The sequence below is a fragment of the Panthera leo genome, chromosome F3 (genome assembly GCF_018350215.1).
Source record: "Panthera leo isolate Ple1 chromosome F3, P.leo_Ple1_pat1.1, whole genome shotgun sequence".
Lineage (NCBI taxonomy): Eukaryota > Metazoa > Chordata > Mammalia > Carnivora > Felidae > Panthera > Panthera leo.
The window spans coordinates 42,585,372-42,707,267 of NC_056696.1; the positions used below are offsets into that span (position 1 = coordinate 42,585,372).

The 121,896-nt window shown below is 53.9% G+C and overlaps 3 protein-coding genes and 2 long non-coding RNA genes across 20 annotated transcripts in view; 3 read left to right on the top strand and 2 right to left on the bottom strand.

Moving 5' to 3' along the window:
- LOC122212055 overlaps positions 1 to 4,657 on the top strand; it is a 14,441-nt gene extending 9,784 nt beyond the window's left edge. Inside the window, exons 3-4 of the long non-coding RNA XR_006198961.1 lie at positions 2,149 to 2,280; positions 4,444 to 4,657. This is a non-coding gene — a long non-coding RNA (uncharacterized LOC122212055). The remainder of the gene's footprint in view (positions 1 to 2,148; positions 2,281 to 4,443) is intronic.
- A 22,825-nt stretch (positions 4,658 to 27,482) lies between these two features.
- On the top strand, positions 27,483 to 73,630 carry SOX13 (SRY-box transcription factor 13). 9 transcript variants are annotated; one of them, XM_042924721.1, is made up of 14 exons: positions 27,483 to 28,075; positions 62,236 to 62,434; positions 63,579 to 63,690; positions 63,773 to 63,859; positions 65,329 to 65,501; positions 65,886 to 65,954; positions 66,331 to 66,445; positions 68,656 to 68,741; positions 68,966 to 69,125; positions 69,558 to 69,667; positions 69,810 to 69,906; positions 70,217 to 70,360; positions 71,562 to 71,778; positions 72,486 to 73,630. In XM_042924721.1, the coding sequence occupies exons 2-14, from the start codon at positions 62,237 to 62,239 to the stop codon at positions 72,760 to 72,762; spliced, it is 1,845 nt and encodes a 614-aa protein (XP_042780655.1). In that variant the 5' UTR covers positions 27,483 to 28,075; position 62,236; the 3' UTR covers positions 72,763 to 73,630. The 9 variants fall into 9 exon arrangements, with proteins under 9 accessions (XP_042780655.1, XP_042780658.1, XP_042780652.1 ...); XM_042924724.1 differs by lacking the exon at positions 27,483 to 28,075 and adding an exon at positions 47,414 to 47,431; XM_042924718.1 differs by lacking the exon at positions 27,483 to 28,075 and adding an exon at positions 55,598 to 55,658 and having other exon boundaries at positions 66,334 to 66,445.
- Positions 73,631 to 74,172: 542 nt separating this feature from the next.
- ETNK2 (ethanolamine kinase 2) lies at positions 74,173 to 95,149 on the bottom strand. 4 transcript variants are annotated; one of them, XR_006198706.1, is made up of 10 exons: positions 94,721 to 95,147; positions 92,791 to 93,050; positions 89,694 to 89,816; positions 84,805 to 84,947; positions 83,894 to 83,977; positions 81,310 to 81,455; positions 79,802 to 79,875; positions 78,086 to 78,263; positions 76,643 to 76,823; positions 74,173 to 76,216 (listed from the first exon to the last, which is right to left on the bottom strand). XR_006198706.1 is itself a non-coding variant. In XM_042924726.1 (8 exons), exons 1-8 carry the CDS (start codon positions 94,976 to 94,978, stop codon positions 78,191 to 78,193), a joined length of 1,161 nt encoding a protein of 386 aa, XP_042780660.1. In that variant the 5' UTR covers positions 94,979 to 95,147; the 3' UTR covers positions 77,066 to 78,190. The 4 variants fall into 4 exon arrangements, 2 of the variants coding, with proteins under 2 accessions (XP_042780660.1, XP_042780661.1); XR_006198705.1 differs by lacking the exon at positions 76,643 to 76,823; XM_042924726.1 differs by lacking the exons at positions 74,173 to 76,216; positions 76,643 to 76,823 and having other exon boundaries at positions 77,066 to 78,263.
- On the top strand, positions 84,855 to 86,626 carry LOC122211496. The gene is made up of 3 exons (XR_006198707.1): positions 84,855 to 84,957; positions 85,826 to 85,970; positions 86,106 to 86,626. It is a non-coding gene; the product is annotated as an uncharacterized LOC122211496 (long non-coding RNA).
- A 2,246-nt stretch (positions 95,150 to 97,395) lies between the features above and the next one.
- On the bottom strand, positions 97,396 to 121,645 carry REN (renin). 5 transcript variants are annotated; one of them, XM_042926046.1, is made up of 12 exons: positions 121,467 to 121,645; positions 119,414 to 119,490; positions 115,776 to 115,844; positions 115,086 to 115,189; positions 104,246 to 104,396; positions 103,589 to 103,712; positions 102,873 to 102,991; positions 101,775 to 101,971; positions 99,338 to 99,457; positions 98,853 to 98,997; positions 98,480 to 98,578; positions 97,396 to 97,731 (listed from the first exon to the last, which is right to left on the bottom strand). In XM_042926046.1, exons 3-12 carry the CDS (start codon positions 115,830 to 115,832, stop codon positions 97,570 to 97,572), a joined length of 1,278 nt encoding a protein of 425 aa, XP_042781980.1. In that variant the 5' UTR covers positions 115,833 to 115,844; positions 119,414 to 119,490; positions 121,467 to 121,645; the 3' UTR covers positions 97,396 to 97,569. The 5 variants fall into 5 exon arrangements, with proteins under 5 accessions (XP_042781980.1, XP_042781979.1, XP_042781981.1 ...); XM_042926045.1 differs by lacking the exon at positions 119,414 to 119,490; XM_042926047.1 differs by lacking the exons at positions 119,414 to 119,490; positions 121,467 to 121,645 and adding an exon at positions 117,363 to 117,529.
- Positions 121,646 to 121,896: the final 251 nt, after the last annotated feature.

Genomic DNA, 121,896 nt, shown 5'->3' on the forward strand with positions numbered 1-121,896 from the left:
GTTATCTCTTTACCACCTTGGAAGGGATGCTAATCTCCTAGTTAATCCTTGCTAAGTGCTCCTTCTCTCCCTCCTTCAAGGGCTCCTCTGCTTTTCCTCCTTGGCCTGCCCTCCAGGCATCCTCCACTCTTCACCTCTTCATGCTCACATCCTTCATTCATTTCTGTGGCTTCCATATCTCCTGAAACCCTGGTCTCTTTGCTCAGCCCACAACTGCTCCTGGGCCCCAGCCTCAAATACGCAGCTCGTCCTTACACATCTGCACCTGGGCTCTATAAACTTAACATGTCCCTAACATAAATCTTTTCCCCCAGTCTGTTCCTACCCCTTCCTATCTTCCATGGCACCATTGCCCCCTCTGTTACCTTCCCATTGCTGCTATAACAAATTACCACAAACCAAGTGGCTTATAACATCACACATTTATTATCTTATACTTCTGGAGACCAGAAATCCAAAATGGCTCTTGCTAGGCTACAACCAAGGTGTTGGCAAGGCTGCATGCCTTCTAGAAGCTCTAGGGAAAAGTCCATGCCCTTGTCTTTTCCAGCCCCCCAAGGCCACCTGCGTTCCTTGGCTTATGGCCTCTTGTGGCCAACAATTATGTCCCTCCAAGCTCTGCAGTGTCCTTCCATTTTCTTCTGGAAAGGTCGTGCCTCCTTCTTTCTTTACCTTTTTAAAATTTTTATTTATGTATTATGTATGTATGTATGTATGTATGTATGCATTTATGTAATCTTTACATCCAACGTGGGGCTCAAACCCTCAACCCCAAGATCAAGAGTCACACATTCTACCAACTGAGCCACCCTGGTGACCCCTCCTTCTTTCATTTCTAGGAATCATTATGATTATATTATCCACCTGGATAATCCAAGATCATCTCCCCACCTCAAGGTCCTTACTTTAGTCACATCTGCAAAGTCCCTTTCGCCACATAGGTAACTTAGTCATAGTTTCCAGGGATTAGGACTCAACATCCTTAGGGGCCATTGTTCTACCTTTCATACCTCCTTTTAATAACAATTGCTCCCATGGGGTACCTGGACAGTGCAGCCAGCTGGGCAGTTGGGCATCTGGCTCTTGATTTCGACTCAGGTCGTAATCTCACCGTGAGATTGAGCCCCTTGGTGAGATCGAGCCCCGTGTCAGGCTCTGCACTGATGCTTGGAAGTCTGTCTTTCTCTCACTTTCTGCCCCTCCACTCCTTGTGCTCTGTGTCTCTCAAAATAAATAAATGAACTGTAAAATAATAATAATAATAATTGCTACCGTTCCTAGCAATTTTGTAGTCTGGGCTCTGGGCTGATTTTTTTTTTTTTTTCCTAATTCTTTTCATGCACAATCGAGATGATGCAAAACGAAAAGAGGCCTTTGGTACTCCCGAAAATCTACTGGCAAGAGAAAACCACTCATCTGCAGACGCAGGCTAACTTTCATGAAAAGGGAGGGATGACACAGAGGTCAGAACAAGAGTTCAGAGGGGAGAGCCAAAAGCCGTGAAGGATTAGTCCATATGGATTTAGTCCATATGAAATCCAACCAAAGCCTGGCTTTGGTTGGATTTCAGAATTGTTATGGACCAGGCTTTGGTCCAGGATTTCAACCAGGCTTTGGTTGGATTTCAGAATTGTTATGGACCACTTTTTCCCTTTTGAACAGGCATGTACCTAGCAGCTATCTTATGCCCCTCCTACCTTGTATAGAGGGTATGGTGGGAGCAGATAACTCATCTCTTTGTTTAACTGGTCAACAGGAAACTTTCATGGGAACCTGTTTAAGAAACTACACCTGAGGAGTCTTATCTGCACGAGGACTTGATGTAGATGATGAGATAGATACAGCTCGTGCTGGAGTGAGGGGAGACTTTGGGTTTTTGTGGGGAGAGGGGCAGGGGAAGAGTATATTTTGCATGCCAGAGGGGTGCGAACATTAAGGGCCAGAGGGCAGAGGCGGCCATCTTCCAAGATGGCCCCCATTGTTCACAAGTCCCAACAATCACAATTTTGCAAAGCCCCTTGCACACTGCACCAGTAGCACATGGCAAAAGTGATGCTACACAACTTCTCAGGTAGCTCATCAAAGACTGTGGCCATTATTTGGGGTATGTTGTCTCTCTGTTTCTGTCTGACTCCATCTTTCTCTCAGATTACTCACTGTGGGGACAAGCTGTTGTGTTGTGAGTAACCCCATAGGGAAGCCCACCTGGTGAGGAAGAGAGACCCTGAGACAGAAACACCCAACCGAGCTGCCTCCAGAATCCTGAGCCTCAGAAACCTTGTGAGATATATTCATTGTTTTGTGTTACTAACTTTTGGGGTAATTTGTTATGTAGTGATATCTGTTTCAAGGGGCTGGAGAGGTATGCTTTAAGAGGTATGATCTCTTGAAGCAATCCCACTGTTCAAATGTCCTTAAGCAGCTCTGTTGAGTGGGGCCTCTCTGGTAGCTGTTTCCTCTGCCTGGGATGCCTGATTTTCATAGAGCCAACTTTCTTATCCAGCTCTCTCCAGAAAGTTTCTCCTGGCTGCCCAACCCAAAGGAGTGCCCCTATGACTCCTGCAGTAATTCTCTACTTAGCATTTCTCACTCTGTTATGTTTGTTTGGTTTTTGTTATCCGTCTCTCCCACTAGAATAGAAGTTCCATGAGAGAGGGAGCTTGTCTCTTGCTCGGCACCTAAAACCGTGCTTGGCATAAATAAATGAGCCCAAAGAGCTCTCATTTCCTGCCGTCACTTCCCTACAGCTGTCCCTCCTGTCTTACCAAACTACTTGAAGTTTCTTTTCAGTCATCCTATTTCACACATTGTTCTTTTTCCTGGATGCCTTTCCCCTCTTCTGCTTTTGGTGAAAACCCATACATCTTTTAAGGATCCAGAATTTCTCCCGCCATAACATTTGCCATCCACTGGTGTGACTGATCATCTCAGTGTCTATGCCCCGCCAGATGCTGGACTCTGGGGGGCCCGGACTGTGCTTCTTCACCATTGCATCTCCAAAGATCTAGCTGGCCCTGTGGCCCTCAGCGAGATGAGTCACAAGAGAGGGAGGCCCTGTGACAGGTGGCTGGGACTGGCCTGTAGCCACACTGTGTCCTTGTCCCTAGGGCCTTGCTCCCTACTAGCTGAGGAAGGGGTGGGATTCATCCTGTACCCCGTATACATTAGTGTTTGCTCCTAACTAAAACCCAATGTGTGAATTGATCTTTGAGAGAGCCTGGTGAATTGCGGGCACCTGGAAATAGGCTTGGGATGGAAAGAGGGACCTTAGCTGTCACGCACTTGAACCCCAGAACAAATTTCTGTTCATCTCAAGGTGGGACACTGGAACAAATGGGTTCTGTGGGGCTTCCAATGTACCGGGACCTCTGCTCCCCCTCGTTAGTCTGTAATGCCCACTAGCAAGCTGCATTACTGTCTGCCTTGTTCTCCTACCATACAGCGGCTGGAAGGCCAAGTTGTGGCGGGTTGGGGGGTGGGATCACATTGGCAACAGGAGGGAATATGTGAATTAGGAGGCAGAAACAAAGGGGAGGAGAAGAGAAAGAAGAGGGGGCCACTGCTCGAGACTCTCCTTTGAAACTCCCAACACATCCCCACCCCCCCCCCACCCGGAGGCACAACACCCTCCTACCCCCACCGTAAAAAGCTCTTTCTCAGAACAAAAGCCCTGTCACTGAAAGCACTTATTTAACAACAACAACAGCAAGATACACTAGGTACAAAAACATCTTTCTCAAAAATTTTTCTACTTCAATTCAACAAATATTTATTTTCCCGAAAAAGCAGAGATCTATAAAAAAAATAGAAGCGTGTGGATTTGTTGTTTGGTTTTGATTGAAAAGCCTATCGGCGCAACCAGGAGAACAGCATTGCCCCAGTGAGCCAAAGCACAATGGGGAAGCGCTTTTAAAATAGAAAAGAACACTAATATATAAATCCACCAAGGTGATTTTAAAACACAGCAGCATCTCCGTGCTAGAGTGGGGGATGGGTCTCATGCTCACAGGCAGCTTGTCTTCTGTCTTCTCTTCCCAGTGGGCTGCTTGGGCACACAACTTAACCCAGGGTGAGCCTCCGTCATGGCGGTGATAGGATACGGGGACACATGTAAAACCGTCATTAATAAAGGCATACCCGGGGTACCTGGGTGGCTCAGTCGCTCAAGCTTCCGACTCTTGGCTCTCGGCTCAGGTCTTGATCTCAGGGTTGTGAGTTCAAGCCTCACCCTGGGCTCCACGCTGGCATGAAGCCTAGTTAAAAACCAAAACGAAAGGTATACGCCCCCCCTCCCCCAAAAAGGTACACCCAACTAGCAAAAAAAAAAAAACAATGTGAAAATTCATTTAGAAAGCACACGGGAGTCCAAAGAGCCACCTCTGGATAGAAAACGAACACTCACATGCCCCATCTCTAAAATGGTGGCTTCCATTGTCCTCTCAGGAGCTGTGATGCCGAAGGGGCTGGTCAAGAATCCAGGGGCCAACACGGTGGAAGAGAGATGCAGATCCCATCGGTGATGTGTGTCATGCGGCATGTGGAGCTGGGCACGTTGTGTCAGCTGGTCCCAAGCAGGGTACAGCCGTAATGCCAGGTAGAGCTTTGCCAGGCTGGCGTCAGAGAGAGACAGCTGTACCCCAAGGCTGACAAGTCAGGGCGAGTGGGCGACAAGGGCAGGTGCTTTCTTGGACCCCGCGTCTTTGTGTACTGCAGCGGTTGAGTGCGACAACCACGCTGGCTTGGTTAGTGTTGTTCTGAGTCGTTTCAGTCCCTTCAAGGATACTGCCAACCGTTCTAGCATTTGCAAATGTGCCATGAACACTGGAGGGGACTCCCGGGTGAGAGGGGTCCTCAGAGGGCGGCTTCCCCGTGTTCCTGCCTCACGGGGCGGAGAATGCCTCTCAGGCTCACTCGGGTTTCCTTCCTGACCTCGGAGCTCTCTGCCTCACTGCCTCCCTTCCTCTGCTTCTGTTCTCCGTCCCCACCCCATGCCCGCCCCACACACCTGCACCCAGGAGGGACCTACCATGCCCTCTGCTCGCTGCCCCATGCCCACAGACACTTCTTTGGTGAAGGCCATTCCCTGGCTTAATTATTGCAGATCTTCTTTGGCTTTTGGGTCTCCCAAAGTCCAAAGACTCTTCAGGTAATTAAACCTGGAGGGACAGGCCCAAAGAGACCCACCCCCTGGGCCTTTGGAACTGGGCTGGGCGATTAGGTCATAATTGATCTTTATTGTTGCAGCTGAAGATTATTTATCCTGTTGTCGAGGAGTCTTGTCACTGCTGCCCCACCCCAGGCTGGCCGGAGCCGAAGCTGACCCGCCCCAGAGCCCCGGAGCCCTGCCTTCAGCCTCAGCAAGGTGGACCTGGGGACAGTGGCTGGGCTGTTTACTCCCCGTCTCTCTGTGGGGGCCCCCAACCCCACCCCACCACTGACCTTACTGCATTTCTCACCCTCCTTGTCACTGCCACACCTTTTGTCTGTCTGGGCCATCTCAGCCCCTGGGCCTCCGGACTGTGATCAGCCCTCCTGGGGACCAAAGCCCAGGGTCAGAGAGGAGAAGCGCTCAGGCACGTCCCTACAGCAGCCTTGACTCCCAAGTTCTGAGAGCTTTCCCAGGCCTGCCCTGGAAAGGAAACCAGGGCGGGAGGAATGAGGTTCCCTAGAAATATATTTAGATTTCCCAGTGGAGGGACGAGTGGGAGGGTGGAAGGCAGGACTGTGAACTACACTGGACATTCCGCTCCACTCTGTCCCCAAGGCACGGAGGCTCCTGCTGGAAAACAAAAAATCCTCCCTGGAAAAGAATGGGAAAAAGAAAATTCTTTTACCCACCAGTAAATCTCCCAGGGCTGTCCTGGGCCATGGAGATTAATTATATTACTATTTGTGATAATAATACATCTTATAGCATACTCTAAAACATTTTTCCTGATTTCATTTTGCTCATCCGCATGACCTCATTTGTCCGGAGCGATGAGGAAGGGCAGAGATGAGCTCTGTGTCATAAACAAGAGGGCTGGGGACAAGTCAAAGAGTGCCCTGCCTCTCCACCTCAGATCAATTATGCATTTCCTTATGACAATGTGGGGGTCTCCTCTGGGAGATTGTGACTTTCACTTGCTGGGTTGAAATCCCCTGGTAAGACTTCAGGGTGATGCATCGATACCCCGACAGGGGATTCAAGGTTTCCTACCTCTTTTAAGCGGCAGGCCCCTCCTGGGCTTGCCAGTGTCTTGCTCTAGAGAGCAGTACCCGCTCAGCGTGACCACGGTTACCATTATTCCACGCCCACTGTGTGCCAGGGTGTGTGGCCAGAGTTTACGTGAATTACCCTATTGGATTCCCTCAATAAGTCCCAGTGGAAGCCTCTCTGATGACTCTTATCTCTCAGATGAGGTGATAGGATCAGAGAAGAATCTGCCCTAAGGTCACATAGCTAGCGAGAGGCCAGAGCCAAGATTTAGACCCAGGACCTCCCAGACTCTGGAGCAAATGCCTGAACTGAAAGACATCCTATGGCACATCCTGTGGCAGAAGACTATTCCCCCGAGCTAATGTGCCACCTGGTTAGAGTGGAGACATTGAGAAGAGAAACCAAAGGTCAGCAAAGATGAACTCAGCGTCAGAGAACGTGCAGCTGGGGTCCCTCCCAGAGGGCCTACTGATGACGACAGACTACAGGCGAGGAAATGGGGGCCCACAGAGACCCGAGTGATTTGCCCTAGACCAAATGGCAGAGCTAGAACGAGAGCCCGGGTATCCTGGCTTGCAGGTTCCGAGCTGTCCCCTCAGCCCCCACGGCCTGCCGTGTCAGAGGCCGTCAGCAGGATCTATGGTCATCACCCCTCTTCAGCCTGGAAAGAAACTTCTTGGATTAAAAATAAGCCCCCCAAAACACAAGCAAAGAAACAAGCAACTCCTCAAGTAATTGATGAGATCTCTGAGTTATGCTCCTATGAGTATCCTCATAAATGCCTGATACGTTCAACTCATGTGGTCCCCTAACCACAGCCCTCCATCCCCACCCCTGCTGTGTTGGAACTAGAGCAAAGAAACACCCAGACTGGCAGCGGGCCTCAGCACCCAAACGGAGCTTTGGTTTGCGAGCTCAATCTGGTACGGAAGAGACGACTGTCCTAGCCGTAGCCCTGGAGTCCAGTGACCTCCATCTCACTGGTCACCCCTGCCCCGCTGCTGCCTGCACGTGCACCGGGGCCATTTGCTTAACTACGCAGGTCTCCAGTCCCCGGGGGTCTGTGTCCGGAGAGCAAAGAAGCCACACCCGCTTGGCGAGACCTGGGTGGGGGTTTTAGCGGGGGCGCCGCAATTCTGAGTGAGCCGTCTGCAGACTCTGGCTGGAAAACTAGCTCTCAAGAAAAAAAGGTCCTGATGTGTAGAGACTACTAATTTTTATGGTGTAAAAACTGCTACAGTGGCTGATTGCAAGTTACCAATGGATTTAACATTCCTGAACATTCAGCACCTGGCCTTCGTGAACGGGCATGAGCTGGCCCCAGCATACCATTGCCCCTTGCTATGCTGCCCACCTTTGGCTCCCAGATGTCCTTGATGCAGGGGCAGATTTTAGTTCCGCCTCAGTCCCTGGCAGGTGTCTGACAAACAGTCTAGGAAAACCAAATCCCAGACAGTACATCTCCCCAAGCTCCCAGGTTCCAGCCACAGGGGAAAGAAGCAAACAGTGTAAAGCCTTGATGTCTGAAAGGGTTTTTCTTCCAAGAAGTTCAAAGCAGTTGCTGTGTCTGATCTTACCTTATCCTCTCAACACCCTGGGAAAGTGGGGAGATGGCAGGAATGATTTTGGTATCCCTTCCTGAAAGATGGGGACACTGAGGCCCAGAAAGCTTTGACAGCTTGGTCAAGGTCACCAGCAGTTTGGAGCAGAGGCTGGAATGGGAAGCTCCATCCTGCCTTTCCTTCTCAACCTCGTGGCCCCTTCCCCCACTCTGTTGTCTCCTGACCCCACAGAGCAGGCAGATGCGGATGGAGAGGCATAAGATCTCTCTGTGGTTTTCCCAGACGGATCCCAGGCCGTACTTTCCAGCTTTCCCAGTCTCAGACCACACACCCTTAGCACCTCCAGGGGAGCTGGCCCGACAGGCTTCCCTTGGGGTTGTGCCAGCTCTGTCTCCGCTCATTAGCAGGTCTGTTTCCAGGTGGATCCACCATGGGGTCATTAAGGCAATAAACAAGTTCCCGATTGTCGGTGGGCTGGACCTGGCACACACCCCCTCACCCCCCGCCCCCGTTCCCTGCATTGTGTGGAGTTCCAGCGGGCCCACACAACCCCCGAAACAATGCCTCACTTCCTCCCAGGAAGCTGCAGACCCGAGCCAGTCTCCTGGGCTCGCCCACGTGCTCTGGCCAAGCCATTGTGTCCAAGACGGCCGGGTCCAGCCATTCCCATGACCAGGGTAATTACATCCTCTCTGCCGTCCAAAAGTAGGAGGGCAAGGGGTCGGGGGCCAAGGAGCCATAGCTCCCCATGGCTCCCAAACCTCCCAGTCCCTGGCCGGCAGGCCTGTGGTCCCCGATGACAATTTGGATTCCATACCTCAGCCTCTCCCCAGATCAGGGGTACAAAGACCCTGGAAACACATGCAGGCTGGAGCCCTAACCAAGCTTCTCAGCCCTCCCGGCACCCCTTTCTCTCTCTGTTTGGCTAGGATTGTTCCCTGTGTCCCCAAAGTGTTCTTGTATATATCCCCAGGGAGGGGCTGAGTGGTGGCACAGAATAGGGCCCATCAATAATGTGACCAACAAGGCCATCCGGCTTTGCAGACATTTGTCTGGTGGAGAGGAACACTGACCAGCCCAGGGTGTTCTTTCTCAAGGGAGTCCAATGGGTCCTCAGTGGGGCCTATGCCACAGTCACGGCCAATTTGGATTTCTTTCTTTTAAACAGCTCTGTTTAGGAATGATGCTTAGGGAGAGGAAGGGACCTGGGACAGGTGGAGGTAGGATCTGAAAGGGAGATGAAACTCGCGGTGGGGACAAGACCAAGAAGCCTAGGTCAGGTCTGTGAAACTTCATGGGCAGCCCGGAGAGCCTGCCCCTGGGGGTCCACGGGAGAAGAAGTGTTGAGGTCGGAAGGCAAAGGTGCCAGAAGCTCTGTGTGTAGTCTCTTGCCTTTGCCAAGACCCAGCAAGAGCCGGTGAGGCTGATGTGTTTAGTTGAGAGCCAACTCTGCATCCGCTGAACACAGTCTGCGCAGGCTGCTGGGCTTTGGCCCAAAGCCCTTACCTGAGGGAGCATCGACAGCTCATCCTCGCAGCCAGCTGGTAGCAGGTACGGAAGGCTCTGGATTGTGGAGGCTGATGAAGAAAGGTCTTGGCTGGGGGTGGCAGGTGGGAAGGACATGCTGGGAAAGCAGCTTTTCAGAGCGCAGAGCCTCTGCTATAGGATGGCTTTGGGGTATGTTGGAAATATGTTGGAGGGGTGGGAAGATGGAGACGGAGACTGGCTTCTAACGTGGAACACAGCAATGTTGCCTTTTGGTTTTCTTTTCTTTCTTTCTTTCTTTCTTTCTTTCTTTCTTTCTTTCTTTCTTTCAAGTTTATTTATTTATTTTGAGAGAGAGAGAGAGAATGAGTGTGAGCGAGGGAGGGGTAGGGACAGAGAGAGGGGGACTGAGCACCCCAAGCAGCCCCCACACTGTCATTGCAGAGCCCGACACGGGGGCTCGAACCCACGAACTGCGAGATCATGACCTGAGCCGAAATCAAGAGTCAGACGCCTAACCGACTGAGCCACCCCAGTGCCCCATCTTTTTAAATTAACTTCATTGGGATATAACTTACTTAAAATGAAATACAACATTCCTAAGGGTACAGTTCAATAAGGTTTGACAAATATTTAAACCTATGTAATCACCACGACAATCAAGGTAAAGAACAGTTTCACCACCCCCAGCAAGCTCCCCTGTGCCTCTTTGCAGCCAACCTCCCTCCAGCTACTGCTGTGGTTTCTGTCACTATAGAATAGTTTTGCAAGTTCAAGATTTTCATATCAACAGAACCATAGAGTTTGGACCCTTTTGTATCAGGCTTCACCCAGTTGTTCCATGTAGAAGTAGTTTGTTTCCTGTCATTGCTGAGTAGTAGTCTACTCAGCTTTAGCACACTTTGTTGATCCATTCACATATTAATAGACATTTGGGTTATATCCAGTTTGGGACTGTTATGAATACAACTTCTGACGACATTAGTGTAAAAGTCTTTGTGGATATAAATTTTCTTTTCTTTAGCTTTATTTATCTATTTTGAGAGAGAGAGAGAGCACATGCAGGGGAGGGGCAGAGAGAGAGAGAATCCCAAGCAGTTTCCTCACTGTCAGTGCAGAGCTGGAGGCGGGGCTCGAACCCACGAACTGGGAGATCAAGAGTTGGACGCTTAACTGACTGAGCCATCCAGGCACCCCATGTGGATATATATTTTCATTTCTCTTGGCTGTTCTATTTAGTAGGGGAATTATTAGGTTATATGTAGGTGTATGTTAACTTTATAAGAAATTGCCAAACTATTTTCCAAAGTGGGTGTAGCCTTTTACACACCCACCAACATTACAGGGGAGTTCTGGTTCCTCTGCACCCTTGCTCACACTTGTATTGTCCATCTTTTTTCCTTTTAGCCATTCCAGTAGGAGCGTAGTAACATCTCACTGTGTATTTAATTTGCATTTCGTTGATAACTAACGCTGTTGAATGTGGCTGTTGGCCATTTATATATTTTCTTGGTGAAGGGATTGTTCACAACCTTTGTCCATTTAAAAAACTGTATTCAGTTGTTTGTCTTCTTATTATTGAATTGTAAGAATATATACATTAGGGGCGCCTGGGTGGCTCAGTCGGTTAAGCGTCCGACTTCAGCTCAGGTCACGATCTTGTGGTCCGCGAGTTCGAGCCCCGCGTCGGGCTCTGGGCTGATGGCTCAGAGCCTGGAGCCTGCTTCCGATTCTGTGTTTCCCTCTCTCTCTGTCCCTCCCCCGTTCATGCTGTGTCTCTCTCTGTCTCAAAAATAAATAAAAACGTTAAAAAAAAATTAAAAAAAAAAAAGAATATATACATTATACTTTAATTATATATTCTGGGAGCACCTGGGTGGTTTAGTCTAGAGCGTGCGACTCTTGATCTCAGGGTTGTGGGTTCAAGCCCCACACTGGGTGTGGAGATTACTTAAAAATAAAATATTTTTTAAAAATTATATATTCTTACTATATCTTTATATATTCTGAATACAAGTCTTTTGTAAGATGCATGTTTGTAAATACACAGGTTATGACTGGTGACTTCCTTTTTTTTTGTTTTCCAAAGGCGTCCTTTGAAGAGCAGAAATTTCTAATTTCAGTGGAGTCAATTTTATCGTTTCTTTCCTGGTGTCCTTAGACATCTTTCTTATCCCAAGGTCACAAAGATTTTCTCCTGTGTTTTCTTTTAGAATTTTATCATCTTAGCTGTTCTGTTTAGGTCTATGATCCATTTCTAGTTTATTTGGCATGTGTTGTGAGGTTGGGGTCAAGGTATATTTTTTTCCGTAAGACTCTACAGTTCTTCCAGCATCATTTGTTCAAAAGATATCCTTTCTTCTTTAAGTTACTGTGGCACGCTTGTCGACAATCAATTGACGAAACACGTGTAGGCCTATTTCTGGACTATTTTGTGTCACGCGTGTATATGTCCGTCCTTATACCGATGCCACACCGACTTGACTGCTACAGCTTTATAGTAGGCCTTGAAGAAATAAATGTAAATATAAATAAACATAAATATAAATATATACATATATTTATATATTTATAGGCCTTGAAGAAATAAAGATAAATAAAATAAAGCCTACCTTGCTCCTCTTTTTCAAGATTGCTTTGGCTATTCTAGGGCCTTTGAATTTCTACAGAAATTTTATTTTTTAATTAAAAAATATTTATTTTGAGAGAGAGAGACAGAGAGAGGAGGGGTGGGGCAGAGAGAGAGGGAGAGAGAGAGAATCGCACGTGGGCTCTGTGCTGTTAGCACAGAGCCCCGTGCAGGGCTCGATCTCATGAACCATGAGATCATGACCGGAGCTGAAATCAAGAGTTGGATGCTTAACTGACTCAGCCACCCAGGTGCCCCTCCACATACATTTTAGAGAAAGCTTGTCAATTTCTGCAAATATTGCAAAAAGTTGTCTTATTCTGTTGGGGCTGCTGTCACAGAATTCTAGGCTTACCATTGACTTAAACAACGGAAATGTACTTCTCACACTTCTGGATGCCGGGAAGTCCAAGATCAAGGGACTGGCAGATTTGGTGTCCGGTAAGAGCCTGCTTCCTGGTTCATAGCTGACTGTCTTCTCATTGTGTCCTCACAGGGAAGAAGGTGTAAGGAATCTCTCTGGGGACTTTTTTTTTTTTTTTTATAAGGGTACTAATCCTATTTGTGAGGGCTCTGTCTCCATGACCTAATCACCCTCCAAAGGCCCCATTTCCTAATATAATCACACTGGGAATAGGGTTTCAGCGTATGAACTTGGGGGTGGGAGGGGGGACACAAACTTTCAGTCTATAGCAGTTATTATGATTGGGATTACAGTGAATCTGTAAATCAATTTTAGGAAACTTAACGTTTTAACAATATTGAGTCTTCATATCCATGAACATGGCATATCTCTTCATTCATTTAAGATCTTTAAGTGCTCTGATCAATATGTTATAGTTTTCCATGTAAGTGTCTTACATATCTTTATTAAATTTATCTCTAAGTATTTCATATTTGTTGATGCTACTGTAAATGACACCTTTTAATTTTCCAATAGTTTGTTCTAAGTATATACAAATACAAGTAATTTTTTTTTTTTTTTTGGTATATTGATCTTGTATTCTGCAGCTTTGCCCAACTGATTTATTAGCTATCGTAGGTTTTGTTGTTGTTGTTGTTGTTGTAAATTACCTAGAGCTTTCTGCATTCATATCATTTTAGCCATGAATAAAGACCATTTTATTTCTTCCTATACTGACTGTACGCCCTGGATTCGCGGATTATCCCACTTTGTATATTAGTGGGTTCTACTTGCAAAAATTTTGTTAAGGCATTGTGTCTATTGTTCAGGAGGGTTAATAATCTGTAGGTTTTTTTCCTTGTAATATCTTTGGCTGTGGCATCTGGGTAACGCTGGACTCATAAAATGAGTTGGGAAATATTCCTCCCTCCTCTGTGTTCTGAAACAATTAATATATAGTTGGTATTATTTCATCTTTATTTTTTCCTGAGTTTATGACTTTATTTACTTTTTATGAATATCATTTATTGTCAAGTTGGCTTACATACAACACCTAGTGCTCATCTCAACAAGTGCCTTCCTCAATGCCCATCACCCATCTTCCCCTCTCCTCCACCCCTATTATTTCATCTTTATTTTATTTTTTTTAATATATGAAATTTATTGTCAAATTGGTTTCCATACAACACCCAGTGCTCATCCCAAAAAGTGCCCTCCTCAATACCCATCACCCACCCTCCCCTCCCTCCCACCCCCTATTATTTCATCTTTAAATGATTGATAGAATTTTGCCAATTTTTTTTTAACTTATGAATTCACATCTTTAATAGATAAAGAGCTATTGAAATTTTCTATTTTTTCTTGGGCCAGTTTTTCTAACAGGTGTTTTTCAAGTAATTTGTCCATTTCAGGTAGTTGCCAAATTTATTGTATACAATTGTTTATAATACCCCCTTCTTATCTTTTTAATGTCTGTAGGATCTGAAGTGATGCTCCCTCCCTTTCATTCTTGATATTGGTAATTTGTATCTTTACTCTTTGGTTGTTAATCAATGTAGCTAGAGGTTTATCAATTTTATTGATCTTTTTGGAGAACCAGTCTTTGCTTTCATTGATTTTCTTCATTGTTGGTCTGTTTCCTATTTCACTGATTTCTAGTCTTATCTTCATTATTTTCTTCCTAACATTGCCTTTTGAAGGTTATAGAAGGGCAGAGGTTCCTACACCCACCTTCAATCATAGATCATGGAGGGTCCGAAGGGAAAAGGGTCTTCGAGGTAATTTTGTCCAAGCCTTTCATTTTATAGGCAAACAGAAATCCAAGGGGGACAAGTTTTTCCTCAGGCCACTTAGTTTTCTTTCAAGGCCGGCTCATTTATTAATTTACTTATTCTTTCTTCATTAATATGGTCTTACTCATTCATGTAAGGCATAATCGTTGAACTTACACTATGGGCCAGACACTGTGTTCTGTTCTAAGAAGATGAATAAGTCATAGTCTCTGTCTTCAAAAATCTCCCAGCCTAGTGAGGGAGATAGCAAGTAATCAGACAAGGACAGTGCAGGACCGATGCATAACAGAGGTGTTCGTAGGGTGCCATGAATGCACCGAGGAAAGAATGACAAAGTCTAATTACTGGTGTGAAGATGAGGGTGGAGGTTGGTCAGGGCAGAATTGAGAAAAGACTTTGAAAATGGATTGAGCAAGCAAAGCAACTCCTCTTCACTCCAGAAAGAGCTCTGTGAATCTACTAAATATTTGTTTCAATGAAGCAAATAGAGGGACACCTGGGTGGCTCAGTCAGTTAAGCGTCCGACTTCGGCTCAGGTCGTGATCTCACGGTTCGTGGGTTCGAGCCCCGCGTCGGGCTCTGTGCTGACAGCTCCGAGCCTGGAGCCTGCTACGGAGTCTGTGTCTCCCTCTCTCTCTCTCTCTCTCTCTGCCCCTTCCCTGCTCACATTCTGTCTCTGTCTCGCTCTCTCTCTCTCAAAGAAATAAACATTTAAAGACTAAAATAAATAAAGCAAATAGAAAGCAAGGCAAGTTTCGATGAGAAGCCATCAGTTAATCAATTAGCTAATTTTGTGTCCAGCATCATGCTAAGAGGTTTGGGAGAACACAGATTATGCAGATGATTCAATCCTGTTTTCTAGAGAATAAGTGTTCTCTCAGATTCCCACTTACTAATTTTCTTTTTTGCAGATGGCTGATCCCATCCATAGAAGGTAAATATATTTAGAAGGCGTAGAGTGATCTTACTGATACTGACGTCCTTCTCTATTATCTGCTTACCTATTGCTGCATAACAAATTACCCTGAAACTTAGCAACTTAAAATAATAAGCATTTATCATCTCACACAGTTTCTGAGGGTCAGGAATCCGGCCGTGGCTTAGCTGAGTGTTTCTGGCTCCAGGTCTGATAGCAGATCTTTCATGAAAGTGGCTGGGGCTACAGTCTCTAAAGATTTGACCAGGGCTCGAGGCTCCCTTTCCAAGCTTGCTGGCTGCGGGCAGGAGGCCTCACCATGTGGGCCTTTCCATAGACGCCACTTGACGTGTGGGTGTCTTCCCCCAGGAATGAATAATCTAGATGCCACTCTGCCTTTTATGAGCTGGTCTCCAAATCACACACCTTTGCCTTATTCTGTCCATTAGAAGTGTCATTGAGTCCAGGGGTACCTGGATGGCTCAGCCAGAAGAGCATAAGACTCTTGATCTTAGGGTTGTAAGTTTGAGCCCCACAGCGGGTGTAGAGATTACTAAAAAATAAACAAACAACAAAAAAAAAATTGTCACTAAGTCTAGCCCACACTCAGTGAGAGGAAATTACATTAGGGCAAAGACATGCACACCAAAAAGTGGGGATAATTTGGGGCCATTTTAGAGACTTACTACCACAGATACCCTCATACGCTGACTAAAATATTAATCTGGGGGCGCCTGGGTGGCTCAGTCAGTTAAGTGGCCGACTTCGGCTCAGGTCATGATCTCGCGGTCCGTGAGTTCGAGCCCCGCGTCGGGCCCTGTGCTGACAGCTCAGAGCCTGGAGCCTGTTTCAGATTCTGTGTCTCCCTTTCTCTGACCCTCCCCCGTTCATGCTCTGTCTCTCTGTCTCAAAAATAAATAAACGTTAAAAAAAAAAAATTTTAAATATTAACAATCTGGAAGCTTAGTGACACTAAGATTGAAATGGCCAAGTCACCTTTGCCTCTCTCTCTTTCTTTCTTTCTTTCTTTCTTTCTTTCTTTCTAAGATTTTATTTTTAAGTAATCTCTACTCCCAACGTGGGGCTCAAACTCACAATCCCAAGATCAAGGGTCACATGCACCACCGACTGAGCCAGCCAGCTGCCCTTACACATGGAACTTTAAAGGGCTTACTTCTTTTGTTTTAAACATAATTTATTGACACGTTGGTTTCCATACAACACCCAGGGCTCATCCCAACAAGTTAAAGGGCCTACTGCTCAGAAGTTAAAGTATTTTGTAGAATCTAATCCTCTTTATAGATATTATACTATTACATCCTCAAATAAGATGTAATAGTTTTACTGAGAACTGTATCCAGCCCCATACTGGGAGAAATACCTTAGATACAGGAGGCAATTTCAAGGAATCTTCTAGAAGGATATAATCATTATCCTTTGGCAGTTTAGAATTATGCAGAATTATGACTTTATTTATTCTAGGGACTGATGCAGCAGTTAATAAGACAGAAGGGGGTGGGGATGATATTATGGACTGAATGTTTGTATTTCCCCCAAATTCATACATTGAAGCCCAAACCCCCAATGTGGTGGTGTTTGGAGATGGGGCCATTGGTAGTGAATTAGATTTAGATGAGATCATGAGGGAGGGGCCCCCATGATGGGATTAGTTCTTATAAGAAGAGGAAGAGAGATGAGAGCTGTCTCCTCACCAAGTGAGGAGACAGGCAGAAGGCGGCCATCTGTAAGATAGGAAGAGACTTGTCATCAGGAACCCAAATAGCTGGCACTTTGATCTTGGAATTCCAGCCTCTAGAGCTGTGAAAAATGAGTTTCTGTTATTTAAGACACCTACCCTGTGACATCTTGTCATAGTGGCCTGAACAGACTAACTTAATTTTTTTCTTTTAATTTTTATTTATTTTTGACAGAGAAAAAGACAGAGCATGAGTGGGGGAGGGGCAGAGAGAGAGGGAGACAGACTCTGAAGTCGGCTCCAGGCTCTGCACTGTCAGCACAGAGCCCGATGTGGGGCTCAAACCCACAGACCTCGAGATCATGACCTGAGCTGAAGTCAGACGCTAAACCGACTGAGCCACCCAGGCGCCCCTTGAACACACTCATTTAAAGGGCGACTGCCACCTGACTGAGTAGAAGCAAGACTGAATTCACAGTGTTAGCATTCTACAGGGTGTTCAGTGGTAGAGAAACCTACAGGCTTTCAAGACGGTGTCGGTCTGCAGAGGGGCAGGGCTGAAGGAAGGGAACTCCGACAGCTGAAGAAGTTACTGAAAATGTGACTGGGGAATATGGAAGTAAACATCTAGAGGGCCAACTTGGAGTGCTAAGCCAATAGTAGAATATTTGGAAAGAATCACACTGTTGGAGGAGGGGTAGGGTCACTCTGGTCATTGGTGTAGATTGCACTGATGAAGGAGTGTTTTTAAGAGAATATTCTCCCGTTTGCATATAGGTTGTCATGAAAAAGATATTTAAAGTGGGAACAAGTGCTAAGACCTAGTTTGCTTTTCTGAGACTCAACAGAACAGAACACAGCAAGGAGGCTTGTGTAGAATCAGAGTCCAGCCACAAAATGCAGAGTCCAGCCACAAAGTGACGGTGCCCACCCTTGTGCACTCTGGTGACAAGGAAGGGTTCTCTCTCTCCCTTGCCTAAAGGAGTAACCCAGCTAGTGTATATCTAATTCTTCTCTAAAAGTTCTCGGAAAGATAGGATTCCACGCTTGTGTCAAAATCAGAGAAAGTTTTGGGGGAGACCTACATGCTAAAGAGAGCTGATTCAGCTGCCATAACAAAGGTCAATGTCACCGTGGCTTATACCAGATAGCAATTTATTAGTCTCTCCTGTAATTGTCCAAGAATGGGCAGTACAGAACGGTATAGGGGCTCCGTGGTATTAGAGACCCATACTCCTTTTTCTTCTTTTTTTAAAGTTTATTTACTTATTTTGAAAGAGAGAGAGCACGTGTGAGTGGGGAAAGGGCAGAGAGAATCCCAAGGAGCCTCTGCACTGTCAGCATTATGCGAGATGGGGGACTCAAACCCACCAACAGTGAGATCATGACCTGAGCTGAAATCGAGAGTTGGCCGCTTAATCGACTGAGCCACCCAGGCACCCCCAAACTCCTTTTTCAATGCCCTTCATTCATCTCATGGCCTTCTAGGCTATCCCACAACTGCCAAGAACTCCTGTCCCCATACCCACATTCCAGCCGGCAGAAGGGAGAAAGAGAGAATGGAAAGAATACACTTTATTGTTAAGGATATGACCAGGAAGTTGCATGTACCATTCTGCTTAGGTCCTACGAGGCAGAACCAGCATGTTGTAGGTTTCACTTCTGTCTAGGTTCTATTGGGCAGAACCCAGGTGCCTGGCTGTATTTCACGACAAGGGAGCCTGGGAAATGCAGTCTTTTGATTGGTAGTCATTTTCTCAGCCTAAACTTGTATTATTCTAGAAGGGAAAAACACACTGGGGGAACAACTGGCAGTCTTGGCCATAACAACCTCCTATAATCTTGTCTGCAAGGAAGGCAGGTCAGGTCGATCAGAGCCAGGTAAATATCATATCTTTTTACCAGACTATAAACTGTAAGAGAGCAAGGGCCCTAGCTCTCTTTGCTCTTCACTCGATCCTCATTTCTTAGCCTAATTCCTGGCACAGAGTAGCTTCTCAATACAGACATTAAATAAATGGGGGCGCCTGGGTGGCTCAGTCGGTTAGGCGGCCGACTTCAGCTCAGGTCACGATCTCACCGTCCGTGAGTTCGAGCCCCACGTCGGGCTCTGGGCCGATGGCTCAGAGCCTGGAGCCTGCTTCCGATTCTGTGTGTCCCTCGCTCTCTGCCCCTCCCCCGTTCATGCTCTGTCTCTCTCTGTCTCAAAAATAAATAAAGCGTTAAAAAAAAAAAAATTAAAAAAAAAAATAAATGAATGAATGAAAGACAGCTAGACGGAAGAATTCAGAGACCCTTCATTGTGCCTTTCCCCCAGGACTTTTGTGGCATGAATCAAGACCACTTGGTTTCTTGTTAAAATGCAACCTGAGGAGGTCTGTTGAGAGATTTTCACAAAGTGAAATTTCCTACCCACCAGATCCACCCTGACAAGTGGTGTGGTTTCTTTAGACGCTTGCTCTGATGTCTACTGATGGTGAACTTTAGGTGACTGAGTCCACAGAGAGCAGTTTGATGGCGTGTGATAGGAGAAAGCTGGGCTTCTCCATAACTCAAATGTGTTATTATTGTAAGCAAACCTGGTATCTTCCCGGGAGAATTTTATCCCAAGGTCTCCCATGTTACACAGATTGATTCTTAGAGATAGGAGGGGCCCACTTTGGAGCAAATGGGGCATCTGTTGGGAGTTGCTGGGCGGGCTCGAGGAGCCAGAACATCTAGCCTCCTCAGCTTGGGGTCCGGGTTAGCGTGGCAGCTCTCCCCTGAGGGCTGTGTTTCCAGCCTCCGCATTTAATAAGCTGAGAGAATTGAAAACAGTAAAATATGGAAGATAATACACGAGTCAATAAAAAGATAAAGTAAACTAAGAAGAAATAAAAAGATGGTAAAAACGGTAAAAAAAAAAAAAAAAAAAAGGCAGCGGGCAAAGTGATAATATGAACTAAAAATAAACCAAACAAACTAAAAAGAAATGAAAAGATAGAACAAAGACACGATAAGGCAAAGGTTAGAAATAAAAGATGGAGAATAAAAAGATAATACAATAACAATAAATCTAGAAGATAAGATGAGATAAAAGCAAATAGTATGAAATGGCTAGAACAAAGACGAAAAAGAGATTAAAAATGACAGAGATAAGTAAAATCATTAAAACCAGAAAAATAAAAGACTAAAGGGATTAAAACAATAAAATGTGTTAAAGCAATACCAAAAGAAATAAAAAATTTAAAAGACTAGGCTATGGGGGAAGAGAGTAAGAGATCAATTTTGTTTCAAATTAAAATAATGCAACCATGCTAGTACAAAAGCCTACCCCCCTTTCACAGACACACTCTGTGAGTCCAGGCAGCCTCAAGGTTGTGCAGACCTCCCAACCTTTAAGCATCCATGTCAATTTGCTACCCTTACAAAGCACCATGGACTGGGGGGCTCGCACAGCAGAAATGTATCTGCTCAGAGTTCTGAAGGCTAGCAGTCTGTGAGGGGTGGTTTCTTCGGAGGGCCACGAGGGAAGGATCTGTCCCAGGCCTCTCTCCGTGGCTTGTAGACGGCCATCTTCTCCCTGTGTGTCTGTGTAGAGATGTCTTCTTATAAGGACACCAGTCCTGTGGATTTACAACCCACCCTAATGACCTCATTTTAACTCAGTTACCTCTGCAAAGACCCTGTCTCCAAGTAGAGTCACCTTCTGAGGTACTGGGGGCTTGGACAGATGAATTTGGAGACACAGTTCAGCCCATAATAGCATCCATGCAAGGAGTGCCTGACAGGATACCCTCCAGGCAGAGAGCAGGACCTTTGACCTCTTGCTTGGTTTAGGGCCTCTGACAGAACGGATTTTTTTTTTCTCCTTGATTTTAGTTTCTGATTAATATTCTTCATTTCACTTGGACCCACAGGGCGATAAGGCTGAGTCCTAGAAAGATAAGGTTCTGGAGTCCATAGCCTATTTTCTCTCATGATGTTAGGGTTGCTGGGAGCAAGAAATAGCCTGGCAGGCAGTCTCCTATGGCTAATGGAGAGGCCCATCCATGAGGCGGGGCTGGTGCGCCTGGCTTCTCCTGCCAAAAAGCTTCTGCTCTGGCTAGAAGCACTCGCGAGATGGAGGGTGATTTCCAATTCCCCCTAAGCCAACAGCATGATCTCTAGTGGGGTTTTGGAGCTTATATTTCATTGTCTTCTGCCTTTTCCAAACAGGGAAGCCTGGGAGAGCTGGACCCCAGAGCACTTGGGGATGAGTTTTCTATACTTGGTTTCTCTCTTGCTCCGAGGTAGAGTTCAGAACTGTGTGCAGTAGAGAGAAGCCTGAAAAATCCTCCTCTTATCCTGGAGAAGAGAAAACACAGACCCGTGGAACAGGCAAGCCAAAGATCACCTAGTTCAATATCCTCGTTAATAGTTGAGGAAACAGAAATCCAGGAAGGAAAGATTTGCCCCAAAGCATTCTCTCTCTCCCTTGCGCACACACACACATGCACATTCATGCACACTGGGCAGGCGCACAGAGCCCAGGCCCAGCTTCATGGGTATTCACCCCGTGCAGTTGCATAGGGCCCCGTGCTCAGGAGGGCCCTGCGCTTGATTTAATGCTCTGCTACCACCATCCTGAATTCTTAATAACTTTGCAACAGGGGCGCATTTTGCAGTGGGCCCTGCAAGTCTCGGAGGCAGCCCTACCCCCTGACTCTGATCAGGAAGGAAGCACCAGCCACTCAAGCTCTTTTTGACCACAAGCTGTCCAAAGCAGAGACTTGCTTACAGTTCTTGGCACAAGATAAGCCCTTCAGAAAAGAAGGAAGGGGAGGATGCCTTTGCTTCAGGCCCAGAGGCGCTCTCTCTAGCCAGAGTGAGTTCTTAGCTAGGGCGTGAACCTTACAGTCACCCACCTTGAATCTCCAGCCTGCAGACTGGGCCTGTCCCAGTCCTGTGTTCTTCAAGATCCCCTGTCTCCCTGGCAGAAACCCAAGGGGGCGGGACAGGGGAGGGATGAAAGGAAAGTGAAAGTATCAGCCTCTCTGGATGGCCTCTCCTCCTCCTCCTCCTCCTTCCTCCCTCCCCCCCCTCCGTTGCCATGGTGACCAGAACAAAGCCTCTCTTTCCCCTCTTTTCTGGATTGTTAATTGTCTTTACTCCATGGTGCCTTTGTTAATTGTTGCCAGTCCCTCCCAGGATGGGGATCTAGGTCTCCTCGAGACAGGAAAGAGGGTTAAAAAAAGTTAGGTGATGGGGGTGGGGCATTATAAACCGGTGGGGGGGCGGGTGGAGGAGAATGAGGAGGCAATCCCAGGATTTCCTAAATTCCCCCGGGCTCCTGGGAAGGGAATACCCTCTTCATTTCTTTCCCTGTCTCCCTCAATCAGCTGCCGGTTCAGGTGGGGCCCAAGCCCCCGCCCTGTGGGAAGGAACAGGAGTGAACCAGAGGAGGAGAGAAGACAACAGCCATTGTGCGGTGACCAACGGTGTGTGGACACCCCCCGCGGGCGGTAGCCCTGCCTTTGCCCCCATTCCAAATCGATCAGTAAGACACGGGGCCTGATTTTTGCCCCCAGTATTTAGGACTACTAATAGTTAAATTTACTGGGAGAGAATGTTTGCTAGCTCTGGAGGTGAGAAGTGTTACTTCATCCCTCTTCCCCAAGCTCAATTCCTCATGGTAGCTAAACATGGGAAGAATGGAGTGGAGAAGTTTGGAAGAGAGAGAGAGAGAGAGTGTGTGTGTGTGTGTGTGTGTGTGTATGTGTGTGTAAAAAGGACTCAAGTCACTGGCATTAGGGGAGCATGCACACTGAGTGAGGTCCCTGTGTGTGTGCACACAAGTGTGTTGGTCAGTCCCCGTCCTTGGAGACAGTCCTCCATTTGGGGGACAGGGAGCCAACTGTCACATAAGAGGAGAGAGCTGTTTCTAGTCCTAGGGCCTGGGCCAAAATCTAGGCTGTTGAATAATATTCCAGGGCTAATTTATATGGTTCAGATTCTAAGGACCCCAAAACCCCATAAGAAGCAAAACAGGATGGTATAGCAGACAAAGCCTGGCTTTGAGAGCCAGAAAACCTGGGTTCAAATGTTGGCCCTTCCCAGTCTTCACTGTGTAGTTCTTGGAAACTTTCCTTCCCATCTTGGGGTGTCGTTTTCCTCCTCTGTAGAATGGAACAGTCCCCATCTTCACAGAGCTGTTGATAGCTTAAAGGAGATCATGTGTGTTAAGTGCCAGCCTTGGGCAAGATACCTCTTCTTTCTGTGCACAAAGAGGGGAGACGGAGAAGGTGGTTCTGGAAGGCTGATTCCTTCCAGATTTTATATTTTCAGGTTCTGTGGCAAATGATTCACATTCTGTGAATCCACCTGTTATCACCTTGATTTGCTTCCATATCCAAGTGGGACTCTTTGGGCAAATTCAAGTAGAACTGAGTAGAGCCCCACTAAGCTCAGCCTGAAGGGAGTGCCTGACTCTGAAAGATGGCTCCTGGAGCACCCACAAAGGCCATCAGATCTCAGAGCTTCTGCCTGGCAAGTCTGGCTATAAAGAAAAAAAAAAAAAAGCACTTCCTCCGTAGGATGAAGAGTTGGTGCTCAGACAAGCTCCACTAGGCTGGGCCTACCCTGAGCTGACCCAGCTGACAAGCATCCTCCTCTTCACAGAGAAAATGGAAAATGTTAAGGTGCCGCGGCCTGGGGAAAAGCAGGAGAGACCTTGAGGCAAAGCGAGACAGGGATTTCGCGGCTCTTTCCTTCTTCCAGCTCCTCAGCTCACTTTCTCTCTGGAGCTTTCTCCCCCTCACCTGTTCCTGTAACACTGAGGAAAGCAATTCACACCATTCCGTGAATTTAATCCTCTTAATCTTTCTCCCATGGGCATTTGCATTGGCCCCTTTGTCTCTAACCTTGGAGGTTAAAGGGAGCAGTGGGGAACCCCGGCACCCCTGGGCTCCACAGCCCCCACCGCAGGCGTCTCAGGAGGGCTTGGCAGCCACATGAAGTGGATTGGAGATCACACTGGCTGCAGCCAAAGTCATTCCTTCAGCAAATATTTTTTGAGCATCTACAAGGGGCTCTGGAAATTAAATGGAAAATAGAGCAGACGAGGTTCTTCCCTCACAGAGCCCACAGTCTAGAAGGGAAACAGGAAAAAAGAAAACCACACGGAAACAGAAAACAGATAAAATAAGTACCAAGCGTGGTGAGTGCTATGAAGGAGGCAAATGGGCCGTGAGCAGGAGAATAAAGTGTGGAGGATGATCTTGGCGGGGTGGGAGGAGGTGGGGAAGGGAAGATAAAGAGAGGAACATTTGTGTTGAGACCAGAGGATGAAAGGGAGGTTGCTCTGGGAAGAGCAGTGTTTGGGGAAGTGCTTTCCAGGTAAAGAGATATTTATAGGGCTTGAAGTCTGGGTAAAGGCAGATCTTTCAATATAGAGATCTGATTGGGATTGGGCAAAGTTTGTAAGATAACAGTTCAGGATTGGAGGATACGGCAAGGGGAGGGTCTTGCAAAATAAACAATTGTTTGATAAGCTAGTGGTTTGCCAGGTTAAGCAAACTATTGTCCCGAGAAGGGGGCCGTTTGAGCAGTCTATTGTTCAGATAAATTGATTTTCAGGAAGTTCCTGGAGCAAATAATAAAATTATTTACCGGTTTACGGGCTTATCTTCCTGGGCAAGAAATTTCTGGAACAAATATTAAAGTCATGTCGATGTAAGCAGCCTTCGTAAAATTATGTGACTGCAGGTGGTCTCAGTTCTCCGAAGCAGTGAGGCTTTGGTGGTCTAGCTGAGAGATGAGGACGATCTGGGCCAGGGTGGGGACAGGGAAGACAGAGAAGGGGAGGACTGGGACATATTTGTGGAGACAGATCAACAGCACTCACTAATTTGGGTGGATGGAAAGAAAGAATCAAGGATGACTCCTAGATTTTTGGCTCAAACCTCGGGGTGGTACCATTTCCTGAGATGGGAAAAATTTTACAGGGTATATACATAGGCTTGGGGGTGATGGTTAGAAGTCCACTTTGGAACCTGTTAGGGTTAGGATGTCTGTGAGATCCTTGGGTAGAAACGTCAAGTGGGTGGTCAGATACAGGAGTCTGAGGTGCCCTAAGGCGTCTTGGAGATTTACATAAAAAATTGGGAGACTCATCAGTACATAGCTGGTATTTAAAGCTATGGAAACATGAAATTTCACCTATGGAGAGAAGGTAGAGAGGAAAATGAGATACAGAAGGGAGACAATGGGAAACACTGATGCGGAGATGAGGAGGAGGAAGGAATATAGATAAGGGAGGGTGAGAAAGGGCAACCAGTAAGTTCAGAAGAAATTTAGGGGGTGTAGAGTCATGAAGTGAGTGTTTCAAGGAGGGAGTGGTCAGCTAGGTCAAATAGTGTCATTTTGATGGGTGTTGCCAGGAAATGAGGTAGTAATATAGAAAGACCTAGAATCTTCAAACAACTTCCTCCCATCACTGACTGGCCATGACCTTGAGCTTCATTCTTCTTACCTCTAAAATGATGGGGCACCTGAGTGCCTCAGTCAGTTAAGCATGCAACTCTTGGTTTCCGCTCAGGTCATGATCTCACGGTTCATGAGTTTGAGCCCCAAGTTGGGTTCTTTGCTGACAGCACAGAGTCTGCTTGGGATTCTCTCTCTCTCTCTCTCTCTCTCTCTCTTTCTCTCTCAAATAAATAAACTTTAAAAAAAGGGGAGGGGGGAATAATGATACCAACCTCATAGAAATGGGATAAGGTACAAATAGATACTGTATATGAAAACAGAATTATATATGTATATTATCTTACTGTGTGTAAGATGTAGTAGGCAGATACTTAAAAATATTTCAGGGGCACCTGGCGGGCTCAGTCAGAAGAGCATGCAACTCTTGATCTCGGGTCATGAGTTCCAGCCCCATGTTGGGTGCAGAGATTACTAAAAACAAAAACAAAAAAGATTTTTTTTTTTTATTTTTAAAACTTTTTTTAAATTAAAAATTTTTAAAAAGAAAAAATACACTTCTTTGACAAGTGAAAAAAAGATTTATTGATGTACTAAAAATTAACAGAAAGTAAGACAAAAACCAAAAAAAAGAAATTTCAATTTGGCGGCTGTGATGGTGGTGTGTGTGAGGGTGGTCGCCAGATATAGTGGATGGGGGCTGTTGGAAAGAGGAGAGCCCATAGCCCATCTCTCTGTCTTCCTCTCTTACACTGCTGTGGCAAAGGACAGGGGAGGGACCCACAATGAAGGTGCCCGTTGACACGGATAAGGGGCCAGAGGAAAACAACCAGGTATATGGAAAACACAAGCATGCTGGCTGGGAAGAGGAAGGACTGGTGGCACTTGGGTGACCCCTGGTTTCCAAAATGGCTTCATCCAGTCATCCAAAAGCCATACACTTTGACCTGTTCCACCTCCATCCCCCCGCTCCCTTCTTTCCACCCTCCCTATCCCTAGCTTACCTCAGGCCTGTGACTTTTTTACCCTGGTCACTGCCACTGTCTGGTCACCGGCCTCCCTGCCTCCAACTAGACTGATCTCATTAGAGGCCCTCCTCAGAATCCCTCAGTGACTTCCCATTCCCTTCCATCAACCAATTGATCAACAGCTTTTTATCAAGGTCCGGCTCTTTGCCAAGCCCTCACTAGGCACCAGGGATGTAACAGTGAGCCAGCCAGACATCTCCGCTCTTAGGGAGTTGGCAGTCCGATGGGGGAAGCCACACACATGAACAATGACCACACTATCTACAACCTGGGGTGGGGGGTGGGGCTTCCAGAGCCCATACTTAGATGGGGCACCTGACCCAGATTGGGCTGTCGAGACATCCTGCTGGAAGAAGTGATATCTGGGCTGAGACCTAAAAGGTGAAGAAAGGGAGTTAGGTCAGGAAGGCTGCAGGAAATGATGAGATCCAAAGCCCTCAGGAGGCCTTATGAACCTGGCTGACCAGCACCTGCTGAAAAGCCGCTGGCCAGCACGTTCTCTGCGGTTTCGTGATTGCTACTCCTTTCATCTGCTCCACTTTCTGAGCCCCAGTTCAGAGACCACCTCCCCAAGAAGACTCTGACGCTTGTCCCCCCCACCTGAGTGCCCTTGGTGGTCCCCAGGCCCCCTGTGCTGGTCTGATCTTGGCCCTCTCCCACTTCTCTGGAATTCCGCGTTCACTCATCTGCCTCCTTCACAAAATGGGAATCCAGAAAGGGCAGGGCACCCTCTCATTCATCCTGGTGTCCCCAGCACCCTTCTGGGCCAGGCATATTATAGGTATTTGATAAATACTTTGAATTACTCCTTTATAAATATACTCCTTTATACAAAATATATAAATATAAATACTCCTTTATGCAAAACAGCTCAAGGGGGGAAAAAGAGAGAGAGAGAACTTGTGAGAGTGCCAGATGCCAGGACTAGAGAATGGTCTGAGGCATTAGGAAGCAGTGTAGCCGCAGGTGGGATGAGGGTCCTAAGGGAGGTTCAGAAACAGGGTCTGAAACCCTGAATCCTGGCTGGCCGGAGGGTGAGGGGGGCCGGGAGTTGGATGGACAACTTCTTGGGTCTTGCTCTAAGGAGCGAAGATTCTTGGTCAGCGACCCTCATACCTGAGCAGTGGGAGGGGGCGGAACCCACCTCTTTCTTCTCTTCTCACCCACCCCCGCCGCTCTCCCCTTTCCGACAGAGGTTTCCAGCTGCGGATGCCTGGATGGACCTGGCTGCAGGGAGGAGGAGGGAACTCTCTGTCCCTCCCTCCTTCTCCATCTCCCCACCCTTCCTCCTTCCTCCTCCCCCTGCCCGCTCTCTGTCTCCCTCCCTCTTTCTCCTCTGAGGCTGTGGAGTCGCCTCGCAGCAGCGAGCTGCGAGCGCCCAGCTCCCAGTCCCGGCTTGAACTGAACTGTGCAAGTGGCGGGTCCTGGAACCCCGGCCCGGGAGCGGCGAGCCCAGGTCTGAGCCCGGGCCCAGCGGCCAGCCGCCGAGAGGCCCTGGTTCGGGACCGAGCCCGGGCGCAGAGCGGGAGAGCCGGAGAGCCGGGCGGGCGGGCCGGCGCAGCGTCCCGGCGAGTCAGGGAGCAGGACCGCGGAAGGCAGGGAGACGGCCGCGAGCAGAGGGCAGAGGGCAGAGTGCAGAGAGAGGCCTGGCTCGGCGGAGGGCGCCGCCCGGCCGGAACCGAGCTCTCCGCCCGGGACGGCGGCCCGCGGTGGGGCGCGGACCCAGGGTGGCCACGAGTCCGGAGCGACTCCCCGGCCCACGGCGGGGGGCGTGCCTCCTCCCAGCCCGGCCGCCCCAGCCCCGCGCGCCGGTCAGCTGCGTCGCCGGGGCATGTGAGCGGGAAGCCCAGGCTGCAGCCGCGAGGACCCGTTCGGAGGAGGAGCAGGAGCGCGGAGCCCCGAGCCCGGCGCCTGGCCGAGTAGTAAGTGCGCCCCCTCCGCGCCCGCAGCACGCCGCTGCGCCCCTCTCCCCAGGCCTCCGAAGTTTGACACTCGCGCCCCCGCGTTCCTGGGCACACGTCGGCTCTCGTCTCTGCGAGTTTCCATCTTTTGCAAAGTTTTTCGAGAAGGAACGGACCCCCACCTACCCCCAGCAACGCCGGCCAGTGGCGGCTCCTCTCGAGCAGACCCGGGTCCCTGTGCAGGGGGTGGGGGGGGGAGGCAGCCTGGTAAGGCCGTTGGGGGGGGGGAGCTGTGTGGGAGGGGGACCGTGCGCACCACGCTTAGCCAGCCTTGGGGTGCCCGCCCCCCCCACCTCGCCGACCGGCCGGGGGGCACGGGCACTGGGGCTTTCTCACCAGCCTGTCTAGGCGCCCAGTTCAAGGATTTCCCAGAGGGAAGCTGAGGCGACCTGTGCGCGCCCCGCGTGGGGCTCGGGAGCGGGCGCCCAGAGGCAGATCCACCCCCGCCCTGGTTGGTGCGGTGCGTGGGGCCGGCCACGCAGTCCTTCCCACCCCTCAGGTTCGCACCCCAGCGGACCCGCCGGGCGCTGCATCCTGTTTGTTTTCTGCTCCGGCCGCTCCTGTTTCACCCCTTCCCACCTCCCACCCTGGCCTCCTTCTTCCCACCCCCCACCTCCCGCCTTTGCTGTCGGAGGTGAATCTCCGCATCCTGATTTCCCCGCAAAGCGAATCTTGCCTGGGGGGAGGGAGGCGGGGATGTGGGGAGGGGGCCCGTCGCTCTGTTCCCAGCGGCTCGCCATTGTTTTCCCACCCCGCGCGTTCCGTACGTAAACACACACACACACACACACACACACACACACACACACACGTGCGCGCCGGCGGCTGTGACACACGCACACACTAGCGGGCGCGCCCACACACACGTGTGTGTGTGTGTACGCGCGTGTGCGCGCGCGCCGGCTGCTGCGAGTCCCCGGACGCGCAGGAATCGCCCGCGGGATTTTCCCAGCCGCCCGCCTGGCCTTGCAGGCTGGAGGAGCTCCATGACTTCTCTGGGGCTGGGGAGGGCGAGAGACGTGGGGGCTGTCGGAGAGTCCCGGGCGGGGCCGCGAGCCGGGCCTGGGCGGGAAGTGAATTTTGAACTTCAGCCCTGGACCTTTCCGGGAGGACCCCGAGCGCACGAGCGGCGGCTCCCGCCCCGGGAGGGCCGACGGCAGCTGCAAGGACTCCAGCGGCGCTCTTGGCTGCCACCTCCGTGACAGGGGCTAGGAGGAAGCCGAGGAGTTTTCCTGGGAAGTTCGCTGTGACTCTGTGGGAATTTCCGGGCAGGGCGCCTCGGCGCTGGCGAAGGGGTCTGGCCAAAGCCAGGGGAGATGCTGCGGTTCTGGGCGGAGTTTCGAGATCCGGGTTTCCAGAGTGCTCCCTTAGGAAGTGGTGCTCCAGATGCTGGGTTGAGCACACTTTGGTTTGAATTCCTCTCCGACGGGCAGCATGAGCTCAGGCGAGTCCTTTAACTTTTACAGAATTTCCCCTCTGCAGAATGGGCAGAATTATGCACACATCTTTGAAACTGGCCTCTAACAATCAATTAAGCGGTATCGGTTTGGAAGGCATGAACTCCAAAAGGATAGCCCTCCCCCCTCCAGGGGGCCACATACAGCTCAGTGGTTGAGTCAGGGGCTCTGGAGTTAGATGCTGGATCTTCGATCCTGCCACTGGCGACTTGATCTTGAGCAATTTAATCTTCCTGCTCTGTGCCTCAGTTTGTTCGTCTGAATCTCCTAGAACAGTACCTGGCAAGTAGTAAGTGCTGGAGAAATGTTAGCTATTGTTGCCATTATTACTTAACTGACCTTGTAAAGAAACCAGAAGGGCGTTTTGAGATTGTGCTCCTGTAATCAATTATAACAGCTGTCCACTTCTGGAAGGGAAGAAGCCTCCCACTTCTTTACTTCTCTGATTCTTCCTAGTGCTTGTCTAGTTGGGTCTTAAGTCTATTATCATCTTCCCTCATGCCCCCCCCCCCCAATTATTTCACAGTGTTTATGAAAAGCAGTTATTCCCTCCTTTTCCTCATTCTTAAAAATTAATCTTGGCCCACCTGCAGTCTTCTCTCCATGGAAATCAGGCCCCAGGAAGGAAGCGGCTGCACAAGGGTGTCCCCTGAGTATCCTGGCTTTGGCTGCCGGCACAGGATTGGATGTGCATTTGTGTCTCTGGAGCTGGGTGAATTTCTGGAGAGAGGAGCCCAGGTGTCTGGGGCCCTGGGGAGGGGTGGGGGAGGGGCGGGGGTGGGAGGGGTAGTCAGGTGGGATTGGGCTAGGCTGTTCCTGGGGGAGCTCTGCTCCCCGGGCAGCGTCTGAGTCACCTGCTGCTGGGGCTCACTTGGGAACCTGGTATATCCCAGCTGCCTGGGGGGATCGGAGGCGAAGTTTCATCTTCAACTTTGTACTTGCAGTTAGAGTATTTTCTAGCACTTTGGGTTGGTCACAGGCTCCTTGTCTGATTCTGGACTCTGCGAATGCACAGCACCAGTAAGGGATGAGCTGGGTGACAGGAGGGAAGGGCGGGTGGATGCCACCTCGGACAATGGGCTCCTCTTTACTTTCTCTGATACCCTAGCCCCCACCCCGGGCATGGGGGGTGGTGGCCAGGTCGGTGCTTGGAGAGCCTGCTGGTGGGCTGGTTTTTCAGAGTCAGTACCTCAGTACCCCCCATTCATTCCTTCAACAGAAATTTGTTGAAAACCTGTTATGTGCCAGGCCCTGTGCTAGGCAGCGTGGCTTTAGGGGTGAGCAAGACAGGTAGTGTGCCTGTCCTCACGGAGCCTTCTTTCTGGTGAGAGGAAGCAGGCAATAAATAACTTGAAATAAGTAACCAAGACAACATTAGACCCTATGTGGCTTGGAAGAAATACAACAGGGTCGTGTGCTAGAGAATGTCTGCCTGCGAGGAGAAAGGCAAGGGTGGCCCTGGATTGGAAGCCAGTGAAAGCCGCCCTGGGGGGAGGCTGGCTCAGCGGAGCCCTGAGGGATAAGGAGCCAGCGGGCTCAAAGACCTGAAGGAAGGATTCCAGGCTGAGGGAACAGCAAATGAAAAATCCCTGAGGCCAGATCAGGTTTTGCAAGAGCAGTGTGGCTGGAGGAGGAGAACTCAGAGGAAGACAAGATCCTGGTCACAGAGGAGCCTGGATTTTATGGCCAGGGCGATGGGAAGACATTGGAGAGTTTTAAGTCGGGGAGTGACACGATCTGATTTGTGATTTTAACAGCTTATTGAGTATAACAAGACACAGGTAATCAGAGTTGCCCCAGGGGAGGGAAATGAGGGCCGAGGGGTGGGATGAGATGGAGGAAAGATGGTGTTTTGGCTCTCGATCCTTTTGTCCTCTCGGAGTGTAGGACACCGATCAACTATACCGTACAAACCAAACCCCAAAAAGCATAGGTAAAAAAGAGTAGCTGATCATTTGGAAGATGTATATCATCAAAAGTGTAAGAAAACCTATATAAAGCTCTGTAGGACAAACCTACTTCTGCGCAGATAATTGTACGTATACACATGTACATCCTGCACACATACATAAAAAGATTCAAAGGCTGCCTCGAGATGTTTACAGAGCTAATTCCAGATGCGGAACAATGGGTGATTTTTATTTCCGTCATCTTCTGTTGATTCTTCCAATCTTCTACAGTGGCCATGAATTACTCTTGTAAGTGGGGAAAAATGTAAAAGAGAGAGGTCGCTCCGGCTGCTAATAGAGGATAGTTTGGAGGGGAGCCGGAATGGAAGAGGCTTAACTAGGAGGCTGGATCGGAATCGAGGTGGGGGGGGGGGGATTGAGGAAGGGAGGGCCAAGGGGAGATGGGTCTGGGGGTGGAGACAGCAGGTCTCACTAACTATTCTTTGCTCTTGCCCAGAGAGGGCATTCTGTCCCCCAGCTCAGATGTCATGATCAGGAGTGTCGGGGTCAGTGGCGGTGAAGGGCGATTTCCAAAGCTGCCTTGGCTTGAGAAGCGTCTCACATTCCAGCTTCCTCCTCACCCCGTCGTTCCTTAGTGGGGAGAGCCCCGTTCTGAACATGCTGCTCCTCTCATAATGGGCAGATTTAGGGCCACGTGATATGCCCGGGAAAGATTTAGAGCTGGGAGAGGTGTTCATCACTGAACACCTCTGAGCCTCTGTTCTCCCATCTGTGAACTGGGACAATAACAGCAACAGTGCTTACCTCTGACAGCTCGGGAGGCTCACCTCTGGTTAAGCCTTCAGTGGCACTGCATGAATGGCATGGGCCTGGGGTGTGCTGTTGCCCGACACATGTTTGCTTGAGAGGCCTGTTCCTCCAGAGGATCTAACATTCCTGCCCTTGAGGAGCTGACATTCTACACGGGTTTACTCCTCTCTGGGGGTGCTTTGAGACTGGCCTTTATTGGGCAGCTCCCTGTAGGTTGCCAGGAAGCCTCTGGGAAAGAGTGGAATTCAAATGCCACCATGCCTGCGCGCCCCTCCCCCCAGCCACATTCAGAGGTAAAGGGGAGCCTTTGAAAAGGGCTCTGTGCTGGGAAGGCCCAGCCAGGCCCACAGTAAGTCGTGCTTTGAATGGGAATTATTTTTGTGCTCAGTGTTTGCTTAAGAGGCCTCGCTCCTGTCCAAACTCGCTGAAGTCCTCACCCTTTGCTAGTCCCCTTTCTGGAACCTGGCTATGTCAGCCAGGAAGGCTGTCACAAGGCCCGTGGAAGATTGCTTTCACCTTTCCTGTCATCTCCTCCCGGTCTCCTTGCTCCCAAGCAGGAAGGCATGCTCTGGATGGGGTCTTTGCTTGGGGTCACCTCCATTTTGGCTGCCTCTTCCTTGGAGTCCCCCTTCCAGCTCCTTGGGAAGCCTCGATTAGGAGATTTGTTACAGGCCAGTTCGGCAAGGCTGCCTCCGACCTCTGCTTGCTTCTCTGGTCGGGTGACTCTGTTTCTTTGCAAAATTCAAATACTCTTTCTGAGCAGCAGTGACATCGTGGTTTCTTCCTGGGCGTGGGTGCAGTGGAGTAGAGTGCCCAGTTGGGCCCGAGTGCCTGTTCTATCTCTTGGACCTAGCCAGAAACCCCTGAGGTCATTCCTGCCCAAGCCTGAGGGTGGTGAAGGCCCTTGGGGCTCCCCTAGGAAAAGGTTATCGTCTCCCCTGTGTGGCCCACAGCATAGAACCTCGAGGTTACCACCTGCTACTCCAGACATGTTCTTAGCTCTCCTGCCCCTCCTTTATTTAAGAGGACCCTCTGTTCCTGGGACCTGCCTCCCTTCCCCTCTGACCCACTAGGTGCTGTGGCGGGGCGGGGGCGGGGATTGGCGGGGGGGATCTAGAAGGACCCAGACATGGAACACTGACAGTGGTCAGACCTCCAAGAGGCCGTGTGGTGAGGAGGAAGTGTCTGGGGTTCCCCTACCTCCTCCCAAGGTCATCCGCAGGCAAATCCAAGACCTGGGCACGGCCCGGGATGTGCCGCCTGTGTGGCTCAGCATCCCAGCACTAAGTGTGCGCGTGGGAGTGAGCCAGGAGAGCAAGCAGCCGGGGCTGAGAGGTGTGCCCAAAGGTTGCCGTGTCCAGTCAGGAGTGTGTTTTCGGGGGGAAAGGTGTATATGGGCTGGTAGAGGAAGAGGTGCGGACAGTGTCTCCGGCTTCCACGTTTTTTCCTAAATAGCATCCTCTACCCAGGCCCTTTCGGTCTCTCTGGGAAGCCTGACACACCCTGTCAAACCTGCGTTCAGTTCCCTGGACACACACAGTCTTCGGACTCCCCCCTCCCCCAGTACTCTAACATTTAAGCATCCCAGAGGATTGTGGCCAGGTTGAGAGTGGGGAGAGGTTTAGTGTTCCCCCCACATTGTCCCCTGTATCTTCTGGGGACATGTTGAGGGTAGGGTTTCAGTGTTTTGGTTTGAGAAGAGAACAAGAAGGGGCCCGCAGACCAGGCAGGAACACTCTGGCCACCCCCCCCCCCCCCCCCCCACTGGTCTGCTCCCTGCCAGGCCTGGAGCTCCCTGGGGGATCCGCCCCAGAGGAGGCCAGACTGTTCTCCTCCCCTCGGCCTTACCTCCCCCAGTCACCGCCCCCTGCTTGAATCAGAATGGAATGTGCAGCCTGTGGAACAGGATGGGGTGAAAACTAGTTCCCAGAGGGCCTTGGTCCAGGCCTTCTCCCATCCCCCCTCCAAGGGAGCGGGGGAACCTTGGGGCTGGGTCCTGCTCCGTGGCACGCTGGAGGCACCCCGCTGCCGATTCGATTCCAGGGGGGCTCAGGTCCCGCCATTTGAAGGATCCCCCCAGGGTGGGGAGAGGGCAGGTTGGCCATTCAGAGGGCAGGGGGCTAGCGGGCCAGGGGGGACCCATCCCAGCTGTAGGAGCTAGACCTCTCCCCTTTGCTGACTTCTTTTTTTTTTAATTATGGCTCATATTTTTATTCTTATGTCTGTGTTTCTGTAGTTTCCGAAAGTAGTCCCACAACGTGCGTTACCTTTGTAATCAGAGGGAGAAGGATTTAAAATATATCCAGAACCTGCCACACGCTGTAACAGAAAAGTAGTCAGTGTTTCTTCTCTGGAAGACACACGGGTTCCTGGCGGGAGGGGTAATAGTGGGAAAGTGGGAAGCAGCCTGAAGACTGGACCGGTGGTACCCTTTCAGGATGACAGGCGAGTGGGCCCATGCACCCCGGCCCATGCCCTCCTGTTGGCCCTGGCACCTGGCAGGAGGCAGCAAAGGAAGTAAATCTTGCCTTAAGCTGCCCTCACACTGACTCAAAAGAGTTAACTCTTGCCTGGCCCGCACAGGCTGAGCCAGGCAGGCCCTGTGCACTCCTCAGAGGGGAGAAAGAGGGGAGTTTTCTGACTGTGGGGTGTGAAGTTCTAGAAACCTGCCCCCAGCCCTGTTGAAGGAGCTGAAGTCATTCCTTTATCCTGGTGAGGCTTCGATGCCAGGCCTGTCCCCGGAGGGGTGGGTGCGGTGGGGAAGGAAGGGAGAATAAAAGGTTAGTGGGGAGGGGCTGGAAGGAGGCCTGGCTGCAGGTATGACTGGGTTCTCAGAGGCAGGTGGGGCGAGGGGAGTGGAGAATGAATAGGGAGCTGTTGAAAACAGAGGGAGTGGCCCCTCCAGCCCTTGCTGTTTCTCTGGCTGACCTGGCTCCCCCTTTTCCTGGCTGGTTGGCCAGGGCGCGTGAGCGTGTGCGTGTATGCGTGCGTGCATAGGCAACCCGGGTAGGGGTGCTGCATTCTAGACCCTGGTTAGCCCCTCTGGCCTCTGGGAGATCAGGAAGTGCCTCTGAGAGCCCCAGGGAGACCGGCCTCAAGAAGGAAAGGCGAGAATGGACTGTGAGGCCAAGGAGAGCCAGAGGGAGGCCCTCCTCTTGTCCCTCCTCTGTGACCTTCAGTATTCTCCAGGGCCTCAGGTTCCTGACAAACCCCAAAAGGATTGGGGTTTCATTCCCATTCTTCCTGGGGAGGGGCAGGGCAGCGGGTAGCGCCCCTCCTTCCCTGCTTTCCTCTCTGTAAATTCAGTTGCCTCCTGCTATGTCCTTTTGAGCCTGGAACCACAGCCATACCCTCTCCCCGGGAGTGGAGGGTGTCTGGGAGTCTGGCCAGGATGAGGGGCTGGAGAAAAAGCAGAGTATGGAGGCAAAGGGTTAGTGGTGGAATCATGGGGACCCCTAGCTGGAGCTGGTGGGGCAGAGAGGGGGAGGCCCCTCTTAGTTGGGGTGAAGGTGCCCTAGCCAGGACACAGGCCAAAGAACAGAGGAAGGGGATCTGTGGCACATCTTGCCCGGAAAAGAGGTGTGGGTAGCAGGAGAACTTTCTCTTTGGTATCTGAGGACGTCAAGGGATGAGCTTGACTGCCATGTAGGTTGTGATAAGTATACAAGTCTGGGTGAATGGGGCTCTGAGGTACATGATGGCCTTACTGGAACTGGGCGGCACATCAGGGACCCGTGGTTTCCAGAATGTAAGTTCGCGTCTCTCCTGGCAGCTTTGCCTGGCCTCAGATCCATCCTCCTCATCATGACACCCCAAGTTTGGAGGTGATTTGGCTCTTTGGTACCCCTTTCTGGGCACTGATTGACTTGGAGTTTGGGGAGCCAGAATTGAGGGGAGGGTCAGTTGTGAGCGGGGGTGTGCGTGGGGGGGGGTGCGGTTTAGTGAGGGTCTGTGTAGCTACCACCCTCCTCGCAGAGCCCGAGTCCTGTTGGGACCTTTGGCCGTAGAAGCCAGGTGGCCATAGCAGCGAGGCACCTCCTGATTCCCGAGTCAAGGCTGGATGGATGTGGGAGCCCCAGGAGGGAAGGGGCAGGGAAGACTGAAGAGGGGGGTGCATAAGAGGAGAGGGGAGTTCCTGTCTGGCCCGACAGCAACCTCTACTGGACCCTTTTGCTGGCCTCCGACCCACAGGATCTTCCTTGAGTCCTTGCCCTCCTGTCTCCCTGTCTCATGCTCAAAACTCACCCATCCCTGTCCTTCAATATCTTGTTCTTTGATCTCTGAGGAGATAACTGGCTAAGCGGATTTACCAATCTAAGTTCGTGTGCTGGTGGGTAATTCTCGAAGCCTTTTAACTGGCCACAGGGCCTTATTAATCCAGGAGGTGACTGTCAGAGAGGGAACTTGGGGTGGAGGTGTAGTGGATGTTCGGGCCTGTGGGGGCCTGCTCCGTTCACGCAGCCACTCAGCGGGTCCGCAGGGAGTGCCTGCCTCACGGCTGTGCCCTACTACGCTGGGGCTAGGAGACCAGCACGGCCCTGTCCTACTTAGTGAGGAAGGGAAAGAGAAGGAAGTCATTGTCAGATACTGACTGACAAAGCGAGGGTGGGGAGGTGCAGGGCGGAGTGCTACAGGGGCACCCAGGAGGGCACTGCCATCAGAGTTGGGCAATCAGGGAAGGCTCCCTGTAAGAGGAAACCTAGAGACCTGGAGGGTGAGGAGGAGATCGCTTGGCAAGAACAACTCAGAAGAGAAGGTTGTAAGGACAGATCCCTTCTGGTCAACCAGGGGCCCTACCTGGCTCCCCAAGGGCATGGCAGCTGGTCCTGTCCCTTACCAGGGCCCGAGAGGGCATCAGGACTTTGGAGGGAGGGGGAGTGCTAGGCATTTGAAGACAGGGTGGCTAGAGGCTCCTGGAGCCCAGAGGCCTTGTTCTGCTCCGAGTTGTGTGTGGGGGGCTGAGTTGCGTGTGGGGGCTGCCCGTGGTGTGACGCTGCGGGTTTAGGCGGGACTCGGGTGTGTGGCCCAGGCGGCCGGGGATTGGAAGCCAAACTCTCTCCCAGGCCGCTGGGGCGGGAGAGGATTGCTGGGACCAACTGCAAATTAGCCAGGCTGGCGTTAAATGCCTTCGCCGCTTCTCTCCTTCTCTCCCGTCCCTCCCTGCCCTCCTGAAAATCAACAACTGTGTCAACAGCAGGGTGATTGTGCTTGGCCCGCAGCCCCCGGGGCTGCCAGGACCGGGCAGGTGCTGGCAGGGGCTGCCGGAGCCCCACGCTGGGAGCAGGCTGGGCCTGGCTGCCAGGGCTGTAGGATAAACAAGGCCGCACACAGCCCGGCCAGGAGGGAGGGAGGCCACAGGCAGGCAGGAGGGAGAACAGGTGTCTCAGGAGCTCTGCAGACACAAAGGGCCTCTTGTCTCCTCCTCCCTAGCCCCGGGGAGCAGCCCCCCTCCTCGGCTCTCAGGCCCAGCCAGAGACCAGTGGTCAGGTCAGCCAGGGGGTGCTGGCAGCGAGGAAAGGGCAGGTGCTGACCTCCACACTGCCCCTGCAACTTGCTTGTTTTTTCTTGCCGGAGGCAGAGGTAAAACCAGTCCGAACGAGGCGCCAGCCCCATGGGCAGGAGACTTGCCTCTGAACAGATCCGCTGGCCATGAGGCCTCTGTGGGTCTCAGTTTCCCACTGGAAAGACAGCAGGACCCCTCACCCCTGCTGGGACACTCAAGGAAGAAATGGATGGGAGATAGGAAAAGCACCTGGAGGTTTGGGGAAGAAAGCAGCGCTGGATGTCAGAAGGTGGGACCAGAAGTAGGGATATCCGGGGCCGAGGAATTTCAGGTGGGATTTGCAGCCGGAGGTGGCCGGGGTGAGGCAATACCTTCCTCCTTCTCTACCCTTTTATGCCACAAACCTTTACTGAACACCTAGCATGTGCCAGGCACTGCATTAGGGATGGGGAGGCAAGACAGTACCAGCCTGGGCAGGCAGACTCTGGAGCCAGACTGCCTGTGTGGTCTTGGGTAAGTAGCTTAACCTGTCTGAGTCTCAGTTTCCCCATCTGTAACGTGGGAGTGATAATAGGGGCTGCTGTGATTGTTACATGTGAAGAGGTGCTCGGTGTGGTATCTTGAATAGTAAGGGTTGTATTAGAGAAGGCTATTCCTGTCCCTGTCCCTGGGGCTCGGAGCTAGCCGGAACCTGAATACATAATTGCAGTCCAGTCAAGGAGTAGAGACCAGGGATCTCAAAAGACTCTGGGATGCCCTGGAGGCGCCATCAACTTTTCTAGGGTTATTAGGGAATGATTTTTTTTTTAATGTTTATTATTTTTGAGAGAGAGACAGAGTGTGAGTGGAGGAGGGGCAGAGAGAGAGGGAGACACAGAATCCGAAGCAGGTTCCAGGCTCTGAGCTGTCAGCACAGCCCCAACGGGGAGCTTGAACTCACGAACTGTGAGATCATGACCTTAGCTGAAGTCGGATGGTCAACCGATTGACCCACTCAGGCACCCCGGGAATGATTTTTAATTTTTTAAATTTTTTTAACTTACATCCAAATTACTTAGCACATAGTGTAACAATGATTTCAGGAGTAGATTCCTCAGCGCTCCTGACCCATTTAGCCCATCACCCCTCCCACAACCCCCTCCAGCAACCCTCAGTTTGTTCTCCATATTTAAGAGTCTCTTCTGTTTTGTCCCCCTCCCTGTTTTTATATCATTTTTGCTTCCCTTCCCTTATGTGCATCTGTTTTGTCTCTTAAAGTCCTCCTATGGGTGAAGTCATATGATGTTTGTCTTTCTCTGACTGACTAATTTCACTCGGCATAATACCCTCCAGTTCCATCCACGTCGTTGCAAATGGCAAGGTTTCATTCTTTTTGATTGCCGAGTAATACTCCACTGCATATCTATACCACATCTTCTTTATCCATTCATCCACCGACGGACATTTGGGCTCTTTCCATACTTTGGCTATTGTGGATAGTGCTGCTATCAACATGCGGGTGCATGTGTCCCTTTGAAACAGCACACCTGTATCCCTTGGATAAATACCCCAGGAATGGTTTTTAAAGAAAGGGCAGCATTTGAGCTGGGCTTTGAGTGAGGTGTAGGAGTTTTCTGGTCAAGAATGTACGAAGGGCGTTCTAGGCAGGGGCAGAGCCAGAGCCCCGTGGCTTGTGAAAGTACACGCCTGCATTACAGGATGGTGAGGATGACTGGGGTGGGTCCGGGGTGGCCTGGGTCAGACTGAAAAAAGGGCCTGCATGGCTGGTGAAGTTCGGGTTCATCCCTAGCTTGCTCCAGGGTTGGGTGCCAATTTTGGTCATCATTTTGTACCTTTCTTCTTCCTCCTCTCCACGCCGATACATTGTGAATAACTCCGTCTCGCTCTGGAATAGTCTTCATTTTAGGAGAAGGATAATTCAATGAAAACACCCTGGAGCTGTGTAGTCAGAAACTTCTGGATTTGCAGCTTTTGGATTTTGAGTCTCCATATTGGGCATTTTGCCTAATTTCTTTTTCTTTTTCTTTTTTTATTTTTAACATTTATTCATTTTTGAGAGACAGAGGCAGAGCGTGAGTTGGGGCGGGGGGGGTGGGCAGAGAGAGGGAGGCACAGAATCCAAAGCAGGCTCCAGGCTCTGAGCTGTTAACATAGAACCAGATGTGGGCTCGAACCCACGAACTGCGAGATGGTGACCTGAGCCAAAGTCAGACACTTAACTGACTGAGCCACCCAGGTGCCCCTTGCCTAGTTTCTTTGAGCTGCGTTTTTCTTATCCATATAATGGGGCCATGGTGTCTCCCCTGTGGCAACTTATTGTGAGGATTCTAGAAAAAGGTGTGCCGTGGGCTGATGCACAGCAATTGCACAGTAAAGGGAACTGTCGGATTATTCTCTGTCTTGTCCATGTCATAAGCCTTTTTGGAACTTGGTTTCTGTTATCTGTCTCATGGAAATGGTGGTCTGTCTTCTTCCCATCATTGTCAAGTTGGAAATGGCCAGGCTGCCCCTTTCCTGGGCAGGTCAGTCAGGCCGGGAGGCCCAGGATCCGAAAGACCAGCGGCGGCCTTCCTGGGGCACCGCCTAGACCTGCCAGACTGAAGGGGGGACTGGCTGACCCCAGAATTGTAGCCGGTGTGCCCAGCCCAGCTGTCGCTCCCTGTGCATCAGGCACTGGGGCCCCTGTCCTGCCTTTCTTTCCTACGGGGGTGAAACCCTCCGGGAGCCGCTAACATCTTCCTCTGACTGCTGTGCTGGTGTTTGAGGGTCAGTGGGCAGCTGGGGCCGAGGCCCTGGTCCAGCCTGCGTGCCCTCAGGCTTGTCCCTTCATCTCTTGGGGCCTCACTTTCCCCATCTGCAATTTGGCAAGGGTGGTTTTGACCCCTCCTAGGAGAAGACGAGAATGCTGTGATGCTGTGACCGTAGAGTCAGATGAGGGCAATGACGGCCACCCTGGTAATGTTTGCTGCAGTTTCAAATCCAGATGTGGAGTCAGACACTTTGTCACAGTCCGGCATCTGCCGTCTCCACCGTGGGCCTCTTTCCGGGCGGCTTGTCTTCGGGTGCCTGAGAAACCCTGTGAGTCAGGGAGGGCAGAGGGTATCTGACCCTCATTTTGTGGATGAGGACTCTGGGATTCAGAGACGGAGACGCCTCCGAGTGGCGGGGCTTCCTAGTCCCATGCCGGCAGGGACAAGGCTGGTCTGTGTGGCATGTCTGACCCCGTGCAGACCAAGTGGAAACCCACTCTGGGATCTGGCCGCAGAACCCTCTGGCCTCCTGCCACTGGTTTTGAGCAATTGGTGATGGGAAGGGTTGAGGCGTTGACAACTGGAGCCCAAGGGGTCTCCTGACAGTCCCATGGAGCCCAACCCGAGACTAGATGGGGAAGGATGTTCACCTTGGCTGAGGCTGCCCTTCTCCCCCTTTCCTCCCTCACCTGCCAGCTTGACTGTGCCCGGTGTGGGCACGGCCCTGTTGTCTCTAAATCCTCTGCACGCCTGTTTTCTCAGGTGGTTGCAAGGTGAGGGGAGGCTAAAGAGGGAAGCCGGACTGAGGGACAAAGCTCTGGAATGTCCCGGTGAGGTGGTCAGGTAGCTTTCTAGGTGCCTTGCAGACTGCCTGAGTAAGAGCAGGGCAGAGAGAGCAGCAGTGACAAGTGGGTTTGTCCAAGGGCCACGTACATATTTACGTGCAATTTGCGTATAACCTATACCCTGAACACAATTTTTATAATCTATCCCTGGGAACATTCAGATTTGTCTTCTACTATTGTTCTTTCCAAAGATGGCGGCTTCTGGCTTTGACTCCTCTCTTTGCCTCCCCACTCCTGTCCCATTTCCCCCCAGATGGCTCTTGCACAGGGTAGGTGACTGGGAACAGAGTCCGGCTATGGGTGTGAGCCCAAGAGGGCTGGGCCAGCCTCAGCATCACTGTTCTTTAGCACCACCCACGCCGCCCCCACTGCTCCCTGGTGGCCACCTGTCATCTGTGAATGGGGATTGGGGCACCCCCGGCAGCCACCTCTCCTCTGTGAATGGGGATTGGGGTACCATCCTACCTGGTGCACAGTGCTTGGCACTTAGTAGATGCTCAGCGAATCTAAGGATAAAGTGAAGTTAGAGATGAGGGGACACAAGGAAACAAAGACATTCACAGAAGAGCCTCCTCTGGGCCTGGCTTTTGTGCCTGTGAGGGGCAAGGCTGGGGGGGTGGGGTGGGGAGACTGATCCCTTGGGAGTCCTGGGGAGGGGAGGAGTTGATTTCCCACTCTGTGGCCAAAGGAGGCATTTCTTTCTCTTCTTGGCCTTGCAGGAAGCAGTGTTGGGGATGAGAGGAGCAGAAAGGAAGGGCCAAGCCTTCTATTATTTTGTTTTTCAGATTGGGAATCTGTTATTAGCAACTTAAGACGCCCAGGTCTCTAGCCAAGCACATTCTGTTCTCCAGTCTTCTTGGGGGAAGACTCTTAGGGGCCACGGTGAGGGCTAAACGGGAAAGGGGAGCAGGTCAACAATTTATGATGGACTGTGTGGTGTCCTGGCCTGTGCTAGGGAATAACTTTAGCATGGGCCAACTTGAGCCCAGCCCCGTGTGGGGAGAAGCCCTTCTGGATGGCACGGCATCCCCATGTGATCCCTAATGGCTCTTGTACCTGGGGTGAGTGGGCTTCCCTCCCTCGTGCATGCTCCCCGGGCCTTGGGCTCCAGATTTCTCCCTGTGAAGTGGGGTCAGGGCTGTGATGCTCGGAACAGAGCCACCGTAGAGTTTCTCAAGAGAGCAGATCTGGGAAGACACCTACAAGGGAAGAAGAGTGTGTGAGCAGATCCCGGAAGAGGGCGAGCGGGCAAAATGGCCGCCCCTGTGGAAAGAATGGCGCACAAGCAAAACAACCCCCTTTCTGCAAAAGTGCTGAGCGGATGGAATTGAGCTTGGCGACCACGAGATCGGGCCACAGATAGAGCTCTGTGGGTGCCTGGGCTTTGTGGTGCAGGTTGTTGTGGGGGGTCCTGGAAGATGATGCAGAGGGCAGGAACAGTGCCCGTGGCGCCTTCTCCCCCGGGCTGGCCTCCACGACCCCCTGGACTCATCACCGGTCCCTATTCCTGGAAGCAAGTCCCCTTCCTGTGTCCACTCACGTAAGTCGACTTCATTGACTTCTCCTCAGTCTCCTCCCAACTGGCTTTGACGAGAAATAGCCGCATTGGCCGTTCTTCAAAGGGTCAGCGTCCTCCAGGCATCCCTGGTGCCAAAGGGCAGAGAACCCTGCAGTGGCGGGGGAGCTTCTTAGAGTCAGGGACAGTGGTGCCGGATGCCCTCACCTCTGCCTCATGGCCGGGAGGAGCCCAGGCCGCTTTGGAGAGAGCAAACCACTCAAGTGAGTTACTTGCATCCCAACCGGGTGCTTGGTTGGTGCCCTTGGGTGGTTGGATCAAGGGCAGATTTGCTGGGAGGATCGAAGCTTCTGTGGGACTGTGGAAAGAGCCGGGGCTGAGAATGTGTGCATGGGGGGTGTTGGGGGAAAGGGGTGTTGGGCGGTGAGAGAACGGGCCTGGTTTCTAGCTGTGAGATTTGGACTATTATTATTTTCCTCACACAGCTGATGGCCACTCAGTCCCCAGATGGGTTACTTGTCCTGTGTTCTCTGAGTTGGCATCCTCTTCCTCAGCTAGCTCGAGGCTCTTTCCAGGGGTTCATGAAAGGATGAATTACAAGATCCGATTTCTTGTAGTTACGTTCAGTAAGTGTGTATAGAGCTCGTACTCTGGGTCCGCTACCGGGCTTGGGGTTCATTAGCCACCCCTGGGTCCTGCTAAGATGACTGCTAGTGGGGCACCTCTGTGCCAGGAGCTTTAAGGAGCAATGGTGGCTGAGCTACCAGCCCTGAGCCTTGCACAGTAGAAAAAAGGGGCATTAGCTTAGATTGCAGTTAGGAAAAGACCACCAAGGTCAGAGCAGGTCAATGGGGAACCAGAGAGTGTTTTCAGAGAACTTTTAGAATGGCTAGCTCATTCATTCAGACTGAAACTTCTCTCATTGTTCTATGAAAAATTCCAACAGAACCCTGTTCTTTTCCTTTCCATTCAAAGACATTTTTGCTGCCTCACATCATGGTGAACCATCTGGTAACTGAGACAACTTTCGCTTCCCTGCCAGGGCTAGTGGGCTCCCAGGGTGTGGGGCTGGCAGTCCTGGAGGAGTGAGGGGGGAGGGATATTGCGTTTCCCTGTCTGCCCGGACCCATGCCGCCCTCGGCTTTGGTCCTGCCAGGGCCCAAGTAAGTACGGATGGCCAACTTTCCTGGGAAAGCCAGCAGGTGCCATTTCTTGACAAATGGGCAAATTTACGTTGTACAGGATTGAGAATTATTAATCTCTAGATGCCTTTTTTTTTATGTGTTTATTTATTTATTTATTTATTTATTTATATTTATTTAGAGAGTGGGGGAGGGACAGAGAGAGAGGGAGAGAGAGAATTCCATGCAGGCTCCTCACTGTCAGCCCTGAGCCTGACAGGGGGCTCCATGCCACAAACCGTGAGATCTTGACCTGAGCCACAGTCGAGTCGGCCGCTTAACCGACTGAGCCACCCAGGCGCCCCCGGGGTGTGATGTATTTTTGAACAAATATGTGTACTCGGGGAATGGATAAGTGTTACCAAGCCCTCATGATGTGAGGGAATCAGGTGAGGTGGGGGGGAGAGGAGACCAGACTGTGCCCACAGGGAGGCTGACATCTGTCCGGGGAGGTGAGGCAGAACCCTAGGCAACAGAGCTATGCCACAGGAGCAACCCGGTTCAGCCGAGTTGGCCGGGGCGCCAGGACTGATGGAGCCCTTTTCCACCTCCACAGCCTTCGGTTGGAAGGCTGGGTGCACGGGGGAGTCAGAAAGACCCAGGTTTGAGGGCTGGCTCTGCTGCTTCAGAGCTGTGTGATTTCCGGTAAAATACTAGAATGTTCTTAGAGCCTGGTTTTCTCACCTACAAAGTGGGAAGAGAATAAAATACCTACTTCACAAGGTGAAAAGGATTCCATGAGGTGATGTACATATTACGGGGCCAGTTTGGTTCTGCACCTGGCTTGGTATAGGGCCAGTTTGGAGAAGGTTCTGGTGAGTGGAAGCTGCTACTCATATGGTAGCCAATGAGGCGGTGCTTGTTGGGGCTTGTGCTGCGGTGGGAGAGGTGCGGCTTTCCCGGCCCGCCTGGATGTGCCGACAGCCCTCCCTCGGGTCTCCCTTGGGTCTTGGCCTCTGGGATCTGGGAAAGGGAGAGGAGCACCTCTCCAGAGGGGCGGGGCGGGGGTGTGGGGGGAGATGGGGTGTTGGCTCTGACACCTCCCTCAGCCTTCCAGAGTTTTCCTTCTTCACATGCCACAGGCAGAGGCGCTCGCCGCAAAGCCCTCAACTGTAAAATGCTGGCGTGTTGGAAGGATTGCTTGTGTGTTAGAAGGATTCAGTTAAAAGGACTGATTACGTGGAAAGTGTTCAGAGCAGCGTCCAGCGGGCGGGGATCTTATCCAGGTGTTTGCTGCGGTTTGTGTTGCTGCGGTCATTCTGTTACCAGCGTGACCCATTCACTCCAAGAAGCAGGGGTGAGAGTGGCCGCCCCAAGTGTTCCACAAGCTTGGAGCAGGGGCTGGGCGTGGGCCCCTGTGTGTGGACCCCGCCATGCTGGTGCTGGGGAGCAGCCCAGGAAAGCGAATGAACTTGTTTGTCACGCACTTGTGCAGACAGGGCGTTGCCGGGTGTGACAGAAATGACCGTCCGGCCCTGAACATCTTTGTCCTTTGCCCAGTGTCGTCCCTTAAACTGGTCACTAAGGGCGGGGGCGGGGGTAGGATAGATTGTTGTAAAACCTATGAAATTCACATGCAGTTGGGAGTGCTTTGAGGCATGAAACCAGCAGGTTCGCAAAACCCAGCTGCCAGTGAGTTGTAACGATTCATGGTAATAAACAGCTTTTAACCAACCTTTGGACTCCGGGCAGCTCAGGAGCTGTCGGCAAGGACCTGGAGGCTGCCCCTCGGCACCCAGCCCTCCCGGTGGAGAGGGTTCATCGGGCTTGGCTGGCCTGTGAGAAGCAGCCTCTTCTCCAGGTCCCTTGTGCTCTGGTTTTGGACTTGGAGTCAAGCAGATCTGAAATAGGATTCTGCCTCCATCCCTTGGCTTCAGGTGCCTCGTCTGTAAAATGGGTCTTGTTGTTGCTGAAAATATCTGTGAAGTGCTCAGCTTGTTGTGATCACTCAGTAGGTGCCGTGGCGATCTTTCTGCCGATTTGGGCGGCAGCCTGAAGGTGGAAACCAGGGGCTTGGTGGCTCTTGTGTTTCCACCGCATCCAAAGACCTTGGAGCCCTTTCCCACTTAAAATTTTATCTCTGGGAGAAGTAATAATTCACTCCCTGTGCAAATGGAAGATCGGAGACCTTGGAGGTCGGGTGATGCCTCCTGGGCCCCACGGTGAATTAAAGGCATCCAGATCCCTTTCCCTGGTATGGAGCTTTATTAACCATCAAGCATATGAAGTGCTTTGACATTTTTAAAAAATCACTGTGCTGAGGCTTCTAGCAATCTGGTATTTTGACCCCCAATGTACAGATAAGAAAACTGAGGCTGAGAATTAGGGCTTGCTCAGGACTGCATACTGAGTTTGTTTCAGAGCTTGGGGCTCAAACTCAGAACTTCTGCTTCCACATCCAGTGCTGTTTCCAGAGCAGACTCAGAATTCTCACCCGGGCCTGTGTGGACCCCGTCTGCAATTATTTTTCCCTCCTTTCAGGTAGTTCTGTTAGGGTGGATAGTCATGCGCTGGCAGGGAGAGGGTTAAATTCTCTAAGCGCCAGAGCTGGTTTTGAGCTAGGCTCGCCTGCAGTGACCCCAGCGTTGACCCCCACCCCCACCCTATCTCCCGGGTCAGGGCAGCAGGCTGTGGGGGAAGGGAAACAGAGTGGCTCTAATGGTCCAGTGGGGGCAGAGGAAGGGCTTGGGGAGGCAGGGGCAGGGAGGAGAAGCTCCTCTCCCACCCTCTTTGGACAAAGATGGACAAAGATGCCAGTGACCTTTTGGTTTCCATAGAAAGTGCTTAAGGGTCCCTTGTGGTAGACCGCCGTCTGCCTGGCCACAGAGCACAGGCAGCTCTTAGAGATACTGGGACCCTGTGATGTGTTCTTGCTTAAGTGGAAACTGGGGCAACCTTACGAGTAAAGGCACCGCTGACAGAAAATGGAAATAGCAAATGAATCTTAGGGCTGGATGGGACTTTGGTCCCAGTCTGCCATTCATCGAGGAGGAAAAGGACAATTCGGGTGGCCCTCGGAAGCCAGCATCTGTGGAATAAGTGGATGAGTCCCTGATCGTTTCCCTTCTCTCCCCGGTCCGTCTGTCCCATCCTCCACCCTGTCCCCTGCCTCTGTTAGCTCAGACCTTCTGGTTTGGAGCTTCCATTTGGACCACTGTCGCTATGTATTCTCCTCACGGACTTTGAGAGAGGCCCAGAGCAGTAGGATGTCTGGCCCCGGTGTGCACAGCAAGTTGGGGCAGATCTATTCTGGAAACTAGGTGTCAGCCCAGTGCTTTCCTTGAAACTGCCACCCTAAGAAGGACATCGGAGAAAAGGAGTTCCAGGAAGGCCAAGGAACCGACTGTAAGGGAACCTAATCTCTTCTCTCTCCCTCTTCGTGCCCCCAGATCCCTTTCCCTCCCTGCTGAGGAATCCCAAATACACCTGTCTCTGCATGGCAGGTGGAAGCCTTTAATTGTTCCTAGAGGCGAGGGAAGCATGGAGGGGACAGCCTTCTAGCTGGTGGGGCAGGTCTGGCACTGTCTGGCTCTGGCCTTTTCTAGACACTTCAATTAGTGATGTTAATTATGGCTTTGTGAGCATGGGGTTCTCCAAAGGTAGCCAGTCTCCAGCCCGCCGCTCTCCCTGATGCCCGTCTGACATTGGTCCCCAGTCTGTGAGGCCGTGTTTGTGCTCTTGCCTCTGCCCATCTGCAAGATTAAAGGTGCCATGAAAGTGTAAATCAATTATTAGCAGCTTCATGGTCTCCGTCTTTTTTTTTTTTTTAATATTTGTTTATTTTTTAGAGAGAGACACACAGAGCACAAGCAGGGGGAGGGGCAGAGAGAGAGGGAGACACAGAATCTGAAGGAGGCTCCAGGCTCTGAGCCGTCAGCACAGAGCCCTACACGGGGCTCAAACTCACAGACTGTGAGATCATGACCTGAGCCCAAGCGGGATGCTCAACCGACTGAGCCAGCCAGGCGCCCCATTATTTTAACCATTTCTGATTATACAGTTTGGGGGCAGCGAGTACATTTCACGTTGTGTAATCATCACCAACCATCTCCAGAATTTTGCGTCCTCCTGAACTGAAATTTGTACCCAGTGAACAACTCCCCCTTCCCCCTCTCCTTGCCCTTGGTAACCTCTATTTTACTTTCTGTCTCTATGAATTTAACTACTCCTACCTCATATAAGCAGAACCAAATATTAGTCCTTTTGTGTCTAGCTTATTTCCCTTAGCATAATGTTTTCAAGGCTCATCCACATTGTAGCGGGTGTCAGAATTACCTTCCTTTTAAGGCTGATAACAGTCTGTTTTATTATATACATATATTATACACACACACACACACACACACCACATTTCGTCTGTTCAGCCTTCCATAGACACTTGGGTTGTTTTTCCACCTTTTGGATGTTGTGAGTAATGCTGTGATGAGCGTGGGTGTACAATATTTCTTCATGGACCCTGCTTTCACATCTTTTGGGTGTATCTTTTGGGTATATTCCAGAAGTGAAATTGCTGGATGGATATGGTTCTGTTTAATTGGAGGGGGGCGGGGTTCTGCCATATTGTTTTCCACAGCGGCCACACCATTTTACATCCCCATCAACAACTGCCCACATTCTTGCCAATACTTCTTTAAAAAAAAAAAAAATCCATTGGGGCGCCTGGGTGGCTCAGTCAGTTGAGCGTCTGACTCTTGGTTTTGGCTCAAGTCGTGATCTCGCAACTTGTGAGTTCGAGCCCCACGTCGGGCTCTGCGCTGACAATGCAGAGCCTGCTTGGGATTCCCGTCTCATTCCCTCTCTCTCTCTGGCCCTTCCCTGCTCGCACGCGCTCTCTCTCTGTCTCTCTCAAAAATAAATAAACATTAAAAAAAAAATAGAAAAATAATCCATCCTAGTGGGTGTGAAGTGGTATCTCATGGTAGTTCTCCATCTTTTTTGGGGAAGTCAAGGCCCTGAGAAATGCTGCGGCAGGCCTTCCCCAAAGTCAAAGCCGTCAGACCCTGGGCCCGAGCTTCCGGGCCCCCATCTTTCCACCCTCCATCTTGTACTCCCTTTGCTACTCTGTCCCCAGCCTATCAGGAGGGGGCAGGTGACGTCCTTCCGCTGCCTTGCCCTGTCCGTCCTCAGATTGTCAGGGTGCTCTCCTTCCCATCTGTCGCGGGAGCCGAATGGCCGTGACCCACCAGAGGTGTCCAGGGAGTGGGTGACTTTGAGGGCGGAGAGGTTTAACAGAAAATTTCAAGAGTTGATCCATTTCAACCCTGTGCTTTGGTTAAAAAGAAATTGTGATGCAGCCATAGAGGGGAGGATGTGCAAACATTACAGTCGACTTTGTAAAGAATTAAAAAAAAATTTTTTTTCAGTAATTTCTGATGTTTTAGGAACATGAAGACTCCCCCTGATAGACTGTTTTTTATTTTTTAAGTGTATTTATTTTGAGAGAGAGAGAGAGAGAGCGCGCACGCAATTTGGGGAGGGGCAGAGAGAAAGGGAGACAGAGAATCCCAAGCAGGCTCCCCACTGTTCGCGCAGAGCCTGATGTGGACTCTTACGAACCACGCGATCATAACCTGAGCCAAAATCTAGAGTTGGATGCTTAACCGACTGAGCCATCCAGGCGCCCCATGACAGACTATTAAGTGAGGGGAAAAGTAGTATAAAACTTGCTTATGAGCTCAATAGGGGAAAAGAATACTGCATAGAAAAAAAGATTTGATGGAAACCTGCCAAATTCTGTTCAGTGGCCACCTCCAGATTGGTGGGAAATGGGTGACTTTCAAATTTCTCTGTTACCCTAAATTTTGCAGATTTTCTACAATGAGCACATATCCTTTGTATTCAGGAAAAAGGATAAGAAAATAAGAATGAGTGCAACCATTCGTTAGGCATGTGTGTTGCAAGGGACTATGAAGCAGTCAGTTCTGCGCGATGCCGTTGAGCACGGCATGGGTGGGAAGCTAAGGCAGCAGGTGTGGAGGCGTGGGGACAGGTGGCACGGAAAGAAGGCCAGAAAACAAAGAAGCTGTAACCGGAAGGGAGGTTACACAGCAGCCCTGTGCCTTCCGGAATGCTGCCTCTCATGCACCCGGAAGATACCGTGGTAGGGACGCTGGCTTTGGATCGCTTTATCTCTGCAAGTGGTGTGACTATTCCCAGGGCTGTTGAAAGAATTAAAAGAGCTCATCCCTAAACGTGACACTTAGCATATTGTGTGCTCCGTTCCTGGTGTTTGAGAGCTGGGTTCTGATACTTGGCTGCTGGGCTCAAAATCACCTCTAGGCCGGGGCGCCTGGGTGGCTCAGTCGGTTAAGCGTCCGACTTCAGCTCAGGTCACGATCTCGCGGTCCGTGAGTTCGAGCCCCGCGTCGGGCTCTGGGCTGATGGCTCAGAGCCTGGAGCCTGCTTCCGATTCTGTGTCTCCCTCTCTCTCTGCCCCTCCCCCGTTCATGCTCTGTCTCTCTCTGTCTCAAAAATAAATAAAACGTTAAAAAAAATCACCTCTAGGCCTCGGTTTCTCCACCTAAGATGGAGGTAATAATACCATCTACCCCTGATTGTTATGAAACCTAAATAAATTAATATGTGAAAGGTGCCTGGCACATAGTAAATGCTCAGTTAACGTTAGCTACGATCAGAGGGGGTCTTCAGCTGATACACACCAGCGTGTCAACCAGTTGTTTGTGGTCAGCATCTGCCACCTCATCTGATTGTCCCATCTAATTGGTCAGTGCCCATCACTAGTCCGTTATTTTGACTGTCCCCCTTACTATCTTATTATTAGCATTGTGAGCTCCAGATATCAGGGTCCTTCCCAGAATCACCTCATCCTACCGCTTTGCCAGTATGACTTCCGTTGAAGTAGTCCTGCTTCCGTTTCCAAAGGGTGCTGGTGATGCAGGCAGACTGGGGTGCAGGCGGCTGCACGGGGGGGCCGTTTGATGAGCATTTGGGGTGAAATCAGAGATTCCCTATCATGCTGCTCTCCTCCCCTTGCTTCCCTGCCCTTCTGAAAAGGAGCCAAAGCCAAGAAAAAACAGCCACCCATAAATAAAAGAGACCACGAAAATAACAAAAAGAAAGAAGAAATCTTGCTTTTGTGGCAGGCTTGGCTGCCGATGGGGTAGATAATGGGGGAGGAAACACGGCCTTTGCGGAGAAAAAGAACGGAACACTTTGTTCGCCTGCAGAATGAATGCTGCTTGAGCAAGAGCCGCTGAATTGGGGTTTCCGATGAGTGAGCTTGTCTTGGGGGAGATGGTGGTGATTAGGCTTACACAAGGCACAGGTGGCATCCCACCCAGAAGCCGTGGGACGGGGGAAGGGGAGACGACGGGGGAAGGGGAGGCGACGGGGGAAGCCGCAGACCTGAGCCGGTGCCTAACGGTGAGGCCAGGGTGCCCAGGTCCAGCCCAGGGGCCCCGCCCCCATGACCTCAGTGCCGCTGGTCACCTGGTTCCTCGACCGGCTGCCCAAGCTGGGGAGCTAGATGCTTGAATTGCTCGGGAAACCCCCAGACCTTCTCTCGCTGTCTTTCTCCGTTCTCTCTTGTGGCTCCTTGCGGGGGAGGTACATCCCAGGGAGGAGAGAATGAGGCCAAAGTGGATTTGCTGATTTACTCGCATGCTGGCCTTCTGGGTTCCAGGCTCTCTTCCTGTCGACACTGCCTGGTGGCCTTCTTTCTCGGTGACTGGCATTTGCCGAATCCTCTCTCTTGCACCAGCTACCCGTCCCAGTCACCTGCCCCTGCAGTGAGTGGCTGAGGCAGGAAGAGGGAAGAGAGTCAGGTGCTTTTTCCTGAGCCCTCGGGGATCCAATCCCAGGATGCAGTGTGGAGGTGCCCACGCTGAGAGGGGGCCGTGGGCGTAGACATGTGTGGAGGCTGGTGTTTGAAGTGACTTTAAGGAGGGCGACTGGAACCTGTGCTGGTTTGGGCTGAGCACTCTGGCTAGCGGAGGTTCCCTGGGGGCACATTCATTCATTCATTCATTCAACCTCAACAAGATGAAGTGCCCGTCTCCTTTGCGCCCAGCATTCTGCTGAGTATTTCTTGTACACTACTTATTATTTTTTTAAAAAGCTTTAATTTGGGGGCGCCTGGGTGGCTCAGTCAGTTAAGCCTCCAACTTCGGCTCAGGTCTTGATCTCACGGTTCGTGGGTTTGAGCCCCCGAGTCAGGCTCTGTGCTGATAGCTCAGAGCCTGGAGCTTGCTTTGGATTCTCTCTCTCCCTCTCTCTCTGTCCCTCTTCTGTGCTTCCTCTCTCTCTCTCTCAAAAATAAATAAACGTTAAAAAAAAAAACGTCCTCTATAAAAAAGCGTTAATTTTTAGGGGCACCCGGGTGGCTTAGTTGGTTGCTTAAGCGTCTGACTCTTGGTTTCGGCTCAGGTCATGATCTCTTGGTTTGTGGGTTTGAGCCCTGTGTGGGGCTCTTTGCTGACCATGCCGAGCCTGCCTGGGATTCTCTCCTTCTGTCTCTCTGCCCCTCCTCTCTCATGCATGCTCTCTCCCTCTCTTTCTCTCAAAATAAATAAGCTTTAAAAAATTTAAAAAAAAATTTTTTTAATGTTTATTTATTTATTTATTTAGAGAGAGAGACAGAGTGTGAGCAGAGGAGGGGCAGAGAGAAAGGAAGACACAGAATCTGAAGCAGGCTCCAGGCTCTGAGCTGTCAGCACAGAGCCCGACGTGGGGCTCAAACTCACGAACTGCGAGATCGTGACCTGAGCCGAAACCAAGAGTCGGACGCTTAACCGGCTGAGCCACCCAGGTGCCCCAGCTTTAAAAAAAAATTTTTTTTTTAAGATTTAATTTTTAAAGTAATCTCTACATCCAACGTGGGGCGCAAACTTAACGGCTGCGAGATCCAGGGTCGCGTGCTCTTCTGACTGAGCCAGTAGTGATGTTCACTACTCATTAATTCCCCAACAACCGTGAGAGTGGGGTCTCTTTGGCCCCCTTTACCGATGAAGAAACTGAGGTGTAAAGAGGGTAAGTGTCAGGCATTCGTTGCGTTCCCACGCGGAACAGTATGGAACTGGGTGACCCCCCCCCGCCCCCCTCCCCCAGCCACTCATCGGCTCCCTCACCCCCCAACTTCAGATTCTGATGAGGATGCCCGTTGCGGGGGTTCAGCACGGCTGTGTGCAGGTGCCGGGCCTGTCCTGGGAAAGCCTCGATGCCACCCCACCGGCTGTTGGTCACTAGTCCCAGGAGAGTTGAATGCTTGGCCTACCCATGCCCCTAGGGAGGGGGGCGCGGGGTTTGAACCAACTGTGCGCTGGCCCACGTGGCTTAGACTTGACGCCAAAAGCAAGAGCCAAGGGCTACCCGGCCCACCCTGGCACCGCTGGGAGGAATTGCTGACCAAGCCGACGCTTCGCCCAGCCTGGTGGGTAACCGTGGATATTTCGGGCTGTTCCTACTCGCCCCTGTCCCCTCCTGGGGGTGGCAGGGGACTGCAGGGGTTAACAGAACAACACTTGATCTGCGTGGGCTCCGGAGGAAAGGAGGGAGCTCCTGAGTGCTGCAGAGCTTTTGTGTCATCAGCCGGGGAAGGGAAGGTGCAGTGGCGTGGCCAGATAAGCAGTGGCCCCGACTACGTGGGGTTTCCTTGGCAAATCCGGGTTCTTTCGGCCTGTCCTCACTCTGTGGCGCCTGGGTGCCTGACTCAGGCCAGGGGAGATTCCGGGGTAGCTGGGGACACTGCCGGAACATTCAGACCCACCCGAGCGGGGTGTGGAGACAGGGCCAAAGGGAGGGAGGCCTGCTGGGAACAGATAGAGAAGGAAGAGGGTGATGCGCCCCATTGCCCTGTGGGTCTTCTGTGTGTGACCACGTGGGGGTGGGGAAGCCTTCCCCAAAGGGTGATGGGGGCGCTCAGGGTGCAAACTTGGGGGTTTTTTTGCTTGGTTGGTTTTTCTTGCTTTTTTCCAAACATCGCATTGGGTCCCCTGAATAATTCTATGAGATAGTTATTATTCGTTCCAGTTTAGAGATGGAGAAGCAGAAACTTCCTGTGGTCACACAGCTAGCAGTATGAGGAGGGACCAGGCTTCAGACACAGGTCTGGTTGGCAACAAAGACCATTTTCTTTTCTTTCTTTGTTTTTGGTTTTTTGTTGTTTAATATTTATTTATTTTGAGAGAGAGAGAGAAAGAGCAAGCAGGGGAGGGGCAGAGAGAGAGAGAGAGAGAGAGAGAGAATCCTAAGCAGGCTGCCCTCTATCAGTGCAGAGCCTGATGTGGGGCTCGAACTCATGAACCATTAGATGAACTCATGAGCAATGACCTGAGCTGAAATCGAGAGTCGGATGCTTAACCGACTAAGCCACCCAGGCGTCCCAAAGATCATTTTCTTTTTTCTGTGCCAGGACACTTCCCAGCAGTGCTGGAGGGTCACCCCTGTATTCCTGCCTCCCGGAGAGGTGGGGACAGGGGAGCCTGGGGACCTGCCAGGCATGCTGGGGAGGGAAGCCAAGGAGGGAGGGGGGAGAGACACTCCTTGCTTTAGGTCTCTTCCTCCTCCCGCTGAACATACGTTCTGTGCCAGGTTCTCTGAGTATATGCTGCCTTCTAATCACAAAGTAGGTATTGGGATCTCCACTTTCACATGAAGAAACTCAGGTTTTGAGAGGTCGAGTCTTTTCTCCAGGTTCTCAAAGCAGCCTTGATTTCTTTTGACTAATTCTTCCTTGGCCGTGACTCAAGTCAAAAACAACTAGAATCCTCTGAGCGTTGAAGACAGTGGCCAGTCTGTCTGTGCTGGACCGGATCCTGTTATCTGGGGTAGAGGGAGAGCGACGGCGTGTTGGCTGATAGGGAACGATGTCGCTTTGGGCATCACTGAGGCCTGCGTTCAGACACCCGCTCTGCCGGGCCTTGGGGAGGACAGGGAAATGTGCGGTGAGCTCCTCACTCAGTGCCTGCAGCTGGAGTGAGTGCTGTGCCCTTGAATGCTCTTTAGCCTCTCCTTCCCTTGGTTAATGTTCGGGGCTATCCCCAAAGGGAGGCCTTTGCCAAGCCAGTCGGCCCCGGCTGCACCATTTCTGCGGTGTGCCAGCCCTGGGCTGGGCATGGCTGGTGCAGAAGACCAGACACATTCCCCTGTCTGGGACATAGGCCTAGACCTGGTCACCGGGAGACAAGAGCAGGACTGCAGGGGCCCCCTAGCACTTTCGGTGGGCTGGAGACAGATCCAGTCACAAAGGCAGGAGGGCCCCCAGAGAAGGGACTCCAGGAAACACTGTTTACTTCTCAGTTTTCCCCAGGCATGCATCCCACTGGAACCTCACCAGAACTTCCAAGCTGCCCCCCTGCCCCCTCCCGTCTTTTCCTGGGCTCTCATCCCGGGCTGGAAAAAGACTCAGGTGCCTCAGAGACCTGGGACAACCAGATGGAGCCATGGATGGGACCATCACCGCTATGGTCTCTCCCTGGCTCCTTCAGTCCTCTGTGCCCCGGGTTCAACTCAAACTGGCAGTCATGAAACTCAGGCTGGATCTGGGCTTCTGGGGGAGCCTGCCGGCTCTCATCGGCTGGAGGATAGGAGCTCGGGAACTCAGAAGTTTCCATCGGTTGGTATCGGCTGCTCTGTCAGGTGAATACCGCTTTGGCCTGCCCAGAACAGCCCAGGGACTGGGGGTATTGTCTGTGACCCTCTCCTGAGCTGTGCTAGACCAGAGAGCGGCGCACGCCCTGGACCCGGTACCCCTGGGGCCCGCAGAGGCTGGAGAGGGCGAGGGGGCCCTCTCAGGAAAGCTTTTCCCCACCCTTGTAGCCAGCCCAGCTCCCAGCTCTGAGTAAACATCAGAGATAGGATCGGGCGTAGCCAGGAAGGGTGGCAGGGTGCGGCCTGGGAGAAGAATGGCAGGATGTGGCACCGGGGCACCGTTCTGGGCACCCACGCCTCGGGCTATTGTTTAGGGCTGCCTGAGGCTCTCAGCTCTCTGGGGCTTTGAGAGGAAGTGACATTCCCCTGGGACTCAGGCCCTGCCCCACCCCTGCCGAGTGGATCTCTCCCTGGCGGCGCCCCTTGGAGTGGGCTCAGTGAGCTTGGAGTGGGGGGCCTGCAGGCTTGGCGTGTGCCCGGTGGGGAAGTGTAGTCATGGCCCTCCTTGGGGGGTCTGCCTGTCTGCTCAGGCCGTCTTCCTGTACCCCTGGGTCTGAGTCACCCGTCATGCTCTGATGACTGGATCTCTATCTTTATCTGCATCTAGATATTTTTTGCGGGGAGGGGGCTGTCGTTGTAGAGGGAGGAAGGGCTGAGGGTGCAGACTCCTTTGATTCCAATCCAGCTGGGCCGGTCGTTGGCTGATCCGGGAGAGGAAGCGGCTGGTGATTTGTTTTGGGTAGAAAGGGGCTCGTGCGCGTGCGCCCGTGGGTGGGGGTCGGAGGGCCCAGGAGAGGGTTGGTTGTGGGGAGGAGAAAAGAGAGAGGACCGGCACCTGCAGTCAGCTTTGTCCTATAAGAGCCTTGTTCTGAGCGGCTGGCCCTCTGGAGTGCAGGCGTCTCTCTGTGCCTCGTGCCGGGCGCTGGGCTCTGGCCTGGGGCCTCTCTGCCGCCGGCTCACAGACTCAAGGCTCTGGCCCATCAGGGGTGAGGATGGCCTGAGCCCTCTCCCCCAGAGGCCTTGACCTCTTACAGATACTCAGGTGAGAGAAGGCCCAGGAGGAAGGCTGCAGGGGGCCTGGGGAGTGGATGCCCTAGAAGGGAAGGGTGGGGAGAGCAGGGGTGCTGATCTGTATCCCAGCTGGTTCCGTGTCCCTACACCCTGCCTCTAGCCCAGAAGCGGTACTGCCGAAACAAGCCACGTGAGCTGAACCTCGGTTTCTCCATGTATAAAATACGAGTAAGGCTGGGCAAGAGGGGGTGGAGACCGGGTTCACAGGAGCACTTCCTGGGTGGGAGGCCGCCGGGAGTGTACGTACTGTGGACTTGTGACCTCTGACCGGGACCTGGGGGAGCCCAGCAACTCACAGCTCGCGGGAGCCGAGGGTCCTTTGGCTTTTAGACCTCTGGGGAGAGGGGCAGGTGTAGCTGCTGACCTTCAAGCCTCCTGAGAAACCACGTGTGTAATGGAAACATGGCGCGTGCTTTTTGAAGAAGGGGTAAACAAATCGAAGGGGTTTTAAGTCTGGAAAAGAAGAGACTTAAGACTCCCAATAGGGTCTTTATTTATTTGTTTTTTATTTCGGAGAGTGCGAGCGAGGGAGAGAGAGGGAGAGAATCTCAAGCAGGTTCGACACTCGGCGAGGAATCCGATGCAGGGCCCAATCCCACAACTCTGGGATCATGACCTGAGCCAAAATCAAGAGTCGGACGCTCAATCGACTGACCCACCCAGGCGTCCCCCAATAGGGTCTTTAAATCCAAAAGGGGTGGAAAGAGTTTCTTACCTGTCCCAAGGTAAGAGCAAAGGGAAGGGGTTTCCTTTGGTGCCGGGGGGATTTAGTTCGCTAGCCTGTAGGAGCTTAGATGTGAGGGGGAGGCAGCTGAGGCTAGCTGGAGGCTGGGTGATGTGTAGGCAGCTTCTACCCGATGATGATAACGTAGATGGTCTGACTGATGATGGCTCAGCTTAGGAGTTCTCAACTTTATGAGGGTCAGAAAGCCATACGCATTCAGTAGAAACGATACTTTGAATGTTGATCTTTTCCCAGGCTGGCGATTATACGCTATGAGGCAGAGTCGTGATGCTGGCCAGTGGCAGCTCCCAGGTAGCCACCAGATACACTTCCAACGATCCTGTGCCTGTTTTTTCCCTTTTGGTGCCGTATTCAGTAAATTACATGAGCTCGTCAACGCTATTCTACAGTAGGCTTTGTGTAGATGACTTTGCCCAACTGTAGGCGAAAGCAGGTGTTCACGTTTAAGGCGGGCTAGGCTAAGCCCAAGATGTTCGGTAGGTTAGGTGGGGTAAATGCATTTTCGACCTAACGATCTTTTCAACTTCCGATGGGTTTGTTGGGACATAACCCCGTCACAAGTGGAGGAAGATTTGTCGTAGCTGTCGCTTATTATGTGTCTAGTTGCCTTGTGCTGTTTTGCTGAGCTGTATACTCCGCTCCTTGTATGAATATTCGTTGAGCACCTACTATGCTCCAGGCATTGTGCTAGACTCTGGGGCTACAGTGGTGAGCAAAACCAGGTATGTTTCCACAGTGTCCTGGGGTGGGTGGGGTGCGTTCCCAGGCTACTGGGCAGTCTGAAATAAGCACGTAAAGGTATCATTACCAACTGTGATAAGTGTCCTGAAGGCCAAGTTTAGGGTGTCATAAGAATGTAAAACAGGCACATATTATAGAGTTGGGGGTGTTAATGGAAGGCTCATCCCTTCATGCCGGGTTTTCTTCTCATTTTACTGAGGAGGAAATGAATTCAGAGAGGTTAAGTCACTTGCTCAAGATTGCACAGCAATTAATTGGGGAGAGTTGGATTTCAGATTGTACCCAGGTCCGTCTGACCCCAGGTAACTTTTCTCTTAACCACCTGAGTCTAGCCCATCCTGGGCTATAGGACAACTTAATGGATACTCACCCCCTTATTTAATCTTCTCGGGCACTTGTGAGCTGGGGATTATTATACCCATTATATGGATGAGGAGACAAGCTCCGAGTTAATGAACTTGCCTAAGGTCACACAAGTCAGCTGGAGGCACAGCAGGAATTTGAACTCACGTTGGAGAACCCAAAGGCCTGAGTTTTCCAAACTCTGTACCATTGACCACCTGCTAACCCCCAGGTACCTTTGTTCTACAACAGAGCCTGCAGAGGTGGGGGCACCTGTGCAGGGACCCTCAGCTGCAAAGTGGCAGAGCAGGGACTGACTGCACGTGGACTCCGTACCCTCCACCTGGTTCTCCTTTCGCTCTTTAGTTTATCACCTGCAACGTTTGCTCTGCACTCAGGGAAAAGAGAGCGGGATGGTTTGGGGTTCAGAGCCTGGCACTGACCCTCTGCAGGGGGAGTCTCGTCTCTGTGGGCAGGGAAAGGGGCTGCTCTTTGAACAGGCCTGTGCTCTGGGAACTTGGGAGGGAGGGAAGGAAGGAAGGAGCTGCCCCAGGACCCTCTCCCCCAGAATGTGAGACCCTGGGAGGAGCCCATCAGGTCTGGTCTGTTGCTTCTCCGTCAACAAACGTTGGTCCAGAGGGACCAACCGAGAGCCAGTGCCCGACGTTGAGGCAGGCGCCTGTGGAAATGGAAGGGCCCTTGTCTGGGCAGCAGGGTCTGGCAGGGCTGTCTGGTGGGCACCACGCCCTGGTGAGCAGCTTGGCTGGTCACCAGGAGTCCTTTTCTTTGCGCGTACCCCGGCTTCGCCAGAGGCCAGGATGAGCCATCCGGAGCCCCAGGAGGAGGCAAGCTCCCCAATATAAAGATCCTCCACAGCCCCCGCTGGAGGTACTCCTCGGGGTTAAGTGTGGGTAAAAAGGCCATCAGCGCTCACAGGGAGGTGTCCTCGTGCAGCACTGTCCGCCAGAAACATGGTGTGAGCCTCCTGCCTGACTTGAAATGCTCCAGCATCCACGTTAAGAAGTGTAAAGAGAAGTCAGTGAAAACAGTACTTTTAACTCCGTGCATCCAAAACATTGCAGTGTCAACATATAATCAATAACCGTTTATTAATGAGCTGGGTTGCATTCCGCTTTCCATGCTAACCCTTCGAAAGCGGGGTGTCGTTGACAGCCCGTGCGCATGGGATCTGGCCGCGTTACAAGCTCTGTGGCCGCATGTGGTGAGTGGCTCTGGGAGTGGGCAGGGCAACCCGAGAGTTAATTAGGACTGTTAATCACCTCCTCTGGCTTCACCTTCCGCCCGAGGTGGGGCGGGGGAGGAATGCACGGGGCAGCCTCTTGCGGTGGGGGGGGGGGCCTTCCGGCCGCCCGTCTAACCTGCGCCCTGCGGTGCCGCTGGGGTCTCTGGGCTGCAGTGGGAGAAAGGCTTCGAGGTAGGAGCTGGAAGGCCAGGAAGTTGGGACCGAATGGAGGCGAAAACCTCTTAGGACCCGAGTGGGGAGCGCGGAGGCCACCCGGTGGCCCGCCCACGCCCGGCGGAGCGGTGGGTGTGGGACGAGGTGGCGCGGAGCGGCCGGGGATCACAAGCCCACAGGCCCGCATTGTTCGCCTGTCACACTTCCTTTGGCTTTATTGCCTTTGTCCAACACCCTATTGTCTGGTTTCCTTTTGTCCCCCTTTCAGCGCGGCTGCCTTTTATTTTCCAGCCAGCCTGGTTGTTTTCATTTCTTTTGTCTGAAGTTCCTGAGAGGAAGGTTTTATTTTCAGCGGTTTGATTAATTCACAGCTTGAGCCCGGGGTTTGTTTGTTATGTAATTGCTGCCCTCAGCTTCGGGATAATACCCCCTCCCCGCCCGCCCCGCCCCCACGCCCCCCCTGCTCGGGGCCTGGCTCGCCGCCCCTCCCTGTGCCCGGATGGGCCGAGCCGCCTGCTTCCTGGACGCTGTCCAGGCCCCTGCGTGGTGAGAGGGGACCTTGGGGCCGGGCCCTGAAAGCCCTCGGGCGAGCTCGGCTGGGGTCCTGTCTTTTCCCCCCCGGGGTCAGCGTTCTTCGGGTGGGGTCCGCCCCTCCGTCCTCACCCTGCAGTGCCCGGTCCTGGGTCCCGTGCCAGTCCCCAGGGTACCCAGTGGCAGGAGAGTCTGCTCTGGTCTGGATGGCGTCAAATCAAATACATCTTCACCTGTCATGTGCGTTCAGCTGTTTCATGTAAAATCCTGTCCCTGGGCTCTTGGGTCACTCGTTACAAGAAACGTTTTGTTGTATGGAGTTGATGGAATATACAATATTATATATTACACCTGCAACTCAGTTTTAGAAGTTTTACTAGATCTGATTTTGGTCTTACACGCCCCCTCCTAAAAATTTTGCACAGGTGTTAGGTTAAAATTTGTATTTAACGATGCTTCTCAAACTAGTGGGTAGCAGCGTCACCTGTAGGGTTTGTTAAAAACAGACTCCTGCTCCACCCACAGAGTTTCTGATTTGTGGGTGACCCACGACTAGCTTCCAAACAAGCCCCCAGGCCATGCGTAGCCTGTGGCCCCCTTGTAGGGACTGCATTTCAACTAGGTGGTTTCACAAAGGGGTGCTCCCTAGAGAGAAGTAAATTTTAACAATTCGTAGTCCTCGCAGATGAGGAAACAGGTGTGGAGAGGTTCAGTGGTTTACCCAAGGTCACTTAGCTGCCAGTTGAGTAGCCTGTGGGTACCTGGAGCCTCCTGCTGGGTGTCCCCACTGGTCTTGTCACAGTGACTTTAGGGAGCAAGTGAACTGTAGACATCTGCTCCTTTGGCTCTGAGGGTGGAATGACCACCAGCAGTCACTCCCCAGGATCCTTTGATCCCCCAGGTGTCCAGGCAGTGGTGACAGCAGGGGAGGCGGTGATGGGAGCATAGTCTGCTTACACCAAGAATTGCCAATGCATAGGCGGCGATGAGAGCAGCTCTACATGAGGGACTCCAGGTAGATCTAGGAAAATATTTTTCTTCAAGCTCTGCATCTCTCAGCCTGTTATTTTCCCACTTTTGGTGGATACATGGATATGAAAAACAGTTTGCTCTCGTCTTGCCTCTACTATGCGGAAAAAAGAGAATGTGTGTATATGTAGGGTAGTTGATGCTTGGTTCCCCTTTCAGGGGGTAGTAGGGAGTGGTAGGGACTAAGGAAAATTGGCTTGTCCTTGGGGAGCACCTGCGATTCTGCTACTTAATCCTAGCCAATGATTGTCCCGGACAAATTTCAAGAGAAGTTCAAATCCGGATTTCAGATTTCATGTGATGTCTGACGATTTTTAAGTTTTGGTACCTAATTACACACACACACACACACACACACACACACACACACACACACACACACACAGTTTTGGCTTAATGGGCTCAGAAACCGCGAGTTGACCATCTCTGCCCTCTCTCGGTGGACCGTTCCACCAACTAGCCCCAACACTGCACCAGGCAGGGACTGCTGAAAGTTGGGCCCAGTTGGCCGTAGACCTTCCTGTTGAAGAAAAAGTGCGGGGCAGAAGCATCTCTTCTGGTTTTTCACTGTGGGTTCCAAAGGGAAGTTTGCGCTTTGCGATGATGGAGTCGCTGTATCCACCGCCACCCGTTTCATGCTGTTCCTCCCCCCCCCCGCCCCCCCAGGATGTCCATGAGGAGCCCTGGCTCTGCCCAGCTGGCCCTGGATGGCGTTGGCACCATGGTGAACTGCACCGTCAAGTCAGAAGGGAAGAGGGAGCTCTGCCACGAGGCCCTCCAGGCCTCAGCCGCCGCCGCCGAACCGCAGCCGGGAGACCCAGCCCGGGCTCCCCAGGATGGTGCTGACTCCCAAGCTCCAGCCCAGGTGCCCAGCACTTTCCCCGGGGCTCCTGGGCCAGTGTGCCCACTTTGCCTCCGTAGCCCACACACCTCTCCTTGAGGCTGGGCGGGCACCCCCTCCCCTCTCCGGGCAGACAGGAAGCAGAAACCTCTATCTCTGGGGCGGGGGGTGGGGGAGGCTCAGGTGGGTGGGGAGGGACTGCCAAGTTCAGTCACGCCACCTGTCTGAGCGGTACATGGGTTCAAATCTTGTGCGTGCTCACCTGATCCTAACTACTCCCCCACGTGTGACCAATCCTTATCTCTGAGGACTAGTGGGGGAGACAGGTAATCCAGCATATGATTTGAGAAAATCAGCCTTCTTACCCAAGCCTGAGAGAAGTCGCTCAATTCCTCATCCTCAAAATGGAGGCGTTGTGGGCTACACGGGCAATAAGGATTCTCGGAGTTCTTAAAAATCCCGATTCCATGCAAGAGATGTAAAAAGGGGGAATATGTAATTAAAAAAACCGAATGAATGAAAATGAGAATTTTAGGGCTGTGGGGAGGGAACCAGCCTGGAGGGGCTTGGGGAAGGGGGAGGGGCAGTGATAGAGGAAGACTTCCCGGAGGAGTAGGGCCTTGAGTTAGGCCTTAAAGAATGGAGAGGGCTCAGGTAAGGAGAGGGGGTGGTGCCCGAAGGAGGGGTGAGGCGGGGGTCCCAGAAGTAACGCACCCAGCTGCAGATGTGGGCGAATGCAAGAGAGTAGTGATTAACAGCTAGCTTGGCACTTGACCCTGCAGCAGCGAACCTCATTCGTGTGCATTAACTTCCTTGACCCCAGCAACAATCCTGATAGGGGAGGTATTAATATCGCCATTTTCAGAAGAGGGAAGTGAGTCAGGTTCAGAGAAGTTGAGTCTCGTGTGGGATCAAGCGCCTCGTGAGTCACTGAGCCTGGACCGAGATCCAGGTATCTTGTCTTCAAACCTTTTGTTCTTTCGCTAAATGCAGCAAAGACCGAGCGAAGGTAGGGAAGGCGGGGAGGGAGGGCCCTACCTGGGGAGGTGGGGGAGAACGGGTACACATGGATTTCTCAGGGTGCACATCACCTCCCTGGGGGCTCAGATGCCCCTGCAGTCTGCCCTCTTCTCGTGAGGGTGGCGGTGACGTTCCTTGTGTTCTGCAGGACTGCAGCTCCCCGGAGAGCATTGGGTGTCTGGAACCCAAGAGACCGGGAGGTTCTGAGGCTGCTTCTGGAAGCCAGGAGAAGCTGGACTTCAACCAAAATTTAAAAGAAGGTAAGAGGCCTGCCCTGGCTGGAGGCGGGCCTGGGGCGGGAGGTGTTAGGAGTACTACTCCTCACCCCCTGGTGTCTTCTAGTCGTGCCAGCCATCGAGAAGCTGCTGTCCAGTGACTGGAAGGAGAGGTTTCTGGGAAGGAGCTCTGTGGAAACCAAAGATGTGAAAGGTGAAGGCCCGGGTGGGCAGGCGGGGCAGGAGGTCTGACCCCCTTTCCCTTCTCCCAGCCTGGCCGTGCGGTCTGGGCCTGTAGGGTGGTTTTGGAAGCTCTTGGTCCCCTCATACCTGCCCTGTGCCCCTCGGGCTCCTGCCCGGCCCCGGGGTCCAGCACCTTCCGTCACCTGGGGACTGAGCATTTGGTCTGGCTCATTCCCGTGCAAGAGAGGCCTGGTGGGAATCCCATTCTGTGAGTATGGATCTGGGCTCTTACCGGGGACCCTTGTGACCTCAGGCATGTCCCTGCCAATTCCCAGGTCTAACTATACGGAATGAGCTGGATGTTCCCTTTTACTGCCGAAAATTGATTCTAGGCCACCGGGACTTCGCTGTATGAATTCAAGGGCGCCTGTTTGGCTTGTGAGCGTGGCTGTTTTTCCGGTGTGGTTGCTCTCCCCCGACAGGGGAGAGCCTTTTGGACCAAATCAGTGCCCAGGCTCCACCCCACCTGCTGAGTGAGAACCCCAGGGGCTGCAGGCCTGGGCATGTGTATTTTTCAAAGGCTCCCTGAGTGATTCCGAGGTGAACGGTCTGCAGCCCGGCACAGCTGTGCCCGACACGAGCTGAGGTGGAGGGCAGGGGAGCACTGGCACTCGCGGTGGACGGCCACCTGCCAGATTCTGGACTCCGCTTTACGTTCATTATCTTCTTAACTCTGATGGCACCCCTGGGAAGTGGCCATTCTTGTGCTCATTTATAGATTGAAAAAACAACACCACCAACAATGAAGTGCAGAGAAGTTGGTTATTTGTCCAACAACTCCCAGACAGGATAGATTGAAATAAGAATTTGGGGGCGCCTGGGTGGCTCGGTCGGTTGAGCGTCCGACTTCGGCTCAGGTCATGATCTCACGGTTCGTGGGTTCAAGCTCCGCGTCAGGCTCTGTGCTGACAGCACGGAGCCTGGAGCCTGCTTTGGATTCTGTGTTTCCTCTCTCTCTGCCCCTAACCCACTCGCATTCTGTCTCTGTCTCTCTCGAAAATAAACATTTAAAAAATAAAAAAAAAAAAAGAATTTGAACCCAGATCTGTCTTGCTCCAAGGCCTGAGCATGTCCCACTGGGCCCCTCCTGTGGGCTAGTTCTCCACGCCGACGCTGTGCCCTTGGGCACTTGAGGACATCCAAGAAGTGATCCGGGACAGAGATCCCTCCCTACCTGCCCCCCCACCTCACCCTGCCACCCCCACCAGCGTTTCCAGGGGCTGGAAGCAGCGGTGGATGGTGGGGAACTTCTAGGGTAGCTGCTTGTCAGACAGCAAGCCAGCCGCCCCTCTGGGGCAAGGATCAGTCTCCATCCTCTGTCGCTCAGCCCCTAACAGGGGCCTGGGAAATAGCAATTGCCCAATAAGTGTCAGATGGGTGCGTAGGTGGACAGATGGACAGACGGACATTCTCACTGGTGGCCATTTCACTGTGGCACAGGGACCCAGGAGAGCCTGGCAGAGAAAGAGCTCCAGCTCCTGGTCATGATCCACCAGCTGTCTACCCTGAGGGACCAGCTCCTGACGGCCCATTCAGAGCAGAAGAACATGGCTGCCATGCTGTTCGAGAAGCAGCAGCAGCAGATGGAGCTGGCCCGGCAGCAGCAGGAGCAGGTGCGCCCGGCTTAGTGTCTTTCTTGCTAGGGGAGGGGGTCTGTCAAGGCCTAGAGGGGAACATGCTAGGGGCAGGTCGCAGAGGGGCCGGCGGCCGGGGCCGTAGTAGTCCCGCTTCCGGTGGTTCATAAGCCTCGGTGGGGGCCAGGGAGTGGAAGGGGCCCGTGGGGCCCTGAGTCTGAGCGGCTGGCTACTTCCTGCCCAACCTCCACCCTTGGGCTCCGGGGGAAGAGAACCTGCTCCTAAGGTAGACTGTCCTGCTGCCTGCCCCGCCCAGTGTGCGGTTTGTCCTGGTGTGGACGTCGTGGAAGGCCGGGTGTGGCTGGCTCCGGGACAGGGCTGATGTCCCTAATGTCCATGCCCGCTGCTCTTTCCTGCCACCAGATCGCCAAGCAGCAGCAGCAGCTGATTCAGCAGCAACATAAGATCAACCTCCTCCAGCAACAGATCCAGGTAAAAAGGGAGGGAGGGTCAGAGGCTGAGGGGGTGACAACAGCCTGGAGATGCCTGCCAGGGACAGGGAGTGACGGCGGGGGGAAGTGGGGGGGATTAAGCAGAATCAGACATGGCCCTAAGGAGGGGGCTCATTTCTGCTCGAGCCTGGAACCCCAGTTGTCTTCTCCTGCTTTAAGGGAGGGGCCAGAGTATCTTCTTCCCTATCTGGGGTGGAGGGCAGGTGGAAGGAGGTGATGTGGGGTCAAATGGAGCCTTTTGAAGTGAAGACTCGCCCTGCACCGGTCGCTGTACCTCTCGTGTCTGGGTTCATCCTCTGTTCTGGGCTGAGCTGTTTGGGCCCCCAGGGACTCACACAGGGTTTCTTTGCCCTCAGCAGGTCAACATGCCTTACGTCATGATCCCGGCCTTCCCCCCAAGTCACCAACCTCTACCTGTCACCCCCGATTCCCAGCTGGCCTTGCCCATACAGCCCATCCCCTGCAAACCAGGTGAGTGAAGGCGGGGGTTGAGCCATTAGCTGAGACTGTCTTGAGGTCAGGGAAGGAGCTCAGGACCACTCTCGTGCGTTACTTTGCAATGTGGCCTTTCTGGGCCAGTGGAAGCTGAATCCCTTCTTCCTGAACCTCGCTGGGCGAATCGAAAAAGAAATTGCACTTGAAAATGATGAAGCGCTTTCCAGATATAAGCGGATGTAACCCATCTAGTGTCCCCAGCTCTGGTGCGTTTCCTGGACCGGGGTATTAATCCCTTGAACACTATTTCCCGCCACTGAAATCCAGCGAACACAGACTGGGCACCAGCCACACGTCCGATGCCCTGTCGTTGACAGGTGGCTATGGGGGTGATAAGAATGGAGTTGGAGCTCAAGGAGTTTTTACAGTCTGGGGAGGGAGAAAGGATATCGGTAAGCAGGGAGTCTGGGAAGGCTTTCTGTAGAGGAGGTGCCCGATTGGGTCCCTGGAGGTGGACTGGGGGGGGTGAAGCCGGGACCTGAGGCCTGGAGCCTGAAGTCGGCAGCTGCAGCTGCTGGGGGGTTGGAGTGGAGGGGAGCGTGTGACAGGGGGATGGGACAGGCTGGCAGGAGCAGTTGGGGCCGAGCCTGGCATTTGGAATTTATTTTGTAGAATGCAGACGTGCTTGAGCGCTTGGGCTGAGGTGTGTTGTCACGCTGACTGGGGGTGACAAGGAGTTGGAGCCTGGGCCGGTAGGGGGCCGCTGAGGTGGTGGGACAGAGGCAGAGATGGAATCAGTTGACCACGATCACGGGCGCCTTGTTGAAAGGTCACGGGACAGGGCGGGGAGGTTGCCCGCAGTTGCCCCAGGAGTGGGGACAGCTTTGAGGCCGAGCCCATCCGGTCTACCCTCCCTGTTCCGTGTGCGAGAGGAGGCAGGTGAATTCCCGTCATGGGCCACAGGTCATGGGTCAGCACCACTGGCTGTGCTCCCACCTTGCTCTCCACTAGACACTCTAGGGTGGGGGTGGGGGAGGGGGAACACAAAGGACTGAAAAAGTCAGGCCCCAACTTCAAGGAAGTTGCCACTTGGGGAGGGGGGAGCACGCCAGCAGCACAAATTCAAGGGGAACAGAGCCGCAGGAGTGAGGAGGGCAGGGCCTGGGGGTTGTGACGTGCGGCGGTGCCTCCGACTCCCTGCTTTCTGGACAAGGAAGGCAGGAAATGCGCCGTGGACGACTTGAACTGGCCAGCCTGCCACCTGCCTTGCTGGCTCCAGAGTCCCCGTTAAGCAGAGGGCCACAGGCTTCCAGATGCCCCTTCCCCAAGCCGAGTGAATAACACCTCTCCCTCGCTCACAAGCCCTGGATGGTGCCATATTGCCTACGGCACGGAGCCTGCAACTGCCAGGCTCGGCCATCACGGGCCCGTCTCCTTCCCCATTTCTTGGCTCTCACACACCCACTTCTCCCCCTCCGCCTGCCTGTCTGCCTGCAGCCACCAGCCCCCCTCTTGCTGGCCCCCTGCCCCCCCCCCCCCCCCGAAGAAGCCTGCTCCAGCCATCCCAGCCAGAACAATGTTCTCTGGCGTGCTACCCCTGCAGCCCCTGATGCCACCGGCCATGTGGTTAGCGATCAGTGTATACGGCTTCTCTCTCCACCTGAACTGTCCGCCCCTTGGTGCCGGGCTGGGTTGAGGACGAGCGTGGTAGGCTAGGTAGAACGGAGAGGGTGCCGTGTCAGGGGGAAAGGATGGGCTGGGTTCAAATGTCAGGGCTCCCACTTCTGAGCCGTGTGGGCAACCCACATAACGTCTCCTGGTCTCCGTGTCTTTTATCCGTAAAATGGGGTGATGTCCTGAGCGCCAGTTCTACGCCACACACTAGGGATTATTGTGAGTTCGTGCCCAAGCGGGATCACCCCCGGGAAGCTACCTTTGTACCCTGCACGTAGTAGGTACGAAACACAAGCGTCCGTAGAACGAGCCGGTGTGTACCTGCCCTCGGGTCACCGTTGGGTTGGGAAGGGCAAGAAAAGGGTGGAGATGCCGATCAGTGTGCAGGGCGGGGGGGGATGAGGGCATCGGAGGCCTCCAGCAGCACTCGGGGGCTGGGGAAGGCCTGGGCTGGAAGCAAGCTGGGCCAGCTTCAGGCCTCTGCCCGCCTGCTGCTGCTGGGACCTCGTCAAGCAGGGCGTCTGCTGTTCTGTGCTCATCCAGGACTTTTCTCCTTGCCGCCTTTTCCGTAGCGGAGTACCCCCTGCAGTTGCTACACAGCCCCCCCGCCCCGGTGGTGAAGAGGCCCGGGGCCGTGGCTGCCCACCACCCCCTGCAGGTACCGCCCCGCACCCCGGCCCTTGGCTGCCTCCCTTGCCTGTGACGGGGGTGGGGGGGGGCGGGGTCCCGTGCTCCCCTTCACCTGTTCCCGCTGTCTCTTCCTTTCCTGCCGCGCCCTTGTCTGTTCCGGGTAGGTTTGTCTTTCTGTCTGTGGCCACGTGTCCCCTCTTGCGCCTCCGTGGGGGGGGGTGTCTCAGCCTCTGGTCTCTGGGTCTCCCGCAGGAGCCCTCCCAGCCCCTGAACCTCACAGCCAAGCCCAAGGCCCCCGAGCTGCCCAATGCTTCCAGCTCCCCCAGCCTGAAGATGAACTGTGGACCCCGCCCCCCCAGCCATGGGGCCCCCACACGGGACCTACAGTCCAGCCCGCCCAGTCTGCCATTGGGTAAGCTTTCTGCCGGGAGTGCGTGATACGACCTTGGGCACGTCCTTCCCTTCTGCGGGTTACAGTTTCTGTAAAACAAGGGGTGAGACCTGCTGTCTTTGGCCTCTTTTAGTTTCTCCACTGTCTCAGAAGATCCCCTGCTTCCTCTCCCCGACCCCACATCTGGCTGGGCACCCCCACCTCGGGGCTCCAGGCCGCTGAGTTGCACAATTTCAGGGAGTGCGATTCTCTGTTCTAGTGTCCTGGCCCAGTGCGCCACAGCCAGTGTAAACAGCGCCCCCTTGGGCATGTGCAGGGCAGCTGTCCGGGAGGGGCAACAGGCAGCACCAACCCCGTGAATAACTCGCAGGAGTGACCTGGTGTGAACCGGACTGACCCCCTCTGCTCCCCCGCCCCCCCTTTCTCCTCCTCCTCTCCCCCCCTTTCCCATAGGCTTCCTCGGTGAAGGGGACGCTGTCACCAAAGCCATTCAGGATGCTCGACAGCTGCTGCATGGCCACAGTGGGACCTTAGAGAGCTCCCCCAGTACCCCCTTCCGCAAGGTATGGGGGGCCCCCCTGCACTGGGGGCAGGGCGCAGGGAAGGTTGGGGGCTGGGGTTGAAGACCCGGTCTGAGTTTACTGGAGGGATGGCTGTGGGGTGATGCCGAGGGGCCGATGTACAGATTTCATCTGTCCACCCCAGGACCTCATCAGCCTGGACACGTCCCCGGCTAAGGAGCGGCTGGAGGAGAGTTGTGTGCACCCCCTCGAAGAAGCCATGTTGGGCTGCGACATGGATGGTGAGGGCCCAGGGCGTCGGGCTGATGGGCGGGAGGGCCCACGTCTGCTTCCTACAGGGGCCAGGGTGGGTCAGGTTGTGTCTCTCCCCAGTGCCTTTTCTCCCACGGTCTGTCTCTGAGGTCCCCTCCCGTGTCTGTCCCTTGTCAGTCTCTGGGTCCCTGGCTGGACCTCTGCTGAGGTCTTGCTTCCGGTGTCCCTGGCTGCATGGGAGCCTCCCCGTCACCCCCTAGTGGTCAAATAAGGGAGGTCTCTGCCAGCCCTACCCCAGAGGGGCTGCGCTGCCTGGCTGACTCCACCCCTGTCCCCCAGGCTCCCGCCACTTTCCTGAGTCCCGGAACAGCAGCCACATCAAGAGGCCCATGAATGCCTTCATGGTGTGGGCCAAAGATGAGCGAAGGAAGATCCTCCAAGCCTTCCCGGACATGCACAACTCCAGCATCAGCAAGATCCTTGGTAAGGGCCAGTGGGTAGGGGCTCCAGGGGCCATGCCAGCAAGACCTGGTGGCAGGAGCCAGCTGGGTTTACCTGGGGCTTGCTGGGCGACCGTCCCCGTCACGCTGAGCTCCAGAGGAGTCTGGTGGGGTGTGGGGGTCAGGCAGGACGACGTGGGGCAGCTGGGTCCTGGGGTGTTGTACCATTGTAGGGTTGTTCTGCACCCCAAGAACTGAGGAGTGTGGTACGTGTGTATACATTCTTTAGCCCCTGATCTCTCCCTAAGCTGTTCTGTTTGCCTGGACCTTTGGAGCTCTGGCTCTGGCAGGAAACAGGGAAGATTGGTGTTCTTGGGCTGTCCCTAGAAAGGTGTTTTGTTTTTTAATGTTATATATTTAATCTATACATCCAACATGGGGCTTGAACTCATGACCCCAAGATCAAGAGTTGGATTCTCTTAAAAAAAAAAAAAAAAAAAAAAAAAAAGAAAAAAAAAAAGTTGGATGCTGTTCTGCCTAAGCCAGTCAAGTGTCCTAGTAGAAAGTTTTTTAATTTTTTAAAAATGTTTATCTTCGAGAGAGAGCACAAATGGGGGAGGGGCAGAGAGGGAGGGAGAGAGGGAAACACAGAATCTGAAACAGGCTCCAGGCTCCGAGCTGTCAGCAGAGAGCCCGACGTGGGGCTCGAACCCATGAAGCGTGAGATCATGCCCTGAGCCGAAGTTGCTTAAGGGACTGAGCCACCCAGGTGCTCCTAGTAGAAAGATTTTTTTTCAAAAATTCTGTGTCCTGATTGGAAGCCAAGGAGGCAGGTGGGGTGGGGCTAGAAGGTGGCAGCTGTTTTCAAGACTGAGGCTCTTCTGTCTCTTGTGAACCAAGAGTTCACAAGGTAGTTTGTCCTCAGCAGGGGGCCTGGGGTTGGCTGCTCTTCTGTTCATGCAAATCACGCAGACCAGAGGCCTCTCAGAAGTTGCTGGGTAGTTTGGCATGTGGTTACTCCGTATGTGGACACCCATATACATGCCAGCTTCATTCATTCATTTGCTCAACTGGACATCCGAGGGGCACCCACGTTGGGCCGGGTCCTTGCTAAATGCTTGCACATCACCTAGTCGACCCATCTGGGGACCAAAATCTTGGGGCATGCAGGGGGCTGGGGGTGGTCAGCCAAGCCCAGCACTGACCTCCTGCCCCCCCCACCCGCCCCTCGGGGGCCGGGCCAGGCTCCCGCTGGAAGTCCATGAGCAACCAGGAGAAGCAGCCCTACTACGAGGAGCAGGCGAGGCTGAGCCGGCAGCATCTGGAAAAGTACCCGGACTATAAGTACAAGCCTCGGCCCAAGCGCACCTGCATCGTGGAGGGCAAGCGGCTGCGGGTGGGCGAATACAAAGCCCTGATGAGGACCCGGCGCCAGGACGCCCGCCAGAGCTACGTGACCCCGTGAGTAGGCCCTCCGTAGGCGGCTGACCCCCTGTGCGTGTGCCTGTGCCCCTGCTGCTCCTGTGAGTGGCCACTAGTGTGTGGCGTGCATGCTTTTGAGTGTGACTCCAGCGGTGCTGTCTGTCGGCTTGGAGCATCGATGTGTGTGGGCGTTATCTGTGTCTGCCTGGGCCTGCGTGTGTGGCCGCAGGGGTGGCCCGGTGGCTCAGGGTATAGGATTGTAACTGACTGTGGGAGACTGGCCACGTGTACCTGGAGAAGCGTGCCTGTGAATCACAAGCTCAATAAAAAAAAAAACTCAAGGGTACTAAGAATGAAGGTGCTTATTATACAGAGGATTCCCGACTTGACAAAAGCAAGCACCTGCATGGATTCTTCTAAACGGGGCTCCTCCCCCCGCCCTCGCCCCCGCCCCCGCCCCGGGGCATTGAAATATAGAACTTCCGAAAACTGGATTCACACAGGAACCTCCAGGAATAGCTGTTGAACACGCTCAGGTTCCCGGGCCTGCATGTGTAAGCATGTGTCCTCTGTTGCGGACAATGAACTTGGCCGTCAGCAAGCGAGCCAGGTGGCTGTGTGCGTGTCTCAGAGCCGTAAGGGTCTTGGGGTGGGAGGGCATGCCCTGAAGCAGGCTGGAGGGGAGCTGGATCGGGGGCGCAAAGTGGGGGTCCATCTGCCCGCGTGCTGCTTCTCTGCCCCCGCAGCCCCCAGGCCGGCCAGCTGCAGATGAGCTCCTCCGATGTCCTGTACCCTCGGGTGGCAGGCGTCCCCCTGGCTCAACCCCTGGTGGAGCACTATGTGCCCCGGAGCCTGGACCCCAACATGCCTGTCATCGTCAACACTTGCAGCCTCAGGGAGGAGGGTGAGGCCGCAGAAGACAGGCACTCGGTGGCTGACGGCGAGATGTACCGGTACAGCGAGGACGAGGACTCGGAGGGCGAGGAGAAGAGCGACGGGGAGCTGGTGGTGCTTACAGACTGATCCCGGCCCCAAGCCGATGGGCACAGCCAGCCGGCCTGGACTACGTTGGTACTTGGACATGCCCGGGAGACGGGCACAGCTGTGCACGTGTAGATAGCCTCCTGAGGGGAGATGCCCCACCACCTCCCCTGTGGCCGCACCCGAGGAGCTGCTGGCCGAGGTGGGCAGGACCTGTAGAGTGGCGATGGGCCGAGCGTCATGGCCCTTGGGGCTCGTGGCCAGCGGACACTGTGTGACCCTCCCTTCCTGCAGGTCTATCACCCCCGGGGTATGGCAGCTCCAGACCTGTCCTCCTGGGGCCACGCGCTTTGTTTCCATTCTTGTCCTGGCTGGACCAGCCCCTGTAGGACCAACCCCCTCCCTCCCTCCCTCCCACGCCCCTCCTCACGCACCCCACCCCACCTCGCCACCAGATCGCTCCTCTATCATAGGATCACTTTGTGCAGAAAGGTCTGGCTGTCCCTCGCTGTCTTTATATCTCCTGCCCAGCCTGTTGTGCCTCTGGCTGCTGGAAGTGTGTGTGCGTGTGTATATGTAGGTGTGTGCACATGCTCGTGTGTGTATTTCCATCCGCTCATTCATTGCACAAGGTATTTATTGAGTGCCTGCTGTGTGCCAGGCACCGTTGCTGAGTTCCTGTGGGTGTCTCTCTCGATGCCACCTCTTGCTTCTCTGGGGGCCTCTTCCTGTGCTTCATTGTCCCCAAATTGCTACCTCTTTGTCAGTCTGGGTGTCTCAGGTTCTGTGTGTCCTTGTGTTCCTGTCCTTGTTTCTCTGCAGGGCTGTTCTTCTGTCTCTGTCCCTTTCTTGGCCTCGGCCTCTGCCCCTTTTGACATCGCTGGTCAGCCTGGGTTTCCGTAAGGCCCCTGGGCCCACCAGCTGCCCTGACCTCTCCTGACCGTCCCTTCACTCCCGCCCCGACTGTGCCCTAGGGTGGGTTCCCACAGAGCCATTTTTAGCTCCGAGCAATGTGGGAATGTGTTCAGCCTTCAAGGGCCTCTGTCTTGGTGCCCCAGTCCCTGGTCCCAACCTGAGTGCCAGGAGCTGGGGACAGGAGGATTGATGGAGAGTAGGGCTCCCCCCGTGGCAGCTGGTGAGTAGGGAGTGGGAGGGGGCTCCTCATTCTTGGAAGGGGTCAGCGAGGGGAAGACTGCCTCTCCACCAGCCTTCTCCTCTCCCCTATTAACACTGGGGACCTCGCCTCAGCTCCTCCTGCTCACTTGGGACAGGTCATTTCCCTAAGAAAATCCCATCCCGCTGGCACCTGACTCCAAAGATCCAGAACAGCCCTTGGATCAGGGTGGGAAGGGAACCCCAAATCCCACAGGGGCAGATGTGGATTCTGGGCCTGCCCCCCATCTTCTCCCTACCCCCCCCTTTCCCTCCAGCCCAACTTCTCTCCAGGCTGTTTCTTTTTTTATGACTGTAAACATAGATAGTGCTTTATTTTGTTAATAATAAGATAATGATGAGTAACTTAACCAGCACATTTCTCCTGTTTACACTTGGGGGATTTTTTTGTTTTCTGTTGGCATAATAAAGACAGACCATTTCAGAATCTGGCCCTTGTGCGGGGGAGGGAGGGAGGCTGGCCCAGGTCCAGAATTTCTACTTGTGCCGCCAGCCCAGCCACCACTGCCCCCTTGTGGCGACACTGGGGAGCTTCGGGCCTGGGACCTGGGAGGCCAGGGAAGACCAGACCAAGCCTCTGGAGTGACTGCCACCACCCACAGAGCCTGCACTGCGAAGACACTGCCCCTGCCTCAAGGAGGTAAGCCAGACCCTCCACAGATTGCCCACCCAGATCCTAAAAAAGGCAGTAGCGAGAGCACTGCAGGGGGTCAGGGAAACTTGGGTTCTCTCTAGAAGTAGCCACGTGGCCTTGGCAGAGGGTCCAGTGTCTCCTCTGGGCTTCATCATGCTCATCTGAAAACACCGAGGCTAAGCTTTACCCACAATTCTTGTCCCCTTGTGGAGAAGGAGCCCTTTGAAAATCTCATGAAAGCTGTGGGCCCTCATCCTGGGCTCGGGCCATCCACATGAGCCTTTTCCCATGTAGGAGGCCCCCAGGATACTGATTAATGAAGCAAGGGAGCTAGTGCTGTGCTTCAGGGCTCTGTGACCTCAGGTTTTGAAGGAGGATTTCAAACATGTATCTAAGAGGACAGTCCATTGGACTTCAAAGGGCTGATAACCAACTTTCAAAGTGCATATTGATAATGATTGATAAACAGACCAACTCTTAGGGTCAAAAATTCCCTTAAGGTGGAATGGAGCAGCAAAGCTGAAGGGCAATTCCAATGGAAGTTAGATTTGGGTTGGATTAAGAGAGGTTGTGTGTTCACAACCAGGGAGGTGGTAGAAGTTAGATGTGGTTGATTCCGTCAAGGAATGAAGTCCTGGCCTTTTGATCTAGGGAGGGTCCTGGCTACTGGCCTTTGCTGGTTTTTCCCAGCCTACCTTCCCGGAGCTTTGGGTCTCCTCTCCTTGTCCTCACAACCCCCTGTCCTCTCGAGCCTCGCTGGCCACCCAGGGAAAGACACCCTCTAGCGGTCAGGGGGGAGAATTGCTCATCATCTTAACTTCCTCTATCCTGGCCTCCCACCCTCCGGTCCACACCACCCCGCACACTGTGTTCCTAACCAAATCAGGGCAGTCCGTCAGGACACTCCCAGCCTGGCTCCCTCTCACACCCTGCCTGCCAGTCCTGAGTTCGTCTCCCTTCCCTCTTCCCAAGTCCTCTGTGGCCTTAGGGGAGACTGAGGCCAATACTGTCCTCCTCCTACTATAGGATCCCTTATCCTGCCCTCCTTTCCAGCTGCTGGATTCACATGCCCCACATCCTCTTAGGATGGACAGAGCCCTCCACGAAGACCTCTGGTTGGAGCCCTGTCTCCCCGAGAGGCACCACAGGGTCAGGTAGGCAGGGAGGCCGGGAATAGAAGATGCTGGTCAGGACCAGGGAGGCTGGGGCGTGAGCCTCTGCTCTGTCTCCTACAAAGGCCGAGGGTCCGAGCTCCTGCTAGACCCTAAGGAAGGTCTGAGGGAGTGGAGCCCTGCCCTCCTCCCGGAGTTGCCACAGCCTGGCCCTCGGAACCAGGGGGCAGGGGTGCTGGTTAGTCTGGGGTGGCAGTGAAAGGACAGGACTCCAGGCTTTGAGGGGGAGGGGTGTCCTGAGCTCCCCCCTCCCCCCACCTGCCCACTCCCCTGGAGAACTGGAGCGATGAGGATGTTTTCTCCAAGGCAGTGAGATGGTACCTGCAGCTTAAGTCCTTTGGTGCAGCTGGTGGCCAGGGCTGTAGGGGCACAGGATGGTACCCGGGGGGCCCTGTCCCGGCCAGCTCCTGCTCACCACTGCAAACCGTCTCCAACGCTGTGACATCAAGGCCCCAGGAGGCTGGGAACGAAGCTGCCTTCACAGTGGTTATTTCTGCCCTCAGCTCCAGAGGTGGCTCTGAGAGGAACAAGGAGGGTGGGCACTGCCGTTTAGTTCACGAGAAGGCCCCGTGCATGAGCACCTGACCCCACGGTACCCCTCAGGGGCCCTACCTGCCCAGCCCTGGCATGGTCCCCAGGCCGGGGCACATCCTTCCCCGCGTCCTCCGTGACTACCCTTCCTGGGCTTGGGACGGCTATGCCTGGGGGCCCGGCCATACTGGATCACCGTGACCTTGAAGGCCCCAGCTGCTGGGGCCAGCTCAGCTCCAGCGGTTGCCATGGCATCCAGTGCTTTTGTCGGCAAAAGCCAAACAGCCAGAGTCTACCTGGCAGGCGGCCACTGCTGTTGCCACTCTTAAGGGCACTGGGTACCTTCTGGGGGGCCGCGGAAGGAGTGCAGCCATAGCAACCTGGGCTGCTCAGAGGGGGCAGCCCCGCTCACCTCGGAGCTTCTCTCCCGCCCGTCCGGCCTTGTGAGAAAGCGACACCTCGGGTCCAGAAATCATCCTTGCGGGCTAGCCAGCAGGACAGCATCCTTCCCCCTCAACAGCTAGGAGCCAGCAGTGGCCCGGGAGGGAGTCTTGAGTGCTCCCCCTTCAGGGTCTCCACTGCTTCACCACCACCTGCCAGGAAGCCACAGCCTAGCTCCCTGGTAGCAGCACCCTCCTGGGGTCGCTTCTAGCCAGACGGTCAAAGGCAGAAGAGCAGGGAAACCAGCCAGCCAGGCCTCGGTGAGCCAGGCGCACGGAGACCGGGGTGGAAAGACCAGGAAGAAGCAGGTTGCAGCACCCCCCGACCCCCACTGCAGGAGAACTAGTCATACCCTATACATCAGATCCTCACCATAGGCACTCAGACACCAGAGTGGTCCAGAAATGGCCATTTTAATGCAGAAAACCATGAGAATTTACAAATGAGTCACTTTTTGGGCCAGAGCCAGGAGGCCGTGAGGGCAGAAAGGAGGTGGTGGCCGTTGAGAAGCTGGGGCCATGAGCTCAGCACCTTCACGACCCCTCCGACCCAGGCCCTCGTGTGCCCGGGCGAGCCCTGGAGGTCCCCCCGCCCCTGCCCCTTAGCGCCCACTAATTTCCTAGTGGGAAGACCTTGGGTCAACTTTAGGACAGAAAGTAGACAAATCTTGGAAATGAGGGCCTGGAGGGCACAAGGCAGGAGTCTGCTGGCTGCCGTTGGCCACCCCACCCGTTGCTACACCCCCTGGGGCCAAACACGAAGCAAAGCCGGGCCGTGGAGCCCCAGGACATCACCCCTCCCTTGCCTTCCCTCCTGGTGGGTGGCAGAGGGACCAAACACGAGCAACAGAGCAAAAAGGGTGAGGGAGGGGAGCACGGGTCCTGGGGCTGAGGTCTGGGAAGGGGCTGTTTGACTGGATCTGGCTTGGAGAAAGGGAGGGATCTCAGATGAGGCGGCTTGGGGGGGAGCCGTCAAACCCAGTTCTAGACCATCCCCCCCAAGCTATGTACATCCATCCGTCAGAGATGGCATGATGCTGGTTTGGGTTCAGCACCTCCCACGTGGGGCATGCAGGGGGAGATGGGCCGGAGGCTCAGGGCACTGGAGGTAGAAAGGAGCCCTCCCACCTTCCCCTTTCCCCTAAGCCAGGAAGGTCAAAGACACATCTAAGGCAGCCCAGATTCCAGCATGGCCCGAGGCCGTGAATACTGGGCTTCCCAAGGGGTGGTTGTGGTCCAGGCCCCCCGCCGACTACAGGCACTTCCCCAATCCCCCCACCCCACCACCCCCCAATCTGGCAAGGTGTAGGGGACCCCCCCAGAGCCGGGGCGTCTCAGCCCCTCCCAACAAAAGAATGTGGTCTCCAGCAGCTTCCACTGGGGGCAGGGGCGGAGCCTTCGCCCTGGACACCCACCTGTCCCCTCTCCCACCTTGTCCGAGGGCGCGGACCCCAGAGCAGAAGTGAACCCTGGAGCACAGGTCCTGCCAGGCATGGGTAGGGGAGAGATGGGGAAGCTGGTCACTTTGGCATCTCCAAGGCTGACACCTGGGGCTTCACCTTGAAGTACTGGTGGAATCGGATCACTGCGTACCTGCCAGGAGACCAGAGGGAGCCTGCAGTGAGAAGAAAAGCCACTGGGCCCCACTGGGGGGCGCTCACACCACAAGGAAGTCTCACCAGCTCAACCCCAGGGCAGACGGATGTTTTGGGTTTTTTTACTTCAACTATTTTATTTTTCTTCTTAGATCAGACTGGAGCTGCTCTTCCCCAATTTTTTTTTTTTAAGAGTTCAGCAGTGTTAAGTACACTTATATCGTTATGCAACAGATCTCTGGGACTTTCTCGTTTTGCAAAACTGAAACTCTGTACCCATGAAGCAGCAACTTCCCACATCCCCCTCCTCCCAGCCCCTGGCAACCACCCCTCCACTCGGTTTCTTTTTTAAATTTCAAGCAAACTCCGCCGCACAGGTGGGGCTCGAACACACAACGCTGAGATCAAGAGTCACAGGCTCTAGTGACTGAACGCCCCCTAATTTAGTTATTTCATGAAAGTGGAATCCTACGGTATCGATCTTTTGGGGACTGGCTTGTTTCACTTAGTACCATGTCCTCAAAGGTCATATGTTGTAGCACGTGACATGATTTCCTGTCTTTAAAAGGCTGAGCAATAGTCCATCGTTGGTGCATACCACATTTTGCTTATCTACTCAGCCATCCACGGCTGCCTCCTGGCTGTTGTGAACAATGCTATCGACATGGGCGTGCAGGTATCTCTTTGACACCCTGCTTTCCATTCTGGCCACGTACCCAGCGGTGAGAACGCTGGATTGCACAGGAACTCTATTTTTAACGTTTTAAGGAAGCACAGCATGGTTTTCTCCAGCAGCTGCACGGTTTTACGTTCCCCCCCCAGCAGTGCCCAAGGGTTCCAATTTTCTGCGTTCTCACCAACACTGTTTGTGAGCAGCTGTCCTGACGGGCGTGAGGTGACAGCTCACGGTGGCTGTGCTTTGCATTTCTCTAATTGTTGTGCACACTGTGAAGCCAGGTGGGGGGAGGAAAGGGCAAGAAGACTGGACCAGAATGGAGGACAAAAAGGACTCCCGGTCCTTAGGGACATCTGTACCTTACACGGTGGAGCCAGCGGTCAATATCCAAGTATGGTTTCAGTGCAGACCCCAATACATCACGGAAGGAGGTCTGACAGCCCACACAATAAGCGCTAAACCCTGAGTGACCTCACTGAGCCACCTCCACTCTCTGGAACTCTGTCTCCTCTGTCACAGAATGGACAGTTCCATTCACCACCAGGCCCCGTGGCTACGAGTGCTGGCAGGAGAGCAGGGGCAGTAAAAGAGGTCGTAGGATGTAGTAGGAAAAGCGGTCTCCTACCAGGCACGAGGGGAGGGTTCGAGAACTTCCACTTTCAGAGCGGTACTCTCGGCTCACGTGTTTCCCCTAGAGTGGTGACCTCACCGGCTACGGGCTGGCTGGAATGGGAGCAAGTTAGCAGACCGGAGGACGGGACTTTGGATGCTCTCTGGCCTGTTCTCTGCCCCCACGCCCTCGGCTCAAGCTTTTCCTTTCCCCCCACTCTCTGCCGCCCCAACTTGGCCCCTGCACTCACCTGAGGAAATCAAAGTCGATGGTGGAGAACTGGTTCTGGATGAGGGCCCAGAGTGCCCAGAAGAAGTGAGACGCCTGGAAACAGACCAGAGTCAGTCAGCAGGGCAATCACCCACTGCTGTAACGGACCCCACGCAGCTAGAGGAAAGTCACTCTGGAAGACACGGAAGTAGGCTGCTGGCGGAGACACGATGGGGTCTCCCCAGCACAGGTCAGGGGAAAATCTTGGAGGTCAGGTCACTGGACAGCATTTGGGGGCTTCGCACCCTTGGGAAAAAGGTGGAGTCGATTCTACCGCCCCAGGAAGGGGTCGGCAGGGTGGTGCTTCCAGGGCCCTCGCTTGTCCCCCAGCCTGGACAACGCCACCCTTGGCTTCTTCCCTGCCCAGGGGAGTCTCCTGGGGTCTTCAAGGCCAAGGTATCCAGGATGAAATGAACCCCTGCACCAGATCACAGGCCCAGTCCCGTGATCATCAGGAAAGACCCCCTTAACGGTCCTTCACCCCTTTCCCTCTTCTGTCAGGAGGTGGGTTGGGTTGGAAAAGGAGTGATGTGTGAGCAGCAAGTCCTGTGTCTGGGCTTTGACTAAGCATTCGACTGCTCTCCCCAGGGCCAGAAGCACCCTCGGGGCCAGGCCACAGCAGTGACATTACTATCCCAGGCCAGGGCCCCCTACCCCCACCCCATGTACTCTGGGGTTGGCTATATAGCCCCTCCCTCCGCTTTGCAGGACCTTCCATGGTTACAGACTAATTACCAAGTACAAATGATTACTAAAAAATGGTAGCAAGAGAAAGGCCTAAGTGGAAGAGTTCAGAGGAAGAACCTGATGGAGAATCAGTTTTGTGCCAACGAGGGAAACAGGAGGCAATCCAAAATGACAGGTAAGATTCTACTTAAGCACCACTGAGGTATTAGGAAACCCGGAGCAGTGGGCTTGTCTTCTTGCTTATGCAATGGCTGGCGTTACTAAGCCTAGCTGGCAATCCCCTGGACACACGCCACGGAGACCCGGTACCCTGGATAAATGCCACTCAACATCAGCTCAGTACCGTGTGAGCAGGAAGAGCCTGATGGGAGAGGCTTACACAGAGTTCTGAGTCAGCAGAGGTAGTTCATAAGGAGGATTAGAACTGACATTCCTTATCTTCTCCAAAGGCAAAGAAAAAAAAAAAAAAAAAAACAAGCATTTAACTGCAGCATGAAAGGCTAGAGAGAACTACTTCTCCAAAAGAGAACTGCTGAAATAGGAAGCTGGGATCTTTCTTGGAAGTCTTTCCTTAGGAAGAAGAGAAAGACCTGATGGGGTAGGGAAAAGCAGGGGACAGGGCATCTCGGTAAGATGGGGATGCCCAAGAGGGCGTCTAGGTGGGGTTCGGGATCATATGCTGGGGCCCCAGGACCTCACACCGAACCCCGGGCTCTGCCTCCTCCGCCACAGGCTGTGACAGGGTGGGAACCGAGGGTGGGCCCCTCCCTCCCCTGCCCTCTTCCGGGCTCAGGCACTCACCAGGGCAAACTTGTTGACTTGCACATAGAGCCTCTCCACCTCCCTGGGGGTCACGGCCATCCCCTTTTGAGCCTGTAGGTAGTAGCTCAGCCACTGCAGCTGGGTGTCCCGCCCAGGGTACCGGCAGTAATCGACCTCATTCACACCTGATGGGGAAGGGGCCGCAGGCGGTTGCTGGGGGATGGGCCCACCTGGGGGTCCTCCAGCTCAGATGCTCCCTGCTCCCCTCAGCACCTCCATGTGCTTTGCCCCGAGGGGCTGTGCCCAGGAAGACGGCCTCTCGACCACCGAACTTGGCTAATGTGTGCAGCTTTCCGTGGGCTGGAGGAAAGCACAGAGACACCGTCTTGGGTGGGCCGGGGAACCCCCCCCATCCCCACCCAAGACAGCCTAGGCCCCTTCCTTTTAGGCGTCTCAGACGCTGCTTCCTACACCAGTGCTGACCTGGCCACCTAAAAACATCACCTAGAGAGCTTGGTAGAAACAGATTCCCAGGCATCTCTACCCACCCCCCCCCCCACCCCAATTCTCCAGAGGATTCGGAAATGCATCCGGGCTTGGAACCAGATGGCTTCGATTCCTTCCGGTCCTGCCCTTGAGGCCTCAAGCTGCCAGCCAGATCCGCACCAGCCATATCCTGGGCACGGTGGCAGAGGCCTTGGCTTCAGAGCTGGGACAGAAAGCGGCGGTTCGTTTAAGACAGGACCAGGCCCGGGCCACCTTCCCCATGGTCTCTTCCTCCCTCTCCTTTCCTTCTTGTCTTTCCCAAGCTTCTCTCCTATTCCTGGAGAAACAAAGCCTCTGGGGCCCCGAGAGTATGGCTGGAAAAGAAGCTCCTTGCACAGTTGTAGAAACTAAGGCCCAGAGAGAAGAAACCTGCGCCGGGTCACAGAGCCGGTTAGAGGTGAATTCAGGGTTGCAACTCTTCTCTCCTACTTTCAGTACTGGGTCTCCCTGCTCCCAAGAGCCCAGGAGCTCCCCGCCCGGCTCCCAGTCTCCTTCCCCGCCCTCCTCCTTCCCCCATGCTAGGATCTGCCTCCTTCATTCTCAACTTGGGAGCAGGATGCAATCTGTCCCTTTGGAGAAATTCCAGCTGGACTTTGCTCTGTGTGGTGGGTGAGGAGGGCTTAAAATGCTTAAGAGATCGCCCTCTGGAAAGGCCAGTGGGTCTGGCAGCCGAACACTCACAGGCCCAGGGCCCTGCCGGTGCCAGCCTCTGCTCTGTGCCACACCCCACAGCCTAGCTGCTCTGCCCAGCTGAGGCCCCCTGGTCCCTTGGGTTCCCAGATGCAGCCGGTGGCCACCCCAGGGAGTCACAGCCTCAGGTGCAATCAGAGCTTGACAGACCTGGTCACCTGAGGTTATTGAAGGGACACGGTTGGCCAGGATTGGGCCCGGGAGTGGCTGAGGCTGGGCCAGGTGGCAGCTTTACAGCTGGCCTGGGTGTGCCTCACCTGTCCTAAGCCACAGGGGCTGAGCACACCATGCATCCCACACTGTCAGCCTGGTGATGTCCCTCCAGCCCCAGGGCCCAAGCTCCATCCACGAGTTGCCTCTTTAGCCCCAAACTGTTTAACCATTAAGCCCTCAAGCTGGCAAAACCTACCCCGCTCCCTTTACACAAATGATGCGATTGTACACACTGTGCCTTTACTGAACAATCGGCCACCCCTACGAAACACCCCCCGCCCCTGTCCTCCATTCCTGTGCCGGTCTCCCTTCGCCGCCGGAAGGCCTCCCTGCCTGACATCAGCAGCCGATGCCAATATGATGCTTAGCATGTGCTACACTCGTGTGTGTATCTCACACATGCTACGAAGCAGGCACTAATAATATCTCCACCTTACAGAGGCACAGAGAAGGTAAGTAACCTGCCCAAGGACCACACAGCGGGCAAGCAACAAAGCTAGGCTTTGAACTTGGACAGTCAAGTGGCAGAGTGTATACTTTTAACTAGTTCCACCTAGATTATTCTCATCAGGCCACTAGCTTATTCTGTTCCTTATCCACAAGCGGGATCCTTATTCACAATTGTGCAACAGGAAGCTTGGGCAGGGAGGCAAGCAGAGACTATGGTTGTCCTGTGCTGGCCCAGCTGGCATGGGCTGTGTCTGCCCAGAGGAAGGAGTTGTTTATTTTGGTTTTTTTTTTTTAAGATTAAAAAAAATTTTTTAAGTAATCCTCTACACCCAACGTGGGGCTCAAACTCACAACCCCGAAATCCAGAGCCACGCGCTCCACTGACTGAGCCAGCAACGTGCCCCGGGGTTTTTTTCTAACTCACACGCCAAGCCGAGTCTCCTCAGGGATCCCACAGAGGGCACATTTTCCTGATTTGTACCAAACTGCCATATGGGCTAGCAGGGCTCTGCTCTGTGTATGTGGGTCTGGCCCCCACCATGAGATCTGGAGCTCCCTCCAGGCCCTCCCCCAGATGGGTTGTGAGATTTGGGAGGACAGGGGCTGTTAAGCCTCCACCCAGCAAGTACACAACCCCCCGTCTCATGCTCACCCTGGACCTGGCCTTCCTTCATAAGGAAGGCAACTTGGACAAAGACCAAATGGTAATTAATACCCTTCTTACCTGCAAACTCATTGAAATGGTTGCCAATGTCAAAAGCTTGGTAGTTGTAGCCGGCGTATTCATAGTCAATGAACCGTACATGGCCTACAAGGTAGAAGAGAGGCAATAAAAGTTGGTCCCAGGAGACAGGGAAACAGGGCCAGGGCACGTTTCCACGGGCCTCTGGAATGCACCCACTGACTCTCGCTGGCCTCTGCAGCAACCCGGCCTAACACACCCTCCTCGGCGGTAATCTTCTAAGCTGTTTCTTTGTCCATCTGCCCTCCCCCTACCTCTGGCTGTCCCTCTCACACAGGGGGACCCTCACGCTCTGCTCATCTAAAGGCATCTGTCCTCAGCATGGCTAAGGGCCAGAAATAAAGGTAAGTACTTCCTAGGGGTGGAGCGCTCATTAGGAACACAGGAAAGTTCTGGCTCCATGAAGGTTTGGGCCATCCAAGAGGTCCTTGGAACCCCAAAATGTGGTCAGAAGGAATAGCTCAGGTGTCCTAACACTGAGGACCTCTGCAAACCAGGATTTTGAGTTCTTTTTTTGGCAGAGGTTTCTAAGAGGAAATTTCTTGTTTTCCTTTTTTTTTTTTTAAATATTTATTTTTGAGGGAGAAAGAGCATGAGTGGGGGAGGGGCAGAGAGAGGCGGGGACAGAGGATCCCAAGTGGGCTCTTTGCTAACAGCAGAGAGCCCGATGCGGGGCTCAAACCCACGAACCACAAGACAATGACCTGAGCCGAAGTCAGATGCTTAACCGACAGAGCCATCCAGGCGCCCCCTTTTCTTAGATCACCTTGAGATCTAAACTAGAAGGTCTCCTTTTGCTTGTCCAAGTGCCAGTCTGAGGAACAGAACCTCGAAGGCGGCTGATCGATCAGCCTGAGCCCTGCTGCTGTCCAAACAGACCCAGAGAACTGTACCTTTGGTGCTGTCATAGATGATGTTCTTGCAGAGCAGGTCATTGTGACAAAACACCACAGGGGAATCCAACTGGGACAGGTGCTCCTTCAGCCAGGCCAGCTCCCGTTCCAACACCTCCACCGTGGGGACATCTGCAGAAAGGCTGGGCAGTGGTAAGAAAGGTGGCCGGTGAGGGGAGGGCTGATAGGAGACAGGTAGGTACTTGGCCTCAAGAGCCCTGAGCTCTGGCCTTATCACTACCATTTACCGCAGAGGGGCCCTGGACAAATGGCTCACCCTTCAGACCCTCACTTTTGTCATCTGTAAAATGGCACTAGGGCTTCCTGATCTCCTGACTTCCTGTAGTTACCCTAAGAAGCTTATTAAAACATGGGCATAAGAACATTTCGCAAAGCATAGATGTGCCTGAGCCCACGGCATCCCTGCTACTTTGTGGAAGGGATAGGAAGGTAAGGAAGGAGGCAGAGAGAGAGGACAGGAGGGGAGAATGAGCGTCCACATCCAATGATTCCAGACTAAGACAACAAGGGCAGAGGGGAGAGCTGCAAACAGGCCTGTCTTAGCGTGCTAGAAGATTCCTAGAGGAAGGTGTAGCTCCCTAAAACTAGACGGTCTGTGGAGGCGTCACAAGGCCCTGTGGAGAGGCTGGCCCACTGGCATTAGAGGAGGCAGAGGTATGCCCTGGTATGTCCCCCTCCCTCTCCAGCGGCTGGTGTCACAGGGGGAAAGGACCAGAGAGCTCATAAAGCCTAGCTACTCAGCTCAGAGAGAGACCACTCAGGCCCACTTAAGAAAGCAAACGAACTGCATCTTGGGCTCACTCCTCTGAGACCAAGGGAACATTAGGGCCTTTCAACCCAGCACTCGCTCTGTAGCTCCCCAGTGACTCGTCCCTTCCGCCTTGAAGTACGAGCGTGTGTTTCCTCGACCCAGGCCAGACTGTGCATTCGTGGGCAACTTGAGGGCGGGAACAGAGATGACGGAGGTCACCCCTCCTCTGTGCCCTGCCCCGACCCGCAGCACATGACGCACCACTGCGGAAGGAAACACGCGTGGAGAAGTGAACGAATGGGTCGATCACGGCTGGTAACAGAGGCCATGCCCTCACCGGTGAGGGCTCACTGTGCTGGGATGCTCTGAACTTTGGTCCCCAGGAAGCACACAGGTCTGTGCACACTGAAAAGCCAAATAGTTAGCACAGCCCTTGAAACCCCAGAACCACCAGTGGGTGGAAGGGAGGAGGCTGGGGTTTTATCTCCTGTTCTATCTCCATGTATCTCCTGTTTGCTTTCTTATCCAGAGCGGCCAGAGTATGTGCAGGAGGAGGAGAATGGGATACGTCCTCCCGATCCTCCCAAAGGAGGCCCCGTCACTCCCTCACCCGGTCCAGAGGCTGAAACATGGCAAAGAGCGTTTAGCAGGCATCCCCCTGTCCCCATGGAGAAGGACAAACGGCAGGCTTCAAGAAGGTCAAAACTAAAGAGGATCTTAGGCCTCTAGGCCAACTCTATGGGGAAACTGAGGCTCATGGAAAGACAGAGGCTCTCCAGCTTCCAGAAGTCTCTTGCACAGCTGAACCCTCTTCCTCCTCACCTAAGAGAGGCAATCCCCAGCCTGTCCATGGATCCAAAGTCAAGTCGAACCTCCTAACCGTGAGGGCCTCGGTGCCCCTGTCAGAGGCTCTGCAAAGGCCCGGCAAAGGCCGGAAGAATCTGTTAATGGGGGTGATCTGGGGGAGGCCTTCCTTTACCCTCACTGGAGTTTATCTGTGTTGACTGGTCTGCCTAAGATGCGTTTCAATCTTGGCTCTCCTTAAGAAGATACCGTTTAAGATTTTTTTCCCTTGGTCCAAGACCATCTAAAGATAAGAATTAGGAGGCTTTCTTTGGTTTGGCCAGGTCTCAGCCTGAAAAACATCTTTGACATCTAAGATACCTGCTGCCCAGGCTCTGACCTCTGCCTGACCCCCACCTTACCCACCCCAAGGCCACGCAGATGGTTACTGTGGGAACAATCCAGGCCTCCTATCTCCCCGGGCAGCCTCCCTTGGCCACCCCGCTTCCCTCCCCTGAGAACTTGAAACTCCGCTAGCTTTGCTACCTTCAGCCCGGACACCATTAGACTCTCTCAAGGCTGTGTGGTTGGCAGAATAGTAACGACCAGCGCATCACAGAAACCATCACACCTCAGGCAGACTGTCCCCTAGAGGCAGCAGGAGGGGGATGCAGGGGCTGCAGGGCCCCCAGGGAAGCCTGGGGGTTCCTCCTGATGAAAAAACTGCTCCCTGCCAAGTGTCCTCAGCTTTCAGGATCCAGGGGGGGAAACGTACCCACAGTAGGCTATATGCTGGAGCTTCCTGGCCCATCACCTCTGCCCTGATAGCACTCAGCCCATCCAAATCTCCTCCTGATGCCCCCAAAGCAATGACTGCCGCCCCCATTGTCCCAGCCACCCCAGACACCTCTATGCCCAACCAAATACCAAGGCTACCAAATCTATTCCAAGTCTCTGACTCACCCCCCATTTTCCATCCCCCCTCCCCACCATGAAGCTGCCCCAGGGCAATGTTCCTAAAAATGTGGTTCCTTGGTCCCCTGCCTCAGAATCACCCGAGGAACCTGGCAAAGGCAGGATTCTAGGGTCTAACGCAAGACCTCCCAGCCAATCACCAAGGTCAGCCAGGGCCAGGAACCTGCGCTTAGCCAGCGCCCAGGGGAATGCTATGCTCAAACGTGGGGAGCCCTAGTTCCAGATCTTGCCCATTCAGTTTCAACACTCCCCGAGCTGGCCGCCCCCCTCAAGTCCCTATCCCCGCTTCCCCAAATCCCACCTGATGCTGTCCTTTACAACGCAGGAGGGCTTTCTTCCTAAACCACAGTCGTGGTCCCTGGCTCAATGACTTCCTGCTGCTAAATGATATCCTGGCTCCTGAACCTGGCATGGAAGGGCCCTTCCAGTCTAGCTCCAACCCACCTCTGCAGCCCCGCCTCCCGTAGCCCTTCCCGATCCCTCCTGAAGGCCTGCTCCAACCACCCTCAGCCACTCGTCACCCATGAGCCAAGCATATTTCTCCATCTCCTCCAGCCCGAGTGACCTCCCTTCCCAACTCTGCCCGCTACCTCTGCCGAGAAAACTTGCCCCGGTTCTCCCACCCCCGCACGCATCATACACCCGGCCTTCTTTGGTAGCTATGCACAGGCAGGTCCTATGCACCCTTGCTCCTTCCTAAGGTTCCTAAGCTCCTTGAGGGCAGGGCCAATGTCACAGCCATGGTTTTCGTTGTTTTAAAATCCCAGTCAGCGTTTGGGAAATGCAGGACTAAACCTGGGTTATTACCCTGTGACTGGAACTCAAGAGCTCTGTCTTGTCCAGGTCACTGCTCAGTACTACCCATGTGGGATAGGTCAGGCAGTTTAGGGCAGGCACCGTCCCCAAAAGAGGCTCTGAGAAGTTAAACAACTTGATTTGCCCAAGGTCGAAGGTACGACAAGAGCAAAGGTAGTTGGTCAGTTCTTCTCCAGGGACCACCCTGCTCCCAACAAGGTCACCCCTGAAGGTTACACGGTGACAGTACAGTCAAAGGAAGCTGAGGTGGCGAGGGTCATGCCCGAGCACCCAACCTGGACTCTAGCCCTTGAGCTGCCACTGACCTTGGACAAGCCCCATCCCCTTCTCCAGACCTCAGTTTTTCCATCTGTCAGATGAAAGTGGTGGGTTACATGATCAGAGGGTCCTGTTGACTTAGACACCCCAGGATCCTGCTCTCCATGTGCTGTTTCAGTCCTAAGGGGGTAGGCGACTCTTGTCCCAGTGATAACATTTGGCATAGAAGGTCTGAACGTGGGCCATCCTGAACAAATAGTCCTAAAGCAGTGCTTGATAATCATTAAATGGGAGGATCCAGATAAAATCGTGCGTGTGTGCGTGCGTGTGTGTGTGTGTGTGTGACACATGATCGGGATAGAGTTAATTATTGTCTTGTCATCTTAGAGGAGGGAAGGAGATACCTTCCCCCCAAACCTCTTCTGTACTCTACTCCCATGAACCTCTAGAACAAGAGTGATGTTCAACCCAGCAGGGAACATGGAGGGATCAGAGACTCACTACTGCCTTTTCCTGGAGGGGGCAGGGGGGACACTCTTCTCTCCAACTCCCCATGCCTACTCCAGCACTCGAGGGTATGTTGGGGAGCCAGGTACCTGGAAGCTAAAAGGACTCCCAAGTTGCTGGCCAGAGAGCCTCCCTTGCTGTCTGGGAACCCTGTCTTAGCTGGGGAAAGGCAATGTTAGGGATGAGTGGAGCACCCCTTCCTTGGAAAGAGCAGAGAGGACACTACAAGCTGTCAGTTTGAATAAGGTGGGAAGCAGGGTCCCCAGAGGCACACGGGGACAAGAGGCGTCCGGGCAAGTAGCAGGAGTCTTGATGTCCCAAGGGCTTGTCAACTGATGAGCTGAGTTCTTCTGACTGATCGTGAACTCAGCCTCACCCCGTTCTCAGAGGCTGGGTTCTCCCTACTGGTTGCTCAGGAGTCCGCTTAGGTAGAAAGGGCCCTGGGCTGGGAAACAGAACCCTGCCTGGGACGAGCCTGACACTGGGTAAAGCTCTGAGCCTCAGTTTCCTTTTAAGTAAAGGGGAAGACAGTCCCTAACCCCGGTCTCTACCGCAACCCGAAGACTCAAGGAGAAATGAACACTTAGGTATAAAGCTGGGGATCTGAGTCCCTGAGATCCGGTCAGTCGGCTCAGCTCTGCTTGGAGACAGACAGAGCAGTCAGGACTGAAGCCCCTCAACCTCCTGGTGGGGTCGGATGGAGCCTAAAGAACGGAGGCGGGATTGCATTAAGGCGGCAGAGACAGAAGCAGCCTCGAACCCTCCCAGCTCTTTGTACCTGGGGTTGATCTCGTTCTTCACGAGGGTGAAATAATTGTGCATCTTGTGCCAGAGGGTGGGCTTGGGCAGGCTTCCGTTGGCGTGGATGGTGTGAATCTTTGCCATTTCTAAGGCGATTAGCCTGCAGCAGAAAACAGGAAGGGTACAGTATCAGCATGGGGCAAGCCCATCCCAGCTCAGCCCCTCCTGACCAGAAAGGGGGCCTCCAGGGTCCATGGTGGGGCTAGCCAGAGGGCCGAGTATGGAACTATCACAGATCCTTTAGGGGCTTTTGCTCCCGCAGAAGGCAAGTCTGGGCAGAAGGCATGAAAAGGAGATAAGGCCTTTGGCCCGGCAGCACCCTTTCCAGAACCAGAGCTGGGGCTGCTTCAGGGAGCAGGAAGGCAAAACACTGGGCCATCGGCCACAGGTCAATGACCCTGCCCACCCCCCCCCCCCCCAGGGTCACGTACCCACAGCAACCCCTGGGGACAGAGGGGTCACCTGGGGATGGGGGGAGTGGCCCTCCTCCCTCCTTGGACTCTGATCCATGCCCTGGGAGGGGGAGGGGAGGTGAATGCAGGGCACCGAGGGATCAGGGGGTGGTGATGCCAGGCAGGGAAGAAATGGCTGCCTCTTATCAGCCTGGCCAAGGTGGGGAGGGGAGCAGGCCGGCCCAGGGCAGCCCCTTCCTCTGCGGCAGGGAGTTGATGCTGGCGGCCGGGTGCCAAGGACGCAAAACAAACCAGCGTTCTATTTTCAAGTTCTCCTGTGGACATTATCCAAGGTCCCGGGAAAGAAGGAGGGGGCGGTAGGGAAGGCTGCTGGGAGAGGGTGGGGGTGGATGGAAGACTGACCGGTCAGAGAGGGAGGGCCTTGATAAGGACCCCAGCGTCTGAGGCCCTGCATCCCAGCTGGGCTCCCCCAGTCCTCTGCCAGCTCTCCCTTCTGGAGCCCCACCCCCCACCCGGCTGCCAAGCCTCCAACATTCAAGCTTCCTTCGCCTCTGCCTGTTGCTCGAATAATAATCACTGGGAAAGACAACAAAGGCATTGGCTGTTTGAAACCTTGTTACTGAGCTATTCCAGGGACACCCCTCCCCTTGCCAGGTCCTGGGAAGGGGCAGGCCATCACCCAACAGGATAACAGGGCAGTCTAGGGGCTCCTCCGGAAGCCCCCAAGGCTCCCACCTCCTAAAGGGTGGAGGGGGCAGGGGGCGTGGCAGCCACCGGGTGGGTGAGAGATGAAGGCTGTGCTTTCAGAGGCTAGAGGCCCTGGGGCAGGAGGGAGCCGGCCAGGGTTTAGGCAAGGCAGGGAAACAGACCTGAGACCCTAGCCTTCCCTTCCCAAAGGAAGATTCCGACTAGAGCCTGAACAGAGCCTTTCCTTGAATATCAATAGGGCTGTTGTCTGGAGAAGCAATGAGAGTAACCTCAACACTCAGCATTTTTATGCTGCAAAGCCCCAGCAGGCAGAGGTTAGGAGGTGGGGGTTCAGGAGAACATGGGGAAGTGGCTCCCAAAGGCCTTTCCCTCTTTGCCTCTTCCTCAGATATCCACCTTCACTCTAGAAAGATTGGAAAATCATCAAGGAAGAGCCTACCTCCTACACCTATCCCAATTTCTGGCTCTCTCCCAAATGTAAGATTGTTACCGAACCTAAATCCATCTTCAATCTTCCTTACAGTGATCTTTGTCTCCACGAGAGAATGAGTCACGGCACCAGATTCACAGAGGTGGCCCGAGACTGGGAGTGATCTGGTGAGGACACAAGACTGAAGGAGAGCTGGGAGGATAGGGTGGGAGAAGCCAGGCCAGGATTCCCCAGGCCCTCACCCTGCTCTGACCTCCTATCTTCAGGCCGGGTGCTCAGCCGGAGCCTGAGAAGACCACTGTGCAGGTCTGTATGTCCCCCTACCTACAGACAGACAGACACGTACACATATAGATATAACATACACCGGGATGTAAATATCCCAGGGCCTGACCAGCCCCAGAGGCAGTGAGCACTGGAGGGGAAGGCATCTCAGAGTCCCTTCTAAGTCCCTTGAGGGCCTGCCAGGGGTTCTCCGCAAATAGGGCCAGGTGCGCTTACTTGGGGTTAACTGGGTAACAGGTGAGAAAGCAAAGAAACTTCTTGGTCTAGTCCCTAGGTGGGTTTTTATTGTTTCCCCCTTGGTATTTGGAAGGCTCCTTCCCTTTGGGTGGGACGGGACTCATCTCAGAGATCCCAGGCAGACCTCTGTGATGTGCTGCTGTCCCCAGTATCAGGAGTCAACCTCACCCTGCCTGGGACCTTGCCGTAGTCTGAGCTCTCTGCACGCGGGTGTGGCACAGGGGGGGAGGAAGGTGGATACTGCCTCACATCCCCGCCCAGAATGGTTAGAGGAGAGAAAAGGCACTATGGGCTCCTCCTTGGTTCTCTCCCCTTCCAGACCCTACAGAGGCATCCACGGGCCTTGAAGGTTAAGTCCATTTCCTGGGCCCTACACATGCAGCCATTTAATGGGAGAGGCTCCCAGGGGGTCAAGGGTTCTTGTGAGCCTCTGTAAGGAAACCTCGGCAGCTTCCCAAATCTGCGTTCCCGCTCTGTCAGGGAACCCGGTAGAAGCTCAGACTAGGGGAGGGATGGTGTCTCTCTGGGCTGCTAAACCAGGCTCACCCTGGATACGGCCCATTCTCCTAGCATGCCTGAGCCCCTGGCAGGAGGGGAGGGGCAGGAAACCCTGGGCGCTCTGGGGATTTGGCTCAGATTTCATTTCCAAGGCTCCAAGATGTTTCCAGGTCAGACATGGGGTGGGCAGAGAGCTGAGGCATGAGGTCAGGAAGCAGAGCCCTGCTGCACTTAGGGAACCAGGTCCTTTGGTCCCAGGTTCACCAAATTCTCACTTGCCGCCCCCAAGAAGCAGTCACCAGCGAAAATCCATGCAAAGCTACCGCCCCTCTCTGCAGAGCGATGCACAAAAACGCGCACCCATTTTGCAGTTTCAGGAAGTTCACAGACCTTATGACTCAATCACAGACTCCCCTCCACACCAAGGAAGCTGGCCAAGGATTTCAAAGCCCAAGGCGTGAGGAATAGTAGAAATGAAGGGTACCCGGGGGCAACCTTCTCACCTGAAGAGCCGAGGCTCCCGGATGTGCTCGGGCCCCAGGGCCATGCCCCGCATGTACTCGTAGCACAGCCCGTTCTGGAAGGTGCAGTAGAGTTTGGGGGCGCAGCCATGTGCTCGCAGCAGCTGGAAGTTCCTGACCTCATTCTCCCGGTCCACCAGCAGCTCCGTCCGCTCCCCGTACACCCGGACCAGCACACAGTCCCCCATGTCCTCCTCCACGTAGCAGGCCACCAGCTTGTTGGTGATGCCATCGGTGAAGCGCTAGCAGGGGGAGAGGGGAGCGCAAGGGTGCATGGGGCAGGGTCTCTGCGCTTGCCCCACGGCTCCCCAGCCCAGGTGCTCATTTGAATGATGTGAATGCCGAGCACAGCTGCACAGAAGCCCCCATCCTTCGGCCCTCTCACTCAAGCAAGAGCTCAGCATTGTTCCTTCTGTTCCTGATGCTTTACTCTGTCCTCGGTGCTTGGGGTACACTTAAGAGTTCGAGAACAAAACCAAAAAACAAAACCCAGGCCGCCTCACTTCTCCTGGGTCTGCCTCTAGCGGATGGGATTTGGCAGTGGAGGAACTCCCACACTCCTTGGTGGGTAGAAGCCCCCTCCCCCTATTTACTCCCCCATCCCTGAAAGAAACCCCCGTGGACCAGAATGTGGCCAGGGAGGGTCGGGAGCTGCCCGGGATGAGTACATTCCGACCCGGCTGCCTCTCTGCCAGGCGGAGGGCTGTCTGCTGCTCTCACCCCATCCAGCAGCGGAGGCACGGGAGGTACTGAAGTTGGCACCCATACCCACCCCAGGGCTTTGGTGGTCAGAGCTCCTTGGGGCCTCTGAGCTCCAAACCAGGAAAGACGGTAGGCCGTGGGCTGGGGAGAACAGACTCTCGGGTAGGGTGACAAGAAGGAATGAACCATGGAATTTATGGGGCTTTAGAGGACACGTGAACCAATTCTAGGTGGGGAAAGTGAGGCGCAGGGAGAAGAGGGACTGGCTGGTAGCCTGTTCAACCTGTGCTGGAATTCACCTGGGACGTACCTGGTGGCTTGTGGGTCTTTTATTTTGAAAATGCTACCCACCCATCCCTTCCCCCAAGAGGTGTCAGCCTCTGCAGCTGGTCTGGGATCCTGGCCTTTCCGCATCCGGAAGACCTGCCCCTCCAGCACTGGCTGCAGGTGCCCCGCTCAGGACGCCTTCCTCCCGCCACAGGCAGCTCCCAGAGGGCCTGAGGGAGGGTGGGCAGGTGAAGACTCTTCAGAGGATGCAGATCAGCTGGGGAGTCTGCCTGAGGCTCCTCAGTGGGAAGCTCTGCCCACATCTGTGTCCCTGAGAATGTGCCCAGCTGGGGGTGGGGAGGCGCCCTGTGCGGGGGTGCTGAGCCGGAGCCTGGGGCCCTGGGGGCTCCGGGCTAGCCAGATTCTGCACGGTGGCTCCAGGGACCGGCAGGAACCGCTCAGAACCTGGAGACTTTGCTCCCACCGCCGGGTGGAGAAGGGGCAGGGATGTGTGTTTGTGTGGGGTGGGGGTGTGGGGGGGGGTTGTGGGGGGGTGTCCCTTAAAAGTTCCTGCCTCCTCAGGTTTCAGTGCCGGCCGCGCGCGCTCCTCTGGGCAGCGAGGGGCACCCGCGCGCGGCGACAGGGGGTGGGGCCCTCGCGCGCAGCACGCTGACGGTGGGCAGGTGGACCTCCGGCAGCCCGCGAGCCCCGGGAGGAGGGGTGTGGGGGGGGGGTGTGTGTGCGTGGGGACCGAGGGAGGTGGGAGCCTGGCTCTGCTTAGGGACCAGAACAGACGGAGCAAAATACATGCCCGGACCACCATTGCAACCCTGCCCTGCGCAGCAGCCGCGCGCCCCTGGAAGCGCCACCCGGAAGGATGCACGGACAGACGTCCACGCATCCCCGACAGGGCCCCAGCCCGGCCCCGCGCCCGCTCGGCTACCTTAGTCCGAACTTGCTCGGGCTTCCAATGTGGCCGCAGCTCCTGGATGAGGCGCAGGGCGCCCGGGAGGATGTCGTCCTGGTCCACGGATATGCCGAAGCAAGGGACGGCGGCGGCCCTCGGGGCGCCCGGCGGCTCCCGGCAGCCCGCGCCGGCCGCCGCCTTCTCCTCCATGCCCCATGAGCACTGCGGGCACGGCGCCTGCCGCCTCAGGTAAAAGGGCGAGCACGGCAGAGGAGCCGAAGGGGGCACAGCCATTCCCAGCAGCCCCACCCCCTCGGAGCCGCCGCGCGAGCGCTAGCCCCTGCGGGGGGCCCGGCGCGGCGGTGGGAGTGGTAGAGGAGGGGCCAAGGGAAGTCCATGACTCAGGAGCCCGCTGCCCGCTCGGATCTGCGCCCGAAGCCGACCCGGGAACGCCGGGGCCCGCCGCGATTGTGACATCATCACGGGCGGCGGGCCGCGCGGGGCGGGGGCCCGGGAACGCCCCCCGCCCCGCCCCCGCCCCGGCCCGCGGGCCGCCGCGGACTCCGCGGCCGCCGCTACCTGGGGCGCGGGGCGGGGGGTGACGCCCTCGGGGAGGTCGTGACGCAGGAGGCGGGGCCTGGCTCGCCCCGCCCCGCCCGCCCCACCTCCCCTCCACCCGGGTCCCGGGCCCCGCCGCCGCCGGGGGGCTCGCTCTCCGGCCTCTGAGCCGGCGGGGTGGCCGGCCTCCTTCCTCCCGGCTCGGCGGGGGCCGCTCCCCCTGGGCAGCCTGGGGCAGGGCCTGGGAAGGCCTCTTCCTGCGCCCCTACTCCAGCCTGGAGGATGGAGATCCGGCTGCCGCCAAGAGGTCGGCTTGGACTCGCCCACTTGTGCCCTAGGTCCCTGTCCGCGGTCCCTGAAAAAGGAGTCCCCTGCTGCATCTCAAAGGCCCTTCCCTGCAGGAAGCCTCCCCCCCCCCAGGCAAATCCTCCCTCCCGCCCCCCACGCATATACTCGAGGGAGAGGTGATGCATGTGGAGGGTGGGCGTGCCAATGGGAACCTCACTCATCTTCAGCCCATGGGGGAGAACTCTCCTTGCCCCATCCAGGAAAGTGCCTACAGAGAGGGGGCCATTTTCCATTTCCCCAAGTTGTCCCTTCGGCCTCTTCAGAAACGTCTCAACCGCAAGGCCCCTATCATTATTGCTGTCCAGAATCCAGCTCTGCCCAGCTGAACTTCCAGACAGTGGAAACGTTCTGTATCCGTGCCGCCCAGTGCAGTGGCCACTAGCTACATGTGACCGTCCAGCACTTGAAATATGGCTAGTGTGACGCTTAATTTTAACTTTAATGTAAATAGCTATATGTGGCTGTCATATTGGCCAGGCACAATGGGGAGATGATGGGGAGGCATGCCTCTTTAAGGTCATGGATCCCCAGGATGTCCAGTTGGAAAGGGCACTGACTCCAACTCCGCCTTTTTGCAGTAAGGAAATAAAGCCAGGCAGGCAAGAGAATTCAGAGAATGGGGGTGGGGGGGTCCAAGCCTCAGATCCAGGATTCCGAACACAGGCTCATGCTCTTGGCTTTGCACAGGGACGTTGCAGACAGCTCCTGCCTTTGGGAATCTGCCCTGGAGGGGCCCTAGGGTCCCACACAAGGTCAAGAGGTTGCAATTCTAGAGGTATGACATTTGCCGGGGCCTGGATGGGCCATTCAGTGCTTCACTTTTTTTGGTCAAAAGAGGGGTGAACAGCTGCCATGAAGAGGGACAGCATCCGTGGCCTCAGGTCGATGTTCTCATTCCCCAACCTGGTAGCCCAAGGAGCAAGGGTGGGAGAAGACTTCAGCCTGTTGAGTCCCATGTCTGTGAGAGGGGTGGACGGTGTGTGGGCTGTGTGCTTGTGCACGTGGCCCCTTGCCAGGGTGTCTCCCGCTTTGTACCTGTGGAAGTACACCTGCATGAGATAAGGTGGAAAGCCCCCAGAATCTGACTTATATGGGCTGGGTTCTAATCTTAACTTTTCACATTCCAACGAGCCATCTTGGACAAATGCCTTCCATTCTCTGAGCGTCAGGTTCCCCACATGTACAAAGGGAATATCGGGGTGCCTGGGTGGCTCAGTGGGTTAAGGGTTCCACTTTGCCTTGGTTCGTGATCTCATGGCTCACGGGTTCGAGTCCCACGTCGGGCTCTGTGCTGACTACTCAGAACCTGGAGCCTGCTTCGGATTCTGTGTCTCCCTCTCTCTCTCTGCCTCCCCCCCCCCCCATCAAATAAATAAAGCATTTTAAAAAATTTAAAAAGGGAATGTCAGATCTCTGGCGTTCTATAGTTCCAGGTGATGGTGTCTTAGACTACATGTATAAACGGTGACATCGTCGGGGGTTAGGGGGTTTGCAGTGCATGAGAGGCTCGAGCCTGGCTTCTACCAGCTTGGAGCATCTTTCTGGCCCATAATCTACCAGCACGGCATTAGCCCTGGTCCTGCAGGGGTCGGAGGGAGCAAACAACTGTGTGCGAATAACTCCACCTGAGCGGGGATGAATGGCATCAGCCCTGCACGCAGGAGCCTGTGTGTGCAGGTGAGTGCGTAGTCTGTCTTTTGGTGTCACATTCCTGTCTGCACATGATACACGGCTGCGCCTCTCATTTCAGACCCCAGTGAATCCAGGTGCAACGAGGTTGTGAACATGAAGTCTTTATTCTTCTGTTTGTTCTCAAAGCAGGGAGGAGCTGATGCTGGAGGCAGGGTGAGCGTCTGGGAGGAGATCTACACCCCACGCCCCTGCACGAGAGCACAGGCACAGGCAGGGGAGTGTCCAAGAGAGTGCTCTAGCTCCAGGCTAGGGCTGAAGGCAGGGTCCAACCGGGGCAGCAGAGGGCCTCAGCGGGCCAAGGCAAAGCCAATGCGGTTGTTATGGCGATCAAATTCCGTGTAGAATTTGCGGATGAAGCTGGCGCCCAGGACCCAGACAGGCCCAGTGGGCGGTGGGACATCCAGACCATGGAGGGCCAGAGTGCACAGGCCATCATTACCGTAGGAATCCTGGCAGGAAGCAAGAGGGTTTTCCCTACTGCCTGGCACATTACCATTCTCCTCCCTTGGCCCTGCCTGACCCCATTGGCCTTTCACCCCACCATACATCCTCCTGGATGCAGGTACTTAGCTAGACACCGGGCAAACCATACACTGTGAGACCTTCAAGAGCTTACAGCCCGGCAGAACTTCTGGTCCTAGGCAAGTTACTGTGTTTAATTGCCCTAAATCTGTTGAGTATAAGAAGGCCATAAGAGTATAGGAGCACAGCATTACTGGGGGCATTTGCTGACAGGATGGAGACAAGGGGATGAGCACAGTGATTCCCAAACCTGGCTGCCTATTGGAATCACCGGGGAGTTTTGAAAACACGGACCCCAGGTGCCCCTAGAGGTTCTGATTTAATAGGTAGGGGATGTGGCTTGTTACTGGGATTTTTAAGGTTTCCAGCTGACTCAGTGGGTGGGGGGGATGGGTTAAATGGGTGAGGGGCATTAAGGAGGCCGCTTTTCTGGATGAGCACTGGATGTCCTATGTAAGAGGTGAATCGCCCGATGCCAAGACTACACTGTATGTTAACTAACTTGAATTTAAATAAAAATAGTTAAAAAAAAAAAAGCTTCCAGGTGACTCTAATATGTAGCTAAGCTTGAGAAGCACCGACTGAGCATGGGATCTATGCATAAAGACTTGTCCCTTTTAGAGGGCCCCTGCCCACCCATCCTCCCTGTAGTCGAGGGGCCGCCTGGAGCCTCACCTTTAACACATAGTCCGCGCTGGTGAGCGTGTAGGCTCTGCCTCCAAGGTGGAAGGAGATGTCCGGGAGTGTAGGCACCTGCTTGCAGTTCACGACGTACTGAGGGGAAGGTAAAGGGAGCCCTGCTGAGTGTGGGAAGCCCCTGGGGCAGACACAGCCCTGTGCCTGTGGCTGGGCTCCTCTGCTGGAGAGGGCTGGGCACGTGGCCCGCCCTCTCCCTAGGGGACACCAAGTCACATGTGGCGAGAGAGGAGAGGAGGGCAAGGCCCGAAGCGGCCCCCTTTGGGACCTGATACTTCCTGCGGTAATTTGGGGGCCTGATCAGGCGATGCTCCCGCAGCCTCCGGTGCCCCCGCTTCCCCCAGCTTCTTACTTCGTTTGGGCTCAGCTCCTTGGCCCCCAAGGTCTCCATGAGCAGCCTCAGGGAGCTGGTGGGACCCGAGATGTAGGATGCGCCAGTATCCACCACGACCATGCAGCCCTCCTCACAGACCAAGGTGGCCGACCTCACCGACACCCTGAGGGAGGCCAGAGAGTGAGACAGACGGAAGGCTGATGGGACACCACCAGGCCGCCAAGCTTCCCTGAGTGAGGCAGGTGACAGGAGGCCATGCTGGTGGTCCCCTCCCTCAGCACGTGGCCTGGTGACCACCGCCTCCTCTCCGTAGCCCCTCCCCCTCTGTTTTTCATATCTCCACGTTCCCCATCCCTGGACAGAGCACTCAGCAAACGTTGGCTGGGCCTTAAGAAGTGACTGCATTAGGAGAGAGGACAAGATGGAGACAGTACCCCATCCCACTCCCACCCTCCCCCGGCAGCAGCATTTTGGGAGAGCAGGGCGGGTTGAGGGTTCCTGACCCTTTCATTTTGATCTGCCAGGAGCCAGTCTTGCTGACGCTCACGTAGTGGAAGTTCCCTTGGTAATACTGGGGGTCGCTGCCTCCCAACACAACCTCTCCTCCGAGCAAGTGGGAATTCCTAAAGGAAAGGTCAGAGCTCTTGAAGATCCGTGACCTCTGAGCCCCAGCACCCCAGCAACAAGGGATGTTGGGCACGGATACGGGGGTGGGGGGCAGAGGAAGGTGGGAAGTATAGCAAGGCTGGGAAGCTGCAGAAACATGTCTCCACCGTTCTTGCCCCTCCCCAAGCCCAACCAGAGGTGGTTCCAGAATAGTCCAGCTGCATCCGATAAAACATCCCCAGCAAGGTCACAGCAAAGGAACGGGCGCAAGGACAGTGAGTCGAGAGCAAGATGAGAATCCCCACCCCCCCACACCCCCCCCCCACCCCCCCCCCCCCCCCCCCCGCTCCCAACTTGGGTTTGAGTTGCTGCAGGTTGAACAGGTGCATGGGGGGGGAGGGGGTGGTCTCCGGGACCTGCTGGGTGGGGGTGGGCAAGGGGCAGGAGGCAAGCTGGAAGGAGGGGTGGAAAACTTAGGCATCTGGCAGAGCCTGGGCCTGCGGAGGTGAGTTTGGGCTGGTGGGTTGGTGGTGTATGTGAATCTGCATGGGGTGTTCAGGAGGGTCAGGGCCATGTGAGGCGAGGCGGAGTAGTGGGGTGGGTTTCATCTCCTTACTTGGAATTTCTGCAGAGAAAGAGAGAGCAGAAATGAGGTCTCTGTTGCAGGTGGGCCTCGCCAGCCTGTTGTTGGCCAGGGTGGGTGTTATGCCCTCTCTTTTACCCTTTAGGTGCTGGACTCACCAAGAGGTAAAGTCACTTGCCGGAAGTCCCCCGGGTGGTGTGTGGGGCGATTGGTGCCCAGTCCAAAGCGGATTCCCTTGCTTTCCTCTCCTCCCAGCGCACAACACCTCCCACCGCGCGGGGCCTCCCCTCGGGCTGGTTTCCAGGGTGCACACGTGGGCTGGGTTTCCCAGCATACGTGTGCAGGCGGTTTAGGTGTGCACACGTTATGCGGGCCGGTGCAATGCATTGCCCTCTTACACATTCAGTACGTATGCGCGTGTGCTATAGCACCTGCCCCCACTGCCCCTCTGCCAACATTTCAAGATCCCCCTGCCTGTTCCTTCCTTCTTGCCCCAGGGTCAAGGAAGAGGCAGGCCCTCTTAACAAGGCCCGCCTTCTTCCTGTCTGCTGGATTCTTCTCCCTCCTGCGGCTGCCAGGCTCCTGTGCCCTCAGTTACCTCCTCCATTTCCCAGTTTCAATCTCTCTCTCTCTTTCCATTGGCTTCCTCCTCCACCTGCAAGCATGCTCGTGCCTCCTCTAGCATTTTAAAACACCCACCCTTCTTGTCTCCGCTTCCCTCTGCATCTCAGCCTGCACCCCTCCTGACGCTCCCCTGTCTAATCTCTCAGGGCACTCTACACCTGCCCTTTGCTTCCCGACGCCCACATCTACCTCTCAACTGGTCACCATCTGGCCGTGCTCCAGCTCAACAACAGCTCTTCCCGAGGACGCTGCCCCAGAGCCAGCCGGTGGCCTCTGCTCAATGCCTCCCGTTTTCTTTTTCTTCCTTCCTTCTTCTCCATTTTACCTGTGCAATTTCTTCCGACCTTGACCCTCCCTCCACCCTCACCTCCCTCGCCTCCAGCTCTTCCGGTCTTCCCAAACCCACAGCTTGGAGCAGATCACAACCCTGCAGCGAGAGCTCACAATGGCTTCCCCCAGGCTGGCCCAACCACGCACAAGCTCAGCCTAGAGTTGAAAGGCACCCATGGGCTTCAAGCCCCAGGCCCCCTGTCCTGTTGCTTGTCACGTTGTAATGTTTCCCATCTTCCTTCCTGACTGTAGGCTCTGTGAGGGCAGGGACTCTTTGGACGCTATGTTCACGGCTGCACCCCAGAACCTCCCACAGTGCTTGGCACATAAGCACGCCATATTTGTTGAATCAATGAGTGAGCAAATAAATGAAGGGATTAATGAATAAAGCCAGCTTTCTGTGTGGTCCGTCACAGGGAGGGTCCCAGGTCCCAGTAATGCTTTATTTTCCATCACCCCCACCCTGCATTTTCCTCTTGTTCTAGAGAGTGCTGACAGGACTTGCTGCAATGATGGAAATGTTCTGTTATCTTCTATCCAATATGTAGCCATAGTCATTGTGGCTGCCGAGCACTGGACATGGGGCTAGTGTGACTGAAGACTTAAATTTTATTAAATTTTAATTAATTTCAATTTAAGTAGTGACTTCCATATTGGCTAGTGGAGCTCGACCTACGGCTTGAATACCACCTAATCATGAACCCAGAAACATCCCGGTCCCAACTCCCCTCCTGCTCTCCCGGCTCTCCTGATACCCTCCGTCACCCCTGCCTCAGCCCCTGAAGCCCCAGCCTCACCTGCTGTAGTAGACAGAGAAGACATCCTCCTTTAGCACCCCTTGGGAGAGGATGTGGTCAAAGACAGGGGTAACCCCGCCAACAGCCTGTGCAGGGAAGCCCATGCCCAGAATCCCATCAAACTTGGCCAGCATGAAGGGTATCAGGGGCAGCTCTGTGACCTCTCCAAACGTCTGTGTCACTGTGATTCCGCCCACCTGTGGGAGAAAGGACCAGAGGAGACCAAGCCTACTGCCTCCCCCCCCTGGCCAGGGGGGAGTCTAGGACCCACATCCCCTAGGGTAGAGAAACTGGGGGTAAGACTGTTTTATCAACCCCCCACACATATCCTCTCTTCTAATACACATGCAGGCTGTGGGGTTGCCCAGGACCTGGAAAGGGGTACTGACAATCAGTAACCACCAAGGTGCCAGGAGCTCTCACACCCTCTCCCCAGGGGCCCAGCTTCCACACTGGCAGGACTGGGTCTCAGTTCCTCACCCCCACTATGGGTAAGGATTTCTCCAGCCCAGCCAGACCTTCTCCCCTGGTTTCCCAGACAACGGGCCTCTCATGTTCCATGTGTACCCTTCCCATAGCTTAGAGCAGGGGCTGGAGTAACTCCCAGAATGGAAAGGGTCCGAGGCAAGCCAAATGGAAAAGACAACCAAGCCCTGACCTTAATCCTAAACTCTAACCTCAACTAGGATCTTCGAACCTCTGCCTGACCCCCAAACTAACTCTGGCCATAATGAAACCAGTACTGCTGACCCTGACACAGACTCTGATTTCAGTCTGGGGCCTTGTGAAGGGCCCAGTCGGGAGCTGGGTGACCTCAGACAGGTTAGCTGACAGGAGGCTGTGGGGCTCCGGCTAAGCTCTCACGTGAGTTACACGTAAAAGCTTCCACAAATCACCCAGTGTGGACCCAGGAGCTCAGGCTTGCTCTGTCCCAGGCCCTGCTTCTTTGCAGCAAGGCAGGGTGTTCCTCAATTGCCCAGGCTCTAAGGTGGACTGAACTGTACCCCCCGCCCCCCTCCAAGTATGGGCCCTCCAGTGGCAGGGGAGGTCTGGGACCAGAAGGGCAGAGGTCAGATGACCTGGGGCACTCCTACTTACAGTCACCTCGTCCTGGCTCAGGAAACCTTTGACCTTCCCAGATCCGTAGCGGATGGTGAATGCCGTCCCATTCTCCATGTAGCTGGAGGATTCCGAAGAGTCGTAGAGGCTGTGAATCTCTGGCAGAGGGATATAGGCTCAGGTCTGTTCAAGAGAGGCCCGGCAGAGGGGCTGGGAGGCAGGTGCCTGTGGGCGTGGCCCCCTGTGGTTGAGGACTTCTGTGAAGGGGCGGGGAGGCCCTGAGGTGGGAGGCTTGAAAACGTGTTTCATCAATCAAGGAGTGTGTTTCTTGGGCCCCTGTCACGTGCCCAGATCTCTGAGAATTTTGTCTCCCGATCAAGCATTCCACAGTGATTCTGATGCTGGGATGAGGAGAAGATTCTGGTTCCAGTAAGCTCTTGAGAAGAGGCTGTTGACTAAGGAAGGGCGTGGAAGACCCTGAGAGCCTGGGGTGGGTCTGAGGATTTGGCCCCAATCTCAGGAAAGGGGAGAAGTGGACTTCTGGGTGAGCTGGGGACTTCTAATGCCGCCATTTTACCTTGGCGGCCGTATCGGGAAAATGGGGGACATTGTCATCTGTCCTCTCGGGGGCAACAGGAGCAGAAGCAGGGAGGAAATAGCTCAATTGGTAGCAGAGGGTGTGAGGCAGGCCCGGCCAAGTGTGGCAGGGGGCTCGGGGAGAGGTCCTGTAGGCGTGCGGAGAGGGGGGTGCTCACCACATGCTGTGTAGAGAGGGCTGCACTTGGTGGAGGGCACCCAGAGGTTGGCTGAGCCTGTGTCGAAGATGACTTTGAAGGTCTGGGGTGGGGTGCCAATGCCGATCTCGCCATAGTACTGGGTCTGTGGGGGTGAAAGGAAAGAGGCAGCTGGAGGCGCGGGGAAGCTTGGGGCTTTGCCGGATACCCCCTTGGGCACCTGGGGTGAGATTAGGTAGATCAGACAACCGCCCCGGGGTTTCCATTTTCCAGCAGGGCCCGGGTGGGACCCTTAGCACTGTCTTAGGACTTCCCTGGAAGTGAGACAAGAGGGCAAAAGAAGAATACTGAAAATGAAGATGATGCCCCGCCCCTCGAAGGGCTGCTAACGCAATAAGCAGGCACGCCGTGCAGAGCCCAGTCACAGAAACCCGCATCTGAGGTCACATACCCACCCTGCCCACCTTGAAACCCAGAGCCTGGATTCCTGAGTTCCAAACCTAACTCTGCCTCTGGGCTCCTTTCTGCCCTCTGTGCCTCAACCTTTCTAGCTCTGAAATGGGAGTTTTATAGGGCACTTTGTGCATCTCAGCAACTCAGTCATAGGCAGCATGGAAAGAGCAAAGAAAGCCTTGGGCCCCAGAAAGAGAAAGGAGACGGAAAAGCAGGGGCGCTCACATCCAGGTAGTTGGTGAGGACCACAGGGGACGTGCTGTTGCCAAAGGAGAATCTCTTGGTGAACTGGCTCCATTCAGCACCAAGCCTGGCTACGTCCACGCCTCGCTCCTTCAGGCTTTCCCGGATCGAAGGCATTTTCTTGAGGAAGATCCTGACCCGGGGTGAGGGAAGAAAAAAAACAGAAGAGCTCTGTACTCCCTCATAACAGTGGTACACAGTCTTGAAGCTTCTGGTACAATTCTCCCTAATCTAGCCTAGACACCTGAGAATCCCTCTTGTGCCCTAAGGCCTCTCAAGGAGAATTCGCAAGCCTCGTTGAGTCAGCTGCACTGGCATTAAATAATCCTTAACACGCTTCCTTCTGTTGTCTAGTTCTGATCCCTATCACTACGAGGCCATTCGTTCGTTCCTTCCTCCCTTTCATAATTACAGATCGAACACCTACTCTGTGCCTGCACTCCAGTGGATACTAGAGATAGAAAGATAAAGATCATCAGTGGGGTGCCTGGGTGCCTCAGTTGGTTAAGCTTCTGACTCCTGATTTCAGCTCAGGTCACCAACCACGAGATAGAGCCCTGCATGGGGCTCTTCATGGACAGCGTGGAGCCTGCTTGGGATTCTCTCCCTCCCTCTCTCTTTGCCCCTCCCCCCCAAGTAAATAAACTTAAAAAAAAAAAATCACTGCCTTCAAGGAGCTCCAGCAGGCAAGGAGACAGAGGAGGAAACGCAACAGCGACATCCCCTCTAAGATGAAGGCTGGGACGCTCCCCTCAAGGCTGGACAGGACCGGGCAGTGCCGTGTGAGGCCTGTAGGTGGCAGCAGGCGCCCACAGCTGCCTGCCGGGGCTCCAGGATGCCAGGCCAGGGTAGACACCCAGCCAGGGCTGTGGGCTGGAACCTCGGGACTGAATGGGTGGGGTGGGGAGCATGTCCAGAGTAACTGTGCCCCTCTGCCCCTGGAAAGATGTGACTTCTTGAGCCTGAGTCCCAGTCCTTCAGCTCCTTTCCCTGACACCCGCCTATCAGCTTTGGGAGGCAGAATTAAAGACCCTGGGGCTGGGTGGGGGCCGGTAAAACATATTGAGGGGCCACCTGGTCAGTTTCAAACACTATACACCCTCCATATAGCCCTCGACCGTAGGCCAGCCATCCTTATCCTCACGTAATGATGAGGAAAGCAGACAGGGCACATTGGGTGGCTCAGTCGGTTAAGTATCCGACTTCGGTTTAGGCCATGATCTCAGGGTTCACACGTTCGAGCCCTGCGTCGGGCTCTGTGCCGACAGCCCAGAGCCTGGAGCCTGCTTTGGATTCTGTGTCTCCCTCTCTCTCTAACCCCTCCCCCCTCACGCTCTGTCTCTGTCTCTGAAAAATAAACATTTGAAAAAACTTCGATGAGGAAGCAGAGGCTCACAGGGTTGTGGATGGAGCAGGGACTCAAAGCGGCGTCTCTGGACTTGTTTCCCAGAGAGTGTCCCCAGGGCTCCCACGGGAAGCCTCTTTGCAGAAGCTTGAGGGGAGATGTCCCTAGCTGTTGGCCAGGGGGTTCTGGGATTGCAGCCCAGTTTATGGAGAACCCGTCTTCTTTTCTAGCTGCTCGTCTCCCTGTACCGCCCTTCCCTCCTCGCACCCGGCACTCTCGGACCCCCTTACGCGAATGCAGCTTTCCTGCCAGCCAGCCTCGCATCAACAGAAATGACTCGTCATCGTTGTGTCACAGTTTGCTGTTCACAAAGTCGTTTCCCAATTATGATCCTATTCTCAGCCATCCCCTGGGGTGGGTGAGGTTATTATTCCCATGTTTACCGACGGGAAAATGGAAGGGCAGAGAAGGCTTGATCCCGCAGAGGGTGCACTTTCTACTATTTACTCTGAACAGCCTCTGCCCTGGACCCTAAAATGTCCCATTCTCCTTTCAGAAGGTCCCTTCCTCGCCCCCAGCTCTCCATTCTTCTAAGCCCAGCATGCATCCCACCTCCAGGAAGCTTGCCCCAGGAACTCCAGTTCACATCGGCCCCACCTCGGCTTGGGCTCCGGCTCCATTTTTCCTCGGGTGCTCGCAGCCTGCACTGCACAGCCTAATGCTCCTGGAGGTGGTGCCGTCTGGTGGTGAGGACACAGCAGTCGTGGGCACATGTTTAAACCCTTTCTGACTGTGTGATCCGGATCAACTTAACCCAGCCTCTCCGGGCCTTTCGTGAGCCGCCATCAACTCCTTTGTAAAAATGGACTACACAGTAGTACCTGCCTCAGAGAATCACTGCAGATCAAACAAGCTGCCCACTGCTCAATAAATGTAAAGACTGTGCAGAAGGCAATGAAAGCACCTTGAGAATGGGGCCCTGTGTTCAGATCCCCCAAAGTGCCTTGCGTGACCCCGTGCAAATAGCAGGTGGAAAAATTTTGTGTTTCAAAAGCCTCTTTCTCCACTCCTGGCCCAACCCCGTTCTTTGTCTCTTTTTTTTTTTTTTTTAATTTTTTTTAACGTTTAATTATTTTTGAGACAGAGAGAGACAGCATGAATGGGGGAGGATCAGAGAGAGAGGGAGACACAGAATCTGAAACAGGCTCCAGGCTCTGAGCGGTCAGCACAGAGCCCGACGCGGGGCTCGAGCTCACGGACTGCGAGATCATGACCTGAGCTGAAGTCGGCCGCTTAACCGACTGAGCCACCCAGGTGCCCCTCTTCGTCTCTTTTTATTTATTTTATTTATTTTTTGAGCATGAGCATAAGCGGGGGAGGGGCAGCGGGAGAGGGAGAATCCCCAGCAGGCTCCGCACTGTCCACACAGAGCCCAACATAGGCCTTGAACTCACTGACCATGAGACCATGAACTGAGCCGAAATCAAGAGTCAGACACTTAACTGACTGAGCCACCCAGGTGCCCCTCTTCCTGGCTTTTTAAAGAGAACAGGGAGAATGTTTTTACCTCAATTCCACATTTACTCTGGGGGTGGGGGCTGCCTGCAGGCACTCGGTCTCTCACCCCGCACCCCTACCCTAGCAGTTACTTTCTGGGAGCCTGGAAGCAGGTGAAAAGGCTTTGCAAACAAAAGGCCCAGTGTGTGTTGAGGCTCAGCCTCTTACACGTGACCTCCCTGAGCCTCTGTGTCCTCACCTGTAAAATGGGACTGCTGGGTTGTCAGGAGGAGAATTTGAGAGGAGATATGTGGAAAGATCCTGTGACATCCTCGACATTTTACAGGCTTAGCAACTAGGACTGTTAAAACCTGCGCTCTTAGGGGCACCCAGCTGCCTCCGTCGGTGGAGCGTGTGACTCTTGATCTTGGGGTTGTGAGTTCGAGCCCCATGCTGGATGTAGAGATGACTTAAAAATAAAATCTTTAGGGGCGCAGTCGGTTAAGATTCAGCTCAGGTCATGATCTCGCGGTTCGTGAGTTCGAGCCTCGCGTCAGGCTCTGTGCTGACAGCTCAGAGCCTGGAGCCTGCTTCGGATTCTAGGTCTCTCTCAGAAATAAATAAACATTAAAAAAATTAAAATAAAGGAAGATCTTTAAAAAGCAACAAAATCCTGCTCTTGCCTTGAGGTCTTCTGGTTCCACCACCTGCCCTCCCCACACTGAAACCCTTTCTTTTGGAGACCCTCCCTCCTGCCTCTCCCCTTCTTCAGCCTTTTTTTTTTAAGTGTATCTTTTTTAACATTTATTTTTGAGAGACAGAGAGCGAGTGGGGAGGGGGCAGATAGAGAGGTAGGCACAGAATCCAAGGTGGGCTCCAGGCTCTGGACTGTCAGCACAGAGCCCGACGCGGGGCTCGAACTCACGAACCCGTGAGCTCTTGACCTGAGCTGAAGTTGGACACTTAACGGACTGAGCCGGCCAGGGGCCAGGGCCCCCCTTCAGCCTTAGTGAACTCAGGGAACTTAATGAGCCCAGTTCCCACAGGGCCTGGCACCGGGTGTGGGCGTTACTAGGCCTCCCTCCTTCCTTCAGGCCACGCCTTAAGCCTTTCTTTCAACGTTTGTTTGTAACAACCCACCCTGTGGGACTAGTAACAGCTGGGTTTTTACAGCCTTCGGGCATCAGGCTGAGGGCTTTCCATATCTCTCATTCAATCTTCAAAGCAGACCTATGAAGCAGGTGCTGCTATTATCCCTGCTTTAAAAAATGGTAAACTGAGACCTGGAGAGGTTAAGTAACTTGCCCATGCTTTCCCAGCTAGTTAGTTCCGCGAGTGGAGCAGGATTTAAGCCAAGACAATTCAACTCTAGAAGGCTTGTATTTAACCACTAAATTGTTCTTCCTCGGTAAGCTTAACCAATACCACCCCCTTCTTAACAATTAGACTGTGACCTCCTTGAGAACAAGGGGCAGGTCTGAATCATCTGAGTGCCTCGCCTGGGGATCTATGCAGGAAGCAAGGGCTCTGGGCAGGGATCAAATGACGTGGCTTTCGGGCCACTAGGGTAGTGTGCCACTATCGGCCCTGTGACATCGGCCGAGCCACCTCTCTCAATGGGCCCGCGCCTCCCTGGTCATGAGGACTGGATGACATCCCATATTAGAAAGCCAGGGGTGTTAGGAAGGTGGGAACCCCCGCGCCCCCGCCCCCCAGCCTGAGTTACCGTCTGAAGGCGCCAGAGTCTGCGGGGAGACCGAAGGCGCAGGAGCCGCAGAGCACCAGCAGGAGGCCCCAGCGAGGCATTCTGCTCCCTTGGTCCATGCTTCGCCTGGGTGCTCGGCTCTCTTGGGAATCTGCAGAAGCCTTGTGGCTTCCCAGAGCCCTTCTCCTTTTATGCTCTCCATACTTGGGACGGTTGAGATTTCGCTCTGCCCTGATTTATTATCCGGGGGCACATGGAGGGCGGCCAGTAATAAATCCCCCCGATGGGACGGAGCTAGATGGGTGAAGGGTGACCAGGTTTCGACGCAGAGCCCAGGAGCCAGGGAAAAGGAGGGCTGTGGGAAAGCCATGCTGTGCCCAGTGACGCCAGCAGCCCCATCTCGGCCTGGCCCTGCGACCCCCGCCGGGGCAGAGGCTGATGGGAAACATCAGTGTTCCAGAACACGGTCAGGGCTGAGACCGGCACAGAACGTGGGTTTCCAACCTCCCCCGCCAGACTCCACCCTCCGTACCCTTCAAGTGCCATCCTCTGTGTTAACCTCGGCTGTGTTCCTGACCGGCTTCTCCCACTTTGTGTCTCAGTTCCCTTCTGGAACACGGGCGACTCCTCCTGGCTTGTTTGTGACAGAACCAGACCCAGAGGCCTCCGTGCCGCCTCCCTCCAAGCCTCTGTTAGCAGCAGCTGTGGAGGGGGAGAATCCCACGGCCCGGCAGGGGGAGAAACACCTTGTATGGGCCTCTGGATGCAGGAATCTGGGGGAATGGGTGTGTGGCTACCCTCAGCTCGCCTCATGTGGGTGGGAGCCCTCAGGAGTAAGGGGGAGCTGGTCTTCCAACTCCTCCTTCCCTTCCCACGGGGCCCTGAGTCCCTTCTGGGCCCGTCTCTGCCACCTTCCCTTTTCCTTGTAGTTTACAAACAACCTGGGGCAGCTCTCCATACACACACCTGACTCCTAAGTCCCAGGAGGGGTGCTATTTATTCAGGCAAGGATGCCCTCTCCTGGCTTTTCCTTGCTCATGCCTCCGGGCCCATCTCAAATATCACCACCTGCTCCACGAAGCGGGTCCTGATTCAGCCCGGAACTGCCTGCCTTCTGCTGTGGGCTCCCAAGGCGCCACACGAGCCCTTCCAGGACAGCACGGACCTCAGCTGTCCCGTATCAGAGTGACCTCGCAGACCTGCCTCTGCCTCTTGCCCAAAGTGGTGCTTCGCACTTATCAGCTGAAGGAACTAGGGAACTAGCTGGGGGCTAGTTGTCTGGGACCCCTGGGTTCCGGTCTTGATTCAACCACGAACTTGCTAAGTGACGTTGGACCCCTCCACCTCTCTGGGGCTCAGTCTCTAAATCTGAAGCATGAAACAGATATTGGGTGGGCCCTAGGGTGCCAGACGTGCTAATGTTCTGTCCTTTGACTTCAGGGTGCTGTCCTCTGCAACCAGCTGCGAGTAGCAAGGACTTAGAGAAGCTAAAGTCTCTTGCTAACGTGTTGCCTAATGAGTATGCTTGGACCTCTGGGATTATAACACCCTTATCACACGACAGGAGGATTTGGCATTTCCTGGTGTAAACTCTTATTGGAGAATTTTTCAGGCACCGTGGTTGGCAGTGAACAAAGTATCTGAGGGCAAGGGGAACACTTAAAAAAATTTTCTTTCGGGTGCCTGGGTGGCTCAGTCGGTTAAGCGGCCGACTTCGGCTCAGGTCATGATCTCACGGTCCGTGAGTTCGAGCCCCGCGTCGGGCTCTGTGCTGACAGCTCAGAGCCTGGAGCCTGCTTCAGATTCTGTGTCTCCCTCTCTCTGACCCTCCCCCGTTCATGCTCTGTCTCTCTCTGTCTCAAAAATAAATAAACGTTAAAAAAAAAAAAATTTTTTCTTTCATGTTTATTTATTTTTGAGAGACAGAGGGCGAGTGGGGGAGGGGCAGAGAGAGAGAGGAGACAAGAATCTGAAGCAGCTCTGAGCTGTCAGCACAGAGCCCGACACAGGGCTTGAACTCATGAACTGTGAGATAATGACCTGAGCTGAAGTCGGATGCTTAACCACCCAGGTGCCCCCGGGGGAAAACTTTTTAGAACCCCTCAGAGTGGGGGGCGGGGTCTGTCTTGGCAAATTGGAGGAGGATTTATGAAGCATTCCAATAGACCTTGGTTCTCTTCATTCATTAGACAGTATTCATCGAGGATTTATTAGTTGCCAGACATTTTTCTAGATGCCGAGATTAACAAAGGTGACAAAAAATAAATACCATTTCTGCTCCTGTGGATCCTACAGTCTGTAGGAGAAATAGGTTATCATCACAACATAGATGTAAAATAACAATGATGACCAGCACAGTCAGGGAACTCGAGGAAGGCATCGCCAAAGAAATGACACTTGAGTTGTGATCTGAAGGCGACATGGGCAGGCAATGAATAGCTGAAGAGGGAAAGAAATAGAGTCCCGATGGGAGCAGCATGTGCAAAGGCCCTGTGGAGAGAGGAAGCATGATGAGAACAAGGGCCAAAAGAAGCCAGTGTGGCTAGACAGAGACCAGAGGCAGTGGGGTGAGAGAGGAGATTGGGAAGCGGAGATAATAAGAGCTAATGCCAAGTGTCACTCTAGGTGCTTAATGCATGTGACCCTCAAAACAACTGCATGGCGTGGTACTATTGTTATTCCACTTTACAGATGAGGAAGCTGAGCTATGGGAGGATTCAGAAAGCAGCGTGCCTAGGATCACACCCACGGTAACGGGTGGAGTTAGCCTATAAGCTAAGGCAGTATGTCCCAGAACTCTACGTGACTTGAGCGTCCAACCCTGAAAGTTCTTGAACGCCACACTGTGTTTACCTTAAGAGCACAACGGGTAAACAGGTTAAGACGGGAATGATGACGTAATTAAATGCGTTTTGCGAAGACATTGCGGCTACGGTGTGGCTCAGCAAGGACTTCGGAATGGTCCGGAATCATGTGGCACGTGCCAGTTAGGAAGCCAGAGCGCCGGAACCAGCTTGGACTAGGGGAGGTGGGCGTGGTGGAGACAGAAAAGATTGGATGGAATTGAGAAAAACTTAGGAAATAAAATTAGGTCATGGGTGAGATACGGGGAGTGAAGGAGAGGGAGGTTTCTGGATGCCTGGTGATACCAAGTGGAAGAGAATCAGGATTCCAGAGGGGAAAGAGGTCTGGGGAGACCATGAGTTTGAGGACCTGCTGAGTGTGGGGTTCCTTTGTGGAGACAGGGGCAGGGAATAAAGAAAAGAAAGAAAGAAATATCCCAGGTGTGACATTAAGTGGCAGGTGCACATGTGGACCTGGGTGAAAGATTTATGTGTTATTTGCCATTGGTCATGAATGTCACAGATATGAATACAATTAGCTGAGGTGGGGGGGGGGGGGGAAGAGCAAGGAAGCCCTGGACTCCAGCTTCCGTGGCCCAGCGGTGGAGAAACGGCCTGTATAACAGACCACAAAGAAGGACCACAAAGAGAGGAAGGGGGAAACCGTCAGGTGTCCCTGAAGCCCAAGGAGAAGGGAGGTTACGCAGCGAGAGTGAGCAGTGGGAGGGGCTGCTTGGAGGTCAGGCAAGACGTGGGTTACAAGGCAGACATGTGGCCATCGGTGCTGTTAGTGGGAGCTGTTTGGGTGATGCGGACGGACGGGAATCCAGACAGGGAATGTGGAAGAATGACAGGAAGAAGGGAGATGAAGGCGGCGTAGCCCAGACAGCCTTTCTGAGAAGCCAGGGATAACGGAGGAGGAGGTGATGGCTGGAGGCGAGTGAGGACAAAGTGAAGGGTTTTCCCTCTCCTCTCCCTGCCTGCCCCTCTCCCTCCTTCCTCTAATGGTGGGAGGGAAGAGAATATATTTAAAGGCCTGGAAAGGACTCGGGGGAGAGGAGGGATAATCATGGCAGTAAGATCCCGAGCAGGCGGGAGTCAGGAAGGCAGGGCCCCCGCACGGCCACCAGGTGCTGGCGGCCGAGGGCCTTTCTGTCCGGTGACTGTCCTCTTCTCAGACAAGTGGGGAGCAGGGACCACTGCTGAGAGCTGGGGATGGGGGCGGGGCTCGGAGGCATGCGGAGAAATAGAGAAGGTGTGCAATGGTTATGGAAAGATGGAAGAAGCTGGCCAGGGAAACTCCGGGGTTTTCTGGGAGGAATTAAGCATTTAATGGCTGGAGATCACACCATCGTCGTCGAAAGCCAGTCTGCCCTGTTCTCTGCCTCCCCGCCACCACCACAGTGCTTGGCTGCTTGGGTGGGGACAGCAAGGCAGTGTGTGGCTGGCTTCATCCAGGGCTGGGGTGGTGGACATGTGGTGATCGAAGAGGAGAGCCGAAGAGATTTAGGGGCCCAGCAAAGATGTTATTGAATGATAGACTGTGGCCTAGAAGGTGGATGTGGGAAAGAAGTCAGGACAGGACAGGGCGGACGAACAGGAAGGAACCGGAGGACCGTGGGCCCAGAAAGGGCTGTGGGGGCGAGGCCACTGCATGGAGGGCGCTCGAGGAGCGGAGAGGCCAGGGTGCTGGCCGGGTCACCGTCTGCGTGGATGGTGATGTCATCCAGAAAGACTGCAGAGGGCATGGGGTGGGGGAAGGCTGTAAGCCAGGAGCCAAAGTCTTTGATAAACGAGGAGGCGGGACCTGCACGTCCAGTGGTGACAAGGGTTGAGTGAGTGGGACGGGAGGGTCCCAGGCCGAAGTCAGGCGCCTGGAGGGAGAAGCGTCTTCTCCCAATGTCCACGGCAGCCCTGGGAAGCGAGTGGACCAGTGTCCCTCGAACACAGGAGGAAACCAAGACCTGGGAGGGTACACAACGGGTCCTAATTCATAGCTGGGGTGAGGCAGAGTGGGGCCCTGTGTCTCCCCTGCACCATATCCTGTGATACACAGGGGTCCGCCCAGCCACCAAGGGGTGGGGTGTGCTGTCCTGGAATCTCACTTCTCCCTGTCTCTCCCCTGCCCGAGACCCTGACAAGCTTGTGACCTGTCCTGGCCATTGCAGGTGACTGACCACCACCTCCCTCCCCACTCTCCAAACCCCAGAGCAGGAGCAAGGGAGAAAGCAAGTGGGGAGATGGGGTCAGCCTTGCGGCGGCCTCTGAACACGGGGAACAGCAGCACCCTTTACTGAGCACCTACCCTGCGCCCTGAAGGACTATATTCTCTCGCAGCCTCGGGAAGTGCGTGCCCTTGCACCCACTGTTCAGATGAGGAAGCGGGGGGCTTCAGGGAGCTTGGGGAAGGATGAGCTGAGAACCGAGTGCTCTGCCTGTGACTCCCGGTTCCTCTGTGTGGCCGTGGGTGTCAGACGTGACCGGCAGAGCCATGGGATTCAAAAGAGGGGGTGCTGAGCTATGGCTGCGTGGTCAGGAGCACGGCCACCCCACAGCGCTTTCTGTAGGGGAGGGAGCTCTTTGAAGCCCAGCACCCGGCTGCAGCTTAGACCCCCTGCACGGAGCACCCGGGGCCTCAAGTATACTCTAGGTTGACCAGAATCTTCTGTGGCAAAGGCAGGGGCAGGGGCAGGGCTTCCAGCCCACAGGTCTGGGTGCCCTGTGGCCCTGGGCACTTTCCAACCCAGTACCTGTCTCCTGCCTGCCACAGCACTTCCCGTGGCCCCAGACAGTGGGGCACAGGGGCAAATACTGAGTGTGAATAACCTCAGCAGGAGAGAGACTCCTGAGGGCATGAGGCCCCCGTGGTGAAATTGTGGTCCAGGAGGCCCAGGAGAGGCGAGGGTGACAGAGCCCAGAAATAGTAGCCTCCCTGGTTTCTCCTGGTTACTGCAGCTCAAAGGCTGGGAGGGGGGTGGCTGTCCCTTGCCCTTTTCACGGCTCCCCTCAGTCCCCCCTTCTTAACTGCTAGGCCCAAGAGCCTGAGACCAGAGACCAGGCAGGACGGTTGATGGTCTGGAGTCAGAATGAGCAAAGATCCTGAAAGCAAGACTTGAAGGTTCCTGGAGGGCTCTCTGCACGCAGAGGCTGAGCCAGGAGAGAAGCCCCAGGAGGCCACAAGGCCCTTGAAGGATTTTCTGAGGGAAGCAGAGCCAGACCTGACTGTGCGGCCCCACAGTGCAGAACCGAGGCCCCAGGGGTGAGAGGCAGGGAGAAAGAATCGGGCTCAGTTCCGTTCCAAGGAAGAAAGGTCTAGCAGTTGGCGTTGCCCAAGAGTGAGCGCCCTGCCGGGAGGTATGCGTCACCCCTGGGACGGTCAGCACTGGTTTTCTAGGATTCCATGTGTCCCCACTCCCTGCCAGGTGGCCCGACCTGTTACTGGACCACATCCACTGTTGTGGGGAAAATGCAGACGGAGGCGGAATCACCACGAGGGTCTCTCTTCTCTGACCTGGGGCTGTGTGCAGGGCCCGGGGCTGTGGGATGGAAAGGAGAGTGGGTAGGACCCTTATCGGCCTATCTCCCAAGCCCCCGTCAGCCCAGGGTCCACTGTTTCTCACAGAGGCTCCCCAGGATCCTACGTCTAGGGCCCAGGCTGCGTCACCTGGAGGTCAAGGGTCATGGAGCTGGCAGAGGCCCAGGGGAAGGGTCGTGTCGCACCTGCCCTTTCCCAGTGGGGCAGACCCCGGACGTGAGAACCAGTCAGGGGAAGCATAAATCCAGCCGGAGCCTGGCCCTCTGGTCAGATCCCACGGCCGGGTGTGTGCCGTGGGGTCGGGTCTTCCGGAGGCCGGTATCTCTCAGGAGACAAAGGGTGCCCAGGGTTTCTCTAAAAATGGTCTCAAATCCCACTTTGCTCCATGACAGTGATCCCAAGGAGATTCGGGTGGTATGACCAAGGCTGGGAGTGCCCAGTGGAGGTGGAGGATGAAGGCAGACAAGGCTGGTGGTTCGGAGAGCCTGGTTTATGCTGCTTTGAGCCAAGCACGGATTTATTCCCGGCCATGGTTAGTTTAGTGGGAAACTCTTGCCACGCCCACTGGTATGGAGGGAGAAACTGACCTTGTTGAGCCTTCGAGTTGGGGAGATTGGCATCGGGCTGGTCCTGCTTCTGTCCATAAAGAGCAAACACTGAAGCAGGAGAAAAGATTAAAAAAAAAAAGGACATTGTCTTTCTTCCATCTGACCTCCTGCCCACATCATGCTGAACTCCCCAATCCCGGAGGGCCCCAGCTGGTTCCTCGGAGGAATTTTTCAATCAGATGGAGGCCCTGAGCCCAGCAGTGAGGAGCAGCTGGGGCCTTGAGAGGGAAAGAAAGACCCAGAATGGAGTTTAATAACCAGCCTGGGCTGCCATGTGTGGGTGGGTCGTCCAGGAGCAATTAGTTGGAGAGCTCTGGGGGAGGCACCAGGGCTGGGACCAGAACCTTGGAGCTGCGGGGCCGGGTGGAGAGAGCCAAGTGCCCTAACCTGTTTGTTCTGGGACCTTGGAGGAACAGGAATTCAGCCACAGGGTTGGGGTGATCCCACCCTGAGGCCTGCTCAAGAGATGACCCAGGAAAATGGAAGGCAGATCACACAGGTCTTGGAAGCTACCGGGGTCTGAGGGGGAAGCGAGGATTGGCGGGCGCAGGGGCTCGCGGGAGACCCCGGTCAGAGGGGGTGTTCCTGAGATGAGATGCACCCAGCGTAGCGGGACCAGACACCAAACGCTGAGGCACGAAAGCTAGAAACATAATCAACTGTTTTCCCCCAAATGGCACTGGAGGGTCTGTTTTATTATCCGAAAAACCTTAAACTAGAAGATCCCTTTGCCGGAGGAGGGTATGATGGTGAAGCAGCTCAGTGGAGTGTTCGTGGCGAGGGTGGTGGTGATGCAGGGGGTGGTTCTGACCGACAGGGAGGTATCCCAGCAGGGGTAGAGCTGGGGTGGGGCAGGGCTCTTAGAGAAAGTGTATCCCAAGAACACATTTCCTAGAAAATGGACCTCTTCCTTTCTTCCTCTTTCCCTCCGTCCCTCCCTCCCTCTTGTTTTTCCTTCCTGCCTTCCTCCCATCTGGTATTTTTTTTTTAAGTAGGCTCTATGCCCAACGTGGGGCTTGAATTCACAACCCGGAGATCAAGAATCACATGCTCTCCGGACTGAGCCAGCCATCTAGTATTTTTTATCAGAAAAATAAACACTCTAGTTAAAAAAAAAAAAACACAATAGGACTAAGAGGCTGGTAATGAAACGTAGCAGTCTCCAGTCCTGCCCTGAGCCCCCAGCCCCCAGTCCCCCCACCCCCTATCCTGCGGCACAGAGGCAATGCCTTTGACTCCCGGTCGTTTAGACTCTTCTCAAGGTTATGCTTATCTTTCCATTTCTTAATTTTCAATTTCATACATTATGTATTGATCTTCTCTCATGGCAGATGAAGATTTCTCCGTCTTATACTCCAACCCTCCAATTTTGGCAAAATCAAAAGTCAGTGTTTACATGATTATAATTAAAGTATGGTTCACAGTGTATAATGCTTACAATTCCGTGATTTTTTTTTTTTTTTTTTTTGCTTTTCATTAAGTTCATCACTGCCCACCCCTTCACCTTTTCCCCACTCCTTGTTTTCCTAGGAATTCTGCCCCGATCCCCCAAACCCCCATCTCCACCTGGTGCCATGTTCAGGTACGGTTCAGTGGGATTTTCTCCCGGGAGCTCCGTGCTCCTAGGCTGGCCACATGCTGTTGGCTGAGGACCTCCTTGCTGCTCCCGGCTGTGGCGTTCTGTGTCCAGGCTCCGGGGGGTGCCTCTGTTCTCACTCTGTACTTTTGTTGAAGCAGAGCATGTGCTCCCAGAGTTTGCTGAGAAAGGGTGCTTGACAAGCAAACCCTTCCAGTCCTGGCATGGCTACAAATGTTTCCATTCCACTCTTACTCTTTATAGTTTGGGTGTGAATAGAATTCTAGGCTGAAATTCTAGGCTGAAATTTATTTTCCTTCTGAAGTTGCAAGTTGTTTTTCTGATTTTAACAAGTCTGGTGCCACGGAGTCGGGACTCTCCTGTGGATTTCTCTCTGCGGGCTTTTGCCACCTTTTCCTTTGTCCCTGGCCTGGGTCTCTTCCGTTCATGTACTGAACACTCACTCAGAGGATGCCCTCGATCTGGAAAATTCGTGTCCTTCCATTCTGGAAAATTGTCCAGCATTGATTCCTTGGTCATTTCTTCCCTCCTATGTTCTCTTCTCTCTTCTGGATCTCCTACTAATAGCATATTGCAACTTCTGTTTGTTTTCTAAATATTGTATACATTTTTTTTTAATTAACAAGCACCCAACTATTAACTTCTTTTTTTTTTTTAATTTTTTAATGTTTTTTATTTATTTTTGAGCGAGAGAGAGAAAGAGAGAGCACAAGCAGGGGAGGGGCAGAGAGAGAGGGAGACACAGAATCCAAAGACCGGCTCCACGCTCTGAGCTGTCAGCACAGAGCCCGACATGGGGCTCAAACTCACGAACCGTGAGATCATGACTTGAACCGAAGTCAGACGCTTAACTGACTGAGCCACCCAGGTGCCCCATAAGTGTTGTAAACTTTTAAGTAATCTCTATACCCAGCATGGGCTCAAACTCACAACCCCAAGATCAAGAGTCACATGTTTTACCGACAGAGCCAGGCAGGCGCCCTTCTCCTGAGTTCTTTTTCTTCTACCTTCTAGGAGATGTCCTTAACTCTAGGTTCCAACTCTTCAATTTCTCTACAATTTTTTTCTCCTGTATATATATTTTTTACTTCCAAGAGCCTTTTTGGATTCTTTGATTATTATTCCTTTGTTTAATGCATCCACTACTTGCTTTATGGATGCAGAATTTTCTCTTATGCCCCCGAGGGTATTAATTACAGACCAGGTTTTTAAAAAATGATGTCTGTTTTCTTTGTGCTTGTTTGGTTTGGTCTGCATCCAGACTGGAGGTTTTCTTCAAAACCCCTAGAACGCCTTGGCTCTTGGTTCATGGTTGAGGGAGAGAGACAGGTGGAGTGGCCTAGAGATTCAGTGTGCATAGCAGGGCTCGTGCTGGCCCACCCTCTCTAGATGGAAGTTCTGAGCTGGCTTCTCCCTGGGGCACTCCTGTAGACCGAATGCTTGTGTCCTTTCAAAACCATATGTTGAAATCCTAACCCCCAAAGTGATGGTGTTTGGAGGTGGGGCCTTTGGGAGGTGATTAGGAGATGGGGGTAGAGTCCTCATGAGTGGGATTAGTCCCCCAAGGAAAGAGACTGGGGGGGTGGGGAGAGAGGCCCCTCCTCCTTCCCACCATGTGTGGATACAGCGAAAAGATAGCCTTCAGGAACCCGGAAGTGGGCCCTCACCAAGCAGGGAATCTGGGGCCCTTTGATCTTGGACCTTCAGCCTCTAGCACTGTGAAGGACAAGTTTCTGTTGTTTATAAGCCACCAGCCTGTGGTATTTTGTCATGGCAACCCGGATGGACTAAGGCACCTCCGATGTCAGTATCTGAGGTCCTTTTTTTTTTTTAAGTTTATTTATTTATTTTGAGAGAGAAAGGTGGGGGGGTGGGGAAGGGCAGAGAGAAAGGGAGAGAGAGAATCTTAAGCAGGCTCCGTAATCACAGTGAAGCTTGACTCAGGGCTTGAGCTCACGGGGCTCCAACTCACGAACTGTGAGATTCTGACCTGAGCCGAAATCAGGAGTCAGAGGCTTACCCAGCTGAGCCACCCAGGCGCCCCTCTGAGGTCTTTCTCTGGGACCTTCTCTCTTGGACCTTGCCTGGCTGTGTTGCCTGGGGAGACAGGATGCAAAAAGTTTGACTTTTCCACGTACAGATTTCCAGCCAGTCCCCGCTGTTTGCAGTCCAGGATTCACCCCAGCGACCTCCCGGTCCCGAGACTGGGTCCTGGGGTGCATCAGCAAACCCCTTGGCTGGCTTTGAGGCTGTATCTTCCCTCATTCTGCCAAGCCCTCTAATTTCCATCTTCAAAATCTGGTTGTCATTTCTCATCTGCTGTCCCTTCTCTTTGTCCTTGAGAATTCATGCTCCTCTGTTCCTTTGGTGTCTTTTAAGGGGCTTGGGAAGTGAGCAGACATCAATGTGTCAAAAGTGGTACTTTTTTTTAGCATTTTGTGACGGTAATACATCGAAGGGACAGTTGTTAAGACTCTATTGGACAACTTTAGAGGAAACAGAAACAAAATGTGAGAAGGGGATGAAGGTGTGGCTGTGTGTCCTGTCCCCCTTCCCCCTCCCTGGGCTCCCAACTCTGAGCCAAGCGTGGAAACGTGCTGGGCTCTGATGTCTTTAAAATGGAAGACGGCACTGAAGGTAAGGAAAGGCGTTTTGCTGGCTCTCCCTGGACTTGACCCCCTTCACTCCCGGTGACTCCCAGTGAGTCTGAACTGGGGAGGCTTCTTCCCGAGAGAAGGATAACGACAGGGGAAAAATTCAGATGCCTGGCCCTTGACAGGAAGTTGGAGGGGAGGAGGCCTGCTCTGGGCCTCGGTGACTTCACCTGTGTTGTTATGAAAGCAGTCTGGAGAGGAATTGGGATAGAGTTACACCGGCTGCCGGCTGCCAGACCAACTTCCCAGGACAAATCTTTCAGGAAAAGGATTGGCCTGACACACAGCGGGGGGCCAGAGAGAAAGGAAAGCCTGTGGTGTCTGCAGTTAGCAGGTGGGGGTCTGCCTCTTGGCTCTGTAAGTTTCCTGCTGTGTGACCTTGGGCACACCACTTCCCCTCTCCCAGCCTCAGCTTTCTCTTTTGTACCATGGGGATAATATTGCCCACCTCCTGCAGGTGTTGTGAGGACGAAATGGGGCAGCTTAGCTCACCGCAGGTACTCAAACATTTCTTGTTAGTGTATTAAGTGTAATACCAGAGGCAGAAATGTCCCTGCCCTCCTATTCCTTTCCACAGCAGGTGTGAGACCAGCTTCCGGCTATGCTAACAGACTTCCCAAAGGAGCTGGGACTTGGGAAGAGACCCTCCCCCTTTCCCTTCCTCCAGTGAGGGATGCCCAGGCCTTCCTGATTATTCAGATCCCAGGGAGGAATGGATTTGAGTGTGCCGCGTCTTTGGGGCTTGGTGCCCTAGCTATCACCCAGAAAGTCTAGAGAGGCAGATGGGAGCCCGTGGGGCCAGGAATGTTTATAGCCCCTCACAGCCTCCAACCTGCCCTGAACCCTCCCTCCAATCTGGGGAGCGGGTTCAGAGTCAGTCTGGGAGCCTCACGAAACCAAAGCGATCCCTTTGTCCCAAGACCCGGGGCCAAGAACTGTAAATCCCAAAGTCTTTCAGGCAGAAGCATGGGACCCAGCTCCCCTCCTGCTGCCTGCTGAAGGAGGGCCTCTAGATCACCCAGGACAGACATCCTCAAGGACACGTGGGTAGCAGTGGGGGCTGAGAAAGCCTGCAATCTAGTTAGAGGGGCCCACACCACACACAGGGTCACACAGACACATGTGTATGAACATGCACACAGTTGTTCACATTTAGTCCTCTTACACGACACCCTCTCCCACACAGGCCTGCTTCTTATGAGAACTGTGCCCCTGAAGCAGCGCACGTGCACACACACAATGCGTGTGCTCCTAGCTCCTCTCTGCCTAAACTTAAGGCTTAAGGAAGGGTTTGGGGGCAGCGCAGGGAATTTTGTAAAAACTGGGCTGCCTAAGAGCACATTTCAGAGGCCCTTTACACTCTTCCCACCCACGGTCTTCATCAGAGAAAGGAACGGCCCAGAGAGTAGGAAAACTCACTTAGCAGATAGGTGTTGAGTTTATGACTCCTTTCCCAGAGGTACAGAGATGCAGCCTAGGCTGTTTGGGGGAGAAGTCCCTTCCAAATATCAACAGCATCCCCCTGTCATGCCGTGCTATGACATGAGCTCACAGCAGTAGCGATAATTTGAAAGATCCTGGAAGATGGTTTCAGGGTAGAGATGGGAGTGGGGCAGGTTGTCCTGTTCCCATGGCAGCCTGTCTCATTGCCATGGCAACACGTTCACCCTCCATTCAGTGGAGTCCTCGTTTCTGTAACGGGTGGAACACTGTGGCGCTTCTCAGGATGGTGGTGGCCCATAGTCCTTCTAGGAAAGAGCATTTCCATCCTAGACCAGGCAGGGTAGGAGCCTACAGAGACTGTCAGAAAGGGCTGGCTTTTCTTGTGGGTAGAAGGGTGTGGATTTCC

Coding starts and splice junctions, on each gene's coding strand:
- REN (XM_042926045.1), bottom strand. CDS start 115,832: ATGGACAGAAGCAGGACCAGCCCGATGCCAATCTCCCCAACTCGAAGG. Junction 104,397..115,085: donor TGGATGTGGTCCAGTAACAG/GTCGGGCCACCT, acceptor ACCCCGGGTCAG/GATCTTCCTCAAGAAAATGC. Junction 99,458..101,774: donor TTCTCTGTCTACTACAGCAG/GTGAGGCTGGGG, acceptor CCTTTCCTTTAG/GAATTCCCACTTGCTCGGAG.
- ETNK2 (XM_042924726.1), bottom strand. CDS start 94,978: ATGGCTGTGCCCCCTTCGGCTCCTCTGCCGTGCTCGCCCTTTTACCTG. Junction 89,817..92,790: donor CGGGAGCCTCGGCTCTTCAG/GTGAGAAGGTTG, acceptor TTTCTGCTGCAG/GCTAATCGCCTTAGAAATGG. Junction 81,456..83,893: donor CCATTTCAATGAGTTTGCAG/GTAAGAAGGGTA, acceptor CTTCCCCATCAG/GTGTGAATGAGGTCGATTAC.
- SOX13 (XM_042924719.1), top strand. Junction 69,668..69,809: donor CCAGTACCCCCTTCCGCAAG/GTATGGGGGGCC, acceptor TGTCCACCCCAG/GACCTCATCAGCCTGGACAC. Junction 71,779..72,485: donor CGCCAGAGCTACGTGACCCC/GTGAGTAGGCCC, acceptor CTGCCCCCGCAG/CCCCCAGGCCGGCCAGCTGC.